The following is a 117,258-nucleotide window of genomic DNA, read 5'->3' on the forward strand; positions in this document are numbered from 1 at the left end:
CCAAACAGCCACAAAAGCACATTGCAAGAGTGTGGCTCACACTCACATGTTCACCCCCAGAAAACACACCCAGAGATTCACACCCTCTCCTCAGGTGTGTCCCCCTAGGTGAATTCCCCGCTCAATCCAGCTCCAGGACCTCGGCACCTCCCCTTTCATCTCCTCCTCCTGTGATACGTGTTTCCGCCTCCCAGGACTGGGTTGAAATGATCACAGCTCCCTGTGCTGGGTGCCCAGGACAGGGAGGCGATTGTTACAGGCCTTCCCCTGCAGACTCTCTCTCCAGAGACCCCCTGGTGGATCCCTAGAGCCTCCCGGGCTGGAGGGGAAGGACTGATGACCCCATGGCATTTGTGGGGGCAAAGATGGCTGCCTCGAGCCCTTTCTACAGCTATAGACAGAGCAGCCTGTGAGGACCACCCCCGACTACCAACGCAGTAGGGGGAGAAGTGACTTATCTGGAGCCCCCCATCCAGCTTTCCAGGGCTGCTCTGGGCCCCCCTGCTCCAGATCTACACTCTGCTCCTCCCTGTGGCCCGCCCAGGCTCCTGGAATGAGGCACGGCCACCCTAGAAGATCCATCCTCTCGCTGTGTGAGTACCCTGAGCTCCACGGAGATCCACGGAAGGGATGAGGGATGAGGGCATGGACGTCACCAAAGAGCATGAGTGTTGACACTTAACACGTATTAAAAAACAAAATTCAGCAGCACACATTTTAAAGATCTTGTCAGCTTTATCCAACGGGCTAACAGAAAGGAGCTCCAAGGAGCTGTACAAAATGAAAAACTTTTATAGGCAGAAGAGGGCAGACACAAAAGTTATACTTAGGCAAAAACTGGGTTGGTTATTGCAAGGTCACTTTCTCCTCCTTATTCTTTTGCCCTTGCCCTCAGCAGTGAAAGTGCAGAGTTCTAACCACTGGACTGCCAAGGAATTCCCTGCAAAGTCACTTTGTTTTGGGGGGACAGCAGGAGTGTATCGGGTAGATGACCTCACTAGTGCTGGTAAGGTGATTCCTGATTGACTGCTTTAAAAGAGAGGATTTCCAGGAGAGCTGGAATTGTATTGGGGTGGTGGTTTAGTTGCTAAGTTGCGTTTGACTCTTTCGACCCCACGGACTGTGTAACCTGCCAGGCTCCTCTGTCCACAGGATTTCCCAGGCAAGAATACTGGTGTGGGTTGCCATTTCCTTCTCCAGGGGATCTTCCTGACTCAGGGATCGAGCCCTGGTCTCCTGCATTGCAGGTGGGTTCTTTACCAACTGAGCCAGTGATTAAGTTGTCTCAGTTGGGTGATGGAGGGCTTGGTGTCAGTGACTCCATCTTGGGCCTGCTGTCTTGTTCCTGTTTTTTAACACTTTTTTTTTTTTATTTGCCTCCACCAGTTCTTAGTTGCGGCATGTGGGATCTAGTTCCCTGACCAGGGATCACACCTGGGCCCCCTGCATTGGGATCATGGAGTCTTAGCCACTGGACCACCAGGGAAGTTCCTGATGTCTTGTTTTTAACACAAGCAGCGCAGCATCTGTTTTCTCATCCTTAAATGGGGATTATGATGCCTCCTTTAGCCCAGGCTTGGCTGGGCATGGGGCGCCTGGCAGAAGGCAACAGTGTTAGCAAGTGTTTTTTGACTTGTCCTAGGCACTATGGAGTGCTTTATGTTCCGCATCTCACTTAACCCTACCCCGTAGCCGTTGTGATTCTCTGCCTTTTATAGATGAGGCAGTCAAGGCTCAGAAAGGTGATGTGATTTGCCGAGGGTCACCCAGTTGGTGAGGGGCAGGGCTGGGGTCTTCCCTCTGCCAGAGCATATGCACACAGAGCAGCGTGGTTCTGTGCCCACCCCCAGACTGCCCTGGCTGGGCACCAGCTGTGATGGCATCTGCCTTGTGGACACAGAGAGGAAAATCAGGGTCAAGCTATGGCAGCCCTGGGACTCGGCGGGGCTGGGGGCAAGCAGGCTGGCAGGGCAGTCTTGCTCTGTCTACACCAGGAGAGCCTGGAGGTCACCCGAGGCTGAGCTGAGCCAGGTAGGGGCGGGGTGAGGAGAGGCCATGCCTGAGCTACTGCCCAGCTCCACTAGACAATAATCCCCGTAAAGATGACCCTGGCGGAGTGCTCTTGGGGCTGGGGTGGGAGCTGCTGTTTTCCCACCATTTGTAGGAGGAAACGGAGGCTCAGAGAGAGTGAGCCTTTCCTATGTGTCGAGGCAGTCCGAACGCGGGTTGGAAAAGAATTTCCAGACACAGAGCGTTTCAGAAGGGAGTGAGTCTATTAAGAACGAAGAACAGAGAGAAAGTGGGCACTGTGAGCGCAGGGGGCCGATCTCCTGACAGAGCAGAGAACACTGACAGTTTTCATGGGTTAATAGCCAATTTTTATAGCCTCAAGACAAAGAAAATTCCTGCTGGAAGATGGGCATTGGTTGGGGTGTCATAGGGTGTTTACTGGAGTGGGCATCTTTGCCAAATTAGGAGTCAGGAAGCTTCTTAGTAATGATCAGGGGTGCTTTTGGCAACGGCTACAAAGGGGCTCAGTCAGCTTCAGAGGTGACCTTTGTTCTGGGCTCCGCTTCTGTGGCCTGGGGACAGGACTCCACAACGAGCAGGACTTTACAGGAAGTCCAAGCTTGACCTCTGGACAGTGTGGGGATGGGGGGACGTTTGGGGTGGGTGGCAGTCGAGATGAGACCATGCCCCCCAACCATGAGAGATCCGTCTGCCCTTCCACTTCTTTGCTTGCCCCCACATTCCTGTCCCTGTCCCCTGGGCTGACCAGGCAGATGCCAGCCCAGCTTTGGTTCCCACAGGGTGAGTGCTCTCAGGTGGGTGCCCTGCCTTCTCGGAGCCCCTTTCCGGGCAGGGGTGTAGGGAGCTGGGGCTGCGTGCAGTTGTGGAGGTTGCTCACTGCACAAAGTTGCTCTGCTGAGCGGTCACTTCCTTGCGGTCCTGAAGGGCTGCATGTACCTGGAGAGGGGACATCTTTTCCTAACTGGCACGCAGGTGCCATAGGGGTAGCGCAGCCCTGTGGGAACAGTGTGTGTAAAAGTGTTCACATAAGGAGGGAGTGGTCCTATTCTGGCCTGACCCCTTGGCCCAGGCTTCCCAGGTTGATAACAGGACCTGCAGAAGGACTGCCCAGAAAATGCTTCTCTGAGTAGATAAGGCCGTGACTCAGCCCCAGCTCGAGGGGCCCTGCTGGAGACTGCCTGCCCCAGGGTCTGGATCTGTGGGACTGCCTTGTGGCCTCCCCTCCAGCTTTGGGATGGGTTCTGAGCCCTGGACCAAGGCTGCTATTCCTGCTCCCCTAACCTCTCGGCAGAAGAGCTGAGTGGCGGGAGGCAGGGAGTTCAGGGCGGACCCTATAAACTCCCTGCAGGCCCCCACCTGCCTGCTTCCCTGCCTGAGAGTCCATCAGACTCAGGCTCTAACCCTAAGGCACGGTCTAGCCGGCCCTGCTTCTCTCTGTGATCCTGGGCTGGACACTCAACCTGGCTGGGTCCCCCTTTCTCTACAGAGGCTCTCAGTGCCACCTGCAGAGACAGGTGTGTGGGTGGATGGGGGGTCTGAGAAAGTGGTCTGTGAACTGCAGGGGAGGACGTTATTATTAAGCTCCAAGTACCCTGGTGGAGGTGCTTCCCAGGAGGCACTAGTGGTAAAGAACCCACCTGCCAGTGCAGGAGACATAAAAGATGCAGGTTCGATCCCTGGGTCAGGAAGACCCCCTGGAGTAGGGCATGGCAACCCACTCCAGTATTGCTACCTGGAGAATCCCATGGACGGAGGAGCCTGGTGGGCCACAGTCCATGAAGTCAGAAAGGGTCCAAAGAGTCGGACACGACTGAAGCGACTGAGCACCCTGGTGGGGGCTTGGGAGGGAAGGGGGGCTCAGAAAATTGTATTTAACTCACAGGGGACCAGCTGCTGCCCCACACTCAGAACCAGGGCTGGAGCGAAACTGGGGGAGTGGGCAGGAACAGGAGGGAGAGAGCACCCACAGAGGGTGGCCAGAGGTGGGTGTGAGCCAGGTTCTTGGTGGCTGACTGGGGGAGTGAGCCTTGAGTCTGCCATAGGCGGCAAAAGAAAGAAAGTTAGTTGTTCAGTCATGTCTGACTCTTTGTGACCCCATGGACTGTAACCCACCAGGCTCCTCTGTCCACGGAATTTTCCAGGCAAGAAACTGGAGTGGGTTGCCATAGGCAGCAAAGCTCGGGCCCAACTGCCTCTCCTCCTGGCAAACTCAGTTTCCGCCCAGGCAAACTTTAGCTCTGTGTCTGGACCTCCATGTGAGTCCCTCCTCCAGACCAAAAGCTCCTTGAAAGTGGGATGGTCTGCCCCTGGACCCGGGACCTGGCCAGTCACATAATAAGCACCGTAAGAGTATATACACAGAGACTTCCCTGTGGGCCCAGAGGCTAAGACCCTGTGCTCCCAATGCTGAGGGCCCAGGTTTGATCCCCGGTCAGGAAACTAGATCTCACATGCTGCAACTAGAGATCCCTTGCACTGCAAGTAAGACCTGATGCAGCCAAATAAATAAATACTAAAAGGAGGAAAGTATATATAGATCCTGATGCTGGGAAAAAACTGAAGGCAGGAGGAGCAGGGGACAACAGAGGTTGAGACGGTTGGATGGTATCAATGACTCAATGGACATGAGTTTGAGCAGACTCAGGGAGATGGTGAAGGACAGGGAAGCCTGGCGTGCTGCAGTCCACGGGGTTGGGCTGCAGAATCCGACACGACTTAGCAACTAAACAATAACAACACAGAGGGAGTGTCTTCCTGTGGCCGTGGACTTGTCACCAGCCCGTTTGCAATCAGGGGTCTGAGGGTGCCAACATGTTCCAGCACAGCCACTGAGAAGGGCTGATGGAACACTCCACCATTTAAGACTACAGTCACTTTCTCCGGGTACTCCTGAGCCCGACCGTGCCCCCACCCTCCACCCTCGGGGGAGGGCACCCAAGGAGGCGGGGCACCGAGACCGCCCTGCAGGGACATGAGCCTGCCTCGGAACCAGCCTCGTTGTCCTGGCAATGGCTGCTGTCCCAGGCACCTCGGGCACCCACGGGGGCAATTAGCGAGTGTGGGAGGGGTTTCCATGGTGGCAGTCCCCAGGGGGTGCGGCTGGGGTTTCGGGAGGGGGCAAGGGCCGGCGGGGCCTTTCTCCTTTGTCCGGGCACACTAGGCCTTTGTTCTCAGCCGGCTCTCTCTGAGGATGGGACCAGGACCCGGGGTGGGCAGACTTGGGTTAGAGTGCTCCCACTGCTGGGGGGCTCCTGAAATCAGCAAGGGGAGGGAGCAGAAGAGGAGACAGAATCCCACATGTGGGCCCAGCGTCCACTGGGGGAGCCCTCCTCCCCCAGCACAGGAGCCTCACCTGGCCCCAAGAGGCTGGGTGCTGCGGCTTGCCATTGGTCCCTGTAGCTGGTAAACACCTTCCAGCAGCCAACGGGCAGCCTCCATGTGCCCTGGGGAGCCGGGGCGGGACTAGGAGGGGCGGGGCCGTGAGGGGAGGGGGCAGCAGGTGGAAGGTTGCGGGTAGAGGGCATTGATCTGACCGCATGCAGGCTTCTGTTCAGACTTTATTCCAGGCCCCTCAGGAGGCTTTTGGGGTCCCCGTGGCCCAGCCTGTGCCCTTTCTTGCACACTCCTCCAGTGCGAGCTTGATGCGTGCAAGGGCCTAGGCACTGGGGCAGCCCTGTGGGTGGGGGAGGGCCTGGGTCCCCCAAACTCCACTCTGTACCCTTCTGTCCTCCTCAGGCCTGAGGCAGTCCACAGGAAAGGAGTGAGGCATCCAACCCCAGCTGTAAAGTGCGGTGCCCGCGTCGAGGCTGGCATCCACTGTTCAGGCAGTTGGGATTGGGGGGACCCTGAGTCCGTGGTACCCTCAGAAGTGGGACCTACCCTCAGAATCGGGTGTCCAGGAAGGAGGTGGAGCTTCGATGGGACCTGGTGGGGCTCTCGATAGGGGGCCCCCTGGATCGGGTCAGCAGCCCATGGAAAGTCTTGCCTCGGGTCTGGGGCTTGCGCCGGGGCGGCCGGGGCTCCTCTGGGGGCTGTACCACGATGCGGGGCACCTCAGGCCGGGGGCTCCCCTGGGTTCCTGCCAGCTGCTGGGCCTCAAAGATGGCTGGGGCCCCAGGCAGGCGGGCCTGCGGCCTCGGGGGTGGCTCGGATGCCGATGCAGGCAGCTGGGCCAGCTGGGCCTTGATCTCCCGCTGCAGGTCCTGTTCGGACAGGGCCACGCCATGCACCTGCAGGGAGCAGTTGATACTGAGCCCGAGGGAGGGCAGGAAACGATGAGATCCCCACAGGGCAGGCAGCACACAGCCCCAGGAAGTGGCTGAGGGCTGAGGGGCTGACAGACAAAGAGACAGACTAAGGGAGCCACAAAAAGCCACTTGAGGCCTGGGGTTTCCACATTCTCTGCTGCTCAGAGGACAAGAACGGAGCCCCATGCTCACTGTGACTACTCCTTCTGGGCCTCAGTTTCCCCAACTGTGCAGGGGGCGCACAAGGGGCACCCACCTGGGGCATGAAGACCTCTTCTTGCAACTGGGCAGGTGGGATGGATCGAAGGGCACCGAGCGTCTCCAGGAGCCCTGGGCAGGCCAGGCGCTGTTCAGTGGTGCCCAGCGCCAGGCGCACCAGGGTCAGCCCCACGCGGAACAGCACCTTCACACCTGCAGGCCGGTGGGGCTCACTCAGTGCAGGCCAGCTCTCAGCCCGGGCCCGAACCTGTCCTTGGCCAGACTACTTCCACCCTCCTGCAGCTCTGCTGCCTGGACTGAGAGCAGGTCGGCCATCTGGGGGCACCGGCCAGCAGGTCCCAGCAGCCACGGACACTCGTGGGCAGCGCAGCCTGCCAGGAGCCAAGGGCTGCTGACAGCTTCACACGGGCCTTCTCATTCTGGGCCTCGGCTCCTCGCCCCGTCCAGTAAAGGGCTGGGTGGTGACGAGACAGCCTTTCCAGATCAGACCTGTGAGCTTCTGATTCTAGAAAGATTCAAGCCAGAGCTCCTCACCCCTAAGCTAAGAGCACAGGGCACACATGTGTGCATACACACGCAGGCACGAACACGCACGTGACTTTGGCCCGCTCCTGGAGCCTCAGAGCCCCTCCCTGGCAGCCTCCGGTCTGCTGAGAAAGGCAATCGGGGGACCAGTGAGGCCTGGTGACCACTGTGCTGTGTAAAGGGACAAGACTACTAACATCGTCACCATTATCAAAGGGCAAGGGTGCCTCCACGGGGCCCGGCCCGCCCCACCCTCGAGGTCCGAGTCTGCAGGGGAGGACAAGCGGACTTGGACGTCCGTGGTTAGAACACTAACCCAGTCTGAAGGCAACTGGGCATACAGCAGGTGCTCAGTAGATGTACTGATGGATTTCTACCACGCAACTGCTGGACAACCCGTATAGAACCGAATCCAACTGTGCCACTGATGGGGGTACCAGGCAGAGCCCCAAAGACCCAGAGTCCAGCTCAGCTTTGCCCCAAGTACCCCCCACTCTTAGCCTGGCACCTCTCCCCATGCCTGCACCCCTCAAGTCATCCATGGCTGGGACCCTGCGGACAGGGCCCTGCCTGCCTCTCCTTCTCCACCCAGCTCTGTGTATCTGCCTCTTCTGAGGAGCGGCCGCCAGCATATTTAAACAGCCCTCTCCTGCCGTTCTCCTACACTCTGGCATGTCCTTTGTTTTATTTTCTTCACGGAACTTATGACAATCTATAAATATCTTGTTAATTTGGTACCGCCGCCTCCCATTCCTACCCCCACCCCCACCAGAATGTAGGTCTCACTTACTCAAGTGGCCTTGGCTCCCAGAGCCACGCCTGGCCTCCGAGGGCTCGCATTGAGGGCCCGGGGGCTCCATCTGCTGGGCCCCCACTGTGCCCGGTCCCTGAGCTGTGCCACCGCTGTGGTCTCGCCAGCTCCTGCCCCATCGGCCTTGGGGAAGCCTCCTTGACTCCAGCCCTCTCCCCATGTGGATGCTGTGCCCTCCCTGTGGTGATGTCACTGCTTGGGGCAGGGGCTGCTGTTCCTCCCATTGGTGATACGTGGCCAACAGTGGGTTACCCTCGGCACACCCCAGCACCCAGGCCCCAGATCAGGGTCGGCGGTGGCAGCGGGGCAGAGCGAAGCTGGCACCTCCACCTTCCGTGTTCACCAGGCACCCCCTCCTGTGCCCGCCCACCTAGTCGGCCCCCCACTCACCCTCGCTAAGAAAAGCGTCCCAGACACGCAGCACTGTGGGGAAGGGCAGGGAGCGGGCGAAGAGGCACAGGAACCACTCTGGCAGGTAGAGCAGGGGCCCGACGCCCACCTTCTGCAGATGCTTGTGCACGCGCGGGAGCAGCCGTCGCAGCAGGGCCATGAACACCTCGGCGTCCAGCCGCACAGCCTCCTGTGGCCACGCCCATCAGCACTGCGGCTGGCTTCCCCAGGCTCCCAACCCCACCCAACCCTCCCGCTGTGCCCTGGGGTCCCATCCCTGCCTCTCACCATGTGGGGCCCGTAGTAGCCGGGGAGGTAAACCTCGCAGATCTGGACCAGGCACCAGAAGGCCTCCTGGGGGTGGGTACAGGCCTTGAGTGCCCACCGCAGAGGGGACCGCAAGGCCAGGGGAGGGGGGGCACAGGGGAGGGCCTGGACACCATCTGGGGTGATTCTGGAGCCAGGAGCCTGGTCTCAGTGCTGGTGGTGGGGTTGGGGCAGGGGGTGGGTCTTACCTAAAAGCTTCCCATTGCCTAGAAAGAGGCCTACCAAGGGGTGTAGGAGTCAGAAGTCACAGGGCTCAGAGGGCTGAATTTGAGGGTCGCAGGGTGGGGACTCACTGGTCAAGGGCAGCAGAGGTTCCAAAGTTCAAGTCTTGGGTTCTTGGGGTCATTGGGGTCAGGGATCATGGTCACAGGGTTCAGAATCAAGGTTCATAAGGTCAAGGTGATAACATCCAGACTTTTAGATCATTGGGCCAAAGGTCAGGGGTCAGGGTTCGATGTTCCTGGAATCAAGGTCATTGGGCTTGACGGTCACTGAGGTTGGCAATCATGAGGCCCTGGCTCATTAGGACAGGTTTGCGTGGGACTTGAGGATCCTAGGTCCCAGAGGCCAGGGTGCCAGAGGATGGGGGGGCGGTTACGGTCCAGAGCACAGGAAGCCTTGGTCCCTAGGTCACTAGATTTGGCGGTCCAGGGTCTCAGGTAACTGAAGTCAGAGTTCCTGGGGGTGGGCGTCCGGGTCTGGGGTCCCTGCCGCAGGGCTGAGGGCACTCACCTCTGGGGGCAGGTGCATGAGCAGCACGGCGGCCACAGGGCCCTGGGCCTGGCAGTAGCCCTGCTCCGGCCGGTACAGGGTGTAGGCCTTCAGTACCTGCAGGAGCCCCTGCTGCCTGTGCCAGAAGACCCCATCAGGGGCCAGTCCTCCGGGCAGCCCTCCCGCACCCTCTGGCGGCCCCTGCCCAGGCCTCGGCCCCTCAGGAGCCTTGCTGGGTCCTCTGCGATGCAAAGACGAAAAGCCAGGGGCGGGGACTCTGCCAAAGCGCCTGGGAGTGTGGGGGCTGGGGGGTCCCTGGGCATCCCCACCCTCGTACCCGTGACCCTGGGGCGACACAAACATCTCATGCAGCGGGAACTGGCGGTGCAGGTCCCTGCCGATGGTTTCCATCCACTGTGGGTCTCCTGGGGCCTCAGCCAGGTTCTGCACGTGGGCAAGAAGGTGGAGGTGAAGGCCCAGAGGGGTGAAGGGCTAGGGGCGGGGGCTGGGACCCCTGCCAGTCCCCTCACCTGGTACGTGCCGGGGCTGTTCTTCTGACACATGTGAGCCCCGCACAGAAGGGGCCAACACCGGGCCCGCAGGGCCGAGGGGATGCCTTTCCGGCACTGCATCTTTACCTGAGGGTGAGGCCAGGGCACCCCGTCAGGCCAGCCATGCCAGATACCCCTGCTGCTCTCAGCAGGCCTCAGGCACAATCTGCTATCGGGCAAGAGTCTCCACGAGGAGCAGGGAGTGAAGGCAAGAGGTGCTGGGACACAGGAGGCTGAATTTTGCCAGGCAGAGGGGGACGAGCCAAGTAGGCCCGCATGGGACCACTCTCCCCTCACCTTCTTGTACCGCCGAGACATGGTTTTCTCCCAGTGTGAAGTCATCTCCACCCACTTCATCTCCCGCTGGCGGATGAGGTCTGCAGGAGGGTGACCCGGCCTGGGACACATGACACAGATGTCCAGACACAGGACACCCACGTCCACCACCCTTTCTGCTACCTGGGTGAGCCCAACCCTTGGCCCTGATCTCTGGGAATCTCTGGGGTGGGGAGTGACCTGTCACCCAGGAGTTGCCAGTGGTTGTCATGGGGACAGGAAAGGATGTGGCTCCGATGTGGGCGGAAGCAGGAGATACTGAAGGGGTGTGTAGGTGTGTGATGGGGGAGGGGCTGGTTGACTGTCCCCCAGGATGGGGACAGACAACTCTTCGGGGAAGTTGAGTAGACAGAGCCCAAGACCTAGAAACCAGGAGTCTTCTCTGAGCCTGATTCTGCCTCTGATGGCGGTGTGACCTCCCTATCTATCTCCAAACTTGTCTCCCTTTCAGCACCTGGGGAAGTGGGGGGACTAGTAGGGGAAGAAGTGTGGGTTCTATGATTTCGGGATTCCTGGACCGGATTGAAAGGAGAAGCAGGTTCAGCCCCTCTGGGAACCCTCAGAGACTGGGATGAAGAGACACACAGGGACCCACCCCTCACAGCCTCACAGCCCTGCTAAGCTTAAGATTCCATCTAGAACCCGAGGACAGGTGACACTAGCTGAGTCCCCAGACCCTTCCAGGACCCTTGAGTTGGGCCTCACTCTAGAATTCAGCTCTCAGCCTTCACCATTAGGCCCAGCACCCCGTATCCCACCTCATCCCTTCCCCACTTACCCTGGCTCTGCTGCGCTGCCCCCAATGAAGCCATAGCGGTCAGCCTGGCGATACGGGCCGGGCCCGCTCAACTCTGAGTCGGACCCCAAAGAGCTAGAGTCATCCTGCGGCTCGCCAGGCTGCGCCAGGTCCTCGCCCAGGGCCTGGGCCATGGCGCCACTGACCCCGGTGCGGCAGGCTGCAAGATGTGGGCAGCCAGTGTGAGTGGGGGTTCCTGGCCAGCCTGGGCCCAGGGCGCCTCTGCAGCCAGGCCTCAGTCCCAGGACCTGCCCTCCTGGTCAAAGAGGACAGGTTGCAGGGTATCGCACCACACCCCTCCGGTCCCCTCTCCTCTTGTGGGGTGGGGGTGGGGCACAGGCCCAGAGGGGCAGAAAGGCCAGGCCCCCTACCGGAGACCCAGGCCCAGCCCCTGTCCCTAGCAGCCCAGCTTACCTCCCTGCTGCACCTCACCTCCTCCTCTCACTTCCTCCTCGGCCACAGCTTCAGCAACCCGCTGGGGGCCCCTCCCAAGTGCGTAGGGGGGGGTTACCCCTTCCTCTCCAGGGCTCTTCCGGCCTGCCCCAGTGGCCCTGGGCCATGGGCTCCTCCCACCACCCCGGTGAGCTAGGTGGGTGCAGGCCTAGGTTCTTGTGCTGGGTGTGATGTGGCCAGAACCTGCCAGAGGTAGAGAAGCCACGCTGCCTCCAAATGTGAGGTCACCGGCAAATAAAATACTCAATTCAGGGCTCCAGTGAGTATTACGCTTTATTTAAAGTTACCTCTTTTGTTAATGCTTTCGACAAGTCAAACAGTAAGGCATTACTGCGCTACTCAAAACGCAAGGACGAGACATTAAAAAATTACGCACCACAGGCATGGGGACCAAAATGAGCTCGGAGTTCAGTGACAGGTGTCTGGGTCTGGTCAGCCACCCACAGGCCACAGGGACCCTAGAGGTAAGAGTTCCTCCGTCAATCTGAAGCCAACCCTTGCTATCTTTGAGCCTGTTTCCTTTCCTGCACTTCGTGGACTTAATCTGCACTCTCTGGGGAGACCCAATGAGACATCAATGAGGTCACACCACCTTCCAGCCCGGGACAGAAGTGGGAAGGACTATTGGGCCCTTGAAAGAGAAAAACAACTTCACACTACTTCCGGCCGCACATCCTCGGTGCAAGGGTGGGTAACTCCTCTAGGGCGGAACTAGAGTCGACCTCGCCCCGTGAAGCCCCGCCCCCAGTGCAGGCTCCGCCCCCGCAATCAGATCAGCCCAAGCCCCGCCCCCTGGCCGAGGCCCCGCCTCCCGGGCCGCCGCGGACCCTGGGCCTGGCGTCCAGTGGAGGCGCTAGAGCGCAGGGGCAGCCGGGGCGGGGCCGGGTGCGGCGGGGCGGGGCGGGCGGCCGAGGAGGCGGGGCAGCGGGCCGGGGCGGGCCCGGGCGGGCGGAAGGAGCACCAGGCCGGAAGGAGGCCTTGGGAGGGCGGGAGCCAGGACAGGGCCCGGAGGTGCTGGGCCAGAGCGGCGGCGCCGCCATGTCCGACAGCGAGAAGCTCAACCTGGACTCTATAATCGGACGCCTGCTGGAAGGTTGGCCGGGGCGGCGAGGGAGGTGGGCACCCGCCGCGCCCTGGTTCCCTGCACGGCCCGGAAGTGGCGCGCGGGTGGACCTGCCCCTCCCAGGGCCAGCTTCGACTGGGCGGGGACGGGCCGCGAGGTCCCGTGGCCACATCGTCCCCCCACCCCACCCCCACCCCACCCCAATCGTGGCGCGCTGGGAGGTCTGGGGTTGTTCCCCTTGCCAGAGCAGGACCGGAGCGGGGCGGCGCGCAAGGATTGGCCTGGGCTCTTGGCTGAGGGAGAAACCCGAGAAGCCTACTCCCCCAGGAAGGGGTCCTGTGCTATGAGGTTTTGGATGGCCTCTGCGCACAGCAGTCCCCTCGCGAGCGCCTTGAGGGCAGTTGGGGGTCCCAGGAGGCTCAGCAGCAACAGCTGCCCCTGGACAAGGCGGGGCCGGGAGGCCCAGGAGCCCCCACCCAGAAGTGCCTGTGGGGTCACCGATGACATTCACCCTGTTCTCGCCTGAGGAACCAGGGTCCTGACGCCTCTTTCCGCCCCCAGTGCAGGGCTCCAGGCCTGGAAAGAATGTACAGCTGACGGAGAACGAGATCCGTGGTCTGTGCCTCAAATCCCGGGAGATTTTCCTGAGCCAGCCCATTCTTCTGGAGCTGGAGGCACCCCTCAAGATCTGCGGTGAGCCCCCAGCCCAGGTCCCCGTGGCCTCCTGAAAGCAGCCTTGCCCCCCACTCCTCCCAAGTTCCTCCTCCCTTGGGCCCAACCCTGACCCTGGGTTCACGTTTAGGCTGCCCCTAGTGCTGACCTGGTTCCTTGGGTCACAGGTGACATTCACGGCCAGTACTATGATCTTCTGCGGCTGTTCGAGTACGGCGGCTTCCCTCCAGAGAGTAACTACTTGTTCCTGGGGGACTACGTGGACAGGGGCAAGCAGTCTTTGGAGACCATCTGCCTGCTGCTGGCCTATAAGATCAAGTACCCAGAGAACTTCTTCCTGCTCCGTGGGAACCACGAGTGTGCCAGCATCAACCGCATCTACGGCTTCTATGATGAGTGTGAGTGGGCAGAGCATCTGGGGCTGCCCTGGTCCTGAAGGGCTCTCCTTGCCATTCAGTGCAACCCTCGTGTTGACCTGGTGGCTGGGGTGTCAGCGTCTGACAAACACCTGCTAAGCTGAGCGCCGTGAAGGTAGCACCAGCCCATGCCACCCTCCCCTGCCCTCCTAGAGCAGATCCTGGCACTCAGGGACCTGGCCAGTGGCTGCTGACTGAAGGGCTGCCAGGATTCTAAGGCAGGGCCTCACCTGCCGACACTCCCCTCCAGCGCATCCGGTACTTAAGCACTTAGGATGCCTGTTGGGACTGGACTCTGTTAGACAGAAGCTGAGATGAACCAGACCCGGTCTCGACCTGGCCCTGCTCTTGTGCTGGGGGTGGGTACCAACCTTGAGGTCATGCTAGAAGTGGAACTCTGGGGTTCCTGTGGACTCGGCTGCTTTAGAATTCTGTCTGGGAGGCAATGGGGTAGTAGGGGTAGGGGGCGGGGGTTTGGTTTCCTTTTTTGCTTTCCATTCTCTCCTCCTAGCTGTGTCTGAACAACACAATGTGTCCTGGAAGGCCTGGAGACCCAGGCTGAGGGTGGAGCAGAGAGGCCCTCTGGTGAGCTGTCTCCTTCCCCCTGGGCAGGCAAGAGACGCTACAACATCAAACTGTGGAAGACCTTCACTGATTGCTTCAACTGCCTGCCCATCGCTGCCATCGTGGACGAGAAGATCTTCTGTTGCCATGGAGGTGAGCACAGCTCTGGGCGTGTGAATGCTTGGGAAGGATGAGCCTCCCAGGGTGAGCACCCCTGGGGACCTTGGGACAGAAGCGTCAGCTGGAAGATGTGTTCCCAGTCACCAGGAACAGCTCTTCCTGGAACCCTGGTATGGGTAGGACTTCCACGAAGTCCCCCTGCACTGCAGCATTAGGCTGCACCCACTGTTGTGTCGTGGCCTCACCTTCTTGCATGGAGTTTGCTTGTCCCCTTTCTCCAGGGCTTCCCTGGTGGCTCAGATGGTAAAGAATCTGCCTGCAATGCGGGAGACCCAGGTTTGATTCCTGGGTTGGGACGATCCCCTGAAGAAAGGAATGGCTACCCACTCCAGCTTTCTTGCCTGGACAGCCCATGGGGTTTCAAAGAGTTGGACACAACTGAGCGACTAACACTTTCTCCAGGGAGCTCTGTGCTCCTTGAAGGGACGGGGACTTGGAAGAGGCAGAAGGTGATGAGTTCTGCCTGTGTAGGCTCCCAGGAATCCTGGAGAGGGTGGAGAGGTGGGGGGCAGAGGCTGATTGTCAAAGGCTGCCTGGAGGAGGTGACCTGCCCCCTGTGCCCTCCAGGCCTGTCCCCAGACCTACAGTCCATGGAGCAGATCCGGCGTATCATGCGGCCCACAGATGTGCCTGACCAGGGCCTGCTCTGTGACCTGCTGTGGTCTGACCCTGACAAGGATGTGCAGGGCTGGGGCGAGAATGACCGTGGCGTCTCCTTTACGTTTGGAGCTGAGGTGGTAGCCAAGTTCCTGCACAAGCATGACCTGGACCTCATCTGCCGGGCACACCAGGTGGGCTGGCAGCCCCCATCCGGGTGAGAGCAGGGCTGGCAGCCAGCTCCTGCTGAACTAACCGTCTCCACCCTCGTCCAGGTAGTAGAAGACGGCTATGAGTTCTTTGCCAAGCGGCAGCTGGTGACACTCTTCTCAGCCCCCAACTACTGCGGCGAGTTTGACAATGCAGGTGCCATGATGAGCGTGGACGAGACGCTCATGTGCTCCTTCCAGGTGGGGTTCGGGCTGGGGGCGGACAGGCTGAGGGGCCTATGGCTCGGCCCCCTGAGCCTGACCAGTTTTTTCTCTTCTAGATCCTCAAGCCCGCCGACAAGAACAAGGGGAAATACGGGCAGTTCAGTGGCCTGAACCCTGGAGGCCGGCCCATCACCCCACCCCGCAACTCCGCCAAAGCCAAGAAATAGCCTCCATGTGCCCGCCCTCTGGCCCAGATGGTGGATTGTACAGAAATCACAGTGGCTATAGGGGGCTCATGCTGGCCCCCCAGGCCCACCCATCACAGGGAACACGGAGGCTTGGTGTATTTTTCTCTTTTTTTTAATGAATCAATAGCAGCATCCAGTCTCCCAGGGCTCTTCCCGCTTGTACCTACAGCGGCTGCAGGCAGGATCCTGGGGCTAAGGCTGCAGCTCAGGGCAAAGCAGGGCCAGATTGGGGATCTCCAGCCTTGCTTGGCCTCAGGGCTGGCAGCCGGATCCTGGGGCAACCCATCTGGTCTCTTGAATAAAGGTCAAAGCTGGATTCTTGCCATAGCCTCGGTCTCCCTTGTCCCAAACACTGGGCCTGGCAACCCTTCCGCCCAGAGCCACTTGGGAGGCTTGCTGAGCTTGGGGCCCCAGCCAAGAAAACCCCAGCCACATGCCCAGGTCCACAGGGACCCTTGGAATTTACAAGCCAGGGCCAGAGAGTTCGGGGAAAGCAAGCAAAACAGTGTGTGCCAGTCACAGGGGATCCCAGAGGTGCACTCAGGATTTGAGGGAGGGACAGGTCATGATTGGCAGAAGGTGGATCAGCAGGGGCAGAAGCCCCACAATGATTTCTTTCTTTCTTAGGGAGGTGGGCTTAGAGAAGGCAGTCCTCCAGTTTTGCCCACAGAATTGGATTAAGAGGTGAGGGAACTCACTGCAGAGGGCAGCTCAGCATCGAGACTGGGAACAGACATGATAGATTGAGGGTTGAATGAATGATTGGGGGTTGAAGGGAAACAACAAGACCCAGGCCAGGCAAGGCCCTGGGGGAGGTGGCAGGACCAGTCAGCTCGGCTCCAGCAGGGCGCACCTCTACTACCCACCAAGGAGGAGAGCAGACCTGCCCTGGCTGGCCTTGGGAGAAGGGTGGGGCGGGGCTTCATCGGGCCCAGGCTCGGCTCAGCCTTCGCCCTCACTGTCTTCAGCCAGCACAGGGCTGGGGCCCTGGGGAGAGTGTGCAGGGGCCAGGATGGAGCCAAAGAACAGCGAGCGGAACTGGCGAGAGAACAGAGGAAGCTGGGTGAGCTCGGAGGCTGCTCCCTCCCTCTGCCTCCCACCCCAGCCTCTGCCTCCATGCTTAGTGGTGTCTGACTTTGCAACCCCATGGACTGTAGCCCACCAGGCTCCCCTATCCCTGGGACTCTCCAGGCAAGAATACTGGAGTGGGTTGCCATGCCCTCCTCCAGGGGATCTTCCCCACCCAGGGACTGAACCCAGGTCTCCTGCATGGCTGGCGGATTCTTTCCGTTGGAGCCACCAGTGAAGCCCCTCTGTCTCTCACCCCTACCTTCTTAGGTGGGGGAGTCCCAGGCACTGTGCTGGGCTCCATGTCGTCATCTTCCTCCTCTGAGTGGGGGCTGGAGCTACAGGGGCGCTGGAGGCCAGGTGAAAGGGAGATGGAGGGCAGTGCTCGGGAGCCCTCACTGCCCGTGGTGGTTTCCATGGCGATCATGTAAGAGTCCATGTCGTCAACAGCAAAGTCATCCAGGTCTAGGTGGGGCGTGCTACAGGCAGAGATGGTATCAGTGGGGAAGGGGGCGGGGGACAGAGTGAGGGCCCCGCCTGGAGGGCTCAGCCAGTGCCTGCAGGAGCCTAGTAACCATTGGTGACCTCTTGGTTTTATTATTTCCTGATTTGGTGGGAGGGGAAAGGATGGGGGCGGTGTTTTAAGTGGCCGCTTCCGGGAGGGGGTCAACCGTAGACTCCTTTCATCAGAGTTCAGGTAGAGGCCTGAGGGAGGCATCCTGGGGGCCGCTTCAGCTCACTGGGAGAGGGGAGCGGCAAGTCCAGTGAGCTGGGCCACCTGGGGCCCAAGCCCCCACCTTCCCAGGGGACAGGAACTGGAGCGCACTGGGGCCCAGGGACATACTGGGCAGAGGGCCAGGCCAAACTTCCTCCACTTAAACTACGCTGGGCCCATCCTCCCCAACCCACCTGCCCTTTCAGCCACCTGCTTCCCCCATCCCAGGCAGCCCCCTGCCTCCCGGCAGCCCTTTTCCCTCCTTGGCTTGGGAGGAGGCCTCAGCCAGAGAAGGAAGCCAGCCCGACCTTGGGGACACTTCCCTGGGTGGGGGATCTCTGAGTACAGCTGACTGGTGAGGCTGAGCCTGCAGGGCTGGAAGCGGTGAGCACTGTAGGGGCTGGGGCTCGACAGGAAGTGGGGATGGGAGGCGCAAAGGGTGGGGGCTGCAGACTCTGGAAGCAGCAGGATGCAGCCTGGGTGCACAGAGTGAGAAGGGGGGTGGGCGGGCGCAGCTCTCACCTGTGAGCCTGAGGCCCAGGCTCTGGCCGCTGGAGCTCCTCTTGGGCACGCAGGGTCTGGGGGTGTGAGTCCGACTCTGAGAGTGTGGCTAGGACAAAGTGGCCGTCCAGCAGAGAGTCCTCGATGGCAAAGATGGCTGGCCTGGGCAGGTGACAGATCCAGACGTAGTCAAGGCCCTTTGGCTTCTGGCACCCCAGAGCCTTCCCCTCCCTATCCCAAGGCTGGGCCTTACCTGCCCGGGGCATCGAAGTGAATGCTGAGGGACAAGTTGGCTGACTCTGCGAAGCTCAGGAGCCCCTGGGAAGGGAGAAGCAGAGCATGGAGGCTGGGCAGGGAGGAGAGGTGGACGGGGCGTTGAGTGCACGGCAGGAACCTCACCCGGAATTCCTTGAGGCAGAAAGTGATGGCCACCCCTTCCTGGGCCTGCAACTGCTGGAAATCCTCCTCTCCGATGCTCATCTCCGTCACCATGGCTTTGATGGCGCTGTCTGGGGGGGGCAGCAACAGGAGGAAGCCAGGCTCTGCCCCCGCCAGCCTGTCTCTGCTCTCTGCACCCCCCCAGCCCGTCTCTGCTCTCTGCCCCAGGCCCCATTGGTCCCCTCACCTGCCTCCTCCTCTTGGTAGCTACGCAGGATGACCCTGCGGCCACGGCCAATGCCCAGAGTCACTTCAGCCAGCGCCGGGGGGAAAGGCAGAACAGCCTCCACCAGGACCCTGTGAGGAGGGCACAGCATCACACCCGAGGCTCGATCCCGCCCAGTGGCTTTGCTCTCGGAGGACTGGAGGCGGGACAGCAAGGCACCCCAACGTCCAAAGAGAACCAGGCCAGGCCTCGCATGGCCCCAGGGTGGAGCACGGGGGCAGCAGGACAGTCCCTGCCTCATCCAAGGTTCCCAGGATGTTGTGGGAGAGTAGTCCTCTTGCAAGAGATGGAGGCAGACAAGAACAGGCTCACAGAACGCAGCAGGGAGTTCAGGCGGTTTGTGCTGAACCGAACCAGGTAGGTGGCTCCTGCCCATCCAGGGTTGGGAGACCAGACCCACGCTGTCCACATAAACACCGCCTTACAAAGAGTCCTCAGGTCCCTGTCTAGTAGAGACAGGCTAGTAAATAGTTTCAGGTGAAATAACACCTGGAATTTGCCTCAAAACAACTGGGACAGAAGCTGGTTATCTGCTTTTATATGAATTTGAAATTGTCCATAAGATAAACAGAAACAATCACTCATTTTAAAAGAAAGAAAAATTCTCAAAACCCAGACCACGGATTGATTCTCTCTTTCTCTACCCAAAGGGATCCTGGGCAGTGCTATTTGAACAGAACTCAGAAAAACAAAGTCAGGGCTCAAAGGGACCTTCAAGTTACCAGGTCCTGCGGCTACCAAAAGCAAAGAAACGTGAGACCTTGGGTTACTCGAGTGCAAGGCACACCCTGCATGTGGGCAGGTGGGAGGGGACCCACTCCTCTCTGGTCTTCTCCAGGGACCTTGGCGTCTGCTAGGCTCCCCATCTCCCAGGCCCCGCACGGCCCCTGTGACTGCCCAGAACGGCTCCTCTCCTATAGCTTGTTATTCAGGCAGCCCTCTAGGACCGTGACCTCCCTGTCCAGCCGTGGCCTGCGGACCCCTCAGGGCTAGAACCCAGCCGGGTAGGAAGAGAGGCTGCCCTTGAATGGGACTCATCCCAGAAGGATGACCATATCAGAGAAAGGTTACAAGTCCTGGAGCCACAAAAATTAACGGACCTTCAAAGGCCAGAGAAGACTTGAGGGCAAGCCGGAGACCTGTTCTTTGAAAGAGGAGTCAGAGTGGGGCTGAGTGGTCAGAAAGCCAAGTCAGACTTTGAGGTGGAGAATACAGACTCGGGAGACAGAGAGGAACATGGGACAAGGGAACATCTGGCCCCTCCTCACTCCAGCCTCTGCCCTTAAAGGGCCAGGCAAGGCCCTGAAAGCAAACCAGGTTGGATGAACGCTTTGAGGTTCACAGATACCCTGCAGGAAAAACGGAGGAGGTGCCTCCTTAAACTGACTCCTGAGGCCGAAAGAAGGAAGAGAAAAGCCTAGAGCTCAGCGTGCAACCAGGGGCGTGCTCACCTGGCTGGGGCACGGAGCATGTGGGGACACAAGGCTGGGTCGAAGACGGCCTGCAGGGACTCGCAGTCCTGGAAGGACAGGTTGTGAGTCTTCCTCACCCCTGGATGGGCAGACACGGTGTCAGTGGGCTCGCCAACCTCTAATCCCACACCGCAAGGACCCCTGGGTCAGCCAGCTGCTCACTCACCATACTTGCAGTGCAGCTGAACTACCAGGCGGCTGCTCCTGTCATTCAGGGAAATGCAGCACTTCTCCACAGTCTTCTCCAGCATTGCCAGCGAGCGGAAGACAGACAGGAAGGACTAGGCGAGGGAAACACATCCGCTCAGCACTGCGCCTCCGCCACCCAACTCTCACGTCCAGTCCCCTTGGGCTCTGGCCCATCATGGGCTCAGCACTGTCACACCAGGAAAGGACCCCTCACACATGCAGATATCTGCATGCTTCCAGGCCTTCATTCATGCTCTTACCCTGGTCTGGAATGCCTTCAAAAGACCCGCTTATCTTTCAGGGACCAACCTGAGAGTCATTTACTCCCTGCAGGTCCCTGGCAGATTCAGCTACCCTCTCCATATAGCCTGTTACCCCCATGGATGTCTCTACCCGGCCAGGCTCTGCGTTCTGCACCGGATTGCTCCAGTATACATCTCTCCTCCTGCAGGCACCTGCTGTGTGCCCCAGAGCAAACTGCACTGCCAGGAGGGTTTCCTGGGGGGAGTGCCCTGCCACTGCTGAGGGACCCACCTCACCTTCATCAGGATCTTACAGCGCAGCTGGTCCTGCCCAGGGGTGGCCGCCTGGTACTGCTGAAAGAAGAGGGGGGCAAAGAGGAAGCAGGCGTAGGCCGAGCGGGAGGAGTTCACAGTCCGGAGGGAGAGCTGGGGCCAGGAAAGGTGGGGAGAAAGATGTGGTCACGCAGTGCTGGGCCCAGCCCTCAAGCCAGCTTCTACCCAGGCACTTGCCCCAATGGCTTCTGTTCTACCATCACCTGCAGAAGCCCGCCCTTTCCTTTCAGTCATCAAGGATGTCCTCCATGAAGCCTTCCACGAGTCCCCAGTGGGCCTCAACGCCGCCATTTCCACAGCAAGGGCGCGACCCAGCCTTCAGCACCCACGCCTTCTACCTAATCACCCCCATCCACCACCGGGCACTTTAGGGAGGGCAAGGGCTCTCGACTCAGACACTGGCCTGGGAAGATGACAGGACCCAAAGGGACACCCCAGCAACAGGGGAGGCCCCTGTTAAACTCAGCAAACGTGCCTACCGGGCACCCTGCCTGATGGGGGAGAGACTTGAGCCCCGATCAGGGCTCCCTGTTGGGACTTTCACGCCACTCCCCCATACCCGGTCTCCTCACCCCGTCTTCCAGGGGCTCCAGGTAGAGTTCGTCCCCGATGCGGGACAGGGAGTGGACGGCCTTGCCGAGCACTGCGGGGAGGAGGAGAGAGACAGCGGTTTGCGGGCGCCTCGGGCCATCCCACGTGGTTCCAGCCCCCGGCCGGCCCCGACTCACCCTTCACGTTGCTGCCCGTGACAAGACACTTCATGCTGCCCCCAGTGACCGGGATGGGGCGGGCGGCAGGTCCCGGGCCGGACCCCCGCTCAACAATGCCCTTCGGATCTCTCCCGCGGCACCCGGTGGTTGGGGTTCCCTTCCCGCGCACCGCCCCCGGCAGCCCCGCCCCCGCCTCCTGATTGGGCCGTAGGCCGGCAGCTCCGTCTCGAGAAAAAGACGCTCGCCGGCTGCGCCGTCACGTGACGGAGGCTGCGCCCGGGGCGGGCCCTGTCACGTGACCCGGGAGCGCCGAGTTCCTCCGTGCGGTCCAGGCCCACCCTCGGCCCTCGAGCGCCCCTGGGAAGCCCGGCTGGCAGCCGGCCCCATCGCGGCCGCGCGCCCGAACGCGAGGCGCCCAGAGGGTGTCGGGGAGCGAACAGTGGGCTCGGAATCCGGAGATGTGCGGGCAGGCCTGGCCCGGGTCACTAATTTAGTACGGATTTCCTGGACGCCTGTCGGGCGCCGGGGGGTGCGTACGGGGTCGATGCAAGACCGTCTCACTCCGTCCGGGCGGGCCGGGGACGCGGATAGAAGCAGCAACTGCCAGCTCTGAAAAGATAGTAACGCACCTTGCTACAGGATCCCGGGGTGGGAAGTGACTGCTCGCCGTAGCTTCGACGATCCTTCTTTGATCCCAAAGAACAGAAGCTTCTCCGGACGAAAAGGGGTAGAAGGATTTGGCCGGCAAGAGAAGGCGAGAGTCAAGACTCAGCAGCGCGTGGGGCTTTTCCCTCCGCTGGGAGGGAAGTGGGTTTGTGAGAGGAGGGATGGGGGCTGCTGAATGATGAGGGTCACTGATGGAAAGCACTGGAAACAGTTCATGAGGATAGACTCCTGCGTCTCTGGCCGTTTGAAAAAGAACAAGGGAGGGTGCCAAAAGAGGGGCTTAGTCAATCCCTAGGTCGGGAAGATCCCCTGGAAGAGGAAATGGCAACCCACTGCAGTGTTCTTGCCCAGATAATCCCATGGACCGAGGAGTCTGGCGGGCTACAGTCCATGGGGTTGCAAAGGGTGGACACAGCAGTCAGCCGGGCAGGTCTTCCCCTCGTCCTCAGCCTTGGTCCTCAGGCGTGTGAAGAGGAGGGCAAGTCACGGAGGGGCTCCTGGCCTCTGGTTTCCTGCAGCACCCCGTGTGCTTTGAGGGACCCTTGGGCACCCCTGCGTTCCTTTAGGGCCTTGCTCCTCTGGCACTGTTGCCAGTGAGGAAACCACGTTTGTGGGACCCTTGCCTTCCTGCTCCTGGCCTGCAATTCTGGACCCCACTTCCTTTCCTTACCCTCAGTTTTCCTCCCTTATCAGGTTTCCCTGGATTACTGGGGTATTCTTGCCTTTTAAGGGGTTCAGTGTAAATGGTACTACTACTACCCAGGCATTTAGGTCAGTAAACTGGGACTCATCCTTGACTCCATCCTGACCCACCTCTTACATACTACAATCCTTCAGCAAGCCCTGAGTGCTCTGCCTCCCAAACAGATGGCAACTTAGTCCTCCTCTCCCATGCCCACAGCCATCATTCTGGCTCAGGCCACCATCATCTCTCACTTGAATGATGATGGGAGCACTCTGAGTGGTTCCCTGCCCCTCCACTCCACTCTCCATACAGCACCTACGTGAGCTTCCTAAGATGTCAATCATGTCACGCCTTTCCCAGGTTTAGATCCTGCAGTGGTTTCCAACTACTGCACTTGCCGACAAATCTAAACCCCTTGGGAATTCCCTTAGGATCCACTGGTAAGGACTCAGCTTTCATTGCCAAGGGTGCAAGTTCAACCCCTGGTTAGGGAATGAACCATGGCCAAAATAAATAAGCCACCAAAAACTAAACCCCTTACCTCAAACCTGCAGGAAGGAGCTGGCCGTGCCCATCTCTTCACCTGTCTCTGGCCTCCCTCTGCAGCCGCGCTGGCCCCATCCATTTTCTGAAGCAACCACATCCTTCTCCACCTTGGGCTCTCCACATAAGCTATTCCCACCACTTGGAATGCTCTTCCCCACTTCTCACATGCAGGCACCTTCTTTTCCTTGGGCTCAGCTTCAGGTGCCCATCCTCAAATAGGCCTTCTCTGCCTCCCCACTCCAGGCCCCCTCCCCCAAGCTAATCTCTTGCTCCAAGTCATCTACAGCACGTAGCACAACTCAACATTATTTCACACGTGTCTACTTCTGTACTGCCTCTAGTATGTCAGCCCTGTGAGGCCAGGACTGAGTTTGTTGTGTTTGTTACTGCATCACCGTACCTCCCACAGGGCCCGGCCCTCAGCAGGTGATCAGTAAGTCCTTCAGTGAATAGGTGCGTGATCCAAGTGAAACTGAATTGACTCTGGTTGCCTCTTAGCACAGTGCTATGATTAAAGAAAATTTCCAAGCCCTGCCCACAGTCCTACCCTTCCGTGGATGATAGCTGTCACCCACATTCTGTCCGGTCCACACCCTGCCCACAAAGAACCTAGCATTCGTTAGTCTCCTCCTTACTTTGCTCCTCCTCCCTGGATCTCACCCTCTCTCTTATTATTCCAGTGAGAATCAGCCGAGACTTCATGGCTTCTCCACTGCTCCCCCAGCCATTGCCTGAGCAGCCCAGTTGGAACAGGAGATAGATCCAACACTCCCTGGAAGGCAGGGAGGAGAGCTGTGACTCATCGAATAGCCGGGTCTCTGCTCCTGCCTCTTACGGGGCTGTAGGGTCCTGTAGCCTCCAGGCTTTGGAGCAAGGCTCCGGGGGGAGGAAGTTGTCTAGTTGCTCATTTGGACTGCAGCATGCCAGTCTTCCCTGTCCTTCACCATCTCCTGGAGTTTGCTCAAACTCATGTACATTGAGTCAGTGATGCCATCCAGCTATCTCATCCTCTGTTACCCCCTTCTCCTTTTGCCTTCAATCTTTCCCAGCATCAGGATCTTTTCAAATGAGTTGACTTCACATCAGGTGGCCAAAGTTTTGGAGCTTCAGCTTTAGCATCAGTCCTTCCGATGAATATTCAGGGTTGATTTCCTTTAGGATTAACTGGTTGGATCTTTTTGCTGTCCAACGGACTCTCAAGAGTCTTCTCCACCTCCACAGTTCAAAAGCATTGATTCTTCAGTTCTCAGTCTTCTTTATGGTCCAACTCTCACATCCATACATGACTACTGGAAAAACCATAGCTTTGACTGTTCGGAGGGAGGAGACAGAAATGCTTTTGGACTTCTGATGAATCTTTCCTAAGCTGTGTGTGTGTGTGTGCGTGCAGGCACACACCCCTGCCAAAGCCAGGAAGGTCTTGGCCCTTCTGAAGGGCTCAGACACCAGAAAGGAGCTCAGAGCTGGGAATCGGGAGTCCTGGGTCTCTGGTCTGTCCTCAGCACTGACTCCACTGTGACTTCGGGTGAGTCCCTCCCGTGTCTGTGACTGTACAATGTGGTTGGTGGCATGAGATGCCTCTTCTCAACTTGATGTGCTGAGATCACAGAGGGCCCTCCGACTGCCCAGAGCCCCTGTTCTAGCCACCCCCGCTCTGGAGAAGAGCTGGAACTGGCAGGCCTGCTCCCCCAGGCTGTGGGGCTGGAAGGGAGCTCTCCCATCGGAGGTCAGGCAGCCTCTCCAGGATGGCAGTTGGTGTAGCCAAGAAGGCCTTCCAGGTCCAAAAGGGAGGAGGCACAGGGGACTCCAGCCCTGCTCACAGATGGCCTCAGGCAAGTCAAGGCCCTTCTCTGGGTCTGTTTCCTCTTTGACAAAGTGAGTGGGTTGAATGAAATGCTGTCTCAAGAGCTTTTAAAACCCTACATTCTTACAGTCTTTGCCATACCCCACATTAGAGATGGCCTCCTGCAAGTACACAGTATGTGATTATGTGGGAGTGTGTGTGTGTGTGTGTGTGTGTGTGTGAGGCAGATATGAAATAGAGGAAGGTGGTTACCATTTCAAACTTTTAAAATAATCTGTCTGGAAATTTCCACTGCCGCTTCTCATCCAACGTGTTAGGTTTGAAATCACAGACTCCTCAGAGCTCAGTAATTCATTCATCTAACACACGTTAGGACTTCCCATGGTGGTACGGTGGATGAGAATCTGCCTGCCGATGCAAGGGACATGGGTTCGATCCCTGGTCCAGGAAGATCCCACATTGTCGAGGGGCAGCTAAGCCCTTGCACCACGACTCCTGGAGCCTGCCGGCCCTGGAGCCCACGCTCCATAAGGGAAGCCACCAGAATGAGAAGCCCGCACACAACCAAGAGTAGCTGCCACGCATCGAAACTAGAGAAAGCCCTGGAACAGCAAGGAAGACCCAGAGCAGCCGTCAATAAATAATTTCTAAAACGGACATTTCTAAGAGGGTCAATCTGAATACACACTAAAAAACAAACAAACAAACAAACGTGTTAGACACACTTTTCTAGCTGTGGGAAAGAGAGCCCAGGACAAAAATCCCTTCCAGAGGGCCTGACGCTGCCGAGGCTGGGCTGTGCACATACGGGGAATGGGCTGTGCGTGGTGACGCTGGGGTTTCCCAGTGTGTGAGGGAGTTCTGAGCTGAGCTGGTGGGGCTCTACTTGGCCACATGCGATGGGTTTGTGGCACACCGGGTGCCTCCAACCCTTGGAGGCAAGCCCGGCCTGCGCCTTTTTTGTTCCCTGGCATTTCTCCCAGCAACCAGAACAAGCTTGGCACATAGCAGTGGTTTAATAAACGTGGGTCGGATGACCGAAGAGTGTCGGATTCTGAAAGTTCACAAGACTTGAAGCCACGTTGTCTGTTGAGGTGGACCATGGGGTTCTAGGCCCTTGTGTGCCTGAGTCTGAATCCTGGCCTCATCACTTTCAGGTTCTGTGCAAATGAACGCTTTGCTTTTATATTCTCTGAACCTCAGTTTTCTCATCTGTAAATTGGGGGAGGAACAGCTAACAGTCCCTATCTTAGAGGCTGCGAAGATTAACTTTCTCAATGTTCATAAAGCCCTTCGTTCGCGCGGTCAGTGTTGCTGTTACTCTGGTTACTGTGTCCTGGCTTCTCTGCCTTTGGAGTGGTCCCTCACGGTATTCTGGGGTCGGGACCAGGGACAGAATAAATCATCAACACAGATGAAGCCAGGGTGAATCCACACTAGGAACGGGGAGGGACCGCTCCCCACAGTAACTTTACAGAGGAAAAGTCTGGAGGCCAGGAACTGGAGAAGGCTCAGAGGAAGAACTCGGGTAGGGGCAGGACTCAGCCAGCCCCAGGAAAAGGCTCAGGGTGGTGGCCGTGTGCCCGCTCGATCCTGGGCCCTCAGCGCACCCTCTGCCCCACTGTGGGAAGAAGATGACCCCTCGCCATCTTGGCCAGCTGCTGGGGGCTGGCACTGCCAGGCTCCGAGCACAGCTGACACACCAGGTCCCTTCTGTCTGCAGGGCTGGAGGTGAATGGGAGATGAGATGGAATTTTTTAAAGCCGCAGATGGGAAGGGGAAAGCTCAGGCTTGTTCAGCAGAACCTGGCATGCTGGAGTTACAGGGCCCCCTCGGAGCGCAAGTGAGGTAAGTTCAGGACAAATCAAAGGCAGCATGCTTCCCCCAGCAGGGGAGGACTCGATGGAACTCATTACCCCAAGATGTGCTCTCGGCTGGAAATAGAAATAGCTTCACAAAAGGTTTAGATAAATCTGTGGATGACAGCTCCATTCATGGGTTAGAAGGGAAGGAAGCTGTTTGGGGCCTGCTGGCCCGTGGAGAAGACATCAGGGAGACGACCTGGCCTCCCTAAGACCACCCCAGGGCCCTTGTAGGAGGCAGGCTTCGGGCCACAGGGACCCGGGAGGCAGCATCCGTATTCCTACAGCCTGAAGCCCAGTCTGACTCCCAGGCCCTTGCCTCAGTGTCCCCAACGCTTGCCGTCGGCTATCTGGGGAGCCGTGGGCACTGCCAACTCTGGGAAAGCGGCCCGGCCCGGCTGTGCCCTCAGGAACCAGCAGAGGGAGACAGACACCGTGTCCAGTCCCTGCTTCCAGCTCAGAGACCAGGCTGCCCTGGGGAGGGCAAGTGGGCGTCCAAGGGTCCCAGGTCGGTGTCCAACACTGCGCTAAGCACCCAAGGGAGAGGGCCCCAAGAGCCATCTTCCCTGGCCGAGGTGGGCTTACTACAGTGCAGGGGAGAGGAGAGACTTCAGAGAGCTTAGGGCAGGGCAGGGAGGAGACCACTCATTAAGAGCAGGGCGCCTCTGCAGCCATCTTCCCTCTGTCCCCGCAGACCCCAGCCCCTGGCGGGCAGGGTGCAGGTCTCCATAGGACCACGCTGTCCTGCAGGCACATATAGGAGGTGCTTCAGACAGCCTTGGGGGTGACTGGGCCCCAAAGACCCGAGCGCAAGCTCCTCCTGGCCCGGGAGCCCGTTCCAGGCCAAGTGCGGTTCCCCAACTACTTGGCTTTCCCCAGACACCCTCACAGTTTCCCTTGACATCTTCCTGACCTCTGACCCCTGCCTTCTGGGCACCACAGCCCTTCTTGCACTTGTCTGAGCTCTTGAGCCCCGGTTTCACTGAACAAGTTTCGCAGCAGTCAGCAGCTGAAGCGGACGTGTTTGGGGGGCTCTGCCGGGGACCATGAGGTGGGCCCCGGAAAGGTGTCTGTTGGGGCCAGGGAGCGGGGAGCCCCTCACAGACAGAAGGGGGCTTGCACCCGGGATGGCTGGGGGGGGGCGGGTGGCTCCCCTCCTCACCTCCGAGCTCACTGTGCCTGTGTCCATCTTCCAACACGCTGACTGCCTACGAGGAGGCCATGCGGGAGGCCAAGGCTGATGCTCAGGACCCGCTGGAGGAAAGTTGAGCAGCGGCCCAGCTCTATAACTTTCCAGGGTTCCGTGTCTGTGCCTGGTGTGGGGTGTCAGAGTAGGGGTGCTGGGGACAGGGCTCAGGAAGAAGGCCAAAGGGAAAGAACAGAAGGTGCAGGCAGATTAACACGGGGCTTGCAGGGGTCAGGGGTCAGTGGTCAGGGCAGCACCATGGCCAGAGACAGGAGGACAGAGCGAGAAAATAATAATATGTAACATTGTCGCACGTTAAGTACCAGAGGTTTGACTTGTATTAAGTACTGCATGGGTGCTAAGTTGCTTCTGACGTGCGACCCCATGGACTGTAGCCTGCCAGGTTCCATGGGATTCTCCAGGAAAGAATACTGGAGTGGGTTGCCATGCCCAGTCAATTATCCCTTATTCTGAGGAGGATACCATTATCATCACCCTGTTTTATGCAAGAGAAGACAGAGTGTGGAGGGGTCGAGTGACTCGCCCAAGGTCACGCAGCTGGTGAAGGCAGCTCCCAGCCGTGCTGGGATGGCCCCAAGGAGGTAGCAGCTGCCGGCTGTCCTCCTGACCCCCCCAGGGGCCCCTGTGCAACCCAGACAGTCTGAAGAAAGACTGAAGGAAGAAGGCTGGTGGGAGGGAGGGGACCGGCAGTGACTCAGCAGGGCAGGATAAGGATCTTCCAGCCCAAGGAGAGGTAACCCCACTCCTCTGCCAGGGGAGACAGAGTCACAGAGCCCACGGCATGGGCTGGCCAGGGCAGCGGAACATCCCGGAGAATGGCGGGGAAAGCTCCTGGCAGACGGACGGAGGGGAGCAGCTGGGGGTGTCCCTTCTGCCCTGCCCTCCTCACACATCCATCACCCTGACATCCTTGCAGATGGGGTGGGGGGGGGAGCGAGCTCCCCCTGCCCCATAGGGCAGGGCAGAGGCAGGAAGCAGCAGGGGTCCTCTCCGCTGGTAGGAGGCAGGGGGCTGGGAGCGAAGCTGGTCCAGGCACGGGTGGGGGATATGGGGCAGGGCAGGGCCATTCCTAAGCTAGGAGTAGGCTTTTGGTCCTGGGGTTTCCGCTGGCATCACAGCCAGCTCAGGGTGAGGCAGGGCCCTCTGGGCTCCTGCCCTTGGAGGAAAAGGGGAAGTGCATGCTGCCTTTCCTCCCCCTCCTGCCCTCTGTGGCCCCTGCGCCCTGAGGGGGCGCCCCTCCTGGGATGTTGCAGACCACAGAGTCGGGGCCTCAGGAGGCACAGGGAAGCCCTTGTCCTGGTTCTGTGGGCAGGCCATTATCTGACTCCCAGCTCAGTGCTCATTCCGTGGTTCTAACTCCATGCTCTGCTCATGGAATCTACTGAAGGGACGCAAGTGCTCCTGGCTGGCGCCTCTCACCGACCCAGGAGGCCCACATGGAGTGCCTGGCCCATCAGTCATGGGTGGGGGCTGTGGGCAGGAGAGCCCAGGCCTCCTGCTCCAGGCACATGGGGACTCTCTGTTCCAGAGGGTGTGCTAGTGTCCTGAAGAGACCAGGGGCGCCCCAGGTTCGATGCCTCCGAGCCACTGACTCAACGGACATGAGGACATGAGTTTGCACAAGCTCCGGGAGTCGATGATAGACAGGGAGGCCTGGTGTGCTGCAGTCCATGGGGTCACAAAGAGTTGGACACGACGGAGCGACTGGACTGAACTGAACTGACTGAGCCAGGCAGTGCTCAGCACATGCTGTTGTCTCTGCATCCAACCTCTTCTCTTCTCAAGGGTCCCTGCATGGTGGGTATGGTGAAGAGGGAGCCGTGCTCAAGGCCAGCGGCCCTCAGATCCAGCCTTGGTTCTACCTCCTGGCATGACCTCAGCCAAGTGGCTTCATCTTACCAAGCCTCAGTCCCCTCGTGTATCACATGGGGAAACACCAGTTCTTATTATCTAGGGTTATTGTAAGAATGGAGTGAAATCATTCACGTAAGCCTTAGCACAGGACCTGACTCGTGGCAAGAGCTCAGTGTGTCTTAACACTTGTCATGAGTTAAGCCCAAGAGGTGCAAAAGAGTAGCACGTCACTGAGAAACGCCAGGCATGGCAGCAGGCTGGCAGTCTCTGGGGCGGGGCCTCCACCCCCTGACCCCAGGGCCTCTTAGGGTTCCTGTCCTCTTCGGGCTCTGTGTCCCTGGCGCCTGGCATGGAGCAGGAACTCATGAAGGTTTGGTGAACAAATAGATGAATGAATGGATGGATGGATGTCCTCACTCACTTCCATGGCTTCTCCAGTATTGCACCCCTGTTCAGCCACCAAGAGGGCACTGACCAGAGCCTTCCTCGGACACCCCGGTGGCCACGGGGCCTTCAGTGTCAACTCTGCAGCTGTGTGGGACACGGTGTCTTTTGGGCATATAGACAGCCTTCCCTGGGGGTGCCAGTTATCGGGGGAGGTGGGGAGGCAGGAGGGAGGGGTGGAACCCTAGCCCATCCCTGAGTCAAGACTGACTCACCCCCACCCCCTTGGAGGGCAGCTCAGTCATCTCTGGGTGCCAGCTCTGCCCCCTACCCAGACACACCGTTTGAGGACTGACTGGCTAACCCCTGCGGATGGTAAGGAGTGAAGTCTGGAAGAAGGCCAGACAGGGCATCAGAACAACATCCTCCTCATCGGCTCACGGATACTCCCACCATGCTCTGGGGAGGTGGTCATATCCCATTCCACGGAGAGGTGACGGGCTTTGTCCCAAGGCCACTCCAGCCAGCTGGAAGCCCAGCATCCTGACTCCCCATCCTGCCCTCCACCTGCTCCACCCGCTCGCGCTCGCCCATGGGACCTCAGGGCTTCAGCCAGTGGTTGTAGCCACCCCTTCTGCCATCCAGCCACACATCCACCCAAAAGCTCCGCCTCCTCCCAGAGCTGGCCTTCCCTCTGATCTCAGTTTAATGAGTGTCCTTTGTCACCAGACTCTGAAATTCTTGAAGGCAGAGGTGGGTTTTCCTCTGTCCTTTACAAGACCTGGCACCCCGCTGGGGCTCAGGAAATGCCTGTAGGAGCCCTCGTGGGACAGATGGATCTGCCCCGCCCCTCTGCATCCCCTCATCTTACCTCTGCCCTGCCCCCACCAGGAATCTCAGACGGAGAGAGCTGGAAGGGCCCCTGGCAAACCTCCCTGTCTGAGAGCCACGGGGGAGCAGGAACTTCCCCCAAGGTCTCCACCTGGAAATCAGAGGGCAGCCACCTGTGCCTAGGCCACCCCACAGAAACCCTGTAGGGGCTCTCCATTCTCCACCCCTCCCTTCTTCCTTCACCACCCCCAACCCCCACCAGCCCACCCCCTTGGGGATTTGGCAGAATAAAGGCACTGTCTTTATTCCAGCCCCCACCCCGGCCCAACTGGCAGCTCGTCGCCGGCATGCTGCCTTTGCCCAGACATGGCAGAGGGGCACTGGCAGCTTGGAGATGGAGATGATTTTCCCTTGGGCAGTGGGGAAGATGGGGAGGGGAGCGGCTTGCCCCCCCACCCCCGCCCCCCAGGTGAGGGGAGAGGGCAGGGCTGCAAGTCCAGACAAGAGGCAGAGGGAAAACAGGGCTTCCCCAGCTCATGGGGTCGGGGCGTCCAGCTCCGGGTGGGGCTGTGTGGAAAGCCACTTGTCCCTGCACCAGCTGGCCTGGGTCCCCATTCCAGAGTTACAACCCTCAGTTCCTGCAAACCAATGATTTCTAGACTCCCGAGGTGAACATTTGCCGGGGTGGGGGTGGGGGGCATGGACACATCCCTCCCCTTCCACTAAACCGGGTTCCTCTTCCTTCTTCAGTCGGCCTCCCCCTCCTTCCCACTCCCACCTACCGATTTGTCTCTTTGTGTCTCCTCTTTCCTGCCCTGTCCCTTCTCTCTTCTCCCTCCTCTTCCCTCAGCGCCCCCCTCCTTAGCTCCCCTCTCCCTCCTTCCCCTTTCTCTCCTGGCCCCCTCCTTCTCTCCCGTGTTGGGGCTGCTTTCTCCCTGACTCAGCAAGGTGCTTTATAAGGTGCTGAGGGGCTCAGCCAAATCCAAACCACATTGTCTGTGCAGACACTTTCCGCAAGGAGCAGGCTGCAAACCCGGGCAGAAGGGCTTGAGCGGCTCCCCTCTCCCCCTCCCCTGCCCCTTCCCTCCAAAAGGGTAGCTGCTAGGAGACCTCCTGGCCAGTCTCAGTGCCTGTCACCCACTGGGCATCTGCCTCCTTGACCTTGGCATGGGCATCAAAAGATCCTCGGGCTTGCCCGCCAAGAATGTCATTGAAACTCCAGCATTCTGGCTGGGGGAGGGGCAGGGGGAGGCCCCCCTAAGCACTTCTCCAAGGGCCCCCCCAAGGCAGGTTTCATCGGAGCTGTTCCTGACTCCCAAGAAGAGCCCCTGCCCCCCACCGCAGGCCAGCTCCCCTTTCCCAGCTCTTTTTCTCCTCGTTTAGGGAAAAAAAAAATAAAAAGGGGGAAAAAAAAAACCCAACAACAAAGTCTGTCCCACTCCAGTGAGGTAATTGAAAACAAACTTCTTCCCCACCCCCCCCACCCCCCCACCTCAGTTCTGGAAGTGAAGGAAAGTGAAGAGCTGCTCTGGGAACCCGGCTCTGGGCAGGACCGTGCCTCCTTCTCTGACCCGCAGCCTCGAGGGGCGAGAGCAGGGCCGGCAGGGTACCCTTCTTTCTCTGGGGGCACCAGGGCAGGCGTGGTGGGCGCAGGCTTTGATGCCGTTCTTGAGAGGAGTCACTGTGCAGGTCTGGCCCACCACCACCTTTCCCTCCTTGGGGCGGCAAATAGACTACAACAAAAGCAACTTATTACCAAGTGATTTAATTGGTGGTCTGGCCCTCTAGAGCATTCAAGCCTTGGAGACCAAATGACCAAAGAAAAGTGGAGTGGGAATGTCTGCACTCCCCCAGATGAAAGCGTTTCCTCTGCACTCTCCTTGGCAGTCATCTGTGCAGGGAGACAGAGAGACCCTCCAGGGAGGGTCTGGGCTTATGGGTCTCCTAGGGATCCCGCCTGGCAAGTCCCTGTCCAGTGTCTAGGGAAGGACGGACAGAGGGCACTTCACAGCCCAACCACCCCTACCCCCACCACCCAGAAAGCCCACAGCCCCAACTCCAAAGGCAGGAGAAAGCAGAGTCTTCATGGGAAAGCATTTCACAAGTGGGGACTCTGGGTCTCTCCATCGCCTTGCACCCAAGCGGTCTCGCTGAGTCACCCCTGAAACCTCTGGTGTTGAAACTGGTCCGGTGCCTCGTGCTGATTAATGAATTACGAGTCCCCCACCCATAAGCACTCTCCTGGCCAGGGGCAGGAAGAATGCAGAACCCTGTGAACTGGAGGGAAGAACCCTCTGCCAAGTGCCCTGTTCCCTCCGCACTGGGCAGTGGGCCTGTGGTGCCTTCTACCCGCCCCCCCCCCCACCGGAGGAGGGGCATTGTGAGCCGGTTAGTCACCTGCCCCAGCCCGGGCGCCTCGCTTAGCCTCGGTGTTTGGAAATGGGACAGGCGGCGGGACAATAGGCAAGGGGGGCGGTCAGCCCAGACAAAGGGCAGCAGGAAAAACACCATCACTTGCTTCGAAGCCAGCTCGCTGGCATTTGGGAGAATGTGTCATTGCGTTTACTCGGGGTGGGGGGTGGGGAGTGAGGGTGGGGAGGTTAGAGATGCTGAGGCAGAGGTAGGGTGAGAGCGGGACCCCGCCGGGGGTGGGGGGCCGGCGCCCCAGGCCGACACCCAAGGAGAAGAAAAGGGGCGGCCAGCTCACTCCCCTGTCTGGGGAGTTTGCCGACGGACGGATGCCCTCCCGCCCCCTCCCCCAGGAGGCCCGGGGTGGTACCGCCGCAGCCTCGCCTCACCTCACCCCCCCTCGGTGTTGTGGGAGGGAGAGGAGCCCCAGAAGCCCTCCCTTCCCTCCTCCCCCCTCCTCCCCCCACCCCGGGGAGGGCCGCTACAATTTGTGGTTACAGCTTTACACGTCAGAAAAAAAAAGTTTGCAGAATGTCCCACACCGAAAAAAAAAAAAAAATCCAAAACCGAGCGAAAAAAACCTGCGAGTGGGCCTGGCGGATGGGATTATTAAAGCTTCGCCGGAGCCGCGGCTCGCCCTCCCACTCCGCCAGCCTCCGGGAGAGGAGCCGCGCCCGGCCCGCCCGGCCCCCAGCCCCATGGACCTCCGAGCAGGTAGGAGCCAGGCGTCCGAGGCCCCGGCCCCCGCCCCCGCCCGGGAGCCGCCAGATCCGGTTCCCGTCCTTCCCCCCGGGAGTCCCGAGCCGGGGCCGGGCCGGGGAGCCGGGCGCTGCCCCCGCCTGCGGGGCTCGGGCCGGGGCGGGGGGGGCACGGGCCGGGCGCCCTCGAGAGGGGCCGGGCGGGGACGCGGCATTCCTGGAGTCCGCTCGGCGGGGCCGGGAGGTGGCCGGAGCGCGGCGGGCAGCCCGGGCGACCCACAGACCTGGGAGGCGGCCACCTGGAGCCCGGCGAGGCGGGGTCCCGGGACCCCGGAGGACCGAGCCCCGCGCCAAAGTCGGGAGAGCGAGTCCGAGGAGGGAGCGGGTCTGCGGGAGGAGACGGCGCGCGCGGAGGAGGAGGGGGCCGGGAGAGGAAGCGGGCGGGAGGGAGGGGGGCTCAGGGGAGTCCGAGGCCGGGCCGACGGGAGGCGAGGGGAGGCCGACACCTCGGGCCGCGCCGCTCTCCCTCCCCGGCCCGCCGGGAGGGGAGGGCGGGAAGGAGGGCGGGCGAGAGGAGGGCGGAGGGCAGAGCCGCGCCGGGCTGGTCCGGGCCGGGCCGCGGGAGTCGCGGCTTCCTCGCTGCGCGCCGCGCGGCCGGAGCCACCATGCTGCCCGTGGCGGGCGAGCCGGCGGCAGGTAGGGGCCGGGCGGCGGCCGCGAGCCCCCCGGGCCGGCCCGCAGTGGCCTGGGAGTGATTAGTGCGGGCGGGCTTGGTGAGGGGGGCGGTGGCGGGCGCAGCCCGGCCGGACCGGGCAGCAAAGTCTGTCACCGGCGGGGGAGCGGCGGCGGCGGCCGCTTGGCCCCGGCGGCCCGCGGGAGGGCGGGCAGGGAGTGGACGGCGCGGGAAAGGGCAGCGGCCCGGCCGAGCCCGGAGCCCCGGCGCCCCCGGACCCCGCCCCCGCCCCCGCCGCCGGGAAGGGAGCGACCGGGCGGGAGCGGGCCGGGGGCGGGGCCGGGGGCGCCGGGGCCACACAGGGGGAAGGCGCCGCCGCCGCCGCAGGGAGGGGGCCGGGAGCGAGAGGTCACCGCCGAGGGGAGAGGGCGGGCGAGCGGGCCGAGCCCCTCGAGGGAACCCCCCAGGCCCCGGGCCTCGCCCGAGTCCCTTCATCCCGGTTCTCCCCACCTTCCTTCCCAGCGACTCCGCTCTGCGTTCCAGATGCCCTCCCCAGACTCCCACCTCCCAGAGGACGCGTCCCCGCTTCCTCCTGCGCCCGGCCCGGCCCGCCCCTCTGGGGTAGGAGGGGGCTGCCGGGAGGGGAGGGGCGGCTGGAGGTCCGGCTTGGCCGGCGCGGTCCGAGCCTCGGAGAGCGGCTGTGGGGGGGCGGGGTGGGGGGACTGGACGCGCTCCTCGGTCGGGCGCTCTCTGACCCTGACCCCTCCAGGCTGACACCTCTGTGCTTTCCCTGTCCCCATGGAGCCCCTCCCCGGCTGCGGGAGCACATGTCTGCCCTTCCCGCGGGACACGGGGATACACCCCCCGCGCCTACAGAGCAGACCCGGTGCCCTCACTGGCTCAGACACCCTCGCTGACCTGGAGCCAACCGCGGGGAGGAAACAGGCGCCAGGCAGAGGTGGCAGCTACTGTCCCGCTGCAGCCCTGAGAGGCCTCACCTCCCAGCTGGTGTGGTGGCTCCCTCTCCCCCTGGCAGAGCCCTGCGCTGGCCGCTCACACTTTTGCACAGCCCCCTCGGCACTAGCTACTACGCTGTTAGTGACACTTCACATTCCTCCCCACAATCCCACCTGTCTATTCACACTCTAGCTCCTGTACGCTCCCTGAGCCCCTCCCACACTCTCTGGATAACAACACCCTTTCAAGCACACCCACACAATTGCTGGGCTATTTCCTTCATTTTGCGCTCCAGCACCCCCACCATGCCTGCTTTCTGCCCGGCTCCACCCAGGGTCCTCTTGTGGCACAACCCTGACCCTGGACTCCAACAAAAGCCCGACTCCTGGTTGGGAATGGACTCCTCAAGGCTGGGAGGCGGGCTGCCCATCTGCTTCTTTCCCTGGGCCTCAGTTTCCTCTTCTATCATTTAGGCTGGAAGAGAAGGGCAGGGAGGGGGCTGCTGAAGAGGACAGCAGAGCAGGAGTGCCACGTGGTTTGAAATTTAGCTGCACAGTGCGATCCCATCACACAAGGCCAGCCACTGGATGGGCTGGTGACAGAGAGGTCTCCTGACTTCTGGGCCCACTCGTTACCCACTCCCTAAGCCTCTTCTCAGTTGCCTGGGGGATAGGGAACCAAGGAGAGAATGATGGAAGGGAGAGAAGGAAGACAGGGGAGGTGCAGCCAGCTCAGAAGACCAGGAAAGTTGGGCTGTTCCTTTGGGCCTTTCTGAGAAGGGGGTCTGGGGGGTGGCCCCCAGAGCTGTTCCCTGACTCTCCTGCCACCGTGGACCCAGCACCCCTTCAGTGGCTGCGTTCCCGAGGTGCTCCCCCGCCGACCCCTCCGAGGTCACCAGGGTGCTGGGCCTGGCCTGGCCTCAAGGCAGGGCCTTCACTCTTCCTTGCACCTCTGGGCAGCGCCTCCCAGCTCCTACCTGTCGGGCTGACGGCTCTGAGCCACCAGTCCAAGGTGCAGAGTCTCCTGGCTGACCGGTCCTCCCCACTGTGACTGCCCTGGCTCGTGTGCACTGCTGAGCCCCCTATCTTTCCTGACTGAGGTCAGAATGGGGGAGACGGGCTGAAGGGGGCAGCTGCCTAGAGACACGCGTCCATGGGGTCTGCCTGCCTGTACAGCCGTGTCAGGGTGGCCATGCACGTGCGTGGGCTGAGTGTGTGTGTGTGTGTGTGTGTGTTCATGAGGGGGGCCTTGGTTCCCAGGGCCCAGGGATCTGGATGGAATTAGGGGCTGGCCGGGGCGGGGGCCAGGATGGGGGGGTGGCGGGGGGCCCCCACAGCAGGAAATGTGAGCTGCTCTCATTAGCTCCTCACGTGCTCAGCCGGATTTATAAACACAGGGGAAGACGGGATGTAAACAATCAGTGGGCAGCAGCCAGAGGCAGAGTTGGGGCGGGGGGGCCGGGCTGGGGGCCAGGGCTGGGGGAGGGGGCCCAGGACACAGCCCCCCAGTGGCCAGCCCACCTGCACACCCTGCGCCTGGAGGGGGAGTGTGATGACTCCAGGGTGCCCCAGCACTTGCCCTCCGAGGGAGTCAGGCAGGCTGCAGGGAGCCCAGGGCCCACGGCTGACCCACAGGTGTTCTCTGCCCAGACAGCTCTCAGTCTTGCTGCCTGAGAGGTGGGACATCTTGCCCAGAGCAGCAGCCATCCCGACAGAGGAGAGCCCTTTGGCCTTCTACTCCCCTCCTGCCTCTTCTCCCTCTGGATTTCTGAGGCTCCTTCCCTCTCGATCCCTCAGGTCCTTCAGCTCTTTCCCCCCACCCTCCCACCCCCCCAGCCTTCAGTGACACAGTTACCTCAGAACTGAAATATTCCTGGAAACACCGGCCTTGTCTGGTTAATTTCATGAGCCGTTTTTCTGCCCAGATGACTTCGCTCTTGTTTTTCCAGAGGCTTCTCCCTGTGCCGTCCCTGTGTAGGGAGCCAGTCCTCCCCAGGGATGTCCCACACGGCCCAGAGGGGGAGGGAAGAACAAGGCCCAGAACTGGGTTCCTGACCCCCCGCCCCCACCCTCTGTGTGCCAGGCAGCGCCCAGTCCTAGATCTTTGGCTGGCAGGGCTGCCCAGAGCAGGGTGGGGTAAAGAGCCAACCGAGCCTAGCTCCTAACTGCTGATTCTGCTGGGACCCTCGGCGTCATCACTAACTGTGAGAAGGGACCAGACTCAGTCCCAGAAGGGCTGCTCCCCACTCAGCAGGTCTGCAACCCCTGAAACTAACTCCTCGCTGTGCCCATAGGATCCTGGGCACTCAGCCAGCCAGCCAGGCTGAGGGCAGCAGAGAAGAAGGGCCTGGAGTTGTCTGGGATGTGAAGAACAGGGAATAGAAAGGAACTCAGGGGGACTTCCCTGGTGGTCCAGTGGTTAAGACTCAACGTGTGTACTGCAGGGGGCATGGGTTTGATCCCTGCTTGGGGAACTAAGATCCCCCCAACATGCTGCTCAGTGCAGCCAAAAAAAGAGAGGGGTGGGGAGGAAAAAGAAGGGAACTCAGAGTCAGCAAGAGCTAGGGGTGGAAAGGAAGGATGAGGAGAGGACCATTTGGGAGGGAAGCCACAGGCTACAGATGGAGAAGAGGAAAAGGGGAGCCTGTCTCCCTAGGCAGCAGTTATGGGTCTGGCCCTGCCTTCTGTCCTGAAACACACATGGGTGGGGCACGTGTGTGCATGCGTGCATGCACGCACACACACACATATCCTCAAGCAAGAGCCCTTCACTCAAGACAGCAGAATCCCTGAGACTAGAGGCGCCCTGTTACCGTGCTCCATCAGTGCAGCCAGCCGGTAAAGCATCTGAAGCAGTCAGACCGACCAGCGGGCCACTGCAGGTCGCACCTGAGCCCTGCCCTCCACAGAGACCTTCCAGACCACGTGAATCCTAAACCCTCCGAGGCTGCAACCCTCTCTAAACCTCTGACCAAGCATATGACTAAGTCTAAACATACCTGGTGTTAATTCTAACTCCACACTTACCATAAATCTTAACTACAATCAATTTGTTAAACCCATATCCAACTTATTTCTATCAAAGCAAGTCATTGTAGAAAATTTGACAGGATATAATCTATAAAAGAAGGAAACCACTCTCGACCTCACACTTCCCCAAGCTCAAAACCCAAACTAGCCCTACTCTGAGTGACATACCATGTATCACCCCATCAGACAGCTACACCAACAGATGCACAAACTTCAGCCCCAGCCAACCCTCTCCCTGACCAAACCTAACCACATCCCCCAGCTGGACTCAAACCTCAGCCACACTCAGTCAGCCAGATCCCAATAAACTAACCTGAAACTTTAAAAGGAACCCAGTCCTTAAACCTAATCTAGCCCAGTGCCAATTACAGCCTTACTCTCTCCTAACCCTCATTGCCACTGCCAATCCCAAGGCCCACTGAATCCTGGTCTAGTGCTCTTGACCTTGAACCTCATCTAAAAGCTGGGAACATCATGTTTCCCAGTGGTTGAGCCTTTCCTCACAGCTCTGACCCCTGGCCTTTGGTATCCTGCAGGGCCCAAACTCTCCAGTACCACCAGTGGACAAGCGGGACTCATCAAATACATCTCATGCTGTTTCCGCCCCACCCCCGGCCTGTCTTCACGGCAGACCGATCCCCAGGTCTCATTCAGGTCTAACTTTCTCCCATCTGATACCCTAGAGGAGCATGGGGGCAAATCTCATTGCAGCCAGCCTCTCAGAGCGAACACCACATTTCCTTCAGTCTAACTCGATCCTACACTTTTCACGCACTGGAATCAAATCCCAGAATATAGCCCCCACCACCCACCCGAGCCAGCCCCATGTCCTTCAGCCCGCCCGGCCCTGGTGTCCACAGCTACACTTTGCCTCTGACCCTGGTGGTCTGACCCTGCGTCCTACCTCTGGCTCGACTCCCACTCGTGGCTGCCTCTTGCGTGTCCCTCTCAGGGCTGACTTCTCTCAACCTGAATCTCTGACACATGCTGTTTCCCAGCCCCTGGGCTCCCCCTAAGCTGCAGAGGGTGGGAGAGAAAGCCGAGGTACAGCTGGAACCTGGGAATACTGATTCTGATTCGCAGTCCCTCGGCCTGTCCCTCCACGTACACACACACACACACACACACACACACACACACACACACACACTCACGGTGACTCTTAGCTGACACACAAATGCTCTCCAGTACCTCCTGGTAGACACACAGGCCAAGCCCTCGTCCTCAAACACAAATATGCCTCCATGAACACACTCTCTCAGACCAGGAAGCGCCACCCCCCCCCCCATTCTGCCTGCTCCCATCTGGTGTCCCACCCTCGCCCTGCTCCCACCCAAGGTGGGGACAGACACCTGCCAGCTGCCTCCTGGGCCAGGCCAGGCCACCCTCAGGTTCCTCACTGCCCTGTCCACAGGGGACTCGTGGGGGATGCTCGCGTGTCTGTGCACCGTGCTCTGGCAGCTCCCTGCAGTGCCAGCCCTCAACCGCACAGGAGACCCGGGGCCCGGCCCCTCCATCCAGAAAACCTATGACCTCACCCGCTACCTGGAGCACCAGCTCCGCAGCTTGGCTGGGACCTATGTGAGTATCGGGGCTGCTCAGGGGCTGGGAGCTGGGTGAAGAACGGGGGTGAGAGAAGAGAGAACACCAAGAGAGTGGGGGTCCTGGTGAATGACGGGGTGACGGGGAGGGGCTTGGGCTCTCAGGAGTCCCCCTGGCTGGCCCATCTCCTGCCCTCACTGTTGGGGAAAGTGCCCCCTCCTCCCCATCCCTGGCCCCAGGACCAGGCATGTGGGCAGGCCTTGCACCCGCCTTGGCCCACTGCCGCACTGGCTGCCAGCCCAGCCGCCCGCCTCCCCCTGAGGGCCAGGGAAGTCTCCTCTGTTTACACCGTGTTGTGGTGTCTCTTGCCCGGGTGGGGCTGGGTGGGGCTGGAGGGCCCCACCCCCCATGCCTGTGTTCCAGCTCGTCTCTGCCCCAGACCTGGGGCCCTGCTGCTCTGGACCCATGGGCCTCCCCTTCTGTCTGCCTCTCCCATCCTGGCTGGGCCTCCTAAGGGGGACTTGGGGAGAAAAGGGGGCTGTAGGGAACCCCGGCCAGGAGGGGCAGGGGGTTCGGGATGTGGATGGAAGCTATGCCATAAGGATCTGGGTGCGGTCCGGAGGTGCTCGGAGAGCCCAGGAGAGAAGGGAGGAGGGTCGGGGTTGCCGAGGACCGTGGGGAACTGGCCCCTCTTCCCGTGTTCCTCCTCCACATCCCAGACCCTACTCTGGAGCCAGGGAAAGCAGGGGGAGGAGGGTGGCGGGGGAGCTGGCTCCAGCCCCAGGATACACCGAGGAAATTAGTTTGTCTCTGAGCTTGTCAGCGTGTGAACCTCCCCCTGGGGTTGCCTATCCCAGGCCTCGCCTCTTGCTTCTCCCTCTCTCTCCCAGCTGAGCTCCTTTGCCCTCTCCCTGGGCCCCAGGCCTCTCCCCTGAGGGTTGGCAAGATTCTGTCCTCGTCCCTAGACTGTCTTCACACCCTTCCTCCTGCCCAGCTCTTGAGATGGCCCACTTCTGCCTCCGGCAGCCCTGCACCTCTGAGCCCTTCTCTGGGGGCCTCAGCGAGGACCGTGTCCCCTGCCCTCCAGCGAGTGGCCCAGGCTTGTTGGGGGCAGGCGTAGCTTGGGTGCCCCCGGGCCCTCTGCCTTCCCACCCGCTCTCCTTTCTGCCTTCCCATCCAGGAAACCTCTGCTTGACTCTGCTACCCGCTCCAGCTCCTGACCCTTTTTCTTCCCCGGGCTTTCCCTGCCAAATTTCTTGAAGGAGTGGTCTACACCCTCTGCCTCCACTTCCTCTCCACCCACTCACTCCTTAACCCCTGCAATCTGGCTTCCAGGCCACTGGAACGGTTCTCTCCAAGGTCGTCAGGCACCTCATTCTTGCCAAGCCCAGCGGTGTTCCTGAGCCTCACTGTCCTCACTCTCTGTTTTGCAGCCCTGCTGCTGAGCCCTGCTGCCTTCTCGAGCTCCTCTTCTTGGCCCTGCACTCTCCTGGTCCACCTTCACCTCTGTGGCCTGGCCTCCTGGGTCCTCAAGGCTCCTCTTCCGCTCTGCCCTGCCCCCCGCGGGGCGCTGTCCCAAGGCTTGTGCTCTCAGCCAGTCAGCACGTCCTTCCTGAGTTTCTCCTGCGTGTTTTTCTCTTTCTGCACTTCTCCATAGGGGAGCTCATCGCCCTCGTTGCTTCAACTGTCACCTCCATGCCAATGATATCCCTGGAGAAACTTAGGGGAGGCCTAGCATGGAGATGGGGCCAGTGTCAGGGGACGCAGGAAATAGAAGCTTTGGGGGCAAGCATCTCCCAGCAGGCCAGCCGGCTCCTCCGCCCCCTCCTTCCCCATCGTCCTCTCCTTTTCACAGCTGAACTACCTGGGCCCCCCTTTCAACGAGCCTGACTTCAACCCCCCTCGGCTGGGGGTGGAGACTCTGCCCAAGGCCACTGTCAACCTGGAGGTGTGGCGAAGCCTCAACGACAAACTGCGGCTGACCCAGAACTACGAGGCCTACAGCCACCTCCTATGCTACCTGCGGGGCCTCAACCGCCAGGCCGCCACGGCCGAGCTGCGCCGCAGCCTGGCCCACTTCTGCACCAGCCTCCAGGGCCTGCTGGGCAGCATCGCAGGCGTCATGGCAGCTCTGGGCTACCCGCTGCCCCAGCCTCTGCCCGGGACTGAGCCCACCTGGGCCCCTGGCCCTGCCCACAGTGACTTCCTCCAAAAGATGGACGACTTCTGGCTGTTGAAGGAGCTGCAGACCTGGCTGTGGCGCTCAGCCAAGGACTTCAACCGACTCAAGAAGAAGATGCAGCCTCCGGCCACCGCAGTCACCCTACACCTGGAGGCCCGTGGCTTCTGATCTCCGACCACCCTCTCCTTCCCTTCCTCCTTCCAGTCCTGCTCCCACTCTAGGAGGGAGAAACGCGTACACCAACACTCATTGAGCCAGGAGACTGAAGCCGTGAGCCTCCAGCCTCCCTGGACTTGGAGGAGGGTGTGATGCAATGAGGCCCATCCCCTCCTGGCCTCCCTAAGTCCTACGGGTCTGAGGAAGAGGTGCAATAGGCCCCATCCCATTTCCACAGGATGTCATGCTCAAGGGCACCCAGAGTGGCTGCAGTCGGCATGAGGCTCTTGCAGCTTCCTGCTTCCTGCCCACCACTTGCCAGCGCCCACTCAGCCCCTCAAGTGGCACTTCCAGGAAGCGTGACTGTAGGGCAGGGAGAGGGGGGCACCATCACATGTGCCTTTCTGGGGTGAAACCCTTTGGCTGCCCTGCTCTCCTTAGATGGGTGTTGCTCCCCCACCCCTCAAACAACTCAATACATCCAGTTCAGGAAACACACGGTGGCCAAGTCCAGACGGAAGAGATGGGATGAAAAATGGAAGAGGTGGGGTCTGCAATGGAGGTAATACTGAAAGCAGAGGGGCAGGGACAGACTGGACCCAGGGGTCACCAAGGTGATCCGTGGCACAGGGTGTCGTCCAGAAGGACACAGCCTTGGATTTCCTTGCCAGCTGCAGGGTGCCTCCCCTCCGCCCCCTTTCCCAGGGTATCTGTGGGTTGCCCAGGCTGGGGAGGGCAACCATAGCCACAGCCACAGAATTTCCTGAAAGTTTACATTGCGGTAGCATTTCGGGGTATGGGGGCAGCTCCCCTAGGCCCTGCCCCCCAGCCCCACCCAACTCATGACTCTTTTAAGTTTGTTGTATTAATATTTATTTATTTGGAGATGTTATTTATTAGATGATATTTATTGCAGAATTTCTATTCTTGTATTAACAAATAAAATGCTTGCCCCAGAATGTCATCTCTTTGCTTGACCTCGCCCCACCCCTGGCTCTCACCCGTGTTCTCCTGGCCTTTCCTCTGCCCACCCCCAGCCCTATGCTCCCACACCTGCTAGTGAAGGGCCAGAAGCCCAAGAGTTAGCCCAGGAGAGGCCAAGAGCTGGGGAAGAGGCTCTCTCCCATGTGTCCACTGGGGAGATGCTCCTGCCCCTCACCCACCCTCTCCTCTTATTGTTCAGTCCCTCAGTCATGTCTGACTCTGTGACCCCGTGGACTGCAGCACGCCAGGCTTCTCTGTCCTTCACTATCTCCCTGAGTTTGCTCAAGACTCATGCCCATTGAGTCAGTGGACTCAACCATCTCATCTTCTTTTGCCCCCTTCTCCTTTTGCTTGCAGTCTTTCCCAGCATCAGGGTCTTTTCCAGTGAGTTGGTCCTTCGAATCAGGTGGCCAAAGTACTGGAGCTTCAGCATCTGTCCTTCCAATGAGTATTCAGGGTTGATTTCCTTTAGGATTGACTGGTTTGATCTCCTTGCTGTCCAAGAAGTCCTCCCAAATATCTTCCCCTCTGTCGCTTCCTTTCCTCTTCCCAGCCTTTGCTAATCCACCTTACTCCTCTGGCTCACTTTAGTGGTCCCATAGGTCTGTCCCTGTGCAAAGCTGCCTGTCTGCCCTCTGGCTCTCTCTCCAAGCCCCTCAGCTTCCCCAGGACCCCCACCTGGGGCTACCTGTCTGAGCCCCCAGCAGTAACCCTCACCATCTAGACACTTTCCATCTCCCATGGAGCATGACAGACTGAGGCCAAGTCACAGGCTTCAGCTGTGATTCTACACTTGGCTCTTCCACATAAAATGAATAGAGAAGAACTCACACTGCAACGCAAGCAAATAAGACAGACGCTGTTCAAGGATGATGTTGTTTAGTCACTCAGTCACGTCTGGTTCTTTGCAACCCCATGGAGCGTAACCCACCATGCTCCTCTCTCCATGGGATTTTTCAGGCAAGAATACTGGAGAGGGTTGCCACTACCTTCTCCAGGGATCTTCCTGACTCAAGGATCAAAGCCTCGTCACCTGCTTGGCAGCCAGATTCTTTACCGCTGAGCCACCTGGGAAGCCCCAATCAAGGATGATCTAAGCTCAAATTCCAGGTCCATAACCTACCAGCTGGGTGACCTTGGACAAATGATTTAAAGCTCTCTACTGTCCAGTTTCCCCATCTGTAAAATGGGTAAAATTAACACCCTTATAAGAATGTTGGAAGGGATAAGAGACACAATGACAGTGAGATGCTTGGCTGAGGTGCCAAGGATCCATAATCACAGATGACTGATGTCAGCATATCAGGATGCTCTGGTGAAGAGCTGCTGGGTGGATCCATGTGCTAATTGTTCCCAGGTAATATGGGGATATTTTACCAGGGCCTCTTGCAGACAGTGCCCTAAGTAAAGGGAGTAACAAGTGAGGGTGATGTCAACCAGTTGACAGATATTTTAAAGACCTAATTACCTGCCCATCACTGTGCTAACTGGTGTAGGAGAGCCAAAAGAAGGCCAGGACCTGACTTGGCTGCTGCCCTTACAGAGCCCAAAGTCTCTCTGGGAAGAAACTGGGCTCGCCTGAGCCGATAAGAAACAAAAGCACAAAATCCTGCTCTTGCAGACAGACCCTGGGAGGTGGTGACAAGTGCAGAGTCACTGGAAGCGGGAGATCTGGGAGTATAGGTACAGGAGCCACGAACCTGCTAGTGGGTGGGGTGAGCCGGGCTCTGTCAAAGGTCCCTGAGTCACCTGACCCAAGTGGGGAGAACACCCCACCCTGAGGGGTCCAGGCGTGCCCAGGGACACCTGCAGGTCCCACCACCCACCAGCTTAAGGAAATAGAAAGAAAAGGGCATCTGGGCTGTCTCCATGCAATGGTTGTTCTGTGAGGCACCAGGCAAGGGGCTAAACAGGATGCAGGCTGAAGGAAGGTGCTTCCCGCCTACTGTGTACTTCCTGGGGGCAGATTCTGAGTCTTCCCCATTTCCCTCTCCAGCATGCAGCTCAGGCTCAAGCCCAAGCCCAAAGAAGGTGTTCAATTAGCGTGTGGAACTAAACGATACAGGAAAAGGGACCAGCTCCCGCCCCATCCCCACCCCCTGCCAAATGCTAGAATCCAAGGCAGAATTTGATTAAGTGCAGAAAGACGCAGGGGAAATACTATTTGAAGGAAGGAGTGATGGCATCCAGGCAGGCAAGGGCCCTGCTGGTCTGAGAGCTCCACTGGGGAGAAAGTGGCGTCTGCAGTCCCCGCTGTATTCCCAGCACCCAGGACACAGTGGGTGCTCCTGAGGGGGATCTGACACCGTTCCTGGAGGGTGGGCAGGACCAGGGCTGGTTGTGTCCACCTCCTTTTTAACCAGGTAGCATCCTGAGGGCAGGCTCCACCGTGTATTCATTGTTGCATCCTTGAAGCATTTCCCCACAATGATAAAGTACTCGATGATCTGATTTGAAGAGCGTAGAGACAACAGTATGTGAAAAGCCAAGGGAAGAGCATTTCAAAGAGGCAGCCCCAGGAGACTCGAGAGGAAATGGGGGGAGAAACTGCATTGGCTTTGGTCACCAGGGAGTCCTAGGCCACCTTTGCAAGAGCAGTTGAGAGACACTGAATTGTGAGATTAAAGAAGGAGGTGGTAAGAAGGAAGGTGGAAGAATAAACCTATTCCTTCCAGAGTTTAGTGGCAAAGGGAATCTCTAGAGTGAGCAGCAGAATCACGGGAGGTGTTTTGCTTGGGTGGTTTGCTGTGGGCGTTTTTACCTGCAGGAGGTCAGAACACGTTGTTGCTGTGTGAGGGGTGGTGGGGGAGAAGGACTGAGAGGTTTGGGGGATGGAATCAGGGACAGGCAGAGGAGAATCAAAAGGGTTGCTGGGGCACCAGTGAGGTCAGCAAACACTTCTCTGCTGTGGACACATCAGCAGGATTGTGACATTCTCTGACATTTCCTAGCGAGCCAGAGGTAGCCAGAGGGGGTGGACAGAGTGAAGAGAGGCTATTTCCCAAGGCTGAGAACTGGCAAGGCAGGGATGGCAGAGAATCAAGGGGTGAGAGGCTCCAGAGGGCTAGAGAGTGCGTGCTGAGTGGCTGTGAGCTGTTGAGTTGTGTGCGGGGGTGCTGGGTGGGAGCAGAGGGAAATGGTTGGGGGGGGTGGGCAGGCAGTGGACACAGAGGAGAACCTAGCCGGAAAGGGCATTTCCCCCCAAATAGTTCCTTACTATGACATCAGTGCTGAGTCTTTCTTTGGGGTTTGGCCCTGTGGACCACGGGGCAGGCAGCTCCTGACAAACCACAGCTCATCAGGATTTTCTGTGAATGGGTTTATCATGGGTTCTCCATCCACAGATGCTTCAGGGGACGTGATGAGTTTTCACTGGTTATCTTCATTAGTTAGTGTCACTGGTTATCTCATGTTCCACCTCTTAAGTATGATATTATAGCCAGAGGGGGGAACAGTGGAAACAGTGACAGACTTTATTTTTGGGGGGCTCCAAAATCACTGCAGATGGTGACTGCAGCCATGAAATTAAAAGACACTTGCTCCTTGGAAGAAAAGTTATGACCAACCTAAACAGCATATTAAAAAGCAGAGATATTACTTTGCCAACAAAGGTCCATCTAGTCAAAGCTATGGTTTTTCCAGTAATCATGTATGGATGTGAGAGTTGGACTATAAAGAAAGCTGAGCACCGAAGAATCGATGGCTTTTGAACTGTGGTGTTGGAGAAGACTCTTGAGGGTCCCTTGGACTGCAAGGAGATCCAACCAGTCCATCCTAAAGGAAATCAGTCCTGAATATTCATAGGAAGGACTGATGCTGAAGCTGAAACTGCAATATTTTGGCCACTTGATGAGAAGAACTGACTCACTGGAAAAGACCCTAATGCTGGGAAAGATTGAAGGCAGGAGGAGAAGGGGAAGACAGAGGATGAGATGATTGGATGGCATCACCGACTCAATGGACATGAGTTTGAGTAGACTCCAGGAGCTGGTGATGGACAGGGAGGCCTGGTGTGCTGCAGTCCATGGGGTTGCAAAAAGTCGGACATGACTAAGCGACTGAACTGAACTGACAGCCAGAGGCCCAGGGAGGCCAAGGTCAATTTAAGAACCTGAAACACAGAGCCCTGCAGTCCCCACGGTTGGGGCGGCTGGGGGTGGGGGCGGAGGGCACTACCTCTAGACCTCCTTTTGTCCCCAGAAAGGCTAGGGAGGGTGGGAGGGAAGGAGAGAAGGCCCTCCTCCCTGTTGCTCCCCGCCACCCCCACCCCACCAACAGCGCATGAAGAACTCTCACCCCCATGTTGAGATGCCTACCAGATGGAGAACTGTGAGTTGGGGTGGGGGGGTGGCGGGTATAGTCGACTCTGCTAGGAGGCGGTAGGAGGGCAGTCATGCTTTGCCAGCTTCCTGCTTTTGCAAAGACTGACCCATATCTAGGACTTCTGTCCCCCCTTGGTGTGTGTGGAGATTCATTCAAGCACTCGCTCTCACACAAACACATATTCTTCACCCACTTGCCACAGTGGAGAGGGCCAAGGGAGGCCCTTGTTCCTCTTAACCTAGAGGGCAAGGGCGATGATCCAGGCCTGGTTGAGCACTCTGACGGGTGGCTCCCTCTCAGCTCCCCCTTATTCTCTGGAGCCACAACTGTCCCTGCCTTTGTCCCTTCAAGTCTTGAGCTCCCTGACTCAGCCTGTTTCCCCAGTTTCCCAACAGTGGACAAAGCCCTCATCAGTGGGGTGGGGGTGGGGTTGGGGGCAGTGAGGGAGTCACTGTGAGCTTTAGAACCAGAGCTGCAGCCCTGTCCCCAGCCTTCAGTGTCTCTCAGCCTTCCTAGTTCAGAGGCCACCTCTAGGCCCCTCCCCACCTGGCCCTCATCTCCACAAGGCCAGGCCGATGAGGTGGACGTGAAGGAGGACCCTCCTCCCAGCTGGACAAAGTCTGACACCTGGTGGCCAAGGTGAGGAATGGCCAGAAGGGCCCCTTTTCAAAGTTCCCTAGGACTTCTTTAGAGCCGGGAAGGCCAAGGTGAAATAGGAGGTGATGGGAGGGAGGTTTGCATGGGGTGGTGGGGACAGGGCAGAAGAGACATCCAGCGGCAGAAACCCAGATCCAGGGGAACTTCTGCCTTCCCCCAGGCTCCTGAAGCCCATGAGGCCAGAGAAGCTGGAGCAGGAGGAAGGAGGATGTCTGAGGGGGTCAGTAGGGACCAGGAGGAGCTGCCTGAAAGAATTCTGGCCCCACACGGTGGGAAACAGGGCTCAGGGGTGTGAGTCTGGTGCCCAGAATCTCCAGCTCAGGGTGGGTGGCAGGGCCTGAGAGCCTGAGGAATGGGGGTGTTGGGGAGGGAAGGAGAGCGGCTGCACCCCACCGCCTGCTGGGCCCCAGGCAGCTGCTCCCTTCTCTCCACCTGCCCCCTCTTCTGAGCTCTGACAGGCCCTTCTCGCAGGCCCCACTGTGGAGGGGGGGGTAGGGAAGGGGCTCTTAGGGTGCATGCACAGTGCTGAGGCCCCCCCCATCCTGCCGCATTGTCTGAGCTAAGCCAGGCCTAATCCCCCTTCCCCTCGGAGCAGTCAATGGCAGGCCTCAGCCCTCAGGAAGGTGCTGGGATCCTATTCCAGGTCTTTTCTCTCTTTTTCTCTTGGGTTCCCCCAAGATTTTGGACTTGGCCTTGAGGCAAGGGCCTTGAGGCAAGGGCCTTGAGCGTTCCGAGGTCATTCCTGCTAGTCTCATCACCAGCCTCTGGGGATCAGGGCTGACAAGGAACCTACACCTGGGTCTCAGGAAATTCCCTGAAAGAGAGAGAGTTCAGCCCCCAAGCCAGACCTCTGGCCTGGCCTTCCAGCCTGAAGCCTGAACCACGACAGGCCCCAGGACAGCGGTTTTGGGGCTAGGCCAGGAGGTTGCCTGAGTAGGGATAGAGGTTTCAGGAAGGAAGAGCAAAAGAGGCAGACAGGGTTGGGGAGCAAAGAAGGAAAACACCTGAGGATGGGCAGGTGGGATGTCTGGCCTAGTTGCCAGCACAGCTTAGGAATCCAGATGCCAAGTTGGGCAAGGATGCCAACTGGACTGGGATGGCCCCAAAACCCCTGAGTGCCAACTCCTTCAGGCCCTGGGGCTTGAGCCCACTGCTGTGTGACTAGGAGAGGGGGCCATGCTGCCTGTGGAGAGTTTGCTCAACTCCAGGCCAGAAAGCCCATCCTAGGGTGCCTGCACTTGAACTGATAACCTGGACTAGGGAGACATCTTCCAGGCTGAGTAGGGCAGGCTAGCAGGGCCTGGACCAGGCAGGGCTGGGGGCAGCTGGCAGGGATTGCCCAGAGACTGCCCATGGAGCCAGCCAGGGTGCCAGAGGGGAGAGGGACTAGCTCAGGCAGCAGTAGGAGCCACTGTGGCCGCCCAGCCGCATACCCCATTTCACGCTCCCTGGGCGGTGGCAGGGCCCCACGGCTATCAGCTTTCAGGGGTGGGAGGGACCAGGAATGAGGAGGGGTCTGCCCCACCCATGGCTCCTTACTCCCTCAGGGCTTTGTGGGCTCAGAAGCTGGGTGCCACACACCTCCGGACACGCCCTCTGGGGAGGGGTGGTCACACCCACAGAGCCTGAGTACTCCCTGCCTGAATGGACCCCACACCAAAGCCCTTCCCACGCCTGGTGGAGAGGGCCTCCCTGTCTTCCTCCCCATCACAGCAAGGCCCCTGTCTCCCTCCGTGTGGGCCCCACTTAGTCCAGGAGGCAGACGGGGGGATTAGACCCGGCCCAGCCCAAACAGTAAAGCAGGGAAGGGCCCTCCAGCTCCATGCAGTGCACCCAGGAGCTCCCACTCCTCCACTCTGCTCTCCTCCAGGAAGGGATGGGGAGAGCCAGGCGGGAGGAGGCCCCTGCAGACACAGCCTGTTCCTGCTCCTCCGCCTCCTCTTTGGTGGTCTGTTCTGCAGAGCATTCTCCTCCCTTGTGCCCACACTCCTCCTGAGAGAGGGCACCCAGACCCACCCCACAGGGCACCCACCCTCCCTTGTGCCCTGGGAGGAAGAACCGGACGGGATCTGTAGAGGGCGATTAGCACTGGGCCAGGCCCTGCACTGATTCCCAGACTCCCACTGGCCAGCACTTTTGCCTGCTGCCAGGAAGTTGGTGAGGAGGAGGCGGGTACAGGGGTGAGTCAGCGATGACAGGAGCCCAAGGGACAAAGGTCATGGGTGGAGAATTGAGAGACACTGTTTACAGCAGCCCAGGAGGGGCTTCCAGTGCTAAGCCAGCCTCACAGTACAACTCATTTCTGGCCCTGTCATCCTCTCTCGTTTGTTAGGAATTTTATCCTTGCACTGCCATTTGTGTGTCTGTCTGCTTGCCTATTGGCCTGTGAGCTCCTGGGGGACACAGAGGGACAATGGTTTCACCAGGGCCCCACCATGCCTGTGACTTCCTACTTCCTACTTCCTGTTATTTTATTTTGGCTGCACTGGGATGCTTGTGGGATCTTAATTCCCAGAACAGGGATCGAATCTGTTCACCCTGCAGTGTAAGTGCCGAGTCCTAATCACTGGACTGCCAAGGAAGTCCTCAATACTTCCTACTTTCAAGAACCATTTCTGTCTATTTTAGTTGAGAGAATATGTGGGAAAGTGCTCAGGACAGAACTTGGCACACTGAGTAAGTGTGAGGTTTATTGTCGTATTTTCTGCTCATAATCTCACATTGGGACAAATTTTACTGACAAAGGACTAGGGGTCCAACACACTCTGGCCTCCTGCACCGTGTGGAATCTTCCTGAACAGAGGCCAGGCAGGGCCAGGCTGTGGGACCCCGGGACAGTTGAAGAGGCAAGCACTCGCCTGGACTAAGAGTGGGCAGTATTTCTGGGCTCAGACTGTGAGAAAGGAGCTTTCAGAGCCCCTGGGCTTCTCCAGCCAGCCAGGTCTCCTGGGGCCGGTGGGGGCGGGGTAGGAGCAGGGAAGGGGTCTGGATTAGCCCAAACTCTCTCCGGACCTCCAGACCTGCCCCCACAATGCTCTTCGGGCCAAGGGGCGGGAGTGGAAGTCTCCGGCTGGGCTCTGGGGAGTTATAGACCGGCCACGGGGATTAGTGAGGCTGAAAAGAACATTTGCCTAGGAAGGGAAAACGGGAAGTGAGAGGCCAAGGATAACGCTCTGTAAGTCCCCCGAGACCCACTGCAGACCAGTGTGGGGTGGCCGGAGGAGGTGGTGCCGTCTGGGGCATCTTGACAGGTCCCCCACTTAGCCTCCCCCTCTCCCCCAGAGCACAGCTGCATCAACTGCCCCGCCCCTGCCTGCACCGCCTGCCATTGGCTGGGACCAGGCCCCGCCCCGCAGAGGCGGCCTCTCATTGGCTTAGGTCTGCTGTTTGCATGCTTGCGGGGGTGGGGGAGACGCGTCATTCCCTGGAACCCTCCGACTTCCTTGCTGTTTGTCTGGGTCGTCCGTCTGCCCATCGCTGGCCCCAGGCTCGCTCTCTGGCTCCAGCCCTCTCTCGCTCTCTCTCAGCAGCTGTCTCTCGTGCCCGCTGGCCTGCCTCTCCTTCCCGGCAGTGGCCTCCTCCTCTGCCTGCCTGGGTGGCCGCCATGGGCCGGAAACGGCTCATCACTGACTCCTACCCTGTAGTGAAGAGGAGGGAGGGCTCCGCTGGGCACAGCAAGGGGGAGCTGGCACCAGATCTAGGTCTCTGAGATGTGGGAGGGCGGGAGGAGTGGACGTGAGGGACATGAAAGGACGTGGGCAGTGGAAGGGGAAGTGGAGTATGTCCTCTACTTCCGACACCCAGACTACTTCCGACAGCAGAGGCAGAAGGGTGGTGAGAGCTGGGGAACAGTGGGTCGACTGTGAGCCAAGGGGCAGGGCACAGGCCTGGGCAGGCCTGAGGAACAGCATATCATTGCAGGGGAAGAGCCCCTACCCCTGAGCGTGGATGAAGCGGAGCTGGAGCTGCTGAGGCAGTTTGACCTGGCCTGGCAGTACGGGCCCTGCACAGGTGAGAGCCCCTCAGGCCCAAGAGCACATCCAGGGGCCAGTCCTGCCACCCACACGTCTCCCAAGCAACCCCAGCCCCTGCCTGACCCTCTGGGCACGGTCTCCTGAGACAGTGGGGTGTGCAGGTCCTAACACACCCCTCCAAACATACTGTCCAGCCTGGACTTTCCCCTGCCCCCCCCCCCCCCGAGGCCTCACTGTCTTCTTTCCACTCCTACAGGGATCACACGGTTGCAGCGCTGGCATCGGGCAGAGCAGATGGGCTTGAAGCCTCCCCCAGAAGTGCGTCAGGTGCTGCAGAGCCACCCCGGGGATCCCCGCTTCCAGTGCAGGTCAGAGACAAGCCGGGGAGAGCTCTGGGGGGTGGGGCAGGGACTTCAGGTACCACTGGCCTGCTGGCTCCGGATGGGGGCTGTCCTGACCTGCGGGAGAAGTAGGGTGGCCTTGGGGATCAGCCTTGGGCAGGCAAGAAGGTTCTACAAGGTGCTGGGCTCAGGAGGCAGAAGCTTTCCTGCGTAATTCTTATCTCTGAGCTAACAGTGGAGTTAGAGTACACCTAGGGCCCAAGGGACTATTTCGTGCTCAAAGGTTGGCCAAGAGCTGGGGCTGGTGAGAGCAAGTGGAGAGACTTCACTGACGGGTTTCCCTCCATCCCGACCCCCCTGCACAGCCTCTGGCATTTCTACCCCCTCTGACGCGCCGCCGAAGACCTCCTGCCTGCTACTTGAGAACCGGACACAAGTGAGAGCCAGTTGCTGCCCCCACGGTTCAGCTCTGCTGTGGAGAACATTTGGCAGCAAAGAGGCTCACAGGGAAGGAAAGAGGCTGAATCTGGGTTCCAGGGCCCCCTCTGAGAATCGACACAGCGGAAGCCAGGTGCCCCCTACAGGCAGAGTGGTCTCTGAGGACGAGGGCTTGGCCATGACCCTTCTGAAGCCTGCCGTCCCTGGCATGATGTGGCAAAATCAGGCGCAGCTTTGGGCAGAACCAGACTCCGGCAGAAGGCAGATGACCTCAGAGGCCAAGGTGCACCCGCTCCTCAGGCTGGGAACTCAAGGGCAGAATGGCTGAGCTCACAGGGCAAAAGGTTCACTAGTGCTTATCAATAAAGAACTCTGAGCCTGGAAACCTGACCAGTCTCTTTTTGTGGCCCTGCCTGGGCTGTTGATAGGTGGCTGAGAACCAGAACCCTGCTTTCCTGCAAGGTGTTTGTGTCTCTTCCACTCCTAACCCTAGACCAGAGAGGAAGGAGAGACACCTTCAAAAAAAAACAACGGTCAGTCCTCACAAGCGCTGGGCAACCTCTGGCGCCCCCTGGTGGTGCACAGGAAAACGACTCTAGCCACCTTCACCGACCAGCCAGGAAAAAACCACTGAACCCATCACTTAGCCTGCCCAGTGCCCAACTCACAAAAATGGGTCCTTTGTCAGAGCAGGACCCATGGGCCCACTTATAAGGTCCAGACAGACATCACATTCCCAGAAAGCACCTCCACTTGCCACTGGGGGCCACCTGGCTCCAAAGCAGGGTTGGGGGAGAGTTTCAACCCACAGGACCTGCTCAGAGATGGCCATAATCTGAGAAGCTTCAGTAGGGAACTGACAGGTCCTGAAGATGGAGGAGAACTGGCTGTATCGACAAACAACGCTTAGGGGACCCTAGGACATGGAGAATGGAATCAGTACTTATGATACCTCAGCTCTCTGTCCTGCGGCAGCTGGAGACAGAACTATTAATTCCCTGGAAGCAGGCCCAGAGGGCAGCAAAGTAGTCTTTTTATTGAGCGCTGACCATGCCTCAAGTACTTTGAATGTATTATCTCTAAGTTTCCAAAAACATCTTCATAGTAGGTTTTACGTAGAAGGACACGGAAGCCTAGCCTGTTGTACAGAGTTGCCCAGAAGCACCAGCGGGCACGTGGTGGTGAAGAGACGAGGGGCCATGTGCACTAGGCTCTTCCCGTCTCCCCCTGCCCCGCCTGGCTGCTGAGCACCTGCTGCGTGCCGGACTCAGAGGCCCTCTGGGGATATCAGTGGGAGGAGATGGACAAAAACAAGCACGTAAGTATTATGTCAGGCAGTGGTCAGTGCTGGGCAAATGAGGGTGAGAGGACAAAGAGTGCCACGCGTGCTAGAGAGGCTGTGAGGGGAGATTCTGGCATCAGTAGCGCTTCGGGCAGAAGAGACAGGAAGCACACCCTCCCCAGGCAGGCGTGCTCCCAGAGGGAGCAAGGGGAGGGTGAGGGGAAATGGGGACAGAGGGGTAGCCAGGTTGGTCCCAGGGCTCCTTGCAGACCAGGGTGAGGAATCTGGATTTTATTCTGAGTAAGAGAAGAAGTCGTCAATGGGTTTTAAGCCAACAAATGACAAACTGATGGCTGTTGGTAGAAAACACAGTGGGGGGCTGGGGGCAGAAGAGGCAACACAAGCACTCAGGAGGCTGGGAGTTGGGCCTCGTGAGAGGTGATGGTGATGCGTCACCATGAGGTGATGGGTAGGACATGGAGGTAGGAAGTGGCCAGATTCCTTCTGTATTTTGAAGGAAGAACTGACAGGACTTGCTGATGGGTTGGCTGTGGGGTTTAAGCAAGAGAGGAGCCAAGGATAACTCCAAAGGGTTTGGCTTGAACAACTGGAAGAACAGAGTTCCCATTACTAAGATGGGAAAGATTGCGGGAAGGGGAGGGTGGGGCAGGGAATTAAGAGTTCAGATTTGAGGTCTGTGACACATCCAAGCTGGGGAGTCGGCAGTGGTGGATACGTAAGTCTGGAATTCCAGGAAGAGCTCTCAATTTGAGATAGAAATTTGGGCATCCTTTAGGTGGCAATGAAAGCCATGTGTGGGCATGAGATTACCTGAGTGAGTATAGATAGAGGCAAGGGCCTGAGCAAGGAGACTAAGGAGGGGCAAGACTGGAGGAAGTCAGGAGAGAGGAGGGCCTGGGAGGCCTGGGCAGAGGGTATTTCAAGGTCTCAGATGCCTCTGACAGGCTGGTAAAATAACCTGAGACGTGCACGCTGGACTTGGCCACGTGGAGGTCACTGGAGACAAGCAGCTCCCCTGGACTGGTGGGTATAGGACTGGGCCTAGAGTGGGCGCAGAGGGAGGGGCAGTGGAAGTGGAGACAAGGAGCAGGCCAGGCCTTTCAGGGACCTTTTATTGTGACGGGAGCAGAGAAGTGAGTGGCACCTAGAGAGGATGTGGGGTCAAGGAAAGGTGCTTATTATTGGTTGTCCTGTTCCATCTTTTGTGTTAGGATGACAGCACAGCATAAGGGCCCGGTGCAGGGAGAGACCGAGTGGGGTGCGGCACTGCAGGCCGGGGGACAGAGGAGGCAGTGTGATGAGTGGGGTCTCTGTGGAGTGAGGAGGGCCAGGACCAGTGCACAGGGAAGAGTGTGGCCTTAGATCAGAGCATCCAGTGATGGGAAGGGAGGCAGAGGGAGTGGGCCAGATGCAGGGAAGAGGACATGGCTGGGGCAGGGGACATTCAAGAATCAGATGTTTGCTGACAGCCTGGTACGCTGGGAGGGAGCAGATGTTTACCGAGCACTGACCCGTGCCATCTGCTGCGCTTCACGTCACCTAGCTGACTGCTCAGAACAGTCTCGTAAGGTGAGTATCAGCCACTTCCACAGATGAGGACACCGAGGCTGAGAGGAAAAGTGCCCAGCTTCATCAGATAGCACTAGGGCCCAGCTCCCACCCAGGCCTGCCTTCCTCCTCTGGGACCCCGCACCTGCATTCACACCCACACCTGCGCTCCAGGTGTTCAGGATGGCATCGAAAAGACCTACCCATGTGGAAAGTGAAAAACAACATACTACGAGTGCTACCCGGGGGCAGGTAGGAAGGTATAGACAGGGTTCTCAGGAAGGACCGAGCACGGCGTGTCACGGGGACCCTCACTGCAGGGCCCTGCGCCCAGGCTTGCCACATCCCGCTGCACGACCCCTGCTCAACCCTATCACACGTGGCCCCTCAACTCATCAGGCCGCTGCTTCTCAGACCTTTCCACTGCAGAATGAGCGCACACTCACCCCTGGGACCACTCTGAATATTCTTAGCAGTTGTATGTTTTATCTTTGGCAAATTTTGCATTCTATTCCATGGTATGTCTGAAGTAGTTGCTGTAACATAAAAACGGCTGAACCTGGGGTATCTCTGGTGGTCTAGCGGTTAAGACTCCCAGCTTCCACTGCAGGGGACGGTTCAATCCTGGTTGGGGAACGAAAATCCCCCATCATGCATCGTGCAGCCAAAAACAAAACAAAAACGGCTGAACTTACTTATCAAGTAAAATGAACCCCAGGAAGACGCATTCATGTGTGGCCTATGGCTGGTTTCAAATACCACAACACACCCACTACCACAAGCCAAGGCTGAGCAGCACGGCAAAAAGCACCGAGCGAGTGTGTATTGGGAGGAAATGGGAGGTCAGTGGCCCTTGACGGGTGAGTAAGAGTCAGCAGACAGAGGAAAACATTCTAGACTGAGGGAGTGGGCTAAGCAAAGGCCGTGAGGAGGGGTGGGTGTGTGCACCCAGGGGAAACGCGTGGGTACTGCAGCACGTGCTCTGTGAAAATCAGCATGGCCCAAAGCTAGCGTTTTGGTGCTTGCTACGGACCCAGCACTGTCCTAAGTGACCTTTGTCCTCACAGCAATCCTAGAAACGATTATAAACATTTTATAAGGCAGTCTAAAGAGGACACTCAGGCACAGAAAGGTTAAGTGCTTGCCCAGGATCACACGGCACATATGAGGGACAGGATTCGATCCCAGAGCCCGCTGCACAGCCTGCATTCATGTCACGTGGGATGACACTCGTGAGGGATGGCACAGGGCTTGACCCGGGGCCTTTAGTGTGGGCTCCTCCATGGTGGTGACAGTGCCTCAGGGTCCTGAGCAGAAAAGGGCGGGATAAAAGTAATCATTCTGGAGAATCTGCTGCCCAGGTAAGAGAGACTAGATGGAAAACAAACTGCAGGCAGGAGGGCCACGCAGGAAGCTCTAAAGTATTCAAAACATGGGTGCTGAGACCCAGATGAGCAGACAATGCAGAGGATAAAGTAAGAGAAGTCACAAAGGAAGCTGGCAAGACTTGCCTTTAGGAAGGCAAGGATGGGGAGGAGTGGTCAAACATGACTCAGGTTTTGAGCGTGGATGGATGAGAGAATGCTGGTGCCGTGGGCAGAAAAGAAGTGGAAACTGGGAGGGGAGGACAGGCTTGATTTCACGCATGTTTAGTTTGAGATGACAACAGGACGCCCGAATGGAAACACCTATTAGGCAATGGGAAGCCAGAGGGCAAGTGCTGAAGCAAGGACAGAGAGCGTGTGGAATCCAGGGGACTGAGGGAATCACATGCCTGGAACCGGCATTCGAGCCCATGAGCACAGATGAGTTCTCAGAGAGAGGAAAGGGAGACAGGGGAAGGTGGCACGGATAGGACCAAAGATCACACTTGGGAAAAGTCTCTCTAGAAGGTAGAAGACTAGCAAAGAGGAGGGGAGAGTGGCAGAGTGGCAGGAGGGGCCACGTCGTGTCCAGGAGGTTCCCGAGAACTTCACACGTGGTAGCACCTGTGTGATGATGCCAAGATATCAAGGAAGATCTCGTTAGGAGGAGATGGAAAGGAACAGTATGGCTCACCCTAATTTGGTCCCCACATTTCCTGCTTCCTTCTGTCCCAGTTTTGCAGTTCTCACTGGCAGCTCGGCTGTCATAGTAACCACCATGCCACACCCATCAATGAGGGGCACACTGATTCATTCTTTATTGACTCAGGTGTGGCAACATTTATCCACCTTCAAACTCAGACAAACTCACTGGTAGCGTGAGGGCTTAGGGAGCTAATTTACCAAGACACTTGAGTAAACAGGGAAAGGAAGATGTTTCTGAATTAGTCTAGGAGCAGATGGAGGCCACAGAGTGCCAGCTTGAGCGGGGCTGACACCACCTCGAGGACTTAGGGGATCTGGAACACGACTGCTAGTTTCCTCAGCAGGTAGGCTGGCCTCCAGTTCATCCACCTGAGTCCTGTTAGAAAACAGCTTCGTGCTGGTCTTGTGCTGGTCGTGGCAGATCAGAACCCTAGTCCCTAAGCTCCAGGAGCTCACTGCAGTGGGAGACAGAGAAAAGATGCGCCCAAGAACCGTAAACACTGCCACGAGACGGGTGTACACTGAACTCTGGGAACTCAGGCTTCCCGAAAACGGCCCTTTAGCTTAGCATCCAAGGATGAGCAGGGGCTTCCACATGGTGGACAAGTCCTGGGTAATTCTGGAGCCCTACTTCGGTCCTTGCTCTTCTGAAGGGACAGGCATTTCCTAGAGACCTCCTATGAGGAGGGAGCCTCTCACCTCACCAGAAGGTTCCCTTGGCTCCTCCTCCTGTGAGCCCCACCCTGACTGCATGCTCTTCTCTCCAGGCACTTTCCCTGAGGAGAGTTAAGGGTTCCACCTCCTCCCGTGAAAGTATTAGTCACTCAGTCGTGTCCTACTCTTCATGACCCCACGGACTATAGCCCGCCAAGCTCCTCTGTCCATGGGATTCTCCAGGCAAGAATACTGGAGTGGGTTGCCATTTCCTTCTTCAGGGGATCTTCCTGACCCAGGGATCGAACCCAGGTCTCCTGCATTGCGGGTGGATTCTTTACCATCTGAGCCACCAGGGAAGCTCATATTTTATTATGTAGCAATGTGTCACATTGCTACAACAGGACATTTCAGCATCTGCACTGCTGGAGAGTATTTTATCCTTGTCACCAGAGTAATCAGCACAGGCACTGCTGCATAGTAACCAGTCAATCTTAAGGGAGATCAACCCTGAATATTCACTGGAAGGACTGATCCTGAAGCTGAAGCTCCAGTATTTTGGTCAAAGGATGAGATGGCTGGATGGCATCACTGATGCAATGAACGTGAACTTGGGCAAACTCTGGGAGATGGTGAGGGACAGGGAGGACTGGTGTGCTACAGTCCACAGGGTTGCAAAGAGTCAGACACGAGTGGGCGACTGAACAACATCAACAACGAAGCACTCAGAGCTGAAAGAACCCTCCCACTTCACTCACACCTACTGTTTGATCCACTGGTCCTATCCAGCTTGTGAGAATCATTTAGGTCCCAGTTCTGAAGGCTAGTCCTGAACTCCAGTGCAATTTGGTCTCCTTCTAAGTCAATTCTTGGGGTTGTGTGACCTCGACGGCAGGAGTCATCTTTTCCTAGAGCCTTCTTATCAAGGAAGGCATCAAGGCTGTCGACTTCTAAAGTAGGATCCTCTTCCCCTCTCTGGGCCAGCCCACTGAGCATTCATCTGAGGTCCTCTGGGCTTCCCTTGTAGCTCAGTTGGTAAAGAATCTGCCTGCAACACAGGAGACCTGGGTTGGATTCCTGGGTCAGGAAGATCCCCTGGAGAAGGAAATGGCAACCCACTCTAGTATCCTTGGCCTGGAGAGTCCCATGGACAGAGGAGCCTGGCAGGCTACAGTCCACAGGGTCACAAGAGTCAGACCGACTTACTGACTAAACCACCACCACTGCCTCTCTGTGGATGCAGACAACATCCAGCTAACGTCTCTACGTGCTCTCAAGAGCACAGCCGCCCAGGGTCCTTTTCACCCCCACAGTGCTGGTGTGTAAACTGGGACAACCCCAAAGACACCAATTTGGCCTTGTTTATCACAATTACCGGTACACAGATCCCTTTCAGTTCGTATGTAGAAATGTATCTTACAGATACTCTTATATGTATAAAATAACATTATAGCACTGTTTGTAATAGCAAAGACTATGCTGCCGCTGCTGCTAGGTTGCTTCAGTCGTGTCCGACTCTGTGCGACACCATAGACGGCAGCCCACCAGGCTCCCCTATCCCTGGGACTCTCCAGGCAAGAATACTGGAGTGGGTTGCCATTTCCTTCTCCAATGCATGAAAGTGAAAAGTGAAAGTGAAGTCGCTCAGTCGTATTCAACTTGTAGCAACCCCATGAACTGTAGCCTACCAGGCTTCTCCGTCCATGGGATTTTCCAGGCAAGAGTACTGGAGTGCGGTGCCATTGCCTTCTCCATTTTATTGCAAAGACTATAAACAGCCTAAACATCTATCAATAAGGCAACCAGAAAGTAAGTAGTAGTACACGATGGATATCGTACTGTGAAAAAGTTTGAGGAAACTCTTTATGTATTGGTATAGAATAGGATAGTCTCTGAAATAAAGTTAAGTGGGAAAAAAAGGATTTACAGAACAACGTGCACACTATGCTACAGTTTGGGTTAAAATGTGTGTGTATTCACTTCTTTCATGCATATAATATCTCTGAAAGGATACCCACGAACTTGATACCATCAGCTGTCTTTGAGAGGAAGGTAACTTGGTGGCTTGGAAATAGGAATGAGGGGAAATTTTTCATTAAATGAGACTTTTGAACCTTGAATTTATAGCTATATTACCTATTTGATCAATCAATAAGAAAAAAGCCTCACCACATCCATGTTGATGTATTTATTTAACAAGTACTTCAGGGAACTAAGATCCCACATGCTGTTGGGCATGGACAAAAAATAATAATAATAGAAACAATTCCACTAGGATACAAGGGTTTTGTATCACATACTGCGATGGTTTTGTGCATATTCTGCACTCATGATGCCACACTCTTTTAACTATTCCAAATTCCAAATTCCATCCCAAATTCCACTGGGAGAATATAGGGAGAAATGAGGCTTCTACCTTCCATATGGTGGGGTCTTGGCAGTGGGAAGGTCCAGGACTCACTCCTCCTAGCTGGCCCATCTCCTTGTTCACTAGACCTCTGCCAGGCACTTGGCACTGCCCTACACTGGGACAAGAGGCAACTTGTCATGGGAACAGGTTTCACAAGAGTGCAAACATGATGAGTCCAATATAAGTCCAACCAGTTCATTCATTTATGCATTTAACAAATGCAGATGGGGCATCTGCTAGTGTGAGTAGTATGTGGAGTATGAGGCTTGGGTCCCAAGCCTAAAAGAGTTTTCAGTCTACTCTTAAATACATCAAAAGATGTGCCGCTTCATTCCACACAAGACTGGCAAAAGGACTTCCCTACTGGCTCAGTGGTAAATTGGCCCGCCTGGCTAATACAGGAGACAGGGTTTGATCCCTGGTTTGGGAGGATCCAACACACCTTGGAGCTGCTAAGGCCGTGCATCACAGTACTGAGCTCACGTGCCACAACTGCTGAAGCCCACACCCCCCAGAGCCCATGCTCCGTGACCTGAGAGGCCAGCACAATGAGAAGCCCGAGCACTGCAACGAAGAGGCGCCCCCACCTGACACAACTAGAGAAAAGCCTGCACAGCGATGAAGACACGGCCCGGCCAAAAATAAATAAATAAATAAGAAAATAAAACAAGACTGGTAAAAGCTGAAACACTTGGCCAGTGTACTCTGTTGACAAGGCTTGGGGGAAACACACAGGAGCAGAAAACATCACAGCCTCCGTGGAGGGGAATCTGGTAGCACTGACAAGGCGACACGGCACTTACCTTTGACCCAGCAACCCCACTTTTAGGAATTTACCCTGAAGAGTCTCTTCGACAAACATGAAACAACATATGCAAAAGCGTATTTGCTGGCATTATTCGTGAAAGCGGAATATTGGAAACCCCCTAAATTCTGGTTCACGGATTAAACAAACCCTCCCGATGGAATACTGTGTAGCCATTTTGAAAAATGAGGAAGATTTCCATTAGCTGATATGGAGTGATTACCAGGACAAATTGTTCAATACATAGTACACTACCTTTGGGTAAGAAAGATGGGAGACGAGAGATATATCTGAACAAAGAAACACTGGAACAGTAAACTAGAAACTAACAAAATGGTTACTGTTCGGGGTAGGCAAGAAGACAGTGGATGAGACAGGATGGGAATGAGATTTCTCTAAATATACTTTCTTATATAATTTCAGCTCTTGAACCACATAAACATTTTGCATATTTAAAAATATATCAAGAGAGATTTTCAAAAATCCTAAAGTTGAATATAAATGGTAGCAAATGAATCCAACTATATGTTAAATTAATAATATAACCTCACAGAAAAAGAATATAAGAATTGTAAATTTTGAACACAATTCATGGACTTCGTAAGAACAAAAGAACCACACACAAAAGAAATCTGGAGCTTTACTTAGTAGGTTTGTTGTTGATAAATGGTATTGGTATATAAATTTTAAAACTGTTTCTATTTTTGTATTAAAAATAGAAAAAAAAAGAATAACTATATAGATGTTGGGAACCAGAGACTTCACTGTGAAAAAAGGGAGATAAAATATGGAATTGAGGGATACTTCCCTGATGGTACAGTGGTTAGGACTCTGCACTTCCACTGCAGGGGCCATGGGTTTGATCCCTGGTCAGGGAACTAAGATCCCACAAACCATGTAGAGGGGGAAAAAAATTTTTAATAGGGGAAGGTGGGGAAGAGTCCTGAAGTGTTGGAGTTGAATTGGAGGTATCAGTATGTTGATTTTTTTTAAATTAACTTTATTGAAGTATCATATATCTACAACAAAACTACATAGATTTATTTTTTTAATTTTGGCTGCATCACCAAGATAACAGTTATGCACCAGTGTAACTACCAATCCAACCCAATTAAGATCTAGGACATTTTCATCAGCCCAGAAAATTCCCCCACTCTCCTTTGCACCTAGTCTCTCTCTCTTCTCCCATCTTAGACAATTTGATTCCTATAATCTAAGATTTGTTTTGTTGTTTCTGGAACTCATATAAATGCCACCATTCAGCATATCTGGCTACATCAATTCAATATAGAATCTGTGAGATCCACTCACATTATTGTGTATCAGCACTTCACTCATCTTTGCTGCTAAGTAATATTCCACTGTATGAATATATTAAAATGTAGTTATCTATTCATCAGTTGATGAACATTTGGGTTATTTCTAGTTTTGGACTCTAATGAATCAAGCTGTTATAAATATTTAGGTGCAAGTCTTTGTATAGGCACATATTTTCATTTCTCTCAGGTAGATGTCAGTCAGTCAAATTGCTGGGAGGTGTAACATAATATACACTCAGTTCTACAAGAAGCTGCCCATCTGTTTTCCAAAGTGGTTCTACTTCTTATATTATTTTTTAATTAATTAAATTTTTGTTCCTGCACTAACTTTCTCTGTTCTTTGTATATTTTCTATTTCATTAATTTTTGCTCTTCACTATTGCCTTTGGGTTTAGCTTGTTCACTTTTTTACTTTTATTCTTTTTTTGAGATAGTATTCATATAACTGCCACTATAAACGTGTATAATTTGGGCTTCCTGGTGGCTCAGTGGTAAAGAATCCGCCTGCCAATGTGGGAGACACACGTTTAATCCCTGGTCCAGCAAGATCCCTCATGCCGCAGAGCAACTAAGCCTGTGTACCGCAACTACTGAGCCTGTGCTCTACAGCCTGCCCACCACAGCCACTGAAGCCCGTGCGCCTAGAACTAGTGCTCTGCAACGAGAAGCCACTGCAATGAGAAAGCCACGCACTGCAACTAAAGAGGAGCCCCCACTCACCGCAGCTAGAGGAAGCCTCACAGCAATGAAGACCCAGCACAGCCAAAAATAAATAATTACTCAAAAAAAAAACATGTACAATTCAATGGTTTTTAGTATATTCACTATGTGTGCAATAATCGCCATCATCTAATTCCAGAACATTTTCATTACTCTATTAGCAGTCAGTCCTAGTTCTCCCCTGCCAACCACTAGTCTGCTCTCTCTGTGGACCTGCCTATTCTGAGTATTTCATGTAAGTGGACTCATACAATATGCAGCCTTTTGTGTCTGACTTCTTTCACTTAGCATAATGTACTCAAGATTCATATATGTTCTAATATGTAACTACTTTATTTATTTTTATGGCTGAATAGTATTCCATTGGGCCAATATATCATATTTTGTTTATCCATTCAATAGTTGATGGACATTTGAATTGTTCCTACTTTTCCGCTAAATGACTATGTGGCTATGAACACGTATGTATGAGTTTTTATATGAATATATGTTGGGTATATTTTTAGAAGTAGAACTGCTGGATCATGTGGTAATTCTGTTAAACTTTTTGAGAAACCACCAAACCTTTTCTGGCTTCTTAAGGTAGAAACGTAGAATACTGACTTTAAAATTTTCTTTCTTTTTTTTCGGATATAAGCATTTAAAGTTAAATATTTTCCTCTAAGAACTTCTTTAGCTGCACTATACAAATTTTGATATGCTGTGCTTTCATTATGGTTCAGCTTTAAATATTTTCTAATTTCATTTGTTTTCTCAACTCATTAGTTATAAAGAAATAGTCTTTAATTTCTAAACATCTATGGATTTTCTAGCTATATTATGTATTTACTTCTAACTTAATTCCACTGTGATTAGAGACCATATTCTATGAGATTTTAATCTTCTGAAATTTACTGAGATTTATTTTTATGGCCAAGGATATAATCTAGCTTAGTGAATATTCCATATGTACTTGAAAAAAAAAGTGCATTCTGCATTTATGGGGTGGAGTTTCTTTAATGTCAACTATATCAGGTTGGTTGGTTGTATTGTTTAGATTTTCTAAATCCCATTGCTCTCTTGCCTATCAGTTATCAGTAGAGGGGTTTTCAAATCTCTGACCGTAATTATCCTTTTGTCTGTTTTTCCCTTTAGTCCTGTCAATTATTATTTCATTTTCTGTAGTTCTGCTATTAGGTGTATACATTTAGGATTCAGGTTGTGCTAGCGGTAAAGAATCTGCCTGCCAATGCGGGAGACATGAGATGCAGGTTTGATCCCTGGGTCTAGAAGATCCCCTGGTGCAGGGCAAGGTAACCCACTCCAGTATTCTTCCCTGGAGAATCTCCATGGACAGAGGAGCCTGGCGGGCTAGAATTCATGGGATCGCAGATAGTCGGACAGGACTGAAGCGACCATGCATGCGCACACATTTAGGATTATATCCTCCTGTTCAACTGACCCTTTTTTGATTATGAAATGCTTTTTTCTCTGCTACTTCTCCTTGTCTCAACATTTACTTTATCTGATACTAATGTAGCCATACCAGCTTTTTATGTACATAGTATATCTTTTTTTCATCTTTTATGGTCTGTATCTGTATATTAACATTATATCTTATATATAAATAGTTAACCCTTGAACAACACATATTTGAACTGCAGGGCCCACTTATACATAGATTTCTTTTCAATAAATACGCACTACAGTACTAAACTGTCAGCGGTTGGTTGAATCGTGAATGCAGAACTGCAGATAGGGAGGGCCAACTGTAAAGTTAACACTCAACTTTTCCACCGCTGGGTGGTTGGCGCCCCTTACATTTGCACTGTTCAAGGGTCAACTATAGTCGGGTCTTCATTTTTTAATCTGAGCAGCTCTGTTTTTTCCACTGGAGCATTTATATTTAGTGGAATTATTAATACAGTTGGGTTTAAGTCTGTGTTAGTTTGCAAGGGCTGTCATAACAAAGTGCCATGGACTGGGGGCCTCAAACAATAGAAATTTATTTACTCACAGCTCTGAAGCAAGAAGTCTGAGATCATGGTGTTGGCAGGTTTGGTTCCTTCCGAGGTGGGTGGGAAAGGATCTGTTCCAGGCCCCAGTCTTTGGCTTGTAGACAACCATTGTCCCCCTGTGTCTCCACCTTGTCTTCTCTCTGTACATGTCTGTGTCCAGATTTCCTCTTCCTATAAGGAAACCCGTCATATTGGATTAGGGTCTACCCTAATGACCTCATTTTAACGTAATAACTCTATAAAGATTCCACCTCCAAAAAATTTTAAAAAATTTAAGAGACAAAAAAAAGAAGACACTACCAAGAAATTATAATATGCATTGCTAATTTATCACAGTGTAATTGAACACATTTCACAAAAGAAGCTTTAATTTCATTTATTCTCCCATCCTTTGTATTATTATCATATATTTTATTCTTACATATATCATAAACTGCATCTTACACTTATATTGCTTTTGCTGTAAGCAATTATTTGTCTTTTATGGCAATTAAGAGAAGAAAAAAAAATTATTTTATAATTACCCAGAATTATCAATTCTGTGGCTCTTCATTCCTTCTTATAGATCCAAGTTTCCAAATGTTTCCTTTCAGCCTGAATAATTTCATAGTATTTCTCATAGTGCAAGTCTGCAGACAATAAATTTTCTTATCTCTCATTTTTCTGAAAATTTTTTTATTTCTCTTTCATTTTAAAGGGTATTTTCATTGGATATAGAACTCTAGACTGAAACTCTCCCTTTGTCAGCAATTTAAAAGTGTGATTCCTTGTCTCCTATCTGTCTTCTTCCTCTCATAGTACCTCTGTATCTAACGTGTCTTGGTTCAGCATCAACATTAATGAGATAAAGCAACATTAAATGACCAAAACAATGCAACAGAGAGAACATGTCCCTCATGTGGTATTCTTGCAAAAAGGTTTAACTTGAATTTAATTGTGAAGAAACATTCAAAGAAAATTTAAATCAAGAGATATTTTACCAGAAAACTAGCTTAGATCCTTCAAAAATATCAACGTCATGAAAAACAAGAAGGCAGGAAAACTAGATTTTCGGGATATTTGGAGAAATGCTATTATGGCCTAATTAGCCTAGATAATAATACTGCATTGTGAAATTTCTTGGTCGCTATAATAAACAGTTCCACAGATCCTCATAAAGTTGAACATAGACTTACCATATGACCCAGGAATTCCACTTCTAGATATATATCTGAACGAACTGAAAGCAGGGACTCAAAGAGATACTTGTACACCTGTGTTCATAGCAGCTTTACTCACAACAGCCAAAAAGTGGAACAAGCCAGCTGTCCCTCAACAGATGAGTAACTAAACAGAGTGTGATCTATACAGACAATAGAATATTGCTTAGGAATGAAATTCTGATAATGCTTCATGAGTGAACCTTGAAGACATTATGCTAAGTGAAATAAGCCAGACACAAAAGGACAAATATTGCATGGTTCCACTTACTGAGAACAGACAAATTCATAGAGACATAAAGTAGGATAGAGGTTGCCAGGGGAGAATGGAATATTTACTGGGTACAGTTTCCTTTCAGGATGATGGAAAAGTTCAAGAAGTGGATAATGATGATGGTTGACAGCATTGGGAAGAAACTTAATGCCACAATTATATACTTAAAATGGTTAAAATAGTAAATTTCATGTTATGTATATTTTACCACAATTTTTAAAAAGGATATTGCAGTTATGTGAGAAAATATCCTACTTTTAGGAGATATGGGCCAAAATATTTAGGGGTGAAGTCTCTTAATGCCTGAAACTTATTTTTAGTGAATCTAGGGGAAAAAAAAGTAATGTGGCAGAAGATTAACAACTGGTGAATTTAGATATGTGTTCACTGTACTACTGCTTTCAACTAAATCTGAAAATGTTCAAAATAAAAAGGTGTTCACTATATATATATGTATATATATAAACTCTTATTTATTTGGCGGCACTGGGTCTTGGTTGTGGCATGTGGGATCTAGTTCCCTGACTAGGGATCAAACCCAAGCCCTCTGCATTGGGAGCTCAGTCTTAGCCACTGGACCACCAGGGAAGTCCCTTAATAAATATTTTAAAATGAATAAATGAACGTGACAGAGGACCTTTCTAGATAGAAAGAACAGCAGGAACAAAGGTTAAGGGGAAGAAAAGTTGTTTTTAAGAAACAGTGAGTAATCTAGTTTGATTTGAGTCAAAGGTGCATACTAGGACGTCCTGGGAGATAAGTCAGAAAGGTAGGCAGGCTGTGTGCCAAACTGGGAAAAGCCTTGAACAAAAGAACAGAGAGTGTGTACTGTACTTGGCAAGCAACAGCAGCACCATGGAAGGCAATAAACATGGGAGTAACACATGAAGTGATGTAATTCTCCTGAAAGATTAATCTAGTCAGGACACTCTGGACAGACCAAAGGGCATCACAGTTGGGAGGCTATTACAGTAGTCTAGGAGTGGGAGCAGGAGCTTGGGTTAGGTAGAGGAAGTGGGAATAAAAGGCAACTGTTTTGTGGAGGACCCACAGAATTTGATAACTGATTACATGTGAAAAGTATGGGTTATCACCCTGAGATTTACACCTGGGTGTAAATAAAAGAGGTGGGAAAGTCGACAGGAGAGAAAAGTTTGAAGCTCAAGGCTTGAAGAGAAGAATTATAAGAAAAAGGAATAGGTTTAGCTTTATCCCTGTCTTCCTGTCAAATGAATCCTTCACAGACCCCCAGGCTGTCAAACAGTCCAACTTGAAACAGAGTTCTCCATTAGACCAGCCTCACCTGGCCCCACAACCCATCCCCAAGACCAGCAGGCCCTTAGAGCTGACTGGTACCCTGAGTTCTTCTCTGGACTACAACCTTCAGGATCGCTTCAACCTGATTCCTTTGCACTTGGCTTTCAGGTAGTTCTGTCCGCTTGCTCTAACTTCCTTTCTTTTCGGAGTCCTTTTTCCTTTGTAAGAGGAGAGGAATCAAGTATCTGCCTGAGAGCACCAGTCCTCCAACATGCAGGCCAAGCTCAGCCCTCCTAAGCAGCTCAGGCATGAGTGGCCCGGGGTGGAGGGAGCGGAGGGAAGAGAGGACATAGCAGGGCTGAGGTGAGGGGGAGGCTGCAGCAGGTGGGTGGGGCAGCAGGGACCACCTGGAGCATATCTGGCTGCAGCGAGAGCCTGTAGGCCTTGCTCCAGCCAGGCACACCTGCCGTACAGGGCCCCTAGTAGTACTGGGGTTTGGGGGGATCTCTGCCGACCAGATCAGTCATCCCACTGACCCTCAAATAATTCTATTTGTTGCCCCCAAACCACTTACTCTATCCCCATGGCACTCAGCCTCCCAGTTTCCCCAACTTCCCATTTCTGTTTAGGAAATAAAAGCTTGGGGTCGGCAGGAGAGCGGACATTCTCAAGAGGCAGAGTTCAGTATAGCACAGGAACATTTGGGACATGGAGACAATCAGACTGTGCCCAGAACTAGACAAGGCATTAAGCTGAGCCACCAGTGAGAGTGGAAGCCATGGAGAAAGTCAGCGGTCTCGGAACCAGTTCTCCAAACCAAGAGATGAGCTGCACAGCAGAGTGCGGCCTGCGGAGACAGGTGGCGTGAAGACATGCCCAGCTTCACGCTATTTCAGGCTGTGTGAAGATCAATAATGTAGGGTGCATATAATCAGCTCTTTTTCCCCATGCCAGCCTCCAGGGCAGCCTTCTTCACCCAAACTGTTGCCCAACCTCCACAATTATGTCTGGCCTGAGTCAGGCCAGCATGTGGGGCCTTGCTTTAGCCAGGGTTTACTCTGTATGCCCCTCCCTGCCACTCTTGCCTCCCCAACTTTACCTCCAAGGCTTACTGAGGGGTGCCAGTGGGGTAGGGGGTGACATCACTGCCCAGACCAGGGAATCCCACTGGGCAGATGTTACCAACTTGCCTCCCCACCCACTGGGAAGACAGCTTTCGTATTCTTGGTCTTCAAGCCCAGATACAGAATTCCCTAAAATGTCCTAACCCTCCAAGGCCACTGCCTGGGAACCAGCAAGCCTGGCAGAGAAAGGAGAGGAATTGCCAGCACTGGTATGACCTGCTGCCATGGAAACAAGTCAGCATTGTGCAAGGATGTGAGAGTGAGAGGCTCTGGTCAAATATGCTCAATGACAGAGAAGCTGGGCTGGAAAACTGGGGAAAATGGACTGGGAATTCTGGCTGAAATGGGAGGAGGGAGAGCTCTGGTTTAACTGCAGGTTAGCCTCGGACTGTGGCCTTATCAGGAGGCAGATGGCACACCTTCAGTGACAGCCAAGGCTGTAGAAAGACCCCTGGTCTCAGTGCTACCACTGGCTCTTTGACCTGAACCTAAAAACTCAATATCCCTCAGATGGGAAAGTGAAAGTCCTAAGACTTTTCAGCTGTTGTAAATTGCAATAGATCACCATGACCCTGCAGTAGGCTGACGTCGGCAGGCCCCGAGCTGCACCAGGTCTGGCGTAATTAAGGCTTCCTGGAGCACTTCACTACACGGGAATCCTGACACACCCAGCAGGCACTTCCCTGCAGCCAGTGCAGCAAGCTGGAGAAGCAGGAAGGAGGGGACGTGCAGGATCCCAGGGTGGGCGCACACGTTACCAGGAAGATGGTGTAACAGCTCACTTTGGGTCACATCTCCAGGAAAAGGAGCATTTGTGGCCTCCAGACGTCCTGCGCCACATCTAGTGAGAAAACGGAGTGTCAGCTGTGGTCCATTCCTTCCTTGGTTGTACCCACTTAACCTCTCCCCAGCTTCCTTGTGCAGATGACCACATCCTCTGTGAACAACAGAAGATCCCAGGGGACATCTAAACAAGACTTGGGAGGGTTTGCCCTGTCCTCAAGCCATTCTCCCTTCAATCTTCTCTGTTCTGCCTTCCTCAAGTAAAAGCTCCATCCCAGATCCTAAAGAAGTTCTCCACACCCCAGGTCACTGGACAGCTGCTCTGAGCGGTCCGCTTCAGCATCAGCTCCTGGCATAAGTTCAGCCCTAGGCGGGCCTGTGGAAGGGCAGGGCCTAGAAGCCAGCCTGAAGTTGGTGCTGCTGAGCCAGCCTCATTCCTTTGCAGCAGCTGTTGGTCTCAACAATCTGTTGGTGTGGTACATAGTTTCCCACTCCCACGTGGGTCAGAGCTGGGAGAGAAATATCTCTGCGGAAGAACGGGCCATTGAAAAAGAAGAGCCAAGAATGACACAAAAGCCACAAGAGCCAAAGGACTGTCCATCACTGGTCCTCAAGATTGCTTCCCAATCCTGTGCTGAACTGAGGCTGAAGGGAAGAGATACACCGGCCCTGAGATACATCCAGCCTTGGGTAAGAAGGCCTCGGTTTTCCCATCTGGATCAGCCTATAAAACCATCCTGCCTGGGAGGAAGTGACTCCAAAAATTAAGTTTTCACAATGGCTAAGGAATATTTTTGAAAATATCAGAACTGATGGCTGGGATGGGGTACAGCAATTATTACAGGTAGGCTAAAAACTCACTCCCATTTAACCATCAAAAATCTGAGATGGTTCTATCATTACCCCTAGTTCTGCAAATCAGGAAACTGAGCCTCAAGAGATGTAGCCACTTTGCCAAAAGTCACATACCCAAGTGTCTCTGGCTCTTCTTGGCCAGACCATACAGGTCCCCCCCCTTTTTTTTTTCCTTTTTGCATTTGGTCTGCAATGAGGGACAATGACCCCATACCTGCTAGACGAGACTTTAGGGATCATCTGCTTCAATCTCCTTACTTTAGAGAGAGGAAACGGGCCCAGAGAGATAAAGGGACACGTTCCTTGGGTCTCACAGAGTCAGGAACTGCTCTGCAACGGAATGGCAATGTGCACAAGAGTACGAGTCGAAGCTCCATTTTACAGAGGGGGACGTGAAGCCCTGAGCGCAGGTCCCCGATCCATCACAGGCAGAGCGGGATCCAACTCCCGGTGCGTCAGTTATCCTGCCGGATGCTACCGGCACCTTCACCTGGGGCGCCAATCATCAACTCACCTGCCCGCGCCCCGGGAATACCTGTCGGCGGCGCGCAGGCTCTTGGCAGGGGGTGACAGAGCGCTGAGTGGGACCAGCAGGGCCGCGCAGACCAGTGCTCGACTTGGTCTCGCCAACCCGGGCCCCTTCACCTCAGAACGCCGAGGCCCCAGGCTGGTCAGCCCAGACGCTGAGGAGAACTGGAAAGCGCTGGCCCCAGCCCGGAGGCAGGGCCACCTGGTCTCCTTTCCTCGGGCTCTTATTTTGCCCCCTCAACAGTCTATAGACCCGGTCCTGGCGTCGGGGCACCACAGAGCGACGGACAACTGACTCTCCTCAGAGTCTAGCCGCCGGGACACGGGAGGGTGAGGTTCCTATGGAAAGGGAGGGGGTGGGGGGGGGGCGGGGGGCGGGGCGGCGGGGAGAGATCTTCGCGCCTGCGCAAAGGCGCCAGGCACACTGGGAAATGTGGTTTCCAGACTGTCACCCGGCGGCCAAAAGAACAGACGCAAGATGGCGCCCCAGCGTCGCAGTCCGTTCTGAGCCGCCAGGTTCCCCGGCCGGCCTGGGCCCTTTCTGGGTGCTGCCGGCGTAGGAGAGGCCGTGGAGGCCGAAAGGTAGTTTCTCTTGGTAGCCGCGGCTCTGAGGCGTCTGGGAGACGAGGTGAAGAGGTGGGCTCGCGGTCTTCGGATCGTTTCGTCTTGCCGATTGAAAATTTGCCCTGAGGAGGGGATGCCCTTGCTGGTGACTCATCCCAGGCCGGGCCGAGCCGGGCCCGCCGGAGGAAGAACGATGTGGAGGTGGGAGCTGGCCCAGGAGCTACCGGGCCTCGGTTTCCTTATGTCTAAAAAGGGTGATAATGGTAATGGCTCCCATTTCTCCTCTGAGAGTGTTGCAAGGTTTATATGAGATGATTGATGTGCAGATTGGACAGTCCTCTAAGAACATAAATAGGCATTCCCATTCTCTGTAAGGTAGTGCAATTTCTGGTAAGGAAATAAGGTAGTGCCTTTTAGAATTAAAAATGCATATAGTGGGACTTCCCTAGCAGTCCAGCGGTTAGGACTCTGCGCTTCCAATGCAGGGGGCGTGGGTTCCATCCTTGGTCGGTAAATTTTAGGATCCCACATGCCAGGCGGAGCAGCCAAAAATAAATAAAAATTTTTAAAAAGAAAAATAAAATTAAAAAAAAGGAAACAATGCACATAGCCTCTGCTTCAGCGATTCTAGAAATAACTTACTATGAAATTAATGGTCCTGTGTGCACAAGAAAGTATATACAAAGGTAATTAAGCATTAGTTGAAATGGAAACAAAGCAACAAATCACCATTGATAGATGACCACTTAAATAATGATGGATACCATTAAAGAGGATATGTGTGGTTATTGTTAAAATTAGGCAGAGCTTACTGTATTGATGTGCAACTCTCTGTGATATGAAAAAATTGTCAAAATGCAGGATGTTAATAATGATTTAATTTATATTTTTAAAAGAATATACAAATATATTTGATGACTTAAGCATGGAATGTTTTTGGAGGGATTCAAGCTGGTAACAGTGGTTGCCTGTGAAGGATTGGAGGGCAAGATCAGATGGGGACGTTATTTTCATTTTATATCTTTTTTTAAGATACTGTATTTTTTTGCCCCTCTAGCAATTTGTGTGATCTTTATCTATACATATAGTTCTTTTTTTTTTGGTGCGGGGGGGTGGGGGTGCCACCTGGCTTGAGGCATCTCAGCTCCCCAACCAGGGATTGAACCCAGGCCCCAGCAATGAAAGCCTGGAATCCTAACCACTCGGCCACCAGGAAACTCCCAGTATACATATAGTTCTTAATCATTTATCTGCATTTTTGATGCAGATAATTTCCCTTCCCATTTTTGTTTCTCCACGTGGTGAATTCTTACTTCTCAGAGTCCTCCGTAGATTATGGTGGGCCCTGCAGCTCTGAGTTCCTCATTGGATCCTGCCTTCCCAGCTGCACAGACTTCTGGAGGGCAGGGCCCGACGTTGTCACCCCACTTCCCCCCAGCCTAGGCCTCGGACTGCTGACAGGGCAGCCTGGGTGGGAACCGTGGTTGTCTGTAGACGGCAGGCAACCCCCTCTTGGCTCAGCTCAGTAGGGTGGATCAGCCTAGCGGATCAAGAGTCAGATCTAGCTTTTCTGAATCTTATCTTGTGATCCTGAACCTGCTACCCACAGAAAAGCGATTCCTCTTCTAGAGGGCACGTTGAGGCTGAATTCTGTCAATGTACAGGTGACGTGTATTGTTAAAATATCAAAGCAGGAGGGGGAAGCCTAGGGATTTCCTAGTTTAATCCTTTTGTTTTACAGAAAGAAACAGAGACTTAAGGTGAATTAACATGCAAGTTATAAAGCTAGGGCTAGAACCCATGTCTGTCCACCAGGGTTAGAGCAGTGCTGGGGGTCCAACCAGGGTCTGGGTGAGAGACTCACTCCTAGAACTGAGCGTGAAGTCTCAGTTAACAAGAACATTTGCCACCAGCTCCCATCTGTGAGGTCTGCTGTGAGGGAAGGAGTTGTACCCGCCCACTCCCCGCCCCCCAACCAGACTAGAGTTATAGAGCACCGTGTTGCATCATCTTGGGAAGCAGGGAGAGGAGTGCCAGCGGTGGGCCTGCCTACTCTTCTTAAACACTGCAACTGAACAGAAAGAACCCCTCGGCAGAGGAGAGGGCCATCGCGGCTCCTTATTCCCTGGCAGTGGTGGGTTGGCTTGGAAAATGAGGCTCTCTTGCATTGTAGCAGGAAGATTCTTGGGGCCTAAAGTGTGCTCAGGAACTAGCAGCAAGTGTGCAAAAGGAACCTTAGTTTCCGGGACAGGCTCGGTCCCGTCCAGATAGGCATTGGCAGCTTCCATTTCCTCGTAGGTAACTCCCTTCCGCTGCCCCAACAGCGTCAGCACCTCCTGCCCAGTGTAGACTTGTTCCCCTGCTGAACTGCCTGAGGGGACGTGTGCAGCCAGCATTTACCCAGGCCCTGGCCTGGGAGATGAGGGAGATAGCTCCGGCCTCCTCTTTTCTCTTCCCCATTCTTCCTCCCACCCACCCCACCCCAAACACACCACTGCCCACATGGGCCTGTCACGAGATACCTGGGAACTGTGAGGAGACTGGAAGGGGTAACAAGAGGCCAGACTCCTCGTGTAACCAGAGAAAGAGTGGACTGACAGGCTTTATCATCAAGTTGAAAATGGTATGAAAATGTTTTTTATTTCTGAGTACAAAGCGAGATACTATTAAGACTATGAAAAACTGGCCAGAGGCTGTGAAGCACAAAGAAGGCTCTCTTTGGCCTGGTGCCCGGGGCTCCATGCAGTGCTGGTGAGGGCGCTGGGGCCGCAGCAGACTCAGGCTGCTCGCAGGGCGCCCGAGGCAGGCCGACCGCCAGCCCCATCGGAGGGGTCTGGCACTGAGGACCGAGTTTACTCTTGGCCTTTGCGGGGGGGCCCATGGTTCTCTGGAGGGCCGCAGGAATGAAATGGCGGGGCTTGGGGGATGAGGCAGACGGGAGTGGGACAGGGAGGGAGCCTGAGCCTTTCTGACCAGGAAACTGTTTTTTACATCTGTGGCTTCAAGTGTGTGTTTCAGGTAGCACTTGCGAATGAAGCTAGGGTACTGTTGCCCGCAAGGCACCTTCAGTCTCTATCACATCCCCAAATATGGAGAAAGTCTTGAGCCCTTGGAGAGGTGGACGTGGGTCGGAGACTTAAGGCTGTAGGCGCTGAGGCTGTAGTGACAGAAGCCTGCGGCCTCCTCCTGAGAGGACTGTGAACAGACAGGACTGAGGGGCGCTCGCCCCGGGAGCTGTGCTCGGGCGCCTCTGCTTGTGTCTACGGGGGCAGGGGCACGCGTGGGGGCTCACGCCTCGCCCTCCTCCCCACTGCTGTCCACGCTGGCCTGCCTCACAATCTTCTGGTGCCTGGGTGTGGACGCACAGCTGGCCTCCCCCTGCTCCTGGAAGGCCCGGGTCCGGCTGGCCACCAGGGCGGCGCTGTTGAGGGCCGCCACAGACTGGCGGGACTTCAGGGCAGGCCAAGGCCCCCTGCGGACCTGCTGGCCTCCCTTGGCGCTTGAGGGCTGAGGGAAGGGCTGGGGAGGGTCCTCATCTGAAGATTCTTTTGAAGAGAAAACCTGGAAGAGTGAGACTATAGAGTCAGGGGGGTCTTTCCAGGGCAGGGCTGTGGAAAGGGTAGATGGAAAATGTCTGTTGAGTGAATTCAGAAACACTGAGCTACTCACAGGTCAGATTTCCCTAGGAGGGAAGGCAGCACCCCAGGCCTCCTGCCCCTGCTCCTCACCTGCCCCTGTGTGGCCTCCAGAGCCCTTCTTAGCCCCCCTCTCCTCCTCTTGCCCCCACTGCTTTGTACAGTCCGTCCCATGTGCCACAAGGGACACGTCTTCCATGCCAGGCCCTGAGCTGGGTGCTGGGCGAGGAACACTGACACCCCCCCATCAATTCCCCCAGCCTTCCACACCCAGAGCCGCCTCCTCCAGGAAGCCTCTCCCAAATGTCCCTGTCCTCTGTGAGATGAGCCGTCTTTCTGTCTTTCCTCTGGGTTAGCCACCTTGGCCGCAAGTCACATGGCGGAGGCAGGGGGTGACTTCCCAAGGCAGGGGCCAGCTTCTGGTCTTAGACTTGTGCCTTGCAGCTCTCAGCAGAGGGAGAGCGCTCAGCTATCCAGCCACGACTTTGGTTGTGTGAGTGCTGTGAACACTCTGCACCCCCATCCTTTGATGGGTTGCCCCTCTGCTTTGGGAACAGGTGCTGAGCTCGTCCACACCCATCTGGGTTCAGCAGTTGGTTGCGCAGCTCCTGGCCTGGGGAGGATGCTCTCCCAGGTCTGGGCAGCCCTGAGCCTCAGGAACCAAGTCCCCTCTTCAGGCCAAGAGCTGCCTGCAGCTGCCAGCCTAGGGCTGTTTGGTGGTGGAGCCCGCCAGATGGCCTTGTCCCAAGGCTGTGCTCCTGCTCACCTGTCCTCCCTGTGTCTCCTCCACTGCTCTGAGCAGATGAAAAGGAGCAGACCAGGGCATGGCCCGCCTGCTCAGGAGCCCCCTGCTCAGGGCCAAGCCAAGCCTCAGTCCTGGACTCTTTTGTCTTCCCGCCATCTGCCCCCTCCTCCTCTCAGGCCCCCACCCTGCCTCAGCCTGGCTCCTCCCGTGGCCACAGGCTCACCTCTGGCAGGTCAGTATCACCGGAGGGGCTGTCCAGCTCGGAGGGCGGCTCCAGGAGGCTGATGGATCTCATGACCCCGCGGAGGTTGATACGGGGCCGTGACCCAGGCGCTTCTTTTGGGGCTGCCTGGCTGTCCTCTGACCCCATGACACTCAGCTCCCCACTGCCCCCCGGTTCTGGCTGAAGAGGTGGGAACGGTGTAGAGACCTCGGGGGCCAGGGGCTCCTCTGGGGAGGCCCCACCCGCTTTCTGCTCCCAGACGTGGCTCTGCCGGCTGCAAGGGGGGCCCTGAGTCAGCTTCCTGACCCAGTGGCCACCCCCAGCGGCCGCCACACGCCCCCTTCCCTGTCCCTCCACTGCATACCTAGCAGTCAGGATGCCCTGGTAGGTCTGCAGCTGGCGCAGGAAGCCGGGGTTGGGGCGGGCGATGGGCCGGAGCTCCTGCACGTGGCGCAGAGCCTGCTCCAGGCTCCAGCCGTACTGCTTCATGGCATAGGCGATCACTGTGGCAGCTGAGCGACTGACGCCCATCTTGCAGTGGACGAGCACACGGGTGCCCTGCGCCCTGTGGAGCCACAAGTGGTCAGCTTCCCCATCCCCACCTGTCGCTGTGCCATGCGGGGGCAGGGCAGCTCGCAGGCTCCCCTCCCAGAGCATAGGGGAAAGGAGGTGAGGGCCCTGAGGGCCAGCAAAGCGGAGGGCAGGGCAGGCAGGCGATGGGCACGGGCTGCAGAGGGCAGGCAGCTGAGGTGGGGCGGGCGGCGGGGTGGCATGGCCCCACCTGGCAGCCTCTACGAAGTGGTGGGTCTCCTTCCAGTGGGGCAGCAGCTGGGCCGACTCCTCGTCCCAGAGGCGCACGTTGTGGTAGGTGAAGCGCTCAGGGTAGAAGTTGTCGATCTCACGGGCCATGTTCAAGATGTGGCTCACCCTGCAGCCCAGGTATGAGCCCGGCTGACCTGGAGCCAGCGCACCCTGGGCGCTGAGTGTTCTTGGTGCTGAGGGTCGGGGTGGGGGGCGGGGGTGGTGCAGTTGCGGTGGGAAGAGGAGGTGACTGTGACCTTGAGCAAATCGGTTTACCCCACTGGGCTTGAGTACTGTCCTCCCCTCCCCGCCTCCGCCTCGCTCCCAAGTAACTGCAGGCCGTCTGCAGCACAAGCCCTTATCATCAGAAGTCAGTTAGAGAGGGCTTTTCCAGGGCGGGGGTTTGGGGTGGAATGGGGCTGTACTGTGCAGCACGTGGGATCTTAGTTCCCTGACCAGGGCTCGAACCCACACCCTCTGCATTGGAAGTGCAGAGTCTTAACACTGGACCTCCAGGGAAGTCCCCAGAGAAGGGCTTTTGAGCTCAGCTGAGCCTGGCTGGATGTGCAATAACTAAAACCTATGACCTTTGTCATAGGTTTCCCAAAAGCCCATGGTGGACAAGGGACTGAAGTGTCGGGAGCAGGCAGCCGGAGAGGGGCCCTTCCTTCTCCAAGAGACGTGGTCAGGCAGAGAGGGGCTTTTCTGCTTTACAGCTAGGGAGAGGGTAGAGGGGACCAGGGAGCTGCCAGCAGACCAGCAAGGTAGCTATTCCCCTGTCCTGGCCTGAGCCCATAGGAGGGGAACAGCCCTGGGGTGGAGCTGGAAGCAGAGTTAGCGGTTGCCGAGAGGGTTCTGGGAGTTTCTGGCCAGGTCTCCCCTTGGGGAAGACGGAGGGTGGGCAGTTCTGAGAGGGCTCGAAACCCTACCTGTTTCTCTGCAGCTCCTCCAGGTTCGCTGCGTTCCACTCTGAGCCCTGGGAACAGGGAGAGCGTGTCATTCAGTCTCTGCTGGCTCTGGCCATCCCCACCTCCCACCCCCAGCCTACAGCTCACCAGGTAGAGGTGGGGGAAGATGCGGGACGCCCGGTCTTGCTGGGCCATGAGCAGCAGCATCTGGTTGTCGATGAAGTCGCGGTACTGCTGGAGAGGGCATCCCAGACGCAGCTCCAGGGCCTGGCGGATCTGCAGGCAGGCGGGTGAGGTGAGGCTGGGGCGCCTTGCAAGGTTCCTACGCCCCACCCTCCCCTCTGGGGCCTCTGAGGACAGTACTGCGTCCCATCACGGCAGAGAAGCTGAGGCTAAGCACGTGGGAACAGCTCAGACAGGAGGAGTGCTAAAGGGGAGGCTCCACGGAGAGGACCACTCTGGTGCCCAGCCGGAGGGCCCCCCCAGGGCCCAGCTTCCCCCTCATCCCCGCACCAGGCCCACCTCTTTGGAAGTGACGTTGTCCAGGTCGCTGGTGTCCAGCACCTCCCACAGCTCAGCCCGGATCGCCTGCTCCATCTGCTCCTGCTCTGAGGGCCTGGGACCCAACCAAGCCTGTCAGTGCAGGGCCCCTTCCCCTCTCTGCCGCGGCACCTCCCCCCAAGCCCCCTCCGTGGACTGACCGGCTGGGCTCCATGCAGGGAGGCCGCAGAGACTCCAGGTCAGCCATGGCCATCCACTCATTAAGACAGCTCTGGTCAGAGCTCAGTCTGTCCTGGTAGTAGCTGGCCCAGGCGAGGGCACTGCCCCCTGGCACAAGACCACTGCTGAGAGCCGCCTCACATGCCTGGTGCAACACCTGGAGCGTGGCCCTGGGACAGAGGGGAGGCGAGGTCACACCATCCTCCCAGCAGCCCTCCCTGGACCCTGCAGCCACGGTGGAGCCACACCCCTTACCACATGGTCTGAATGGAGACAGGCTTGAAGATCCGACTCTGCCCGCCGGACGTCACGCTGAAGCCCCTGTGGGAGACCCGGTGGGGTGGGACCTGGCTCTAGAACAGCGCCTCTGAGAGGGCTACCCACTAGCCACCTCACCAGGCTGGTCCTCAGAACATATACAGATCGTCTGAGCTTCAAAATAAGCCGTTTGCAAATGTGGGGCAGCTGAGGCCCAGAGAAGTTAGGTGACTAGCCCAGGCTCACATGGTGGATCTCAGGTGGAGCAGAGAGTAGGCCCAGCCCGGAGTTTTGCAGGTGCTCCCCAGTACCAACCCCCTGGGCAGACATTACACTTGGTTATTTCACCCTCTGGCCCTTCTCTCTCCTCTCCATTCCCTCCAGGTGCCACGTCTTACCCGTCTCCATCTAGGTACACCTGGGTGTCACTCCAGAGAGGCAGAACCAGGCCGAGGGTGCAGCTGGGGGAGCTGGTGGGGACAGAGGGCAAGGTCCATCAGCACCAGCACCTCCCAGCCAGGCCCTCCTGTTCCTCCTCCCCCTGCTCCCACCTGCTGTCAGGGAAGTCCACGCCCAGAAGGACCGTCTCATCCCGGCTCAGGCCTTCTCTGGTGGAAACAACCAGCAGGTAGCGGAGCCGGGGGGCCCGAGCCGCCTCCAGCTGGGCTGCCTGGAGAAAACGGGAAGGAAGAAGCCTGGGGTCACAGTGGCCCAGGGGCCCTGTTCTCCCCACCCCTACCGACACACATCTGGGTCGGGAACAGACCTCCACCTGCTCCCTCTGCACCCACCCCTCCTTCCCCAGATACCAGATCAGGGGTTACAGTCTAGTGGTTCCCAGCTTTGGGATTTAATGGTCCATTAAAATGTTTAAAAAGAGTTTTCTCAAAGGGGATGTATGTGGCGGAAAAAAGGGGAGCGTGGGCATGACATCACCCCCTTTTTTTTTTCCTGCTAGGAAGGAAGTTTAAAAAACACCTTTCCAGTTGCCATTACCATAATTTGATTAGAGAAATGTTTGTTACCAAAGAAATATTAAGGACCCAATCTCACAATAAAGGGTGGTGCTTCCATGGAATTAATTCTGCCTTACAAAAGACTGACTGTGTCTCGTTTTTCCCATCTTGCTGTAGACAGTGAGATGTTCCACAGGCATCCAGGAATTGGTTCTCACTTTGCCACCTGTGTCCCAACCTCACATGGGCCTTTCCAGGACACCAGCCCACGGTGGGCGCTCAGCAGGGCCCCCTGAGCACCAGTCCCTTTGTGGGCACCTTACACGGTCAGGAAGGTCTTGTGCTGGTTGAACAGAAACCCGCCTCTGGGTAACTCCCCGCTCTTGGTCCTAATCTTGCCCTATAGGCTCAGGTGGGACAAACCTCCCTATCCTCTCCCAGCTCTCCAGAGACCTGAAGACGCCACCTCGGCCTGTTCAAACAACGCAGGCTGAAACAGCAGAGTCATCGTGGTTTGGTAACCTCTACGCTCCCCAGGGTGCTCCCTGCCCTCACATCACTGCTCTCCAAACACACACTGGCTCTGTTCCACTCTCCCCTCCCACCTGAGGAGCGGCTGTCTCCCCTTTCAGGGGACCAGGGGGGCTCTGGACGGGCCCTCACCAGGCGGATGTCATCCTGTGGCCTCAGCAGCTCCACCATGAGGCGCAGGTGCTGACTCTGCTCCTGCCTACCGGGACTCAGGGGCCCGTGCCCATTGTCTGTCTGGTCCCTGTGGGGCTGCCCTTCCCCGGGGGGCTCCTCCGCTGGCTCTGGGCTGGGCCTGGAGGCATCTCCATCATCCCCTCCATCCTGCAGTCCCAGGACAGCCCCTCGGAGTACTGCAAAGCTCTGCCTGGAAGGGGAGCAGGGGAAAAGTGACACCGTGACAGCCCATCCCACCCCTCAGGACAGGGGAGTCAACCCCCCTGAACCGCCTGGAGGATTTGTTAAATCAGGTGTTGGCCCCCATCCCCAGAGTCAGTGGGCCTGGAGAGGAGGCCTGAGTGCTTACCCAGTTCCCAGGTGATGCCACCTCAGTGCTTTGGGAACCACTGCCTTGGCGGCTCTCAAGCCTCGAGCCCAACTTTCCCTTCCCATCTGCTTAACTCAATAAATAACTGTGAACTTGGTGGGACCCCAGGAGTCCTCAGGCCCTGCCATTGGCCAGAGCCAGGGCCAGGATAGTGGATGAAGGAGCCTCAACTGACTGGGGGAAGATGGAAGCAAAGGCAGCCAGCTGTGCCCACTAGCAACTCTGTCCCCACATAGTAAGTAGTTGGCTTTGGCTGCAAGTCCTCCCAGAGGGCAGTGGCCAAGCCGGGTGGCTGGATGGAGGTGTGTGTGTGGGGAGAGGTGCTCACCTTCGCTGGAGCCGGCTTCTGCGCTGGGACACCTGGTCCTGCAGAGAAGGCAGCCCCCAGGGCAGAGTGAAGTGGTGGGAAAGGACTCCTCCCCAGGTTCAGGGTGCTGGGGTTGAGGGTGCAGGGACCCGCCCCCTCCCTCGTCCCGCCCCCCCCCGCCCCCCAACCCATGCAGTGCGGAAAGGAACCAGAAAGGGTGTCAAATACTTTTCTGTTCAAGTCCACTTTCCACGTGGAGACACTGGCGGGGCCGGGCCCAGGTCCAGGCCGGCAGCCAGAGGTAAGGGAGGGGGAGCGCTGCTGGAGATGCCTGAGGGTTTGGCCCAGGTCTGGGCCCAGAGCGGGGTAGGGCCTCCGCGGGCGCTCGGGGCTCCGGATCTTGCCTTGGTCTGAGTTCCTGGTTGCCTCAGGATCTCCCCCAGGCAGCTCCAGCCTGAGACGTGAAGGCCCCCTCCGCACACCCCCAGGCTTGAGGGGAGGCTGCCCGTGAGCAGCAAGCACTCCCCCAGGCCCAACTGGCAGCCAACTGCGTGGGCAGGACCACAGCCAAGCCAGACTCACCGTGGGCCCCACAGGCGTGGAGTGGCCGCTGGCCGGGGGCGAGCGGCTTACTGTGACCAGGGCCATGGGGTCAGGCCGGGGGCCCTGGGCCGGTAGGGCGCGGCGCCCTCCCTCGTCGCCCCGCGGACGGTCCCTGCCCCGCAGGACCAGGAAGGAGAGTCCGGCGCCACCAGGGCCTGGCACCTCCTCGGGGCGGACCTTAAAGGGCCAGACACCCGTCCAGCCCGGCCGGCGGAGCCCGCACTCAGTGGCCACCGCCCCTCCTTCCGCGTCTCCGCCTCGCCCCCGCCCCTCAAAGCACGTTAGGGGCGGGGCCGGGGGCGGGGCGCAGGTGAGGCGCCGGGCCTTGGCGGCGGGAAAAGGCAGCCTACGCAGCGCTCCAGGGTTCGGTCCCTCCTCCCAGGAGGCGCCCCCGCCCCAGTCCTCGGCTCCGCCCGGCTGGGTCACCTGAGCTGTGCTCTGGGCCTCAACCATCCTGTTACCCCGCAGAGGTGGACCCCAGGGAGGCAGAGGTGAGGACCCAGGTCTTGGAGAGGACCAGACACGGTGGCTCTTAAGTGGAGGCACCCCAGACTTCTTTCTTTTTGCTAGTTGGTCTTGGCACTTCCACTCGGCTTCAGGGGATGTCAGGCTGGATTTAGAACAAACCCACAGGCTCACAAGGCGTCCTCGGCGCCACCTTGGAGGTAAGCTGGGCGGGGCTGAGCAGGTTCAGGGCCGCGGCAGAGGGAAGTGATTTGTCTAATGTCACTGCAGTCGAACCTGCCAGGGTAGGTAGGGGCAGGAACCCAGGCCTGGGCTGCGGGGACACCACCTCTGAGCCACCTGGAGAACCAGCCTCTGCCCTTCCCGAATTCCAAGAAAGCCCGGGTCTCCAGCAGGTGGGACCGGCCTCAGGGGAAGTGATGTTCACGGAGCACCTACCCAGTGAGGGCGCTTGACACCTGTCGGCTCATCTTACCCTCCCAGCAGCCCTGAGTGTTGGAGGGGGTCTCATTTAAAGCTGAGGAAACAGGCCAAGCGGGCCACGGTCAGGAGTCAAATCCAAGTCCTAAGGCCATTACCCACAGTGTCTCGCCTTGGTACCCCCCACCAGGCCCCCTCACCCCAACCCCACACTGAGCAGAGCAAGCCTGCTGCTAAGGGTCTCTTTATTTCCATCTCGGTCTCAAGGCCAGCTCCCCTCTTCTAGGGCTCCAGGCCCCTGAGCCCAGCAGCTGAGTGTTTATAAATAAATAAATTACAAAAGTGGGTGGGGGAGCAGCCCAGACGCCCTCCCGAGGGCGGGGGCTCAGTGCTCGGTGAGCGAGAGCTGCAGGATCCGCTGTAGGTCTTCCTCCTCCTGCTGCCCCCGGCGCTCCCGCTCCTCCTGCTCCCGAGAAGACAGCTCCAGGGCCAGGCGAAGCTGCTCCTCAAAGCTGGGGGGGGCCGGGGTTGGGGGCGTCCTGTGCGGGGAGCCCGGACCCCCGGGCTCTGTGGACATCCGCAGGCTTTCCTGGAGGGCCCTTCCAGGCCAGGCATGAGAGGGGAGAGCAGACCCGTGAGCACTAAAGCTGGGGAGGGGACCGAGGGCTGGGCCACGGCTGTGGAGGGCGCAGATAAGGGCAGGGAGGCTGGGATGGGAAGACTGGAGAGAAGAGACATGGCAGGGTCCTGTCTCCCCAGGCTTCATGCCTGCCACCCTCCCTGGTGGGAAGCCCTGAAGATGGAGCATGGTCTCAAAGAGGGTGTGGGGTCCTGGGGCCAGCACCTCCCCACACCCTACTCCCCACCAGCCAAGAGCCCCCAGGGCTGGCAGGACCCTGAGCCAGGGCAGGGCTGAGACCTGGCCCTGCTAGGTCCCATCAAGCTCACCGCTCCAGCTGAAGCTGCTCCTCGTAGGCCGTGGCCTGGGCATGGTGGACACCAGGCCGGGTGTTGGTCAGGGCTTCCCAGACAGTCACCTGCAGCAGCCAGAACCCTGAGCTGTCACCTCTGCCACCCAGGCCCACGCCCAGGGCCCGGGCCCGGCCGGCAGCACACCTGCTCTGCCTCTGTGCCCGCCTCCAGCAGGCTCTGCTGGATGGCAAACTGCAGCAGGTCATCATCCTCGTCACGCAGGGGCTCGCTGCGCTCTGCACCCAGGACGCTGTACCCCTCGGGCACCTCGAACACGGCGGGGTCCACCTCACAGGGGAAGGGGCTCCCTGGGCGCAGCAGAGGGGTCGTGCTCAGCCCCCTCCACGGCACACAGAGGCGGGCGAACCTCATGGCCCCACGCCGCCCGCAGCGGTACCTGAAGTTGCGACAGCAGAGCCGGGTGCCGGCACCCACACTGAGCTCAGGGGCTCATCGCAGCCACACAGGTTGCTGAAGGTGATGCGGGCGTTGAGCACGTGGAAGAGGGGGATCTCTGTGAGGAGATGGCAGCCTGAGCCAGCCCTGCCGCCACTCCCCGGGGCGGGCGGGGCGGGGGCGGTGCTGCCTGGGACCCTCCTGCTGCCCCGCCCACCCTCACCAATCTTGACCGGGAAGCCGGGCGGAAGGCGCAGGGTGATGAAGTCACGCAGCTTGGCAAAGTGAGCGTTGCTGATGGCCATCAGGTCGATGATGGGTGTCACCTGGTCCCCCAGGGACAGCGGGTGCTCCTCGCTCAGCCACAGCGTCGCCTTGAACCTGCCCGGCCAGCCGCAGGATGTGGGTCAAGGAACCTCTGGTGGCCCCTCTGCTGAGGCCCACCTACTCTGCCTCTATGCATGCTCTCTGCCTGGCCTGGGGGGCCCTCTCTGCTCAGCGGCCCCTGCCTCCTTACCCTGGGAGCTTATGTCCTTCTGGCCCTACAGCCCAGGCTGTCCCCAGGCCCCAGACTCAGCCTGGCCCCTCCTCCTCCTCAGCCCACAGCCAGTACCTCGCACGTGCTTCCTCTCGGGTCCAACATCCCCCCTCCCCGCCCACACACACACACAGTTTAGGACTGTACCACTAGGGTCACATCCCAGCCCCTGGCTGAGGGAGCCCATGTGAAGCTCCAGGTAGAGTGCAGGGCCCATGGGAAGTTCTAGAACTCACACCTCATCAGGGCCTCCCAGCACCTTGTGAGTGGATGGTCAAATGTGACTGTTCTCATTTTACCAAGGGGGATCTAAACTTTCAGAGGGGAAGATGATTCCTCTGGCCCCAAAGCCAGGAGGTGTGAGAGCCTCGGGCCTTTCCCCTTTGCCACAAACTGGCACCCAGCAGGTGCTCATTCAATTGAATAGAAAGCCATCCATTCATTCACCAGGAAGAGTGACCAGGCCTCTAAGCAAAGCCCCAAGCTGGGTGCTGAGGACCATGGTAGCCAAAGCCAGGCCCCTGCCCCCAGGAAATAGTCTAGAAGGCAGCTGGCTGGGTGAAGGGTCCCCCCACTCCAGGGAGCCCCGTGGGTGAGGGGAATCTACAAGGGCTTGGGGGCACACAGGGAAGCCTGCAACCAGCCCCCAAACCTCACCTCTGTACTTTGCTGGACATCTCAATGGGGCGGCCGATGTTCCTCGACTCCAGGCTGAAGTTGGGGTCAAAGTATTCATCGGGGGAAATGGCTGTGGGGTTTGTGGGGCTGGCTGCCTGCTGCACAGGAGCCTGCGTGGGCCCCAGGACTAGGCTTAGCACTGTGGAGGTGCTGGCCTGGCCCTGCCCAGTGGCCCCTGCCAGCCGGCCCCCAGCACCTGCCCCCCAGCCCTGGCTCACCCCATTGTGGGAGGAGTGCTGCTGGGCCATGCCAAGGAAGGACTGGAATGGAGTCTTCCCCCCTAAGGAGAAGGGGTGGAGCCCATCAGGGGACCTGGGGCCACTGCCCCCAGACTGCCCACACCCACCTTCCACCCTGGGAGCCTCCTGGGTAGTGGGAGGCAGAGTAGATGGGACTGGGGACACCTCCCAGCTTGGCCCAGACTCTCTGGCCCTGACCCCACACAAGGGTGATCCCCCTCATACGGTGTGACTGGGCAGCAGGCAGGCGCACCTCGGTTTACCTTTGATCCTCGCCTTGTCCTGATCAGAGAGGTGCTCCGTGCGTGTGCGTGTCACCAGCTCCACGTTGGTGGCACTGTACACCTGGGGAGCAGGGGGGACACGGGGAGCTGGGGGCTCGGAGCCTGTTCCCCACATTTAGCCTCACTAGCACAGGACCCAAGGCCTCCTGTCTCCAGGGACAGGTGAGATCTCGCTCCCCGCAGTGGAGGCGGTGGGGTTTGAACCCCAGGGAGTCACTAATGAGGGGAAACGCTCCTCGCTTCATCTTGGCGATCCGGGTGGGGGTCTGTGCTGTGGGTGATCCCTGTGGGCTCAGCAGGGGACACACGGGGCTTCCAGAGCCCATGGACTGCTCAGTCTCTCCCTCCACATGGGGTGGATGCGGAGAAGGGGCAGAGTTCCTGGGCCTTGTCTCCTACCCCAGCCCCCACCACTAGGCTCTCCTGCCTTGGCCTCGTAGCCGCTAACGGTTTCCATCTTCTCAGACCGCCAGCCCCAGATACCACATTTGTTCCTGAAACAGACCAAACAGGAGCTCATGAGGACTCACATCCCCGCAACTCTGGCCAAAGTCGTCCCTTCCAAAGACCCCCTCCAGTTAGCCTTCCCGCCGTGAAACACACAAGAACCCTGGAGGCTGCCTGAACAGCTCAGACAAATGAACAGAGGACTGAGAGCGAGGAAGTACTGCGGAATTGTTCACTTTTGCTAACAGTGTTGGAGCTCAGTTTAAAAACATCCTTATCCGTTATAGTCACGTACAGATGCATGTACTGTTGATAAGGCATCTGGGATATGCTTTAAAATAAAGCAAAAGAAAAAAAGGAAAAAAGTGTGCAAGAGTAGATTCAACAAGATTGGCAAAATGTTGGGAATTCCCTGGTGGTCCGGTGGTTAGGACCAGTGCTTCCACTGCAGGGGGCATGGGTTCGACCCCTGGTCAAGGAACTAAGATCTCGCGTGCCACACAGCACAGCCAAAAAAAAAAAAAAAAGCATAATGTTGATACATGTTAAAGTTTGAGTGATGAATACATTATACTAGTCTATGTGCTTTAAATTTTCCACAATAAAAATTTAAAAATAAAAATATGTCTGACTCAATAATAGTTGAGGACTTTATAACCCCACCTTCAAAAAGGGAAAGAACGAGTAGACAGATCAACAAGGAAGCAGAAGACTTGAACGCGCTATAAACTAGACTTGATAGATGTCCTTGGAACACTTCACCCAACAGCAACAGAATACACATCCTTCAGAACAGACTATATGCTTGGCCGTAAAAGAAACCTCAACAAAGCTGAAAGGAAAGCAATTATACAAAGTATGTTCTCCGACTCCAGGAGCTGGTGATGGACAGGGAAGCCTGGCGTGCTGCAGTCCATGGGGACGCAAAGAGTCGGACACAACTGAGCGACTGAACCGGCAGACTGATGTTTTCCAGTCACGACTGAATGAAATTAGAATTAAAAACAGAAAAAAAAATTGGGAACTCATGAATATGTGGAAAGTAGCTCACTCCTAAATAACCAATGGATCAAACGATAAATCAAAAGTAAAATCAGAAAATACTTTGAGATGAATGGAAATGAATATACAACATATCAAAACTTGTGGGACACAACTAAAGCAATGCTCGCAGGGAGATGTATAGCTGTAACCTAATCTTCCATAGTAAGACACTGGGGAAATAGCAAACTAAGACCCACAGCAAGCAGAAGGAAGGAAACAATAAATATCAGAGTGAAAATTAATGAAGGATAGGAAAACAATAGAGAAAACTGATTCAATCAAAAGCTGGTTCTCTGAAAAGATCAATGGAATTGACAGGAAAAGAGAGAAGACTCAAAATACCAGAATCAGAAATGAGAGAGAGGGCATTACCACTGACATTACAGAAATAAAAAGGGTTATAAATAAAACAACATGTTAAAAATTGTACCCCAACAAATTAGATAGTTTAGATAAAATGAACAAATCCTAAAGACACCTGGAGCTTTCCTGGTGGCTCAGATGGTAAAGAGTCTGCCTGCAGCGTGGGAAACCTAGATTCGATTCCTGGGTCAGGAAGATCCCCTGGAGAAGGAAATGGCAAACCTCTCCAGTATTCTTGCCTGGAAAAATCCCATGGACGGAGGAGCCTGGCAGTCTACAGCCCAAGGGGTCCCAAAGGGTCGGACACGACTGAGTGACTTCACTTTCACTTTCAGAGAGACCTAAACTACCAATACTAACTCAAGAAATAGACAATCTAATAGATTGGTAATGAGGAAAGGGATTGAAGTAGTAAAAATAAAAATAAACACAAAACTACCCAGAGTAAAGCCCAGCCCAGACAGTTTCACCAAAGAATCCCACTACACTTTTAAAGAAGAATTAACACCAATTATTCACAAACTCTTAAAAAAATAGACTAGGAGGTAACACTGCCTAACTCATTCTGAGGCATTACCCAGATACTAAAGCCAGACAAAGATGGTACAAAAAAACTATAAAACATTGTCTCTTATGAATATGGACACAAAATACTAGCCAATCAAATCTAGCAATATATGAAAAGAATTATACACCATGACAAAGCTAAATTTATCCCAGAGATACAGGATTGGTTCAACATCAGATTGAGGGAGGAGGAGAAGAGGGCAACAGAGGATGAGATGGTTGGATGGCATCACCGACTCAATGGACATGAGTTTGAGCAAACTCTGGAGATAGTGAGGGACAGGAAAGCCTGGTGTGTTCCAATACATGGAGTCACAAAGAGTGGGACACAACTGAGTGACTGAACAACAACACATATTAATAGAATGAAAATAAAAGTCATACGGTCATATCAATAGACACAGAAAAAGCATTTGACAAAACTCAAACCCTTTCATCGGAGAAGGCAATGGCACCCCACTCCAGTACCTCTTGCTTGGAAAATCCCATGGACAGAGGAGCCTGTTAGGCTGCAATCCATGGGGTCGCTAAGAGTCGGACACGACTGAGCAACTTCACTTTCACTTTTCACTTTCATACATTGGAGAAGGAAATGGCAGCCCACTCCAGTGTTCTTGCCTGGAGAATCCCAGGGACGGGGGAGCCTGGTGGGCTGCCGTCTATGGGGTTGCACAGAGTCGGAAACGACTGAAGTGACTTAGCATAGCATAGCATAGCAAACCCTTTCATGATAAAAACACTCCACAAACTAGCAACAGAAGGGAACTTCCTCCATCTGATAAAGGGAAGCCTACAACTAACCTCATACTAGATGATGAAAGACTGACCTTTCCCCCTAAGCTCAGAAACAAGATAAAGATGTCTGCTCTTGCCACTCCCATTCAACATTCTACTGGTAGTTCAGACAACGCAATTAGACAAGAAAAAGAAATAAAAGGGATTTGGTTTGGAAAGGAAGTAGTAAAACTATTAACAGATGACATGATCTTACATACAAAAAATCATGAGGAATCCACTAAAAACCCTTTAGAACTAAAAAAATGAGTCTGACAAGGTTGCAGGATGTAAGATCAGTATACAAAACTCCATTATGTTTTTATAGATTTGCAATGACCAACTGAAAATGTAATTAAGAAAATAATCTATAGTAGCATCAAAAAGAATAAATTAGAATAAATTTATTTACTCTAAGTGCAAAACACTCTGAAAACTACAAAACATCACTGAAAAAAAATTAAAGATCTAAAATGGGAAAATAACCTATGTTCATGGCAGAAGTCTTAACATTATTAAAATGGCACTATTCTTCAAACTGCTTTACAGATTCAACACAAACACTATCCCACCTGACTTCTTTGTAGAAACAAACTGAATCTGCAATCCATATGAAATTGCAAGGGACCCACCCAGAATACTTAAAATAATCCTGAGAAAGAAGAACAAAGTCGGAAGACTCATATGTTCTGATTTCAAAAACTTATTACAAAGCAATGTGTGATTAATAAGATAGTGTAGTACTGGCATAAAGAGAGTCATACAGATCAGTGGAATAGAATTGCAAATAAAGAAACAAACCCATTTGTCTCTGGTCAACTGATTTTTCCACAAGGGTGCCAAGACCATTTAATGGGAATTAATAGTCTTTTGAACAAATAGTGCTGGGAGAAGTGGATAGTCACATACAAAAGAATGACGCTGAACCCCCACCTCTCACCATATACAAATATTAATTCAAAACATATCAAAGAGCTAAGTGCGAGAGCTAAAACCAGAAAACTTTCAGAACAAAACATAAGGGAACATCTTCATGACTTCGGATTTGACAACAAAGTATTGTTAGATATAAAACTAAAAGCACAAGCAACAAAAGGGAAAATAGATAAACTGGACTTCGGGAAAATCAAAAACTTTTGTGCTTCAAAGGACACCATCAAGAAAATGAAAATACAACCCACAGAACAGGAGAAAATGTTTGCAAATCATGTACTTGATAAGGGATTTATATCCAGAATACCTGAAGAACTCTTGTAACTCAATATTAAAAAGATAACCTGATTTGTAAGATGGGCAAAGGATCTGAATAGACACTTCTCCAAAGAAGATACACAAATGGCCAATGAGCACATGAAAGTTGCTCAGTATCATTAGTCATTAAGGAAATGTAAATCAGAACCACAACGAATACCACTTCATACCTGCCAGGATGGTGATAACCCCCAAACAAAGAAATAAATGAGTGGTAAGTGATGGTGAGAATGTGGAGAAACTGAAAGCCTCATATCCTGCTGATGGGAATGTAAAGTGCCACGGCCCCTTCAGTGAATAGTCTGGCAGCTCTTCAATTAGACATCTGTGTTTAATTAGCACATGACCTAGCAATTCCACTCCTAGGTAAATACCCAAGAAATGAAAACATACGTCCACACAAAAACTTGTACACTCACGTTCAGGGCAGCACTATTCATAGTCTAATAGTCAACAGTCAAAAGGTGGAAATAATCCTTAGGACCGTCAATGGACAAATGAGTAAACAAAATCTGGGGTATTCATACAATGGATCTGGCCATGAAAAGGAATGAAGTCATTATATGCTACAGCTTGGATGAATCTTGAAACCATTATGCTAAGCCAAAGAGGCCAGTGACAAAAGACTGCACATATTGTATTATTCTATTCATATGAAGATCCAGAACAGGGAAATTCATGGAGACAGAAAGTAGATTAGCTGGGGGCAGGGATGAGGGGATGGGAGTCGATGAAAGGGGTCATGGTTTCTTTTTTGAGGTGACAAAAATGTTCTAAAGTTGGATGGTGCTGCTGGTTACATACCTGTGAATATACCAAAGACCAATGAATTGTACACTTAAAACAGGTAAACTGTATGGTATATAAAATTATTATCACAAGAAAGCTGGTTTTTTTTTTCTTTTCTTCAAGTGTTTCTGAAGTCTGCTTTGGAACTGGGGTATGTGTCGTTGTGACAGGCTCCTTGCCTACTCACAAAGGACCCCGGCCTAGACACACCTGCACCCCTGAGAAGCCAGCTCTGGTACAGACAGCTGCCCTGGACCACAGCCTCAATCCTTGTCTCATGGGAAAGCATGTGAGGTCAGAAGTCAGGAAACTGGGGACACCCTGACCTAGCCTCCTCCCTGGGAGACAGCTGCCAGTACAGACAGGCGTGCAGGGGCTTGAAGGTGTCACAGGTCCCAGACCGGTAGGTGGTCCAGGAGTCACTGGGCCTGCAGTGACCCCCCATGCCCCATCCAAGAGGCCTCTGCTGGTGGCTCAGCCTCCCAGAGGCCTGAACCAGATCCCTACCCGCGGCGTGGCCAGGCCCCAACTGACCTCTCGAAGGCCACGTTGCGAGTGTCCAGGTGGGTGGAGACGATGGGAGAGGTGAGGCGACCGGCCACGTGCTCCTCGCTAGGCCGCATGGCGGCCAGCAGCGCTTCGGGCTCGTGCAGCGCGAGCCCCAGCGTCTCCGTGTGCACCACCTGCCGGTCGTGGTCAACCTCCATCACCAAGGCTCCGGCCTCTGCGCACCAGCACGAGGGTGTGAAGGTGACCGATCAGCGTGAGGTCCAGACGGCGGCCAAGGGGCCCCCCCCCCCGGGACCCCTCAGTCGCCCGCTGCTGCTGGCTGTGGCCTCAGGCTCCGGGTCCCCTCACCCCACCTCCATCAGACAAAGGATGGCCCTGTCCTCACAGGAAGGCCTGGGACCCTGGTCTGCTGCAGACTGGCGGGGACCCCCCCCCACCCCCCAAGCTCACCCTGGCCCTTGAAGATGAAGCTCCTCCGACCACGCTGCCAAGTCATGTGCTCAAAGCCCAGGAGGCTGGTGTCCACCCGCAGGCTCTCACCCCGCTTCCACACACGGTACACGTCACTCGGGCACATCTTGGACACCAGGGGCACTGTGGGGGGTCACAGAGGTCACTGGCGCTCTTTCCCCCAGGCCCCACCCCAGGCCCCCTGGGAGCCAAGAGGTAGGCCCCCACTCACCCCAGCTGGTGAACTCCCACTTCATCTCCACGTAGAAGTCGGGGGCCTGAGAGAGACCAGAGCGCCGGTCAGGGCCCTCCCTGCCTGCAGCAGGGCCAGCCCCTGCAGGGCGCCCAGCCCCTTGGAGGGTCTCGATGTGTCTCTGTGGTCCAGCTCACCCCCCACCCCAGCCAAACCCTGCCCAGCAAAGGGTGGGCCATCTGCGGCCTAAACAGGTCCTTAGGCTATCAGCATCTGCAGGCCTGAGGGCCAGGCTCAAGCCCACCATTTGCCTGCTGGGGGGCCTGAGGGCCTCTGTCCCCTCTGGGTCCCAAAGTCTTCATCTGAAAAGGGGACACAGTGACTCCCTCTGGGCCTAACCCCTGGGGTGGAGGGCACAAGGCAGTGAACTCTCTCAGTGGGGCACCCCTCCCCCCGCCCACCGTGTGCTTTGAGAAGCAGGGACAGGGGTCCAGGCCACATCCGCTAAGTTGGATGAAATCCTCCTTCCAGGAAATGTGCGTGAACCAGGAGACCCACCACCTAAAGCTCTGTTGAGATTTCTGGCACATAAGCAGGCTAGTGGTGGGGTTGAGCCTGGCCCCTTGGCCTGAAAATGGTTATAGCCTGAGGACTCACAGACCTATATAGGCCCACCCTTTCCTCGGCAGGGTTTGGCTGGGGTAGGGGGTGAGTTGGACCACAGAGACACATTGAGAGGACACATCATAGAGGACCTTCTACGTTGGCAAAGGCTTTCCTCCCCAAGGGCCCACTCTCAGCCACGGGGGCCGGGATGCCCCTCTTTCCTGCCTGACCCTGGGCTGGGGTCCAGAGGGAGGGACCCCACTGACAGCGTCAGGAAAGCTTGCGGCACAGGCTGGGTGTCCTTCCACGGCCGGGCCTGGCGGGGTGACCCCGCAGAGTCTGTCATGGCCCCCTCCATGGCACCCCACGCTCCCCGCATGGGCCACACCCCCGCGCCCTGCTGCACCTGGCGGAGTTTGTTGAGCAGTTCCGGAATGCCGGCAAGCCTCTGCATGGCCCTCTGGTAGTCCCGATACTGGAGCACCAGCTGCACCATCTCAGGGTCCCCAGTGCTGACGGCCTCCTGCAGGACTGGGGGCACCGGGCGCCTGAGGGGCATTCCCTAGACGGCCCCAGGCTGGGCCGCTCACACCCCCACACCACCCCCTGCTGCCGGTCTCAAGGAAGCCCCTCTTTGCCTCTGCAGTACCTGCCCAGCCCTGACAGCTCTCTTTGCCAACGTTGGCATTGTGTCGAAGGAGGACTCTCACGGACTCCAGGTTCCCTAGGGACACGGCCAGCTCCAGCGGGGTGCGCCCCCGGGGGTCTTCCTGTTCAATGTCATGCTGGGGGAGATGGGACACAGCAGGGCAAGTAAGGAGAGGCCAGGGCAAGGAGGCCGCGGGGATGAACAGGGGCGGGAGTCACTGCAGACAGGCGGTGGAAATGGCACCAGTGGCCTGAGTGTCCTGGCAAGGGAAGAGAGGGGGGCAGGTGGGAAGGGCTTGCCCACCTCTCCTGCCCTCTGCCAGGGTCAGAGCTGGGGGCCCGGTGGAGGGGGGCGTCTGGTCAGGTAGAGATGTAGCCGCTGACGTCAAGAGTCAGGACTGGCCTGGGGACCAGGACCAAGCTGCTTTTCTCAGCCTGGGCTCAGGGGTGGTGCAGCGCGAGTTCGGAGGCTGGACGCAGTGCGAAGTGGGGAGATCGGCAGGCCCAGGCCCAGCGCTGGGAGCCCCGAGGCCAGGAGCCCAAGCTCGAGGGGCAGGTGACCTGGACTTCTGGACCTCCGGGGAGAGAAGGCCGGGCCGGCAGCCTCCGGGATGGAGAGCACAGATTTGGGGGTGCGGGGACAGGAGGACCACCCCGGGACCCGGTGGACCTCCTAACCTGGCGGCTGTGCAGCGCGGCCTCCAGTTCGCGGTGCCGGTTCGCCCAGACGAGCCGATGCAGCGGGAAGGTGGGACCCGGGCCTGCCATGCTGGGCCTCAGCGCCGCATCCCGGGAGGGCGGGCGGGCGGGCGCGGCCCGGTACCCCCTCGGCTTGGGGACCTGGCGCAGGCCCCTCGCCTCCAGTCCGCGCCGCGCCGGAGCTGCGCCCACCGCAGCCCCCGCGCCCCCGGCGGCAGTGGCGGCGGCGGCGGCGGCGCGGGCGGCTGGGAGGGGGGGGCCCGGCGGGCGGGGCGGCGCCGGGGCGGGGCGGGGCGTCGGGCTTGGTGCCCGCCTTGCTTCGCAGCCATCGAAACCTCGGCGGAGCTGGCGCGCGCCGGGGACGGGCGAGGGGCGCCGCCAAGCAGCGCTGCCGACCACGGGCGCCAGGGCAGAAGCCGGGCCCCGGGTCTCAGTCCCGGGTCTCGGCCGGGAAGGGTCTGCGGAGGGCGTTCCGGGGGGGCGGGGCCAGGCTGCAGCTCAGCCCGCGCCCTGCAGGGGGCGATCCAGGCACGGCGTAGACCCGTCCTCGCGGGTCCGGAAGGGGAAGAAGCGAGGCCAGGAGCTCGGCGGCCCGGCGAGCGGACGTGCGCGCGCGCGTGCGCGCCTGCGTGCTCTGCGGGCCGCGGTCCCGCGGGTGTTGGGTCACCAGCGTTACCCTGGCAGCTCCCCAACTTGACCATGCACCCGGATCTTCCTACGCCAGGCCCCGCGGATACCCGAACGTGCCTGACTGTGCGGGTGGGATGCGAGCTGCTGGCTTACCACAACCCCATCACTTCTGAGATGCCCCTAAATGCTGACCAGCTTTGCTTGAAGCCCCCTTCCTGGGCTGGACTCTGCCCCGGGGGATGGGGGTGGGGCGCACGGGAGACAGGAATGGGAGTATGGGGAGGGGTGGGGAGCCGGCCTGGCTAGCTCTAGACCTTCCGGAGGGCCCTTCACTGCGAGGTGGCTGTTTTCAGCCGCCGCATGCATCCCTTTTGCAGAGGCTGCACTTTGCTGCCAGTGTCAGGAGAGGAAGGAGAGTTTCGAAATCAGAGCCAGCCCCCTCCGCCCGCACCGGAACCAGGGTGCAGGCCTTGCTGAGCTCTGGTATATTACCCTAGCCTTAGCCTGGGTTTTGGCCCCAGACTTGGTGAGGCAGCGGCTGGGTTTGGCCAAGGCTGACCCTCAGGTTTCCATCTCTCTGTTTATAAAAAGGTCGTGCCATTTGACCTAGATGTTTGAGGTCTGTCTGTGGGCTGGGAGGCCCTAGTTAACGTTCTCACCTTGCTCTCTCTCATTGTGGCCAAGTGATTCCTGTGCTATCTGGGATGACTTAGCTACCCTGCACTGTGGTGCCATCAAGTCATTATAATGTCCTTGGCCCTACGACAGCAGAGGCCTCTCAATGTCTAGAACTCTAAAATCAGGCCCTACCAGACATGGAATGAATAAAGAAGATGTGGTACAGATATATAGTGGAATATTACTCAGCAATTAAAAAGAATGAAATAATGCCATTTGCAGCAACGTGGGTGGACCTAAGAGAGTGTCATACTGAGCGAAGTTAAGTCAGAGAAGAAATATCATACGACACCCTTTATATATGGAATCTAAAAAGAAATGACACAAATGAACTTACAGAACAGAAAGAGACTCACAGATTTAGAAGCCAAACTTATGGTTGCTGGGGGGAAGGGATACTTAGGGACTTTGGGAAGGTCATGTACATCCTGCTATATTGAAAATAGATAACTGACAAAGACTTATTGCATAGCATCTGTAAGTCTGCTCAGTGTAATGTGCGAGCCTGGATGGGGGAGGGTTTGGGTGAGCATGGATACATACATGTGTATGTATGGCTGAGGCCCTTTGCTGCTCACCTGAAGCTACCACAACATTGTTAATTGGCTATACCCCAATACAAATGGTTTTGGTGTTAAAAAAATTTTTTAATAAAAAAAGTAAAATATAATCAGGCCCTACCGGCCACCACTGTTGCAGCTCTTTCTAGCCTCCACCTTCCTTAAAAAGTGCTACCCCATCCCCAAGCCCTCTTCACCCCAAATCTAACTGGACTGTCTCAGGCCCAGCCTGTCCTGATTTCTGCAGCCTTGAACACAACTCCCTACCGGTCCTTGACTCCTAATGTCGTTGTCTTCTCAAACCTTTTCCAGGACTCCTCCTGACTCCCAAATCAGGATTCTCCCAGCTGAAAGCCTATCTGTTCCAATGTCACCCTGGTGCCACCTCTAGGACCACATTTCAGCTCCTTCTGGGACCCCTCTGTGCCTGAAGGCCCATGCAGTCCATCAGCAGGTCTCAAGCCACATGCAGCCACGTCCACCCTCCTCCCTTCTGGCCAGCTCTGCTCCCTGTCATGGCTCTGAGTGACCGCAGGGCCCTCCTGGTGTACCATCGTGGGCTCCGACCTCTCTCGTCCCCAAGTCCTGCCCATTCCTGCTGGGCCACGTTCTTTCCATCTGGCCTCTTTGCATCTCTTCCTCTACCACCACCATCATGACATCTCTTCCCTGGACAGAATCACGGCCCCTTCCCCTGGCTCCCTGGCTCCCTGACTCGTCTCCTTCTGAACACCCTGCACGTGTAACCAGCAACTTGTTCTGCAGTCAGCTGTCCAGTCACCACCCAGCCCGTCCAGAACCTTCAAGGATTCCCGAGAGCCTATCCAGGTTCAGGCTCCATCTCCATTCCCATCTTTGTGCTGCAGTCACTAAGTGCCCCTGGACTCTGGGTTGGCTTTAGCCTGGCATTCAGGGCCTCCCAGGCCTGCTTCCTTCCCACAATACTGCTGCCAACCTGAGCCACTCCTGACCGCTGGACCCTTCCCTGCATCAGAAATGTCCTCCCCACCTCGTCCACCCCAGTGCTGGAGGCCCAGCTCAAAAGCCATTTCCTTTGGGACTCCTTGGGGCCCTGAGTCCTTGCCAGCAGAGCCCTGCATGGAAAGGGCAGCAGCGACATCACCCATGGGGGCCTAGACAGCAGAGATGTGCGGAGAAAGTTGAACATTGCCTCTGGGTATGTGAAGCCTGGTGCTGGGGGATTGCTCAGGCTTCAGGGACCTCTACTGGAGGCTGAGCTGCAAGGCCAGAGGTTAGGCTGAAGCCAGAGGCTGAGGCCAGAGGTTGCATGTGTGGCCCCCAGGGCAGAGATGTTCATCTGTCCACAGCAGTGCCCTCAGTGTGGGCCCCAGCGGGCTAGATGCCCGGCCAGTCCAAACAGGACACTAAGCACCAACCTGCAGGCACCTCCTCCTGCTTCCCAGGCAGTGGGCAGAAGACTCCCTTCTGCTCCCCCAGGATGGGACAGGCAGGGTGCGAGCCACCCCCACCCTTCCCCAGGCTGTGAGTGCCTGCCCTGAAGGTGGAGATCTGGCGCCACCAAGACCTTCCCTCCTCAGGCCCCACCCCCAGGAGAGGCTGAAAATGACCCTCGGGCACAAAAAGAGTCTGACATAGCCAAGGAGTCAGGCACTATTTTTTATAAAAACGCATAGTATCATTTTTCACTCTTTAAAATCACATTCAAAAATCGGCAAAGGAATGCCCCGGGGAGTGTAGATGGGAGGGGAGGGCCTGCCGACCCAGCCCCGGGGGAGGGCGCGACACCACACGGCAGCGACTGGCACGAGGGGGCATGCTGCGGGCGAGGTGGCGCCCTGGGGGCGGTGGCACCGACGGGACGTGGGGCTGGACAGCGAGGGGCGCTGAGCGACCTGGAGCGGGGAGGGCTGCCCCACCCGCCCCTCGCACTGTGCTGCCCGGCCAGCCCAGGCCAGTCCCCGACGGTTCTGAGCAGAAGAGGCCCTGCCCAGCCCAGGGGAGGGGGCTTGGGGCCAGGCGAGGCCAGCGTGGCACAGCCCCGAAGGTGCCTTTCTGTGGTCCCTGAGCCTGGGCGCTTGGGTGGGAAGAAGAGGGCGCTGGGGTGGGGGCAGCAGCAGCCACTGCCAATGCCACCCTCCTGGCCAGGTCCCACTGTGTCCAGGGAAGGTGCACGTGGAGGCAGCCAGTAAAACGGGGGCTCTTCCCAAGAAAGGGTGCAGGAGCCTAAGTCACGTGGGAGGCCCTGGGGTCAGCGAGTCCACAGGCTCCCTTATCTACCGACTGGCTGGAGGGCAGGTCAGTGCAGGCCTGTGTCCCAGTCGATGCAGGAGGGGCCGCGGTGGAACTTCAGGTAGCCTCCTTGTGCTGCAGCCTCCCTGGGTGGGGCCGCCGGGCCACCCAGCTGTGCTGTGGGCACAGAGCTGGGGAGAGGGGACGGCAGGCCCAACTCCAGGTGACCATTCCTGGGGAAGGGCGGGAGGGCGCTGGGGGCTGCTGCTCTCCCCGTGTGGGGGAGACACCGGGAGCGGAGGCCCCTGGGGGCAGGGTGAGGTGGCTGGACAGTGGCTGGGTGGGTGGCAGCGGGAGCCAAGGCAAGCGGGCCCCTCCCTGGGGGCTGGTCCAGGCTGGGGCCACAGGAAATCACAATAATTACAAAATAAAACCTTTTCCGCTTGGCGGGAAAACAAATAATAAAAATTCAACAAAATAAATTAGAGGTTTATAAAAGGCCGGCGGGCAAGAGCGCGACCGGGCTAGCGGGCGGGTCAGAGGCCGTTGGCGCTGCCGCGCTGGATCAGTGGCACCTTGCTCAGCTCCACGACGGGCGAGCGCGGCTTGTTCTTCATCTTGGGCACCCGCTGCACCAGCTGCTGGGCCTCGCGGTAGGCGTCTCGCAGCTCCTTCTTCCACTGCACCAGCTCTGGGTCACTCTGCGGGCACACCTGGTTGTTAGGCGGAGCCGGCCCATCTGGCCCCGCCCCAGCCACACTCTGTCCCCGCCCCATCCGACCCCGCCCCAGCCATTCTGGACCTGCCCCGGCCCCACCACTCACATCGCACTGCAGGACAAACTGCTTGCCACCTCGGATCTTGAGGAGGAGGCACTTTCGCTCCTTGATCTGCGTCTCCTCCACCGACTGGATCTCCTCCATGGTCAGCAGGCTCTGCTGCAGGGCGGGAGCGGGCGGTGAGGGCCTGGGACTGCCCCCCCACCCTCTGGCTGGCCCGCCCACCCCAGGGGTTCCAGGGCCCCGGCTGCTCCTTACCGGGGCCTCGCCCTCGCCCCGCCACTCGAGCCGGTTAGGGAACAGGTAGAAGTACCGCCGCTGCCACTGGGTCAGGAAGGGGTTGCCCATCTTGGACATGTAGCCATGCATGATGCAGTCCTTGCCCAGGGCGTAGTCTGACGCGGAGAGCAAGAGAGAACTCAGCCGGCCGCCCGAGCCGGGTCTGAGTCCTGGATCATCTGCTCTCTGGCAGGGACCCCGGCTGAACCTGAGCCTGCTTCCCATCTCTAGAGGGGGAAGTGGGCGCCCACAGCAGCTGCTGACCCTCACCTTCCTCGTGGCCCAACTGCTTGTTTTTGGTTTTCTTGCGGGCCTCCAGCCGGTCCGTCTCAGCATTGATGGTGTCAAAGACAGTCTCTGCTACCTCTTGCTGCCACCGCTCCGAGATGGTCAGGGGGAAGTTGCGGTAGAGCTCCTGGTCACTGTCCAGTAGCTTCACCAAGAGGGTGGAGAAAGGACGGCTGTCAGCCACAGGCCAGCTCGGCTGCAGGGCCCGGAACATGGTGGTCTGGTCCAATGGTCACCCCCGGGGACGTGTGGGGAGGAGGAGCCGAGGCCCACCAGGCAGACGGGGCTGGCATGGGGGTCTCACAGGGCCAGAGGGTGGAGGACTCTGCCAGCTGTGCTCAGGGCTGGGCGGCCAGGCCAGGCCCTGTACCTTGATTCCTTTTGTGTCTTCCTCATCGAAGGAGCCAATGTCGAAGGCGTCTGCTGCATTCACCTCCCCTCGTGGGGGGATCAACGGGGGAGGGTACTGTGGTGGAACAGGGGCTAGGCATCAGCACCCAGCTCCTGAGCACCCCACCCGGCCCCGGCTCTGGGCTGTTACCTTTTGTAAGAAGACCATCTGCCAGTCCAGGGAACGGAAGAAGGGGCTCTCCTTCACCTCCTGGGCCCTGTGGGAAGAGAGGGTCACTGGGGCTTGGCACCACCCAGGTTGGGGGGGGCGAGGTCTGGGCTGTGGGACAGGTGACCTAGGTGTAACTGCTGGTTTAGCCACGCTCTGGCTCTGCAACCTTGGGTAAGTTCCTTAAACCTCAGCCTGTTTCCTCATCTTTAAAATGGGGAGAACAGCAGTCTCCGTGGCATAGGGCTGTGGTGAGTTTAATACTGGGAATCTTGCAACATCACGCCCAGTGCTTAGTAAATGTTTAATAAACATAAAAAGCTGCTGTCATCATCATTAGCAACATCATCTTTGTTTGGTCTGCGCCCACCCCCAGCAGCTGTACGGCACGCACCCTCCACCTGGGAACAATGGGCAGGGCTGCCCTAGCCCCAACTTGTGAACTCTGCCAAGGAGGCTGGGACCACGGAGTGGAGGGGCTCCAGTGACAAAACACAGCCCTTGTCCTCAGAGAGACACGGGCAGAGGCTTGGGCAGGCTGCCCCAGCAACCCCTGCAGAGGCCTAGACACGGCAGTGTGGACATCACCCAGCAGGGCGGGAAGGCCTGGGGTAATGGCCGGGGTCCCGGGCACTCACCCTCGGCCCAGGCAGCCTAGCCTCCGGTTGACATCCCTCTGCAGCAGCCCCTCCAGCAAGGAGCGGAGCTCAGGGGAGAAGGAGTCAGGCAGCTCCACAGCCTGCAGGGAGGAGGAGGGGACGTTGGCAGAGGCCCACCCCGGCCCCCAACCCATCTCTGGGCCTCCTGAGGCTGCGTGAGGCAGTGGCAGGCGGGTCCAGGCCCCCGGCAGATGGAGAGCTTCCAGATGCCCCTAGCAGGCATGTTTGCTCTGACAATGTGGGGAAGGGAGAGCCAACGGGGCCGGAGGCCAGAGGGTAGGCTGCTGGCAGCCAAGACCCTGATGCCCACAGGAGACCCCAGCTGCACTACGGCCCCGCATGAGCTCCACCCAGCCAACCCGGGTTGGTACCCTCCACGCACCATTGTCAATGTCATCCTGTCGATCTCATGCTTGTCTTTGGTCTTGTGCTGCCGGAAAGGGCTATGCCTGGGCAAGAAGGGCCAAAGTCCAAGGTCAGAGAACGGGAATGTGCAAACTGAGGCAGGCTGCATGAGGGCCTGCTGCTAAGTCACTGCAGTCATGTCTGACTCTGTGTGACCCTATAGAGCGTAGCCCCCAGGCTCCTCTGTCCTTGGGGATTCTCCAGGCAAGAATACTGGAGTGGGTTGCAAAGAGTCGGACACAACTGAGCAACTGAACTGAACTTGCCATGCCCTCCTCCAGGGGATCTTCCTGACCCGGAAATCGAACCTGCATCTCTTACATCTCTTGCACTGACAGGTGGGTTCTCTACCACTAGTGCCACTTGGGACGCCCATGAATGATCCTTGCCAAAGCCAGGGATGGTGCCACCCCTGACAGCCAGGCGGCAGGGGGCCCCCACCCAACCCCAGCCTCCTTCCTGGCCTGGGGGAGAGCCTGTTTCTGTCCTGTGTACCCGCCCTGGGACGGCCTGCTCACCCTCGCAGCAGCTTGAAGAGCATGCAGCCCAGGGAGAACCAGTCGGCGCTGCTGTCGTAGGCCACACCCTTCTGTAGAACCTCGGGAGCCATGTACCCGTGGGTGCCCCTGGCGGAGTAAGGAGGCTATGAGCGGGTGGGTCGGAGGGTGCGGGAAGAGGGCGTGGGGCTGGGGCACTCACACACTGGCGTGAGGCTTCTTCTTGGAGAAGTCACAGGCCAGGCCCAGGTCTGAGATGCGCACGTGGCCGTGCTCGTCCAGCAGGATGTTGGCCGGCTGTGGAGGAGGCTCAGTGAGCAGCTCAGGACAGGACCCGGCGGGGCAACACGCCAGCCGGGTGGCTGTCTAGAGGTAAGGGTGTCCAGAGACAGGGCCCTGGGTTGGGGGTTTTGGGGGGTTGCGGAGGGGAGGAGCCAGGCAAGGAAGAGGGCGGGGCACGAAGAGGGGAGGAGCCAGGCCTGGAGGAGGGCGGGGCGCGACGTACAGGGGCGGGGCCACGGCGGGAGGAGGGCGGGGCGGCACCTCACCTTCAGGTCCCGGTAGACCACAAAGCGGTTGTGCATGTGCTCCAGGCCCAGGATGATCTCGGCGGCGTAGAAACGCATGTCGGCCTCGGAGAAGACCCCGTGCTGGGACAGGTGGTAGTGCAGGTCCCCGCCTGAGGGAGGCAGCCCGCGGAGGGGGGCGGCGCTCAGCTCCCACCCCAGCCCCCAGCCCCGAGGTCCACCTGGGGCCAGGCCAGGCACTCACCGTTCATGAGATCCAGGATGAAGCTGAGTTTGTCCGGTGTGTGGAAGGCGTATGACATGCAGACGATGAACGGGCAGTCCTAGGAGTGGGTGGAAGAAGAGGTCAGCGCAGACTGCACTTGGTTCGGAGCCGGGGGCTGAGGCGGGGCGGGCTGCCGCTCACCCCGGTGCTGACGAGCGACAGCATGATGCGCTCATTCAGGGCCAGAGTCTCCCCTTGCTTCATCTTGATGCGCTTCTTGTCCAGACACTTCATGGCGTACCTGTGGGAGAGGGGCCGGTCCCTCAGTCAGTCCGCTGGCACCTTCAGTGCAGGGCCCCAGGGGCGCGGTGGGCTGTGGGCAGTCCTCAGGGCCCCCCCCCTGGGGGGCCCTCCTCCCCCTCAGGTGTCCCACCCGAGGCAGTGGACCCGGTGCTCACATCTTGCCCGTGTCGGCCTTCCGGCAGCCGTAGACCTCACCGAAGCCGCCTCGCCCGATGATGCGGTGCACACTGAAGTCGTTCATGGTCAGCTGCAGGGGTGGCAGCCGGGGGGTCACTGCAGGCTGCCCGGACCCCAACCCGGGAGCAGCAGGGGGTTCCCCCAAGGCCCCTGACCCAGGGCCACCGTCATCCTTCCCAAGTGCCACCCTGCCTGGAACCATCCACATTGGGGTCCCAGCACCAACCCCACAGCTGCCCCTGGGGGTTGAAGGTAGGCTCCCCCCACTGCCCCGGGGCCCTGGGGAGGAGCAGCAGGGAGAGGGCTCTGCACGCCCACCCAGCCCACTCACGTGGATGTTGAGTTCTACATTCTTCCACTGGCAAAATCGTGTGAATTTATCGCTGCAAGAGAAGAAAAAACCCAAGATCAGCTGAGCCTTAGAAAGTGAGTGAAATTGATGCTGGGGGCAAGCTGGCCCCACCCACTGCTATTGCCTGGGCTCCCTCCCAAGCCTCAGGGTCCTCTTCCGGGCCTGCCAGGAAGAATGCCAGACCGGGCTGCCTCCACCCCGCTCCCGGCAATGCCAGCACTGTTATCGGTCTTTGGGTTTCTGCTTGGATCAGATAAACTTCGAGGTGAGATCTTCCCATCTGACCCCGACTTCCTGCTACCACATCCACAACCAGGCTCATCTCGTTTCCCTCCTCGCTTACATCCAGTGATACACCACTCACTCCCAGTAAAGCCCCTATGCCATGGCCGGGCAGCTGGGACACATCAAGGAACACCCTCCAGGCTGGCCACAGGGGGCAGAGGAGTGGGCAGTGTCCATCCTTACCACCAGCCTGATATTTCTCATCCCCAGTGGGCCCAGCAAGGGGCTAGATAGTCCATGGGGGGAAAGACACATGGCTGGTCCCTCGGTCCCTTTAGACAGAGGTGGGCTTTGAGGTGCCTAGTGCTGAGAAGGGTGGGGCAGGAGAGTGGGGGAGTGGCGACCTCTTAGGAGTCGCCGCACTGGGGTATAGACAGGTCCAGGTGCCCACACGCTGGGCACTGAAGCAGGCCGGCTGCTCTCCTCCAGGGCATCCGCACCCCTTCTCAGAGCGGCCTCTTCCCACCTTCTGCTCCTGCACGTGCCCCGCTCTCACCTCTCGATGAATTTCTGGAACACGTCTCCTCGGAGGTTCTGGCAAATTTCTTCAATATATGGCTAAGGGAGGGAGTGGGAGGTGGGTGATTGAGCCACAGCAGGAGCCGACCAGGCTCCAGGACCTGTGCCGCCTGCGAGGGACCCCCGCTGGGTTGGGCGGGAGCAGGGACAAGCCCAGCACACACCTGGAAGAGATCCGGAGGCACCTGCTTCTTCACCAGATGGCCCTGGACGTGCTCGATGGCGCTCTTCGAGAAGGGCTGGGGAAGGAGGGAAAGGCGAGTGACTTCTCCATGGGGCCAGCCCTCCCATCCCCACGCCCAGGCTGGCACCCGGGCCCCAGGCACTCACATGTGAGCAGGCCAGCAGCTCCTTCATGATATACGTGTCGAAGATCTCTCGGCTGCAGACCAGGCGCTCCTCCTCTGTCTCCAGCTTCTCATATTTCTTGATCTAGAGGACAAGATCCCCACAGGTGAGCCCTGGCCCAGCGGGGCACGGGACTGTCTTACAGGTCCAATGAAAGCAGCCCAAGCCCATCCCTTTCCCCACGTGCAGCAGGGCCAGGCCAGCCCAGTCTCACCTCCTCGTAGAACTCCACCAAGGGCTTGGCCTCCTCCAGGTGCTTCAGGCAGAAGTCTCGGAAAAGCAGGTACCCTGAAAGCAAGTGTTTTGCATCAGGCTGAGTCATAGCCCCACAGAGGCCGTCCCATCGTGGTGGTGGGTGTAGGCTTGGTGCTTCCTGGGCAGAACTGGCCAAGGAGGTGGCAGAGGTGGTCCCTGCCCCAGATGGAGGCTGGGCAAGGTGGCCTCGGAGGTCACCACCAACCAAAGAGACTCTTGGACCTTATATCCTCCCTCCATCATCAGGCTGACTCTCATAGCTGCCACTTGAAACAGGTGGACAGGGGCGGCAGGTCCAGTGGGGGAAACCGAGGGAGACCTGTCAGGCAGGTGGTATGTGGCAACCTGAGTAGAACTCAGGGCTCTTCTGCCCAGCGGCAGGTCCTGGGAAGGAAGGCCAGAGGGTGCGAGCAGAGGGCCCCAGAGAGCACAGCCTCTGGGGACAGGAGGGGATGAGACGGGCTGCAGGAAAGGTGGGCAGGAGACCCTGGAGGACACGGGCCACGGGCCAGGCCCCAGAGCAGCCCTGCAGGGCCAGCAGAAGGAAGGGTGGTCCCAACTCCCTGTAGCCCGACATGGGTGTCCAGGCTCAAGCTGGGTGACTTTGCACACCTCTGGGGGCCCTATCCCCTCTGCAAGAGCTCTCGGCCACGGCTTCTGGTAAGGGCAGATGGGCCTTTCAACGGTGGACCTTGAGGAATGCGAGCCCTCGTGGGGCCCGCCCCTTCCCAGTGGGCGAGGGGCTTTTCATCGCCACCACCGCACCTGGGCCTGTTGTCCAACAGTCTTGCGCAGTGGGGCTCCAGAATGCTAGCTCTCAGGTGAGGCTCAGAGAGGGGCAGCGATGTGCCCAAGGTCACACAGCCCAGGCAGGGGACCCACGCTGCAGGCTTCCTTAACACACAGACTCCCTAAGCCTGACCTCTGGGCCAGGCCACTCCCATTTCAGAGCCAAGGTCCCTTGTCCCGGAAAGGCCGAGTCAGAGCTGTGTGCGGCCAGAGCCTGCTTCCCCAGGCCCCGCTGCCCCCTTCCCCGGGTGCCCGCCTCTAAGGCCGGGGCCCTGGAGGAGGCCGCCGAGGGGCCTGCCAGCGCAGGTTGCTCACAAAGAGGGCCATGGGGGCGGGGGCGACCACAGCCCGGCAGGCGCCACAGGAAGGGCCCCGCCCCTTCCTGTCAGTTCCACCAACGGCCCCAGCAGCTGTGCCTGCGCCAAGGGGAAGCTGCAACTCTCGAAAACAAAAACCCCAAAGGAGGAACTTCCCTGGCGGCCCTGGAAGACTGCTGGGCCCCCACCCCGCATCAGGGGCCTCCCGGGGCAACAGCCAGGGGCTGGGAGACGCTGGGTCCTGGCCCTGCCGCCAGCAGCGGGGCTCGCTTGCTGCCCTGTGCTTCCCCCATGGTGGACGGGAGATCTCTTGGCAGAGAGGGGGGCACACAGCCTGGTCAGCTGGGGTGCCGCACAAAGGCAGCCCCAGGGGCCTCCTGCCCCCACCCCCTGGCCTGGCAGCCGGACTGGGAGGTGGGGCGGATGCTCTGGGGTTGGCAGAGCCCCCACCATACTCACCCAGTTTCTGGGAGAAGATCTTCTCGAAAGTCACCTCGGCCCGGTCCTCCAGGTACTTCTGCATGACGCTGCGGATGCTGGAAGACAGGGGGGGCGGGGGTGACCCAGAGCCCCCATGGCTCCTGCCAGGCCTGCTGGCCCTGCTCCCCTGGAGGGTGGCTGCTTCCTCCCCTGGAATCCGGAGTGGAGGGCACTGCCGGTGGGTGTCAAGCTCCCTTCCAGGAAGGCAGCCACCCCATTGGACCTGACCGTGGGTCACACCAGTGGGACCTGAGGGAGCCTGTCTGCCCACCAAAGCTCCGTCTTCCAAAGCTAGGGTGACCAGCAGGTGGCTGCTCGGAAGTCTGGTCCCAGCCCTTCCTTGTGCTGGCTTCAGGGAGTTGGCCGAACCTCAAAGCCAGGCCTCACCCATCAGCAGATGATGGATCACGAAAATACAGCCCATCCTCACAACGGGATACTGCTTAACCATGAAACGGAGTGAAAGGCTGGTATACGTGTGCCCCACAGTATGGACCGACCTGAGAGTGTTCCACCAAGTAACAGTCACCAAATCCCACACATTATATGATTCCATTTATACCACAAGTCCAGAAGGAGCAAATCTACAGACAGAAAGCAGATGAGTGAGTGTCAAAAGCTGGAGAAGAAAAGAGGAATAACTTCTAATGGGCCAGGGTTTCTTTACAAGGTGATGGAAATGTCCTGGAGTTAGGTGGCGATGAGGGCTGCACAACACGGTAAAGGTACTGAAACCCACCGACTTCAGCGCTTCAGCATGAATGAAGCATGAATGAATGGTGAATTTTCTGTCATGTGGATCATATTTCAATATTGGGGAAAAAAAAAGTCAAGCCTCAGCTCCCTTGTCCCTAATATCTAAAGTAAGACCCCTGCCCCTGAGCTGCCTCCAGGGCAGCGGAGGAGGGGGGCTGCCCCTGTGACCGCGGAAGCCCAGGTTATCACACTCCCCACCCCCGGTTATCTCACCCCCAACACCGAGTGCTCTGGGAAAGTCACACCTGGCCAGGCTTCATGCCTCAGTGGCAGCTTGGTCTCCCCTCCTCTCCTTTCCTGGGCCACCTGCCGTCCCGCCCAGCCACCGGCTGCGGTCCCACCTAGCTCTCGACATGTTCACAGGGCCTCAGGATATGGGGGGCCATCAGCAGGTCACAGATGAAAAGGACGCTGTGTGCCCACATCTCCGTATCCCTGCCCGTCTCGTGGAGTCCAGCACAAGGCCCTGCTGCCCACCACCTGCCGGAAGGCGCCATGCAGCCCTGCCCCCCGGGGAGGCCCACCCAGGGCACCGGTCCTGCATCTGTGATTCCATGACATTAGACAACATGAGACAAACTGCATGGGGCCCAGTCGGTTGGAGGAGACTCAGGCAGGAAAGAACGTTCTGGGCCATTGGAGAGGTCGCGTGGAGGAGGCGGAACCTCACTGGGTTCCTCAAATGCAAACAGGATGTCGACAGGTGGCGAAGCCCAGGGCAGGTGGTGGATGTGGGGACAGGCACGGGAGGCCTGGCCCGGGATGAGCCACTGGGCAGGGAGGAGGTTCAACAGACCACACGTGGGAAGCTCGGTTGGGCGGCGGGTGAGTGGACGGGCTCTGTTGGAGGTACCACGGGGGGAAGCCCAGGATGACGCGGGGCCAGGAAGGAGGGTTGAAACCAGCTGGGGTAGGAGCAGGCTGGGGCTGGCGGATGGACGGACAGACAGAACTGACAAGGCCAGCTGGGGTTTTCGAGGCCCCATCAGAGAGGGGGCCTGAGGTCAGAAGGCCAGCGTAACCAGCAGACCTTGCCCAGGCCCTAGCCCTAACCTAGGTTCGCAGGTGGGGCGACTCCTGCCCTTCCCTTCTGAGAGGGTCAGGGTGGAGGTCCAGCCCTGACCTGGCCAGGCCCTTGCCTGCACTTGGAGCCACCCAAGGCAACGTGGGCACACACAGAACCACTGTGAGCACAGGCCTGGAGCTGCAATCCCAGGAGCTCGGAGGCCCTGTGACCCTCCCTGAGAACTGTCTCCACCAGGAGAGCAGGGTGCCGATGACCCAGACGGCCCTCTATGTCCCCATCCTGTACTCCGGCGGACAAGAGCCCCAGCTGAGGGCCAGGGGCCCAGTGGCCCTGAGCTACCACTTCAGAGCCAGTTCCGTCCCGGAAAGCGAGGACGCCCTCCACGGCCGTGGGGACTCCAAGGCTGGGCAGTGGCCCTGAGCCAGGCTGGCACAGCCTCCCTCCTGGGGGCCACATACCTACTCACAGTCACCACCAGCCTCCGCCAAGAACACAGCTCCCTGGTCCTGTGGGACTTGCAGGGACTCAGGAAGCAAGACCCGACCCCAAAGCCCCCCAAGCATTTAACACACATCAGTTTAAAAATCTGTGACACTGAGCAAGATCCAGCCCCTGCCCCGGGCCTGCAAACTAGAGATGGGAGCCCAGGGAGGCTGCGGGCCGCAGCGTGCGCCCATCCCTTTGGGCCCCCAGCCTGGCGGAGGGCAGCTCAGAGCCTCCTGTTTGGACGAGAACACAGGCTGGGCGGTGTGCTGGCTGGAGCACAGTAGGGGGGCCCAGTCCAAGGTAACGGAGGCTCAACAGGTCCACGAGACCAAGCAGCCGGGAGGTAGGGGTGTGTGGCCCCGGGGACCCCACAGGGGCCAGATTTCCCCTGGGAGGCGGACAGGAGGGCTGGGCCCTCAACCGCTCTGCGGTTTGGCTCCTGGGTCTCTGTGTCCACATCCCATTCCTGGGTTTCAGGACCTCTTGGTCTATGGAAGGGGATGGTAACGAGCAAGAAAGACGTACCACAGAATGTTGATCCTCCACAGAGGGAGACGGTCAGAGGGGTGGTCAGGGGCATGTCCAGAGACAGGTAGGTGTGGGTGACAGGCAGAGCGACACCAGCCTATCAGATGACCCCATGGGGCAGCTAGGTATGGCCTCTGCAACAGTCACGGGGAAGCTCCTCCCCACCCCCCCAGGAACCAGCAGGACTGGCCCAGGCTCAGCAAAGGTGGCACACGATGGGAATGCCCAGCTGGGAGCAGGGCCTCCACTTCCCTCTGCGGGGCCCTGTAGGCTAGGGAAGGCCAGGGAAACGGGCTCTCCAAGGGCCTGCCTGAGAGCCAGCGGAACCAGCAGCTCTTCTCTGGGCACCATGCCGGGCACAGACCTCCTCCTCCCTCCCAGGGGCTCTGCTGCTGCCGGCTGGGCCTCGGGCACAGCAAGCTAGACCCCGCCTCCCTCGGAAGACCGCACGGAGTGGATGGCCACAGCATTCTTCCCAGCCCGCAGCACTTCACTTTCTTCCTTAAAAAGAAAAAAATGTTTTCTAAATAAAATAAACAACCCCCCAACCCCAACCCGAACCAAACACGAGGTCAACCTCGGCAGTCCTTGAAGGGGAGGCCTCCAGGCGGCAACGTTAGGGTTTCCTGTCTGTTCCCACGGGGCTGGGGCCCAGGGAGCTGGCAGGTTAGGAAAGCGTGTCGTGGGGGACGCTCCTGCCAGGGTGGCAAGTACAGGCTGGCACGGGAGGCAGTGGCAGCCTCCTGGGCTGGGTCACCTTTGTCTCCTACCCCCGCGCCCTGATACTGGCAGAGTCTGAGTGGCGATGAGCCCACAGCAGCATTCCTGACCCCACCCAGGTCAATGACTCTGATATCCAGGAGCGTGCAGGCCCCCAGATGGACGTCAGGCTGTCAGGGGAGCCCCACGCCTGCATCATTCCTCTGTCCCTGCCCCCGAAGGACCCTCCGCCTCCCAGCCTCTGGGGGGAAGGGGCTCGGCCGCCCTGGTTCCCGCAGTTGCCCGGTGTCCAGGCTTGGGCTTCAAATGGCTCTTCCTTCCCCCCTCCCAGAGGCCAGGCCAAGTTACAGACTTTAAATGTCCAGCTTCCCCATTGTAAAATGAGGATGTCAACAAACGCTGAATCGCCAGCACTGAGCTGACCGCTGAGAAAGGCAGAGAGCACACGGCAATAGGAGAACGTGGCCTATCGCGTCGGGCCTCCTTCTCCTGGCGGGAGCCCCCCTTCTAGAATCTGATCACAGCTGCCACGTCCTCAGGGAGTGGGGCTACAAAGGGACCCTTCCCCAGGGCTGCGCCTGTGAGCCTCTCCCCGAGCCTGAAGGGCTAGAACTCCACTCTGCTCACAGACCAGCCCGGGGGGCCCCGTGGGCAGAGCCCAATACCTGCCCTGCCAGGAGCAAGGGCCCCCGGGTAGGAGCTGCCTGGAGGCCGGGGAGACAGCACTTCCGGCCCCCCACCCCAGCACGGCAGGGTGAGGGCTGAGCGGGAGAGCTTCCGGCACTTTCTGGCACCACGTGGTTCAAGGGGAGAGCTAAGTCCCTCGCTCTGTGGCACGGTGGCCTCCCAGATGACGCCCACTCGGTCACAGACCGCAGCCTTTGTGGATGGGGAGGGACCTCAGGGTCAGGAGCAAACATGCTCATCTTGATGGTGAGGAAATCGAGGACAGAAGAAGCTGAGAAGCAGCACACCCTGAGTCCCAATCAAGCCAGTGGCAAGAAAATGTCCAGTCCCTGCCTGAGAAAGGGGCCCCCACCAGGTGGGGGCCTCCCCCAGCCTCTTTGGGAGAGCTGGGTGCAGGGTCCCAGGGGACCCTGGACTTGTATCCTGGCTGTGGGTGCCAATCAGGCTGGGGCAGCCCAGCTGGCACGTGGCAGGGCCAGGGGCCACGGTTCCTGTGCTCCTGGGCAACAGCATGTTAGAGCCACGGTGCAAGCTGGCCTGGGGGCTCTGCACTCGGGGGCACCCATGCCAGGAAGCAACACGCTCTGGGAGAGACGGCAGGCAAGCCAGCAGACCAGAGGCTGTCGCCACGGCCGGGGCACTCCTCTGGGGCATTTCCAGGAACCCTGGCACCATGGTGCCAACTGGTATGAGGAAGTCCTGGGGGGCTTCTGACGAATATTGCTCAATGACTCTCCTCAGGGCTGACAGCATCCTCAGAGCTCGAGGAAGGACCGCATACCAAGTGGGAAACAGCGACCGAATCGGCCAGCTCTGGACAAGTCCGGGGCCAGGGAAGAGAAATGACACCACATGGCACCACACCCACGAGCCCACCGAGGCATGGCGGCCACAGAGTGACGGCTCGCGGGAAAAGACGTTCCCGTGGCCTTGTCGCTCCCTGCCACTCACTGCTCTCGGCCCGTGACAACAAACCCGGAACAACTTCCAGGGCTCCCTGCCCTGCACTCCCAGGAAGAGAGCTATCTGGAACCCCAAACCCAGAATGGCCTCCCTGCTCAGAGAACAGAGCAGCAGACACGTCAGCATCAGAAAACCTACTTCGGAAACCCTGCTTTTCAGCCAGTCGAGACACTACCCTGCCTGTTAGCAGCGATGCAGAGGGCAGGTTAGTCTTAGAAAAGTCTGCAGCCAAATGCCTCATTTTTTAGTATCTCCTGTTTGAAACAGATGAGGGATAACTTGAGTATAACTCTGTCTTCTGTGATCAGCAGAGGACATTGGTCCCTTGGGACCATGGGGAAAAAAGAAGGGCAGGTGTGGGACTTTCCCAGTGGCCCAGGGGTTGAGATTCTGTGCGCTCAACGCAGAGGGGCCCAGGTTCAATCCCTGGTCAGGGAATTAGATCTTACATGCAGCAACAAAGATTCCTCGTGTGCCAACTAAGACCCAGTGCAGCCAAAAAAAAAAAAATAATAATAATAAGGGCAGGTGTGATGGAGGTTGTGTGTTCTTCAAAGCCTCTCAGGTCCTCTTGGCTTCTGCTGTCTGTTCCAAGGCAGGAACATAATATCCTGGAGGCTCCAGCTGTGTGCACACAGCCCGACCCCTCTGCACAGCCTCCCCAGGTGCCCGCGGCGGGCAGGAAACGCCGCCCCAGACTGTGCCTACACCTGACGTCACCGGGAGTTTACTACTAAGGACTGATCGTGCATTAATAGGGCACGTTATTCCTGGCTTGACAGAGCCCAGATTCCCCGGCACAGATTCCAACCTGTCAAGCTCACGCTCCCTTCGAATCCATTTGCTGAGAGACGGCAGGCGGGCGAGCAACTTAATGGCAAAAATGTGAAACCCTATGATCTGGAAAGGAGAACAGATGGGGAAAGAGGTCCTGGAGACCCACTCCTGGGGAGAGTGGGGGTAGGGGTAGGGGGGAGCTTTGAAGACCTGGAGGGGATGAGTGCCCTAAAAGATAATCTTGTTTTCGGGGGCAGGGGACGGCTGGAGGCAGAGGAATAGGGTGGGAAAATGCTGCTACTGGAGCGGAACGTTCTGGGTAAGGGATAAAGGATGCAAGCAGTAGGGTTTCTGCTGGTGATGGAGAAGCGGAGGGAAGAGGAAGCAAGAGACCACTGCCTGAGCTTCTTCCCTCCGCAGACCAAGGGCAGGAAGTCCTGGGAGCAAAGAGTTAACAGGAACGAAGAAGCAGTGGAGGAAGAGCGGTGGGTCTGGGAGACAGGGAAGCCAGAAAAGGGCAGGAAGAAGGAAATTCATGGCGGGGGGGGGGGGGGGCCGCGGAGGGACCAGGAAAGAAAGAGGCGAGAGAAGGAGAGGCTGCAAGAGGCACCCGGCTCTGACATCTGCCACTGGGGCTGCTGCAGTCACCAGGGAGAGCTGGGCATCTCCCGGGACCGCCCAGGCCGGTCTCCTCTGCCAGGAGCCCAGAGATTAATTACATGAGGCCTCCGTGGTCATATTAAGCAAATGACGATCATTGCGGGACCGTGGCCGCTGCTGGGAAAGGCAGACAGCAGCTTCTCCGGACAGCGGCACTCACCACAGACCCCGAGAGCCGAAGGCACATGGGGGGGTGTGTGTCGGGGGGTCCATCAGTCAAGGGCAGCCCCCTCGTTGGACCGAGGTGGAAACTGAGGCAGGCTCGGCCAGGATAAGGGGTATCCCTAGGGCCCAGGTGAGCTGGCACTGCAGCGCGATTGGAAGTCGGGTCTCTGGACTACTGCCACACAGCTGCCTCCCTCTGCCAGAAGGGCGAGAAATGAGTCTGTCTCCTTTGGATTCTATAGGGTGACAGAAGGGGAGGCCCCTGTGCCAACTCGAAGTGGCCCTGTGCCCAACAGCTCCTGTTCCCCAGCCCCGAGAAGTCAGAGCTGTGAGCCAGCGCAGCTCCCAGCCAAGCCACAACCCAGGCACCAGCCGCAGGGAGGCTGCCAAGATGGACCACCCCAAGGTGGAAACAGCTCCAAATGGCACCTTGTCCTAGGGAAACCATGGCCTTCCTCCCTGACCCCAAAATCATGGCTGAGGGGAAGATGTGACCCCAGGCGGGGAGGGGGCTGGGCCCTGTGAACCAAGACAGCTGATGGCACGGGGTCTGCCTGGTGGCTTCCAGGCCACCCTCCCTGGGCATGGGGTCCAGCTGGCACACATTCCTCAAGAGAAGGACCAGGGTGAGCGCAGAGGTTCGGAAGGGCGTGTGGAAGACAGGAAGTATAGTGGGGAAAGAGCACCTGGGAGCCCGGAGACCCCAAATTCAAACACCACCTCGCCTCTGCAACCAAGTCTCTTCCCCTCTCCGAGCCTCAGGTGCTTCGACTTATTAAGTGGGAAAATACCACCTGCCATGCCCGTTTCCTATGGTTGTGAAAAGGATAAAACGGGGTACAAAGCACTTTGCAAACTGGCAACTGTAAGATACAGTCAGAACAATCTTCAGGGCAAGAGGCATCAGCCCCAGGGGGTGTGCAGAGCATAAGGCAAAGGGCTGCGTACCCTCCAAGGTGCAAAGTGGGGATTCCCAGCCCCCGCCCAGCCTCAGCTCACGGCGAGGGCCCCCTCAGGTGCCGGCTGTCCACCCAAGGTTGCGCCGCCAGATGGCGACCCTTCCTGAGGACCCCTGATCCCTGGCTCTCGGCCTCCTGCTGCTCCCCTCAACCTCACAGCCCCCCTGCTTTCAGACACCACGCAGTCCTGCTATTTCTTGAGCAACTACTACATGTAAGACATGGCCTTGCCAACCTCGCGGGCTGGTTTTTTGGATCGGCTGAGATGACAGATGTCAGAAATAAATAAATTATCATGATTTCCACCACTACTCCTTTCAACGCAGTCGATATCAAGGGTGTAATGGGGACAGAAAAAGAGGAACATCTTGTTTCTCAGGGTTCTAACACCTGCAGAGCCAAGCCAAGGCGGGGCCCCACCGCCAGCAATGCATTCTGGGGCGAGATTACCCAAACGCAGAGAGTTCCAGAAAAAGCCCCGCCTCACGCTTTGCTGAAGTCCAACCTGCTGGAGGGTCTTGAGGCCGTGGCCACCAAGGAGAGCCGCTGGGTGCCCCAGAGGCCAACTCCCCCATTTCCTCCCTCGTGGCTTTGTCATTTCTGAACTCATTTTTGTTCTAACTGTCGCTGCTCCCCGGACAGCCCCCGGCTGGCAGTCAGTCTGGTTCCTGTTTTGAGAAATCTGATTGCAAATGTCTTAGAAAAAAAGGGCCCTCGTGGCCTTTGCAAAACGCAGACCAATTTTCCTCTCCCAGGCCTGGTGTTCAGTCAATCCGAAACCCAGTGAACGGCAGGAGAAAAGCACTGGAGACGTCGGCACGGTACCCACCCCTCCCAAGCCCGTTTGGGCCCCGCTTCACTCAGGATGCCACAGAGTCACAGCCGTTATTTCACACCATCCACATTTCACAGATGAGAAAACTGAGGCCCAGAAATGGGAAGGGACTTGCCCACAGTCACATAAGACCAGGACGGCTAGGATGCGCCCAGGGTCCTGGCTGGCAGGGCATATGGCTCTTCAAGCAGAATGGCCAGGCCCGGGCTCAGGCTAGAGTGGTGGACCCAACGTGGAACCACAAGCCAGAAGCCCTGATTCTGGTGGCCAGCACCACCCTGGCTTACCTGTGACACTGGGCAGGCCACTCATGTCTGGGCCTTCAGCTTCCCTATCTGTTCCATGGAGACAAAACCACCCCTGACCGACCGGTCCCCTGGGTTGTTGCGAGGCTCAAGGGATGGGAAAATACTCTCGAAGCCATAACATGCTGGACAGCCTCAGCTACCGTCCCTACGCTGTCCACTCCTGCGCCTAAACCCTGAGCAGGTGAAACTTGGGTATCAGGTCAGTTATCTCACAGAGAGGAGGCAGCTGTGATCCAGCTGCTGCAGGCGTGCTGGGACATCCCCTGACAAGCAGCACCCCTGGGGTACCACAGGCAGGACTCTTGCCAGAGGAGGAATTCCAGAGGAGAGGGACAGAGCCATGGGGTGCACACTGGACCCTGCTCCCCACCGCTCCCCCAGCCCCTAGAGTACTCTCAATTCCCACCCCAAGCCCCGCGGGAAGACCGAGGAAGATCCCCGGAAGACTGGTCTGCCCCGAACCTCACAGAAGGGTCCATCCGAGGGGGCCAGGGTGGGGGCCGGTGGAACCCCAAAGGGGGTGGTGCTGGGAGTCGGGGCAGCGACAGAATGGACGACACAGTCGGGCTCCGGGAGATGGGCAGGCAGAGGCGGGGGACTCCGCGGTGGGAAGGGGGTACCCTGGGCTCTCCGGAGGAGGATGAAGGGGGTGCACGGCGCCCCCGGGGAAGAAGGCAGGAGCGAGAGGGCTGAAGGAGAAGGGGG

General features: G+C 57.2%; 8 protein-coding genes, 1 long non-coding RNA gene and 1 other non-coding gene across 21 annotated transcripts in view; 4 read left to right on the plus strand and 6 right to left on the minus strand.

The window, feature by feature from the left end:
- Window positions 1-5,585: 5,585 nt before the first annotated feature.
- TBC1D10C (TBC1 domain family member 10C) lies at window positions 5,586-11,246 on the minus strand. The gene is made up of 9 exons (XM_055583311.1): window positions 10,927-11,246; window positions 10,110-10,209; window positions 9,792-9,899; window positions 9,599-9,705; window positions 9,283-9,397; window positions 8,512-8,595; window positions 8,224-8,413; window positions 6,535-6,689; window positions 5,586-6,260 (listed from the first exon to the last, which is right to left on the minus strand). The coding sequence occupies exons 1-9, from the start codon at window positions 11,076-11,078 to the stop codon at window positions 5,913-5,915; spliced, it is 1,359 nt and encodes a 452-aa protein (XP_055439286.1). The 5' UTR covers window positions 11,079-11,246; the 3' UTR covers window positions 5,586-5,912.
- Window positions 11,247-12,331: 1,085 nt separating this feature from the next.
- PPP1CA (protein phosphatase 1 catalytic subunit alpha) lies at window positions 12,332-15,832 on the plus strand. The gene is made up of 7 exons (XM_055580671.1): window positions 12,332-12,490; window positions 13,022-13,153; window positions 13,300-13,530; window positions 14,161-14,265; window positions 14,860-15,083; window positions 15,165-15,299; window positions 15,380-15,832. The coding sequence occupies exons 1-7, from the start codon at window positions 12,436-12,438 to the stop codon at window positions 15,488-15,490; spliced, it is 993 nt and encodes a 330-aa protein (XP_055436646.1). The 5' UTR covers window positions 12,332-12,435; the 3' UTR covers window positions 15,491-15,832.
- Window positions 15,646-21,578, minus strand: RAD9A (RAD9 checkpoint clamp component A). 2 transcript variants are annotated; one of them, XM_055580669.1, is made up of 11 exons: window positions 21,424-21,578; window positions 21,268-21,338; window positions 20,660-20,788; window positions 20,098-20,212; window positions 19,911-20,010; window positions 18,421-18,530; window positions 18,195-18,304; window positions 18,049-18,113; window positions 17,817-17,957; window positions 16,842-17,058; window positions 15,646-16,549 (listed from the first exon to the last, which is right to left on the minus strand). In XM_055580669.1, exons 1-11 carry the CDS (start codon window positions 21,455-21,457, stop codon window positions 16,454-16,456), a joined length of 1,188 nt encoding a protein of 395 aa, XP_055436644.1. In that variant the 5' UTR covers window positions 21,458-21,578; the 3' UTR covers window positions 15,646-16,453. The 2 variants fall into 2 exon arrangements, with proteins under 2 accessions (XP_055436644.1, XP_055436643.1); XM_055580668.1 differs by having other exon boundaries at window positions 18,049-18,304.
- Window positions 21,579-34,259: 12,681 nt separating this feature from the next.
- CLCF1 (cardiotrophin like cytokine factor 1) lies at window positions 34,260-43,849 on the plus strand. Of its 3 annotated transcripts, XM_055580672.1 has the most exons (4): window positions 34,972-35,047; window positions 35,547-35,645; window positions 40,425-40,591; window positions 42,408-43,849. In XM_055580672.1, exons 1-4 carry the CDS (start codon window positions 35,017-35,019, stop codon window positions 42,900-42,902), a joined length of 792 nt encoding a protein of 263 aa, XP_055436647.1. In that variant the 5' UTR covers window positions 34,972-35,016; the 3' UTR covers window positions 42,903-43,849. The 3 variants fall into 3 exon arrangements, with proteins under 3 accessions (XP_055436649.1, XP_055436648.1, XP_055436647.1); XM_055580674.1 differs by lacking the exons at window positions 34,972-35,047; window positions 35,547-35,645 and adding an exon at window positions 34,260-34,367; XM_055580673.1 differs by lacking the exon at window positions 35,547-35,645 and having other exon boundaries at window positions 34,933-35,047.
- An 8,411-nt stretch (window positions 43,850-52,260) lies between these two features.
- POLD4 (DNA polymerase delta 4, accessory subunit) lies at window positions 52,261-53,992 on the plus strand. The gene is made up of 4 exons (XM_055580675.1): window positions 52,261-52,555; window positions 52,776-52,865; window positions 53,085-53,196; window positions 53,535-53,992. The coding sequence occupies exons 1-4, from the start codon at window positions 52,459-52,461 to the stop codon at window positions 53,557-53,559; spliced, it is 324 nt and encodes a 107-aa protein (XP_055436650.1). The 5' UTR covers window positions 52,261-52,458; the 3' UTR covers window positions 53,560-53,992.
- Window positions 53,993-58,616: 4,624 nt separating this feature from the next.
- LOC129652268 (uncharacterized) lies at window positions 58,617-72,430 on the minus strand. Of its 9 annotated transcripts, none has more exons than XR_008714512.1 (6): window positions 72,139-72,430; window positions 71,069-71,127; window positions 69,209-70,059; window positions 66,957-67,061; window positions 66,432-66,603; window positions 58,617-60,229 (listed from the first exon to the last, which is right to left on the minus strand). It is a non-coding gene; the product is annotated as an uncharacterized LOC129652268 (long non-coding RNA). The 9 variants fall into 9 exon arrangements; XR_008714508.1 differs by having other exon boundaries at window positions 71,045-71,127; XR_008714507.1 differs by lacking the exons at window positions 66,957-67,061; window positions 69,209-70,059 and adding an exon at window positions 61,598-61,701 and having other exon boundaries at window positions 71,045-71,127.
- TRNAG-UCC (transfer RNA glycine (anticodon UCC)) lies at window positions 63,202-63,274 on the plus strand. Its single transcript has one exon. It is a non-coding gene; the product is annotated as a tRNA-Gly (tRNA).
- Window positions 72,431-75,626: 3,196 nt separating the features above from the next.
- On the minus strand, window positions 75,627-84,227 carry SSH3 (slingshot protein phosphatase 3). The gene is made up of 14 exons (XM_055580677.1): window positions 83,227-84,227; window positions 82,666-82,703; window positions 81,926-82,157; window positions 80,858-80,976; window positions 80,705-80,776; window positions 80,304-80,369; window positions 80,030-80,218; window positions 79,851-79,944; window positions 79,476-79,604; window positions 79,350-79,396; window positions 78,401-78,547; window positions 77,984-78,184; window positions 77,620-77,893; window positions 75,627-76,577 (listed from the first exon to the last, which is right to left on the minus strand). Exons 1-14 carry the CDS (start codon window positions 83,698-83,700, stop codon window positions 76,305-76,307), a joined length of 2,355 nt encoding a protein of 784 aa, XP_055436652.1. The 5' UTR covers window positions 83,701-84,227; the 3' UTR covers window positions 75,627-76,304.
- Window positions 84,228-84,361: 134 nt separating this feature from the next.
- Window positions 84,362-95,814, minus strand: ANKRD13D (ankyrin repeat domain 13D). Its single transcript, XM_055580678.1, has 15 exons — window positions 95,560-95,814; window positions 94,883-95,018; window positions 94,640-94,764; window positions 93,667-93,712; window positions 93,435-93,578; window positions 93,009-93,198; window positions 87,667-87,733; window positions 87,219-87,300; window positions 86,935-86,996; window positions 86,696-86,826; window positions 85,724-85,881; window positions 85,502-85,618; window positions 85,249-85,412; window positions 85,081-85,169; window positions 84,362-84,731 (listed from the first exon to the last, which is right to left on the minus strand). The coding sequence occupies exons 1-15, from the start codon at window positions 95,647-95,649 to the stop codon at window positions 84,518-84,520; spliced, it is 1,815 nt and encodes a 604-aa protein (XP_055436653.1). The 5' UTR covers window positions 95,650-95,814; the 3' UTR covers window positions 84,362-84,517.
- A 4,315-nt stretch (window positions 95,815-100,129) lies between these two features.
- The window catches only part of GRK2 (G protein-coupled receptor kinase 2), a 17,745-nt gene continuing 616 nt past the window's right edge, over window positions 100,130-117,258 (minus strand). Inside the window, exons 2-21 of the mRNA XM_055580679.1 lie at window positions 107,662-107,738; window positions 106,056-106,129; window positions 105,824-105,925; window positions 105,658-105,732; window positions 105,471-105,532; window positions 104,669-104,720; window positions 104,316-104,407; window positions 104,059-104,158; window positions 103,897-103,975; window positions 103,674-103,804; window positions 103,328-103,422; window positions 103,147-103,254; window positions 102,606-102,672; window positions 102,203-102,303; window positions 101,547-101,613; window positions 101,376-101,471; window positions 100,988-101,150; window positions 100,697-100,833; window positions 100,484-100,597; window positions 100,130-100,360 (exon numbers count right to left, since the gene is read on the minus strand). Of these exons, the coding sequence (XP_055436654.1) occupies window positions 100,196-100,360; window positions 100,484-100,597; window positions 100,697-100,833; window positions 100,988-101,150; window positions 101,376-101,471; window positions 101,547-101,613; window positions 102,203-102,303; window positions 102,606-102,672; window positions 103,147-103,254; window positions 103,328-103,422; window positions 103,674-103,804; window positions 103,897-103,975; window positions 104,059-104,158; window positions 104,316-104,407; window positions 104,669-104,720; window positions 105,471-105,532; window positions 105,658-105,732; window positions 105,824-105,925; window positions 106,056-106,129; window positions 107,662-107,738 (1,957 nt within the window). The 3' untranslated portion in view covers window positions 100,130-100,195. The remainder of the gene's footprint in view (window positions 100,361-100,483; window positions 100,598-100,696; window positions 100,834-100,987; window positions 101,151-101,375; window positions 101,472-101,546; window positions 101,614-102,202; window positions 102,304-102,605; window positions 102,673-103,146; window positions 103,255-103,327; window positions 103,423-103,673; window positions 103,805-103,896; window positions 103,976-104,058; window positions 104,159-104,315; window positions 104,408-104,668; window positions 104,721-105,470; window positions 105,533-105,657; window positions 105,733-105,823; window positions 105,926-106,055; window positions 106,130-107,661; window positions 107,739-117,258) is intronic.

This window comes from Bubalus kerabau, chromosome 5 (genome assembly GCF_029407905.1).
Source record: "Bubalus kerabau isolate K-KA32 ecotype Philippines breed swamp buffalo chromosome 5, PCC_UOA_SB_1v2, whole genome shotgun sequence".
Lineage (NCBI taxonomy): Eukaryota > Metazoa > Chordata > Mammalia > Artiodactyla > Bovidae > Bubalus > Bubalus kerabau.

What these genes read in the sequence shown, in the direction of transcription:
- ANKRD13D (XM_055580678.1), bottom strand. Translation starts at nt 95,649, where the DNA reads ATGGCAGGCCCGGGTCCCACCTTCCCGCTGCATCGGCTCGTCTGGGCG. An exon ending in ATGTCCAGCAAAGTACAGAG is followed by an intron (nt 85,882 to 86,695) that starts GTGAGGTTTGGG and finishes CTGGCCGGGCAG; the next exon opens with GTTCAAGGCGACGCTGTGGC. An exon ending in CGGGCACAGAGGCAGAGCAG is followed by an intron (nt 85,170 to 85,248) that starts GTGTGCTGCCGG and finishes TGGCTGCTGCAG; the next exon opens with GTGACTGTCTGGGAAGCCCT.
- CLCF1 (XM_055580672.1), top strand. Translation starts at nt 35,017, where the DNA reads ATGCTGCCCGTGGCGGGCGAGCCGGCGGCAG. An exon ending in GGCGGGCGAGCCGGCGGCAG is followed by an intron (nt 35,048 to 35,546) that starts GTAGGGGCCGGG and finishes CTTCCTTCCCAG; the next exon opens with CGACTCCGCTCTGCGTTCCA. An exon ending in GCAGCTTGGCTGGGACCTAT is followed by an intron (nt 40,592 to 42,407) that starts GTGAGTATCGGG and finishes TCCTTTTCACAG; the next exon opens with CTGAACTACCTGGGCCCCCC.
- TBC1D10C (XM_055583311.1), bottom strand. Translation starts at nt 11,078, where the DNA reads ATGGCCCAGGCCCTGGGCGAGGACCTGGCGCAGCCTGGCGAGCCGCAG. An exon ending in TGTCTCGGCGGTACAAGAAG is followed by an intron (nt 9,900 to 10,109) that starts GTGAGGGGAGAG and finishes CCTCACCCTCAG; the next exon opens with GTAAAGATGCAGTGCCGGAA. An exon ending in GGACGCTTTTCTTAGCGAGG is followed by an intron (nt 6,690 to 8,223) that starts GTGAGTGGGGGG and finishes ACCGGCCTGCAG; the next exon opens with GTGTGAAGGTGCTGTTCCGC.
- POLD4 (XM_055580675.1), top strand. Translation starts at nt 52,459, where the DNA reads ATGGGCCGGAAACGGCTCATCACTGACTCCTACCCTGTAGTGAAGAGG. An exon ending in GGAGCTGGCACCAGATCTAG is followed by an intron (nt 52,556 to 52,775) that starts GTCTCTGAGATG and finishes ATATCATTGCAG; the next exon opens with GGGAAGAGCCCCTACCCCTG. An exon ending in GCAGTACGGGCCCTGCACAG is followed by an intron (nt 52,866 to 53,084) that starts GTGAGAGCCCCT and finishes CCACTCCTACAG; the next exon opens with GGATCACACGGTTGCAGCGC.
- RAD9A (XM_055580668.1), bottom strand. Translation starts at nt 21,457, where the DNA reads ATGAAGTGTCTTGTCACGGGCAGCAACGTGAAGG. An exon ending in CACGGGCAGCAACGTGAAGG is followed by an intron (nt 21,339 to 21,423) that starts GTGAGTCGGGGC and finishes TCCTCCCCGCAG; the next exon opens with TGCTCGGCAAGGCCGTCCAC. An exon ending in TGGAGCCCCTGGAAGACGGG is followed by an intron (nt 20,789 to 21,267) that starts GTGAGGAGACCG and finishes TCCTGGCCCCAG; the next exon opens with CTCTCCCTCCGGACTGTGAA.
- PPP1CA (XM_055580671.1), top strand. Translation starts at nt 12,436, where the DNA reads ATGTCCGACAGCGAGAAGCTCAACCTGGACTCTATAATCGGACGCCTG. An exon ending in AATCGGACGCCTGCTGGAAG is followed by an intron (nt 12,491 to 13,021) that starts GTTGGCCGGGGC and finishes TTCCGCCCCCAG; the next exon opens with TGCAGGGCTCCAGGCCTGGA. An exon ending in GGCACCCCTCAAGATCTGCG is followed by an intron (nt 13,154 to 13,299) that starts GTGAGCCCCCAG and finishes CTTGGGTCACAG; the next exon opens with GTGACATTCACGGCCAGTAC.
- SSH3 (XM_055580677.1), bottom strand. Translation starts at nt 83,700, where the DNA reads ATGGTTGAGGCCCAGAGCACAGCTCAGGTGACCCAGCCGGGCGGAGCC. An exon ending in GTGGACTTCCCTGACAGCAG is followed by an intron (nt 80,777 to 80,857) that starts GTGGGAGCAGGG and finishes TGTCCCCACCAG; the next exon opens with CTCCCCCAGCTGCACCCTCG. An exon ending in CACTTCGTAGAGGCTGCCAG is followed by an intron (nt 78,185 to 78,400) that starts GTGGGGCCATGC and finishes GTGGCTCCACAG; the next exon opens with GGCGCAGGGCACCCGTGTGC.